This window comes from Oryza glaberrima, chromosome 3 (genome assembly GCF_000147395.1).
Source record: "Oryza glaberrima chromosome 3, OglaRS2, whole genome shotgun sequence".
Taxonomy (NCBI): Eukaryota; Viridiplantae; Streptophyta; class Magnoliopsida; order Poales; family Poaceae; genus Oryza; species Oryza glaberrima.
Genome location: NC_068328.1, coordinates 27721033 through 27860069, shown reverse-complemented (window position 1 = coordinate 27860069; position 139037 = coordinate 27721033). Strand labels below are relative to the sequence as shown.

Genomic DNA, 139037 nt, shown 5'->3' with positions numbered 1-139037 from the left:
GCAACTAATGACAACGGCAGGTTCTAGCATATCAAGGCGAGAACGTACGCACGCCTTCTCGTAAACTTAGCCTCTATAGATAGAGGAGCAGTCCAGATCAAAGTAACATAGGATTCCTAACTCCTACTAATAACAAAGAAAACGAAAGGAAAAAATTATGCCATATCTGTACTAGCTGAAGCTGAAGCTGACTGTTACTGCCTAGTTCGGAAACCTGACCAAATTACCTTTGCAGGCTTGGATTACGTAGACAAGCAAAATAAGGTAATTACCACGTTAATTAATTAATTAACTGGCAGAGTTGCATAGGACGAGGATGACTGATTGGCACTTGTAACCATCGTTCGTCGTCCTGTGATACCAAAGGGAATCAAAGGCAACATGCCAACATATCCGATCATACAGTCCTATTGATGCTCTTGAAGTCTCTTCGCAAGTTGGCACGGCGCTGCTGATGATGACTGTTCATTACTAATCAAATAATTTGCGTTAGGACTTGACAAATCGGACTTTCGGAGGTGTACAGTGTACTTGGCTCGCTTGTGCCGGTCTCAATCGCCCGCCGTGTGGTTAACGGGGAGGAATTTCCCGGAGTCCACCACGTACGACGACGACGACGACGCGCGCGCGTGAGCTAGCGTACGTGCTCTCTGCCATCTTCCGCCCGGCTTTAGCTCTTGTCGCGTCAACCGCGCATATGCTCAGTTCGCGCTTTGTCTTGAGCTGCATCCTGCATGCAGCATGCATGCCCAACCTGATCGAGCAGAGGACGCCGCCGCGATGGCGCGATCGATCGCGTCCGAGACCAGGCGCGCCCGCGCGCGGCGCCTCCTCTGCACGCGGCCTCTGTTTACCTTGTTTACCATCGCTGTCATCGCATCGCAGCGCGGGCGGGCGTTCCATTTGTCAGCTGCCCTGCATGCACGCGTGCCGTTCTGATCGGGTGACTCCGGACCGGAGTGACTCCGCGGAGTCTCCGGTGATGCGGCGATCGATGGACTATCTGTGTAGTACTCCGCGGAGTGTTTGAGAATCCCCGCGACCTTACATCCGTGGCTTTGCCGCATTAGATCAAGTTCATTACTACTCCTTCTATCTACTTTTGATAGTTATATTTTTAAATCTGAAAATTTTATTTTTGATAGGCATATTTCAATCCAACAACTTATCATCTTAATGACTTTCTTGAATTTAATGTATGACTCTTCATTCTTCCACATAAGATTGGTTGCATGAGCATCGAGAAATGTAAATATTAATGAATCGCTTGTTTACGAGGAATGACTAGTAGCATATTTAAATGGATGATAAGTAGAATCACTTATCCTTGGTCTGTGTGTCAAGATGAAATATGACTATCAAAAGTAGATGGAGGGAGTATTAGTTAATGTTAAAGCTAATATGTATATTAGGTTGGCTATAAGGTTATCTATTTTCTTCATCCTCTTTCTTTCTCTCACAATGAATTTAATACATATTTCTTGAAGCTTGTGTGTAGTTAGCTAACACTCCCCACTTTTATTTATCTCTCTTTTCCACATAAGCATATAACTTACTTATAGCTCACTATTATCCTTGCTCTTAAAGCAGGTATAGTAGTAGACTATAAGTCAGCTATAAACATAATTTAAAGAAATAAAGGAAGAGAGAGAAAAGCAGTGGGCTACATATATGTATCCAGCTGTAGCACGGACTCCAAAATATAATGTGTGTATGACAGGTAGAATCATGTATTAATAGTATAGTAAGCAACTATTGTATGAATTGGCTATTGCATTGGCTATAAATGATTTGGAGTTAGTAGTTAGCTATACTATTAAACTTGCTCTTATTGATGTTTTGGGTTGGCTGGTTGTCCACCTGGCCTACTATAATTCGACAATATGAACTTGTGGATTGATGCTGCTTGATTTGGTATTAAAATGTGTCAGTCTGCGAGACATTCGTATCGCTAAAAAGATGTAGGCGATTGCACGTGTCAAGGAAAGGGGATCATACCCACTGTTTCTTTTAGCTAAATACTACCTCAGTTTTTTTTTAAATAAATGACGTAAATGTCGTCGTTGACATGTTATCACACATTTGACCATATGTTTTATTAAAAAAATTTACATATTATATATTCTTTTTGTTGTTAGTTGTTTAACTACTCAAAATACTTTAAGCATGATTGATAAGACGAATGATCAAACATGTGTTTAAAAGTTAACAACATCACATATTAAAAATAAACGGAGTATTAATAAGAGAAAAAAAAATCTAACGTAACTAAACAGTTATAACATGAAAATGTAACGGGAATAAACTTTAGATGGTATTAAAGTAAACCGGGATGGTATAAAGCAAAACCCGTGAATCTAAATGGTGTGCAACCAATTTTTTCTTTGATATAGCTATGCACAATTTGTTTAGCTAACCCATGTTATACTGGCTTAAACGTCTTTCAATCCTTACACGAATGATGCCCATGTGTGTGTGATGTTTGTGGGCGTCAGGATTTATACAGTGGTCCGTGGAGTCTTTCACCCATAACTCAACTAGCAAACTGCTTGTGCTTCCATGCCCTAAAGGTATGCAATTTAGTTTTTAAAAGTATAAGTATTTTCCGATTCGCACTAAACAAAACTATATGCTATGGGAAAAAAAAAAGCTAAGCCAACTCCTCACCAATAATGGAAACCTGAACAATTTTTGTGGTGTTCATATCTTCGTACGATTCACCAACTGAGTCTCTCGAATTAAAAGAGAATAAAAATGTCCACCAAACTAATTCCGTGGAGTTCACACGGTGCTTTCTCTTGATTCGCTCGATCTCGAAGTTTGAGTGGCAACACTTTGTTCCCCAATCATGTATTCGTCTATTAAAGAAAATACTAAAACGATAGTCCTTAGAACCAACACTCACGCTAAGCACCACCCGTATTTGACAAAGAGATCGTTAACATGACTACCAATTATTCAGTTAATCAATATTGTTCCCTAGAACACATGAATAGCATGCATAACGAAGAAAAAAAAAACATAAAGAAGACCCAGTGACACGGTAAGTCCACATTTAAAACTTAAGAGCATCTTTGAAGCAAAGGATGAGCCCTAGATTAATGGAAATAAAATTTGTAGGACAACCCTTTTTATTGTGCATGAAGGAGTACACGGCATTCCATTTACACCAACCACGAACAATCGCACGTACGTCGTACAGCCCATGTCACTCTGTTTTTATTGCTTCTACCGAACATTTGTTGTGCTACTGCGATACTGCATAGTGAATCAACTCAATCAAGCATGTTTAACCTACCAAAATCAGCAAACTTACGGTAATACGGGCACACTCCTTTTCTGTTCTCCAACATCACTTGCCTTCCCCTTTCTGTGTTTGTACCATGTTTAGTCCTTTCCATGTTCCCCAAAGAGATCCACATCTACTTCTTCCTATATCCGACATATCCAGCAAGCTAATAGTACCACTTGATCCCGTATCTATCTTTATAATTGTTTTTCTTACAAGATCTTAAATGTCACAATAAATCATAAAGTAGAAAAAACTAAACAAATGTTAAATATATCAAATATACACATCAATATCATAGTAGGGCATGCTCGGTTGAATCGCACGAAGCCATAGTTTTTAGCTACATAGTAAGCTGCAGGATGCAAAGTCGACCGAAGCTATAACTTCTAAGTGAGGTTTAAGTATTTGTCATTTATGTCAAACTTTCCAGTTGTATTGGGGGGGCACGCCCATTGAAATATGTGTGGTGTCCGTGTACAACAGTGTATATGTTTCGTGTACGTATTTATGTAATCGAGAAAAAAAAGAAGTCTACATTGCCCTTTAACTTTGAGTGTAAGTAGATCTAGCACCTTAAATTTTGAAACCTGACATCCAATGCCCTGAATTTTTATAGCACCAATCATATGAACTCCTAAAGCGGTTGCAAAGTAATTATCTAATTTTGCATATATACTGGTTTTAGCAACGTACATGGCATGCATACCAAAGATAGATATTTTTAAAAAATCGATATAATGCTAACAAGAAATCATAGTATAATTTGGGGACGGAAGAATGGCAAAAATGCGAAGATGTCATAGCAAAACCGCTATGGCCTATATAGGCTGGTGTACGGACTTTTGTCTTAAAAAATTCGCTGCACAATTTCACATTAGTCATTTAATTGCATCCCAATACACTAATATCACGCCATGCCCACTCAGCATGTCTCGTGGACACGCTGTCAAGTACGCGAGGGCCCCCGGGCCCCACGTGTCAGCCACGTCAACACCGGTCCCCAGGTGGGCCCCGATCCCAAGCCCGTTGGGACCCACCCCCAGATCCGACCCGCCACCAATCCTCGGCCTCCGCGCGCGGCTGCGCCCAGTCACCCACCCCCCGACCCCGCCGATGGGACCACTCGTGACTCGTGCCAGCCTCCGTGGCCCACCACCCCAAGCCAGCACAGACAGGGGCATTTCCGTAAACTCCCACGTGGCACAGATACGGCCGCGTGGGTGGAGCGCCTCCCGTTGCGCCCAGCGAATTCCCCCAACCGCGAGGGCATAACGGTAAAATCGCCCCCATCTTTCTTCCTCTTCTCTTCATCCTATTCGTTTTCTTCCACAGTAGCAGTGGAGTGGAGTACTAGACCAAGTAGTACCACCACTTCGTAGCCCAAATCAAACGACCCGGTGTTTGTATCCGAGAGAGAGAAAAAAAATTGAGAGGAAAAGGGGAAGAGAGGTGGAGAAAAGCTTCGGAGTGGGGAAGGGAAGCATAAATCCCGAGCACCAAATCGCAAACCCTAGCGCCACCCGATCTGCAATGCCTGGGGCGTGAGGGGGTGGGTGATTGTGCCCGCAGATGAGGCGGGTCGCGCCGGCGATGATCGCCGCCGCTGCCGGCGGTGGCGGCGGGTGGGACGGGGAGGAGGCGGATGCGGGGGCGGCGGTGGTGGAGAAGGCGCTGCCGAATGGGGATGTGTACCGCGGCGGGTTCGCCGGGGGCGCGCCGCACGGGAAGGGGAAGTATGTGTGGGCGGATGGGTGCATGTACGAGGGGGAATGGCGGCGGGGGAAGGCGTCCGGGAAGGGGAGGTTCTCGTGGCCGTCGGGGGCCACGTTCGAGGGGGAGTTCCGCGGCGGGCGGATCGAGGGGCAGGGCGTGTTCGTCGGCCCCGACGGCGCCACGTACCGGGGCGCGTGGGCGGCGGACCGGCGGCACGGCGTGGGCGCCAAGAGCTACGCCAACGGGGACTACTACGAGGGGCAGTGGCGCCGGAACCTGCAGGACGGCCACGGCCGCTACGTGTGGGCCAACGGCAACCAGTACGTCGGGGAGTGGCGCGCCGGGGTGATCTCCGGCCGTGGCGTGCTGATCTGGGCCAACGGGAGCCGCTACGACGGCGTGTGGGAGAACGGCGTCCCGAGGGGCACCGGGGTGTTCACCTGGCCCGACGGGAGCCGCTACGTGGGTTCCTGGCCGAGGAGCTGCGTCGACATGCCGGCCATTAGCGGCACGTTCTTCCCGCCGGTCGGCGCCGGTGGCGGAGGCGCGGTGAGAAAGAGGTCCTCCGTCGAGGGAGTAGGTGACAAGGCGTCCGCCGTCCCTCGGATCTGCATCTGGGAGTCCGAGGGCGAGGCGGGGGACATCACCTGCGACATCGTGGACGCGCTCGAGGCGTCCATGCTCTACCGGGAGGCCACGACGGTTGGAGGTGGTGTGCCGTACGTTCGCACACAGCGGAGCACCCGGCGAGTAGCCAGCGGAGGCACGTGCTGGGCGCCATCGGCGGCTGCTACACCGGAGGGCAAAAGGCCAGGGCAGACAATCTCCAAGGGGCATAAGAACTACGAGCTTATGCTGCAGCTGCAATTGGGGATAAGGTAAATTTATTAAGTGCCGTGGCGAAATGCTGGCATTGTGATGTGTGGATTTAATTGGGCGTTGTCGATTTGGGATGATCGCGGTGGCATCTTGCAGGCACTCAGTGGGGAAGTCTGCGGCAGTGCCAATGCGGGAGCTTTCGCCTGCAGATTTTGATCCAAAGGAGAAGTTCTGGACACGATTCCCACCTGAGGGATCAAAGGTCACACCACCACATTCCTCTTCAGATTTCCGGTGGAAGGACTACTGCCCAATGGTGTTCAGGTGCTCGCTTTTCAGTTCCTTTGAATCAATCTGCGCTGATGTGTAGTCTCTTTAGTTCATGCCTGACAGTATTGTATACTGTGTTGTTGGATTACCTGCAGGCACTTGAGGAAGTTGTTCTCAGTTGATCCAGCAGATTACATGATCGCGATCTGCGGGAATGATGCATTGAGAGAGCTGTCTTCACCTGGAAAAAGTGGGAGCTTCTTTTACCTTACCCAGGATGATCGTTTCATGATTAAGACAGTGAAGAAATCAGAAGTGAAGGTATTTTTTCCCCTTTATGCTGTTGGTATGAAGTTGTTGTATCTATGAAACTTGATAAATTGATACGGATGCTATGTGCTGTGATTGTTTGAGTTGCAAAGATATTTTACTGTAGCATTTGCGTTTCTAATTTCTACCTTCTGTTTTTGGTATCATCCATCTAGCTATTGTGTTTGGTAGCTAGTAACAATATGCTATGTTAGGTACAATTTATTGTTGGTTTGTGCTGATGGCCTCTTTTTCTTGATATTGAAACTTTTCAGTTGCTAATTCGGATGTTACCTAGCTATTACCAACATGTAAGTCAATATCGTGACTCTCTAATTACAAGGTTCTACGGTGTCCACTGTGTGAAGCCTCTTAATGGACAGAAGGTGTGTGCAGTTTGCAACAACAATCCTGTTAAAATGTTATACATCAGTGACTGATTTATGATTCTTTCTCCCAGGTCCGATTTATTGTTATGGGTAATTTATTCTGCTCAGAATATCGGATTCATCGCCGTTTTGATCTAAAAGGTTCATCCTATGGACGGACAGCAGACAAATTTGATGATGAGATTGATGAGACAACCACTCTCAAGGACTTGGATCTCAACTTTGTTTTTCGATTGCAACGAACTTGGTTTAGAGATCTCCATGAGTAAGTCCAACTCCTATTATGTTAGTGCATTAAATTTTCCTTCACTGGAATAGTTATGCTTAATCCTCTGGAACTTATTCTTCAGGCAACTCAGGCGGGATTGTGAATTTTTGGAATCAGAAGGGATCATGGACTACAGTTTCTTAGTGGGAGTTCACTTTTGTGATGACCTCTCTGCCTCAAAGACAGGCTTATCTACTTTTACAGCTTCTCCTAGTAAGTTAAATCTTCATTTTGAATTCTTACAGTGAGATTACCCATCCATCTATCTAGCCTAACCAATGATCGGTATTCAGAGTTTTCAATGAAGAGGGAGTCGTTCCAAGGTGGTGGTGGCATGCCAGAGCTGTGCTTCTCAGATAGTGATTTTGATAGGATACCTGATTGCCGGTATGTTAGCATGCTTATGCATATGCATGTTTATTTGCATGTTGACTTATTTGTGCTGCATTTGTCTTGGAGTTAGCTCCATATCCATCGGAGATTTAACCTATAATTATTTTTTAATCAAGCTGACACTTATCCACATTCCTGTTTTAGATGTATTCCCTTCACACACACACACACACACACACAGTGTTATGAGAATTGAATAGAATTGTCATGTTACATTGAGAATCCATTTTTCTTTCTAGTTAGTGCAGGAGATGCCTAATTATTGTGTTGGAGATGGATTTTTGCTTAACCGTGACCACATGAATATAGCTGTGCCCATAATTGAACATTGTCTAGTACCTTCCCTGTTTAAGATTCCTTCCCATATTTTCTTGCTAATATTGGGAACATATTCAAGTTGAGTATCTTGGCTTCTCTTAACTGATTGAAGTTTCATTGGTACTGTTCTATAAGATTGACTACTGTAGTACCCTTGAAAGCTTTAGCCTCAGAAGATATATTAGTTTATTGTATTCGAGATAGTGAAGAATAAGCTTCTTGCGAGTAGAATAATTTGTCCAATCCAATGAACCATACTCTTGGTTAGTACCCTAGGCTTGTTACCTGATTCAATGCCCTTGATGGAGGGGGTTTATTTTTACTGGATCTCATAAGAAACTTGAGCAGTCATTATGGTTCAACCTAACTTACCATCTATTTCACTTACTTGAAATCCTGATTGCTTAGGCATTTGCTCAGTTGTAGAATATTGTTCCTAGTTTAAAAGAAACAGGTAACGAATTTATTTCAAATTATTTAATTTGGTTTCTAACCGTTTTTAAATACAGGAAACCATTGATTAGACTGGGGGCACACATGCCAGCACGGGCAGAGCAAGCATCCAGAAGGAGTGAGTTTGACCCATTTCTCCTTACTGGTGGGGGATTCTTGGCCCCGAATCAGACTGGTGAAGTGTATGATGTGATTCTATATTTTGGGATAATAGACATTCTCCAGGATTATGACATCACGAAAAGGCTAGAGCATGCATACAAGTCATTACAGACCGACCCCAATTCGATTTCTGCTGTGGATCCAAAGCTCTATTCGAAAAGATTTCAAGATTTCATTGGCAGAATTTTTGTGGAAGATGGCTAGAAATGGATCAAAGGTACACTGTAAATTCCATTCAAAGGCCAGAGCACCGGCAATGATTTGAAGATGGTTTTGGTAGGTTTCTGTGCACGGTAAAGAATATCCATTATCACGAACGATCATCTTCCATCTACTGGGATCCGTTAAAGCGGCTCATCGGCCACCGGTAAAGCCTCAACCCAGGAGCACAGGTAATCGGGTTTGCAAAGCGGTTCGATGCAAATTCGTTGCAAGAACTGGAATGGCTGGATTTTCAGAGGCAGCCACGACATTGGCATCTGTAAAGTTTGTGATTTGGTGGGTGACAGATTGGTACTTCCAGTTCCCTAGTAGTTCTTTCTTTCTTTTCTTTTTTTTCCTTTTGTTAGGGATTCCTTACTGCTTCAGTTTTCCCCCTTTTATATATCTGTTGGATGTAGAAGGGGACAGGGAAATTTTTGTTTCCAGCAAGAGGATTTAAGGCTGTAGCAAGCAGTGAATAATGAAGATCATGTATAGATACACTTCGATCCAGAGAATGGGTGGATTATAATTTAATTCAGCATCTTCATTCCTGTGGGCCCCTGCTCACTGCTTCTCCATCTCTTTTGCGCTGTTGGCTTCTTCCTTTCCCAGTATTTATTGGCCCTTGCCATAGCTTTTTGCAGGCTGCTGAGAGAGAGGCTTGCGACTCTGCTTGACCTGAGTGACTTGAGGCTGTGATGTTTTACAGAGAGAGTATTGGAAGTGGGGAAAAGTGATAGGAGGAGGGGGAGGGGCATGAAAAGCAGAGAAAGAAAAGCACAACACAACAGATGTTTAGATTGGAATGCTGATCTTATCAATCCTTTTCATTCGTATAATGCCCAAACTTCGAATCTCTTTATCGACATCCACTGCTAATTCAACTGTTTTTTGTCATTGTTTCGCAAAGATTATTGGATCTACCCCACACCCACACAGATGTGGCTCGAGTCAGAGGATGGTGGTCCTCGGCTGGATAAACCTCTCGAGTGACGCACTAGATCTTGTAACCTGATTTTTTAAAAAAGAAAATCCTAACCTGTTTTGGTATTACAACCAAAGCTTCCTTGTCTGATGGTTAGTTCATTTTTCAATAATTGTGCCGTTAGTTAGTTCATTTTTATACTCTCCCCCTTTTATATACGGAACAATTAACTATTTGCCACTCTTACAAGTGTGCCACTCTTACAAGTGATGCTAAATTATTTGCCACTCGAACCACATGTCATAGACACATGAGGGTTCACATATCACAGACAGCGAGTGGCAAATAATTAATTGCCACATCTTAAAAGTGGCAAGAAGTTAAATGTCCCTTTATATACTATTGAGTCAAACAAATAAAACCAGAGGGACTATCTTACAATAATTATGTAATGCTTACAATTTTCTTGTGGCACACTTTCTTAGAGCTCCTTTGGAACAAAAAGTAAATAGGAGGAATTTTGGAGGATTGAAATCCATAGGGAAAAAAAATTGGAGCAAAGAAATGGCTGCTCCAAAATCCTTTCAAATTTATATGGAATAGCTCATTTCAATTCTAGAAGGAAACTAATATTAGGCTAGACCTCATGTTTTCTCTTCCTTTGATTTTCCTATGATGCTACTAAACAATAGTTTTTACAAAATCCGATGGATTTATTTCCCGTAGGATTCGTTGTAACATGATATCCTATTTGTATGATTTTCTAGTCCTGGTTTTTAAAATCCTATGTTCTAAAATCACCGCTCTCTTCCTGTTTCGTTAAATTAATTTATAAGTGCCATAGTCCTCGGCTACTCGCCCATCGCCCAAAAAGTAGCCAATAAAACAGAAAGAATATGCAGGAGACTAGGAGGGCACTCCTCTTTGCCCAGTACTAGTATTTTTTTAATCATCGCCTTACAAACATTGTTCCGGTTAAAATGCATCTCTACCTGTTCATGAGACTGACTGGACGAGTAGTATGTGATACTCCTGTGTACAGTAATTTCCTCCCCTGAGTCGACATTGGGGATTGTGAAAGCCTATCCAAGGATGACACGTGGATGAGAATTGCGGCTTGCCCTGAGGTGCAAGCAAGGAACGCTAGTCACGGGTGTTCGGGAGAGAGGGGCTAAAGTACCCCCTCAGTCTCATGAACGCTTCCTATTGTAACCTGATGCTCATACAAACAATCGAAAATGAAACAATATTCCCATTGTTTGTCATCTACCGATTATAAGATGTAATGGCTTATCAGTGACAAAGAAAAAGTAATATGTAGATAACATTTTTATATTGGTATTCTTACCTATTTAAAAACCAATACTAAAAATAAACTATGACGAAAACCCCTACAATTAATTAGCTCTAAATTTAAAAAGTAAAGTTAAATTTTTTGCAATAGCTTATAATCTAAAATGAAAACAATGTTGTTGTTTGTTAATACTTGACAGCAAGAGTATATCCCATTTTTGTTTTATAAAAAAGAGTATATCAGATGTTCGTCAACCCTCATATATATGGAAGAGAACACGGTAGGATCATGCAATCCATTCATGCCCCTATGAAACACAAGATTGGAAAGACGTAGGAATAAGAGAAACGCAGGGTTTTGACTAGAATAAAAATGTAAAATATGCCACCCTGACCCACATGTCATTGACTCATGTGGGTCTTACATGTCATTGAGATACGGGTGGCATATCTTAAATTTTGCAAAATTAGGGTGGCATGGTTCCAACAAACCCTTGATTGAACCACAAAACAAACGTAGGAATTAGAGGAGAGATAAAAGACTCAAAGAAAATGTTTCATAAGGTTCTACCTTTTGTTAAATTTCTCCAAAACTTATATGGTAAGAGACATTATATTCCATAGGATTCATTTGTGTCCATCGGAGTAATTAAAGATGAGAGCGAAGTGCTCGCACCACAGCGCTTCGAGCCTTTTTCACTGGCGTGTTCACTTCTGGTGATGTCCACACCATCTGGCGCTGGAGCTGGTAATTTTGCAAAAAAAATCCTCGTTTAACTTGATAATCTTTCTTAAGTCACTCAATGTAAGTTCACTGTCTTATGTGCTCTTACGTAAAAGCCCTCTATATCCTGATATATCTTATGTGAAGGAGAAAAAAATTTCAAGTATAGGACCACGCTCTGAATTCCTTTGATTCAAAGAGCTATCTAGAAAAAAAAAAAACCTATATGAATAAAATTCTACAAAATTTTTACATTTTTTCTTTCAATCAAGGGGCCTCAATATTTCAATGACAAAGGTTTCTCGGTCCCTCCCGCCGTGCATTAGCTTCAGCAGCAAGGTCAGGGAGAGCAATGCCGCACATGCTCCAACCACGTTGATCAAGCTGACAGGAATTCTACCAGGTCAGGTCATCTGTGATGATTACTCCACCCGCTCCATGCATCCATCTGTCATCGTTAACTCTGCAGTCTGCACCGACCAGTATCTGGTCTCCTCTACAGCTCTAGTGCCACCAATCGGCCTCCCCGATAAGCTTTGATTTGAAAAAGGAAAAAAAAGGGCTTTATCAAAATTTTGTTAGGATTTCTTATGCATTGACAAAATTAGGTAACAAACTAAACTTTGATTTTTTTGACAACTTTATCAAAAATTAGTATGGTTGAAAATAACATCAAAGTGAACAGACCCGAATTTAGAGTTTTCCAAACCGATGGATGCAGTGGCCAACCAACTGTGAAGACTATAAAAGCTTCTTTGGAACGTAGGTTTTTTAAATCATAGAAATATAAAAAAATAGCATTTGTATAAAATACTTTGGATGAAAAAACATAACAAAATTGCAGGAATGGCTGTTTAGATAAAATGCGAGAAAAATACAAAAATCAAAACAGATAGTCATAAAGGAATCTTTTCAAGAGGTTGACCTAATGTTGAAAATCCTTTAAAATTCCTATAATTTAAGATAACCCTAAGGAATTTCCAAAGAACTTGATAACACCATTTCAGAGGTTGATCACATAGGCATTCTATCTTTCAAAATTCCTATAAGATTCCTTTGTGTTTAAAGGAGCCTTAAATATGTTTGACTTAATTTCTAACAAAAACCAGGTCAATCGATATGCTTGCATTACAAATGGAAATCTCTCTTCAACCACTAGTAGTGACAGAGTGTGAAGGAACTTGAAGCATACTTAAAGACGACAAACACTAAGGACCTTTTGATTTATACCAAAAATATAGGAATTTTGAAAGATTTTAATCCTATGAAAACCTTTCAAATAAATTTCTATCCTTTAAAATTCCTATGGAATGAGTAACTCATTTGAGTCTACCTCTTATTTGATTCCTTTTCTTTTTTTTTTTGGTGCACTCAAACGGTCATTTTTGTGTTTTTTTCTGAGTTTTACAATCATCTGTTTTACACATATATTAGGATTCTATGTTTTACCTATTTTTTTTTGTTTTTTTCATTTCTACGATTTAAAGGGAACCTAAACGACACGAAGACATAATAATACTACAGATGATGCTAGTAATACAATGTAATTAAGTACACGATTGATGGCTGAATTTGGGCATTGGGCAAGTCTCTCCAAATACAACTATGAACATTGCCAAACCTATCCTACGAGTACTTGCACTGTAGTACTTCTGCGCAGCACAGGTCAGCCGGTGTTTAGATGTAGAGGTGTAAAGTTTCGGCGTGTCACATCGGATATACGAACACACATTTAAAGTATTAAACGTAGTCTAATAATAAAAACAAATTATAGAATCCGCCTGTAAACCGCGAGACGAATTTATTAAGCCTAATTAATCCGTCATTAATAAATGTTTACTGTAGCACCACTTTGTCAAATCATGACGCAATTAGGCTTAAAAAATTCGTCTCGCAATTTACACGCAATAGTTATATTTTCTGTCTATATTTAATACTTTATACATGTGTCTAAATATTCGATGTGATAGGGTGTAAAATTTTATTAGGGATCCAGATTAAAAAGCCCACGTCATGAGGATTCAACCCTTTCCGTGACCGTACGGCACTACTACCACGTATTGTCTCGTCTCCTCTCTGCCCTGCCGCCCTACTCGCTATCTCCTCCTACCTTTATGCGTTCGCCATTGCCAATGCCTTTGCACTGTTCCATAGACGACTTGCACTTGTTTTTTTGTTGCCGCTACTGCTACTACCTCTCCCCATGTTCCCGTAGTGGCGTCCGTTCCTGAACAAACAGACGATTCTCCCTGCACTGGTATCTACTCGAATCCTTGTTTTTATTTTTCTATCTGCACAAGATTTGATGCTACATCACATATATACTAGTATAGTACTACTCTGCTGCGCCGTAGGTACAGGATTATACTTGCGCTATATATTTCTATCTGCTCCTATCTTGGTAGTGTGGCAGCAGCAGTTTGATCTCGTATCTGATTTAGGTGTGTCTCTGCATGCAGGGATCGCAAAGGCAGATCTTTGCAAATCCCAGGCCATACCGGCGAAAATGTTTCTGGCCTTGGACTGTAGAGATCAGTGGAGAGCGGCGTAGCGGATTCTGGGATTCGGCGACATCTTTTCTGGTCGTGGTCGTCGTCGTTGAGGATTTCTTTTGGTGCAAATTTTGGTGAGCGCTAGGCACTGTAGCAGCGTGCCTTTTGCACGCGCCTCCGTGTAGTAGCTAGAGGAGGAGGAGGAGGCCGGGGGATTTGCTGGTGGATTCCCTGCGCCGCGGCCGCTTGTGCCACCCGTGTTGAGAGCTCTCGCGGCGGGCACCACGTGAGGCTGCGTCGGCGGGAGTGCGGAGCGAGACGCCCCCGTGAGCCGTGAGCGCTGCCGCCGTGACTGTTGTTAATGTCATCTGTCTCTACGGCCCTGTTTTGGGGAGTTTGTTCTAGCTGCAGCTTTTCCTAAAAGCTGCTTCTGCTAGAAGCTACCATAAACAGTTCACAGCTTCTGAGAATATGTAGTTACAAATTCTGAAAAATGAACTAAGAAACCAGAAGCTGGAGAAGCTGGGTTTCAGAGCTTTTCCAGATTCTTAGAAGCTGGCTACCAAACAGCTGCTTCTCAGAATCTAAAGCTCCCCCAAACAGGCCCTGCGACTCTACCGGAACGGTCCAACGAATTTCTCGAATTAAGATCATCCATCTTAAATCAAGTGATTTTATAGCCACTGATATGTGGGTCCATAACAAAAAGTGCTCACATGTTAGTGACTGAAAGTCATATGACTTAAGTCAGATGATCGTAATCTGAAATTCTTATGTTGCAAAACAGCTCCTACCGAAGATGCAATCAATGTTTTATTCTGAACTTCGGTAGACTGATGGAACGTGAATACTCTACATGATTGTAAGAGTGCGTTTAGTTCACGTCAAAATTGAAAGTCTGATTGAAATTGAAACGATGTGACGGAAAAATTGAAATTTTGTGTGTAGGAAAGATTTGATGTGATGGAAAAGTTAAAAGTTTGAAGAAAAAGTTGGGAACTAAACCAGGCCTAAGATTTAGATTAAGTTAGTTTACTAGAGCAATGGAAAAATAATGTAACGTTCCAAGAGGTCTTCAGGTTATAAATCTTTAAGCTGTTACACTGTATTGTTTTTGCAAGGGCGGAGCCATGTGTGAGACAACTTGAGCCTCACGCGTGACAGAAAAAAGCACAAAGCACAGAGGGATTTGCTGTTTTTTTTTAAAAAAAAATGGTTTTAAGAAGTTTACACTGTATAGTAATTCAACATTCCAGCCCTACTCTTGGCACAATCCTAACTCCGTCATAGTTGCTTCACTTCTTTAAAACTATATTTTATCAAAAACTTTTATTTTTCTGCTCTGCTAAGATCCCTAACTGAAAAGTATTTGTTAAGTTTATTTATAGTTTTACAATGTTTAATTTATTTATGTATAGACAATCACTATAATAATTATATCAATAATATGTTTTAGGTCCAATTTACATTGAACAAGAAAAGAGGAATAGTTTACAGGAGTACATCAGCACATAGTACGGTTGTGGTGGTAACGGAGGAGGGGGGGGGGGGGGGGGGGCGGGGGAGGGGAGGAGGGTATGCTAGTAACTACGGAACTGAAAACGATATACCTAAACTTTCAAGGGAACATTCTCTTGTTGTTTATATGTCACTCAAATTGTTATATATTTTTTAAAAAAAACAACTTGATAATTAATATGTAATAGATCACTCCACAAACATGCAATGTCAAATTCAACTTCTAACTGTTGCAATAAAAAAACAAAGAGTAAATTACAGTGCCTGCACATGAACTTGTTCATGAACTTATAAATAGTTCGTTTCAATACACAAAATCTAAGTATGTGCAAACCATGGCAAAAAAAAATTGTATAACTATTTTTTTCTAAGTTGCACTCTGAGTAGGATATTGTGCATATGCTCAATCAGTAAAATGACACTGGTTCATGTTTTTGGCTGTTGGCTCCAATTCTTCTTCGAATATTAGCCCTTCATTTCATTCATGGCTGCCTGCATATGGTAATGCTACTTACTTCTGAACTTTTTTCTTCTATCAATTGAAATAGTAGAGCCATTGCTTGTTTTAAAGAAAAACATATACTCAATCAAACATAGGATAAGTTATGTTGAGTCTACAGATAAGAAGTATATTAAATATAAAAGGAAGATGCAATGTATAAAAAATAATGGATAAAACAAAATAAATAAAAAATAAGTACATGTAAATGTTATTTACACATAAAACATCTCTTGTGTCTTACTTATGCACATGACATCCTAATCAAACTCTATATTATCATGATTAGTCACAGTATATTGTTCTAGACTTGATTCGTACGCACTAGACAAGTTCATATATCATAATAAGTATTTTACAAGTTTGTATACTAAATTGCACCAACGTAATAAGTTTGTGTACCACCAACGCAATTTACTCAAAAACAAATTTGACTATGGATATACGTTAACTAGTTATAGTTTTCTTTTAACTTGTAGAAGGTAGATTTCAACTTACACATTTGTGTAGTGAATATCACATATTAATACATCTTTTTTTTTGTTTTTACAGAACTATTTAGATAATATGTAAACAATGAGTAAAGGTTCTCTCGAAAATGTAAAGAAAATTGCTATGCATACAACCCTATTGTCCAACTCACGTACGATTGAATTTGATCAAAGGTTTTGTAAACAGCAGCAATGTATATGAACATGTTCTTCTTCTATTGATTTATGGTTGCATGTATCTAATTATATATATGAGTTGTATATATAATTAGGTGGTGTGTATAGCAGTACTCAAAATTAAAAACCACTCCCACTAAAAAATCGTATTTGTACTCACATGTCCATGCAATGCAAGTAGCATTGCAGCCGGCACGGGCGGCTTGCACAGATATCCGAACAAGAAAAATGGAGTACACGTCTTCTTCCCAAGGTTATCAGGATCGGGATACACAGTATCATTTTGCTCAAAGTAATATAGTATCGTAGTATCAAGATACTATGTGATTTTCTTTTTTTAAGATTAATTTATATTTATATTAATTATATACCTATTGTATATAAAAAAAATGTAGTAATGACATATGTCATGTAAATAGAGACATTTATCAAGTGAAATCATGTTGGTTTTGATATATTTAACTGATTTTTATATAAATTTAAGCATATTTATTTACATTATTTTCAAACTATATTATTTTAAATAATATTTTATAGTATCGTAGGGATCATAGAATCGGAATACCACTTAAAATTTTATAGTATCGTGTAGTAATGAATAGTAGTATCGAGATACTATAAAAATTAGGATATTAGGTTGGGATCGATATCGTTTTGGTTTGGTAGGATCGTAATATCGTAAGATACTATGATACGAATCGAATCGGGAATACTGAAAACTTGCTTCTTCCCCTTCCGGTTAATTTTTCCAGACCGATACATGCATGAGCAACCATGCATGCATGCATAGCAGGCATAGCAGGCAGCAGGCCGGCAGTGGCTCACGTGAAGCTTTTACGTACATGGGAGTACATGCTTCCTGTGATATCGCTGCAATGGCCATGCCATCGGATGCATATATGATATATGTACAAGTGTCCATTGCACGAGCTTCTCGCGTACGACTGAAACTGCTAGTACCTACACATGTGCACACGGTACAGTAATCAACCATGTGTGTAGCATGCTTTTTTCTGTCGGTGCACGGCATTTTCCATGTCTCACGGCAACGGATATCCGATCGTCCTCACGCGAAGGTAACTATCGATTTGAAGGAAACTTGGCACCCTACTCAACACGATCCAAACCATTCGATCGTAGTAACACGTTTCATTTGATTATCAACTGTACCGAAACTAATTGATCTCACCGAGAAGGTTAATCTCTACATGCAAATCAAATAACACAAGCAAGAAAAAAAACAACAATTCAATTACAGATGAATGATTAATCAAGAACTCGAAGTTGAGACTCCACAAACTAATGAATAGAGGAAACTGCAATGACAGAAATAATCTAAGCAAAACTTAACCCTAACTCAGCGATGGTTACTACATATATAGGTTCTAGGGTCGACCTTAGATTCTAGACACTCCCTATTTAGACTTCGACACGATAAACGATCCAAAAACGGTGACGCAACATCCAGATATATAGAATCTGAATGTTTTCTTGTCTCAACGATTCCCGTTGACTTGAAAGAAATTTTAACGTGGGACTAGATCCATTGAAAAGGTGGTCTTGTTAGCTTTTCATGCATATGTAGAATGTCGAAATTGGAGTCTGAATACAATGTGGGAGACGATTTTAGTGCGTACTACTTCTGGAGTTCGATGTGGATTCGAACCTGATATGAGTTGGGCCTTCATCTTAGTTTGAACGCCCTTGACCACCTTGTCCATATCTCTTCATTGTTTCTAGTCATAATTAAATCATTAGGTACAATCTATTCTTAAAATCACATAAATAAGTGCTTAAGAATGAGCTCAGCTATAAATTAAATTTTTGGACGCAAACTCTAGTGATTGGAACTTACAAATCAACTTGAGGAGTATTGTTTGTATTTAAATGAGTGATTACCTTATCAGTTGAGATGAAAATCAACTTCGGGAGTATATACATGCGAACCGCTGTTCTTCATAGATGAGAAGCAAAATCCACGTGTTAGATTCATGCCAAGTACTTGTTAATTCGGATTCGATCCCGTGTGTAAAAGATTGATTTGCAGTTTTGCACGGCTAAATCCCTTGTTAAATTCATGCTCCATACAAACTATGACTTTTTGATGGGGGAAGGTGAATGTCGGTACGTTTGACGCAATAAATATTTGTATGGTGAATTGCACTATTGCAGTCTTGCAGAGGAGTGCCCTGTTGTAGAAAAGGAGAGGAAAAATCCAGCTTCAGCGAGGAGCTACCTCTCACTATGGTTGTAGGACTGTAGCTGTTCACTCAAACTAGCAAAAGACACATTTACACATGCCTACACACATGACATGAATCCGTTTAACTCTTGGAGCTACACATTTGTCCACATGTATGATCTCCAGAATCCATCATTCACCCTGAAAAGCCTACCTCTTTCTGCCCTTTAAATCCCCTGCATACAAATCTGCAAGCAGTCTGCAACTCATTCCAGTCTTCGCAACATCGAGCAAACAACACAAAAGGTCCTCCAGTTATACCGGTAAGCACATGATTTCAGCTGCTGATTGATCAGAGCCCCTTCAATTCCCTACTTTCCTTGCCCCTGCAATAGACATTCCCATGATGCAAAAACACTTCTTCTTCACACATACTAGTGGCAGTAGCCAAGCCAGGCTCTCTGCAAACGGAGCTAGCCTGGTCAGCTTTGGCTGCATGGGTGAAAACTGAAAAAGGGGCTGGTAGTAGCAGCACCAGCAAGGCAAAAACCTCGCATTGATAAGTTGGAGAAGCAGCCATCCTTTTGCTCTTTTTGACCACCAGGAATCTATCCATCTAACCACGCTAGCTTTTAACCTCCCCATCTGTTTGTGGTCCACCTTGAGCTGCTCTCACTGCTTCAGAGGATGGCATTCATTCATGCATTCCCTGATCCGTTCCTCATTCAATTCATTGTGCTGCTCACATGCATGTTCATATAGTACTTGTATATAGCAGCAATGCATTCATGCCATGTATCTTCGCTTGCTTTCTTTTTCTTCAATGGATGGATGGGTGTGAGTGTGTCTATCTAATGCATGGGGTGTGGGCAGCTTTAGCTTTGCAGGCAGGCAGCCGGGCCTCATTGAGGATCGGCCTAAATTGGGCTCTTTTTGGACTGTGGCTGGAACCTTTCTTCGTGCCATAAAAACGAAACTCCCCATCCGTCCGTTTGCTTTGCACGCAGCTTGCTTGCCTAGCTAGTTGCCTACCTGTAGAGCCTACTCATGGCTGCTATACCATAATCCCTCCATTCCAAATTTATCTACATGTTTCATAAGTAAACCAAAAACCAAGAAAATCTAATAACTCTTTCATACTATATTTACTTTATCAACAAACTCAATGCATGCACCATTCCCAATATTTTTTAGCCAATAGCAAATCAAGATATTGCATGTGGGTTATAAATAATACTTATGTGCATGGATGCATGCATCAATGTCCATTTACTCCAATACATAAATAACGAACTCTAATAAATGAACACAAATATATAGATCATTTAGGAATAACCTAAAAAAAACTATATGTAAATCAATTTAGAATAGAGGGAGTACTATACTACTGCAGCCTACGGATACTAGCTGCATGCAGTCTGCAGTGTCCCACCGTCCATTCAGTAGTAGTACTTGTAGTTGTAGTACAGTAGCATTTAAATTTTGTCCGAAAAATATAACTACCACTGGAAGGCTAAACCTTATGAGAGAATCCATCCAGTGTCACTGAGTTCGTCACGGTTCAACAATTGACTTTGTCGACTTCCATTATAAACCATCATCTTTCCCTTAACCTCTACGATTTACCATCACTGCCACAAACTGTTAATTTGCATTGAAGAAAAGACAAATATGCCCTTAGAGAAATGGACTACATCTAATGACAGGTGGGCCCGGCCCTCTCTCTCTTCATCGTCTTCTTCCTCCAGCCGGGGAGAGGCAGCGCGTGTGTAGCCGGGCGCAGCCGGGACGGTGCGGTGAGGTCCCGGCGACATCCCGCCAGCGTCCAAGGCGCACGGCGGGGTGGGGATTGGCTCAGCCCAGCTTCGCCACCGCCTGGTTCCGTATCTCCTCTCACCGGACTAGGCTCGTCTTGCGCAACGCCTCGGCCAGCTTGATGAACATGCTCGTCGCCAGGTTGCCCATCCGCGACGCATCCTCCATCATCATCATCGTCGCCGCCGCCGCCACCACCGACGAGGAGGAGGAGCTCGAGCTGCTCCAGGTGTTGCCCGGGTCGGAGTAGCCGGACTTGTGCCACTGGATGAGCCAGTTGACGGAGTCGGCCATGAGCTGGAGGATCTTGGTGCTGATGTCGAGCGGGCTGATCTTGAGCGCCGCGAACCCGAAGGCGGCCTCGATGCACGCCGCGTAGTTGAACCGTGTCACCACCTACGCGTCGTCGTTCATCAGCTTGATCATGGCGGCCACCGACTGGTCGAATGTCTCCAGGTGCCACCCGGTGACGGACAGCAGGTGCAGCACCGTCTTCCACCCGATCGGCGTCTGCACGTTGCCAGCGTGCTCCATCAGCAGCTTCACGATGCACTCCGAGATGCCCTCGCAGCAGGTGTCCAGGATCTCCTTGTCCAACTTCCATATCATGTTGATCTACTTGAACACCAACTCCTCCGCCATCCGGTCTACGCCGCCGCCGCCGGAGAGCAGCCTCACGGCGATCCTGAACAGCGCCACGATCGCCTTCTCGACGAACGGGCACGGGGAGAAGAGCGGCAGCTGGGACACCACGGCGAAGCAGTCGTGCAGCTACGGCCAGAACGTGGTGAAGCGATGCACGTTTGCCGACGACACCAGAACGATGAGGTCCCAGCAGAAGCCGACCGTCTCCTCCTCTTCCACCGGCGTGCTGAACTTCTGCCCCTTGCCGCCGCCGGCGAAGATGAGCGCCCGACCCAGGTTCTGCACCGACTCATCCGACAGCTTCTCGCTCTCCGTGAAGATGCTCCCGATCCGGCATTGCTGGATGATCTTGATGTTGTTCTCGAACTCGCTGCCCACGAACAGCAGCGACTCGCCGCCGGCGTCCAGAGACAGGAACTGCGAGAACCGGCCGATCATGCCGGACACGTGCCTGCTCGTCCCGGCGCCACGGTGCGACGACGGGAAGATGACGCCGGACTCCGACTTGGCCCGATGTCCCAGCCGCTCCGTGCTGCTGCTCACGGCGCTGGCGCCGCCGTCCTGGTCGACCACCGACGGCGGCAGCAGCTTGAAGCGCTTGAGCTTGAGCAGGCAGTCGACGATGTTCTTCCATGCGGCACGCACCGAAGCGTTAGATGACTCAAAGGGTATTTTGGTCATTACGGAAAAAAATAATAGTACAAACGGTGTATAACGGACGGACTGTGGACGGCGATGGTAAATTGTAGAGGTTAAGGTAAAGGCGATGATATATAATGGAAGTCGATAAAGTCAGTGGCATATTGTTGAACCGTGACGAACTCAGTGGCACTGAGTGGATTCTCTCAAAACTTTTAGATGGGACTATCACATCGGATGTTTGGACACTAATTATAAATATTAAACGTAGACTATTAATAAAACACATTCTATAACCCTGGACTAATTTGCGAGACGAATCTATTGAGCCTAATTAATCCATGATTAACCTATGTAATGCTACACTAAATATACGCTAATTATAGATTAATTAGGCTTAAAAATTTTGTCACGTGAATTATTTCTCATTTATGTAATTAGTTTTATAAGTACTCTATGTTTAACACTCCAAATTCATCCGATACAACAGGGACTAAAGTTTAGTCCTTGGATCCAAACACCACCTAATAAGAGCAGTTACAATATTAGGCTATTAGCCAGCTATAAATATATTTTAATGAGATAAACGATGAAAGAGAAGAACAGTGGGCTACAAATCTGTAGCCAGCTGCAGCACTGACTCCAAGACGCAATGTGTGTATGACATTTGTGACTATATATTAATAGTATAGTAAGCAATTATTATATGAATTGGCTATACATGAATTGGAGCTAGTAGTGTGCTATACTATTAAACTTGCTCTAATATAGCCGACTTATTGGCTGTAAGTTTCTTTGCAACCTTCTCTCAGCACACCCATATAATAGTTAACTCTTTACAATTAATATAGGGCCCACTTGTCTCTCTCAAATAGTTTCTTGGTTCTTGTGTCCAAGCCGGCCATAAGTTTACAGTCCGCTTCTTCTATCTCTCCTCTCTTCTCTCCTCCACCTCAGTATTTAGTCGGCTCATAACCTCATATTATACTTGCTCTCAGCTCACTCCCTCATGAGCCATCACAACCCTCTCGTTTACTATTTTAATATCTTAGAGCATCTCTAAGAGACTCTCTATTTGACTCTCCAAGTAAAAAAATTGGCTAACACAGAAAAAAAATGAGTTCCAACAGACTCTCCATCCGGATGTCCAAATTGATCCTCCAGCTGGCCAAATGTAGCCAGCCTCCTCCACTAGCCAAAGGTGGATCCCACCACCACTCCTAGTCCCTCCTCCACTAGCCAAAGGTGGATCCCACCACCACTCCTAGTCCCATCCTTCCTCTCTCTGCCAACCACCTACCAGCAACTTGAGCGCATCGGCCGAGGGCAAACTAGAGGGCACACTGGCCACGAGAGTGCCACCGACGTCTGGACCACCACCTGCCGCGGCTGACATTGTCTGGGCCACCATCCGCCGCCGCCACCGCCGAGCATCGCAGTGACACGGACAAATCGCAAGTTCGTACCCCGATCGAGGTCGTCGTCGTCGCGAGCCGCCGCCGCTGTCGCTAGCCTTTGCGCCATCCCCGCCTAGAGCTCCACCCCCAAAGCTATTGTCGATGTCACTTGCCACCTCCCACCTTGTCCGCCGCCATCGCCTCGTTGTTGCAAAGCCGTTGTCGAGCAGAAGGGCCTCAGCAGTGCGAGGTTGGAAAGGCCGGCGGCAGCCTCTAGATCCGACAGCCCGAGGGGAGCTTGACGACGCTCGGCCTTGGCGAGCGTCGGTGTTGGTGGAGCACGGATGCCGCCGCGCCGCCTTCGCCCAACGCCGAGCCAACGAGTCGCCGCACCACCGTGCTCCAGCCTCCATGCGTCGGCCGCCGCTATAATCGGCGTGGTCGACGGGAATGAAGGAAAGGGGAAAAGAAGGAAAGAGAAGGAAGAAGGGGGAGAAAGAAAGAATAGGAGTAGAGGCCGACATGTGGGTCCGTTGTTATTTTGGAGAGGATTAGTAGAGAGTCTGTTGGAATGAGTATTTAGTTTGACTAGCCAAATCAGATGAAAAGTTGACTATATGAGTGTTTGGAGAGTCCGATTAGGAGAGGCCGTTGGAGATGTTCTTAGCTATTATTGTACTATGTATAATATCTTATGCTATACTAGGTTTATTTATTTTTGCTATAGAGAGAGTGCACTAGTGATACGTACTCCCTCCATCCTAAAAAAACTCAACTTCTAATGTTTGAATTTTGTCAAAAAAAAAATAACTTCTACCATCCTACCTACACTTAGCACGTAAAACGAAAAATTTTATCCATTCAATAACTTTTACCTACCTATCACTCTTACTACTTTTTTTAATTATTAAGGACATTTTAGTCATTCTCCATCTACACTAAATCCACCTTGGGATACGAGGAATGGATTTTTTTTTTGGAACGGATGGAGTACGCTAGCAGCTTCAGAGTTTTAGAGCAGGTACAATAGCAGACTATTAGCTAGCTATAAACATATTTTAATGAGATAAAAGATGAGAGAGAAGAGCAACGGGCTACATATTTGTAGCTAGCTGCAGCACGGACTTCAAGACGCAACGTGTGTATGACAGGTGGGACCATATATTAATCATATAGTAAGCAACTATTATATGAATTAGCTATTAGATCGGCTATACATGAATGGGAGTCAGTAGTGGGTTATACTATTAAACTTGCTCTTAGAGCAGGTACAATAGCATACTATTAGCCAGCTATAAACATAATTTAATAAGATAAAAGATGAGAGAGAAGAGCAGCGGGCTACAGATCTATAGTTTGCTGCAGTATGGACTCCAAGACATAGTGTGTATGACAGGTGGGACCATATATTAATAGTATAGTAAACAACTTTTGTATGAATTGGTTATTTGATTGGCTATAATTGAATTGGAGCTAGCAGTGGGCTATAGTATTAAACTTGCTCTTAGACTATGTGAAGTGCTGATACAGGTCTACTCAGTATACAACTGTGTATATGCTAGGTATAGCTTGACAGGAGTAGCTAGCTGTGGCTGCTGTACAAGTTCACCCCAACACGTACGCTGCACAGTTTCGCATCGTGTTGCTGCTGCTGGCTTCGATTCGTTCCTTGGCCGGCCGCGCCTGTCTTTCTCTGCGGCTAGTAGCTGCGTGTGTGTGTGCGATGCGCCCGCGAGAGGTTGTGTCGCCTGTCAGACCGGTGCATGCACGCGCTGTGTCCCACGCTTGGAACGAATGGACGGCTGGGATGTGTCGCACGAACCGTGCAGATCCCAAAGACCAACTCATCCGTCGCCGTCGAGCATTACAGGCGACGATCAGCGGTGCAGGTTCAGGTCTCCTGACCGATCGATTCCTGGAGTGTGACGAGGACCACCTGCACTGTGCGTACATGAATGAATACGCAGCAGCAGCAGGCAGCAGCTGCTGCGTCTCTCTCTCTCGCACACACAGACACACATTCTCTCTCTGTTTCCTTGCCTTTCTCCCGTTGCTTTTCTTTGGTGCAAGGCGACTGTAGTGGGCGGGGAGGGGGGAGGGGGGAGACAGTGCCTCATTTGGCGAAAGGGACGTATCTTGGGAGAGCTTTGATGAGAGGGTTGTGGAGAAGGGAGAACCGTGGGTCCCATGGATGCAATTCATGCATGCATGCTGCACTGGTGGGTCCGGTGTGTCAGTCTTTGGCCTCCATGAGACCATGATCACGTTCATTTCGATCTCACACCGGACACATTAGGGTTGTGATGGACGGACGAGAAGGTGAGGGCTCAGCGTCAGAACGATGTCATCTGTGCAGTGATTAAGAATGCATGCTTAAGTGGGTATCTGCCCGTTTGGCACCGTTAGGACAAATGGCAACAGGGAAATGTTCACTGTTTGACTGGTAGAAAAAGAATTGTGACGTTTCGGGGACAGATAAGAGACAAACGTACGAATGCAAATTCGACCGCAAGTCATCATTAAGATCATGCACATGGGCACATGACATTGGCTATGTTCGTGCTGGCATTTTGGTGACAAATGCTGGTGCTAATGATGGCGCTAATTTGGCGGAGTAATGTTGCACTAATCAACTCTTTAATAGCCGCAAAAGGTGTTTCATCAGTGAAATTCTGAACGCCATCATCGCGGCTGTAGCTGCCAACAGCTATAGTGCACGACAAATTAACTTCAGAGCCCAAATCCTGAGTTAATTAACAAACCTGTTACCTATCAAAACGACCGTCGCGTCGGATCTCCGCATGTCCCTGCGCGTTTGCGGGTCACGGGCATCAGAAAATTGTTTGCAAAACCGATCTGGATATTCCGACGCCCAGAAGATCAACGCGCCTAGCTAGAGCCCTAGACTTACGACGACACGGCGGGCCTCGAGCTGACGCGCTCTCTGGGGCGCACGCAGCAACCTCCCAGCTGAGCTAGCTACCGTATTCTACAGTACTCCATCTAGGCGGGCAGCAGCTCGTTTAATACGGTGGCAGGGCATGCGTTGCAGGGGATCTCGACCTAGCTATCCACGGCAATGGCAACGGCAAGGCCGCCCTGTGTCCTGTGCAGTGCAGTGCAGGGGATCGATCGGTTTCCGCGTAGGAGCACGTGCAGATCGACGCGCGCGCCGCATCTGCCGATGCGGCGATGCCGATCGATCAATCAAGCGCGGGGGCCCATGTCCTGCTTCCTTCGCGCGCGGGCCTTCGTGCGCGCGCGGGCCGGGGTTGCCTTCCTGTGTTCCTGTGTTGGTCTCGGTTTCGAGCGGCGTGCACGCGATGCATGCATGCATGCGGCTCGTCCGTCGTGTAGCTGCAGGTCGTCGTCCCTGACACAGAAGTTTCTTGGAGTACAACCGTAGGAGTAGGCCGTAGCAGGGTCGGTTCCAGGTGACGTTGCTGTCTTGGTGTCTGAGCTCCGTTGACCCTGCATGCCGCTCCACTCTCTGTGCTTCAATGATAACGGAAGGAAATCCACTAGAAAAACAGTACTAGAAAAACTAATCGGTGGAAAGTGGAATTGAATGGAATGAATTTCGGCCGTGTTTAGTTCAGCACAAAGTTTGAATTTTGGTTAAAATTAGAGATCACGTAACTGAAAAGTTGTATGTGTATGCCATGTTGATGTGATGGAAAAGTACTGAAGTTTGGAGATGTAAATACAGCCTTCATCGAATGCACGTCTCAACTTTACGGTCAGCCAGTGGCACGACAATGCCACGTGGGGCACACGGGCACACGGTGGGGCCGCGCTGTCGGCGGTTCACGCTGCAGTGGCGCGGGGGCAGAAAGGTGGCCATCGTGAACGCAACGGTCCTACTTGCTCCCCCCAACATTATTGTTCCTAGAGGAAACCATGAGAAAACGAAGGCGCGTACGGCATTATAAATGCCACTGAAGAAATCGCTGCTATGTACTTTGTTCAGATGGCGTCCCTGGATGAAAGCGAGCGGACGGCGACGAACAAAGTATCCACACCAAGACGCGCGGCGGGCGGTTTATCAGCAAGCGGAGGCCTTGTGATGGCGAGCGTCGCGTAGTACGTGATGCGTCGTGGTGGCGCTGCCACGGCAGCGTCGGCGCGGGACGGTGTTGGATGCGGTTGATGGCGAGCCATGTACTCATGTGCAAGCGCTGAAGAGATGGGGTGTGTGCCACAGACACCACGCCACAACGGCGCAGTCAGCGCTTGGACTTGATTGCCTGCCGCGCATGTAGCCAGGACAGAGGAGATAAATGGGCTGGAGCATTTCGTTGTGGCCTCAGAACGCCACGGTCCGGTGGGCCGTTAAGGATATTATAACTACCTTTATTTACATAACCAAAGATAATAATACTCTTCTTTCGGCAATTGAAATATAATACTGTAATGACTAAATACTATCTTCTCGATCTTTTTCTTTCTTCTTATATGAAATATGAACAATTAAGGTGTAATAAATTAAGTATTAATTATTTCAAACTCAAAAAATTGACTAACATCTTTTTATATCTTTTCTATAGTGTTTTTTTTAAAAAGGCACCATTTAGTAATTCACGAAAGGAAAACGAAAAATTTTCTTCTTTTTATCTGCCGAACGCAGCCCGCACTAATGAACACAGACGCTACATTCCAAAACAATCGATAACTGCACTAAGGCTTCGTTCGTTCCCGGGTGATCTGGGAGATTAAGAGAGAAAACATCTCGTTTTCCGCGCGCACGCTTCCCAAACTACTAAACAGTGCGTTTTTTATAAAAAAAAATTCTATAGAAAAGTTGTTTTAAAAAATCATATTAATCCATTTTTAAATTTAAAATAGTTAATACTCAACTAATCATACGCTAATGGCTCACCTCATTTTACATATCTTCCCAATCTTCTCAATCTCCTCAATCCCCTTCTTCTCAAACACACCCTAAAGACATGAATGCTGAATTTCATTCTTTTGCGCTTCAGAACATTTTACATGTCTGGTATACACAGATGGCCTATGATAAAGCACTCTGAACTTGTGAGCATGCAATCCTCACAAGAAAACACTGATTCGATGCGACACTTTGGACGAACCTCACTTATTATGTACGAAAACAATATATCTGAAGCACAGCCTCTCCTTACAGGCCAAGACCCGTTTAATTGCTCTAATATAAACCGCTAAAAAATCTGGAATCAAGTGATCCCACAGAAAGAATAAAAGTAGAGAACCAGAAGACCTGTAACCTACTCAAAGCCTAGTCAGTTATCATCAAATCGTTAGGAACTTGTCCGAAGATATCTGGACAGCCTTCCCAGCTGCCCTTTTCTCTGGATTCCCAGTAACCACCAAGGTAGCGGTATGTGTCGGTAGCTTTATCTTTTGCAAACCACCGAGGTTTCCACCCGCTCTCCTGCATCTTCCGTGCCTGCAGCAGCATAGTTGGTGTCATTTCATGATGGATACACCCACACGGACTCGATTCATTGTTTTCTGACCCAAAATCGTGCACTATTTGGCACTTTAGTTTACTTGCTTTTAGTATGCGGTGTTCTCCAATTTTATTTACTTCCTCAGAAAAATAAGGCCCCTTGCTAAACTTTGATGAATTCAACATCTTTAGTGAAGGGGAGGGGGACTTTATCTATAGCTGGCCTGTTAATGCCAGGTGCAGATTACCAAGTAAAAAGCACTATCAATAACAAATAACAAATTATTTCCATTCTTCCAAATTATTTGTTCTTTCTTCCACTACTCTGGGTTGGTTTTGCAGTAGAATAAGCTGCAGACTCCCAGTGTTACTTCAAACTTAATATAGTTTGGCCTATGTACAGCAGTTGGACTCCGGCATGGAAATTCTGAAATGCAGCTGATGCAAACGTTTGTTTCTGGATTCAGTTGCTTTTAACTAATGCATGCTTTACCAGAATATATAATGCGAAAGGTGTAACAGACTAACCTGTCGTTGTCTCTGTTCAAGCCTCAACTTCTCAGCATTTGCTCTTTCATACTCACCATTCTCTAGGCATCGCTGATCTGGTCGCAATCTAGAGTCTGTTGGTGGCAGTTTTTCCTGGTTGTTGTTGTTAGTCAGATCTCAGTATGAAGTGAATATGATAACTTGTTGCGACCATAAGTATATTTACCTTCAATCCAGCGGTAAGTTCATTTAATGTGATTGCAAAGCGAGTAAAATTGTATCTGGTGGGAAACTTAGGTGGTTTGCTTCTTTTCCACAACAAATGGGCCTCTGAGAAATTTTCAGATCCCTTGCCTTTTCCAAAGCAATCACCCATCACATAGTGCATGCTTTCATCCCATTTCCCAAAGAGTGTAGCAACAGTTCGACCACTTCGGTCCTGAACAACACCTTGTACCTGCATATACATTAATTCACCTGAATAAAATATGCTAGATGGACTAAGATATTTCATAAACAATGCACTATGAGAGAGTCATGGCACTTTCACAAACATAGGAAAAAAAAGGCTTAAATGGTAGATATGTGCATTTCAACATAATCTATAGCTAGGTAATGCAGAATATTTTGTATCCATTCCAAATTCTCAACAAAATTTCATTGTATAGAAAAATGAAGAGTTATTTAAATGGGATGTCCATATCGTTTATTCTCCACCTAAAGGATCTTTCAATAGTTCATTTTGTGTAAGCTAAAAAACTGCTCACATTCCATTTCACTGTAAAAAGTACTATTACATTTTCTCTCTCACGGCACAACATGCAAATACAAATATTCCAACACTAAAACAAGCCAATAACAATCATTATCGTGATAGCTTTTCACTCAATAAAGAAACGGCTTTTCATAATGCAATGTACACTTGAACTTGAGCACTAGGTCTTAGGGCTAAAATAGTGAAATTATCAGAGAAAATTCAAAAAAAAAAAGAACATATTAGTAAGTAGAACCCATTGGATTTGCTTCACACAATACTGAACGTGTAAATAGTGAACTAGATATCCCATCTAAACTTATGGATTCAACATTTATAGTGCAGTCGATGCATCCATACCAACTGTGTATCGTTATCCCTTAGTCCCTCCAATTCTTTTCACAAGTCAAATATAAGGCACACATGTGAATTCATTGCTTATATTCCTTGTTTACGTGATCACCTATGCTGTTAAGGCAGTTTAAGGGGACACACCTCTGTCTCAGCACCATAGCATGTGAGGCATGAAGCAAAGCGATGCCACATAAGGTGGCTGAGGCGTGATTAGTGTACAATATTGTAGAGAAATTAGCAAGAAAATGGGGGAAATTGATAAAAGGGCCAGTAGCGCACTAAGCTAGGCTGCCCAGGCTGCCAGCCCACTAAAGCCCAACATCAGCATCATAGCCACGTGTTTTGTGCCCTAAGCGACATCGCATGCCACCAGGCACCAGACGCCATGACAAGCAGAATAGCAGATCACTAGGCCACTGCTGAGATCGATCTGGCTGCCAGCCACCTCTGTATGAGCTCAACATCCGTGGCTGCAACAGCTCAACGCCTCTGCTCACCTCGCTGTCCACTGCCACCACCAGAGATTCAAGAGTTGTAAGCTGCAACAACTGCAATCTGGATCTACATCTGATGGCAGTGTGTGGGATCTGTGACAGCAAGTCAGCTGTGGCAAGGAAGAAGTGACCGCAACCTTAATCAACATCCTGCTACCTTCCATCCCATTTTCCTTGGCCCTTGCACCCTTCATTCTCCTGTGAGGCAAGGCCAAGCACTGCCTTGCCTTCTTCTGTGTGCCTTGCTGCTTCAGCGTAACAACCATGCTGATCACATAGTCCCTCTTACATTAATAAGAAACAACTCATTATTCATTATCTCCTGTATCTCCAAGATTTTCAACTATGGGTAGCATGATCATCTAACCCGTCTTTCCCTTGTTTTCATACTTTTCTATCTCCTTAATACTTGTGTCCGCTCAAAACAAGCCGTATAAAAAGAAACAGGAAGTGAGTGAGTATGTTTTAGGTTTAAACTGGGTTCAGCAAGAATAGTACTAGTAAATTCATCCAACATATGTGGATCATCATCCACCAGTGTAATATAGAAGTACAAATTTCATATGATTTGGATATGATTATTGCTTTTCTTCCGAGTTTTTCATGTGTGAGGTGTGATAATAACTACAAAGGGAATAAAAAAACAGAAACCAGAAAGAGCTGACATGGACACAAAATGCACTAAATTTACAAGCATACCTGATGTGGGTTACGATCAATAATTGACTGCTCCTTAAACTTCAACTTGCACGAATATTCATTATTGCCTTGTATTCGCATAGTACCATAATGATCACAATACAGTTTACCCAATATGAGATTGTAAATGGAAGTTGTCACCTGAGATAGAATATTTCAAGTGAATTATTTCCACAGACCAAAGATCTAACCACTTCTTGCTAAATATGTAATGGTACCTTGCTCCACTGGAAAACTTCACCATCATCGAACTCCAAGGTTAGCACACCAACAGGATCAAGTTGAATGGAGCGACCCCAGAACTTGCTTTTTAGGTTGCTATCTGCCCAAAACCGCCACCCAGTTCCCTCACAATGGCATGCAACCACCATAGGATGGTGACTAACCTGGCAAGTCATATTGAAGAGTCTTAATCAACCAAAATGCAAATCCAAATAGAACTAGCAGAAGACAATAATCTATAGGGGAAAAATATTCAAGCATATACAGGATAGACCATCTGATGATCAAATAGTCAGAGAACAGAGTTTCCAGTGATCTGTGAACATAAAGAGAAATACGGACAATCGGAAGAAATAGAACTACGAATTAAAAATTTAAAACATAATGTAACATTTACCAAGAAGACACAGGTACCAACATAATGTAACATGGCTTTGGTGTCAGGGAACAGTCAAGTGACAACTTTGTAATACATTTTTTCTGCCAAACCTTTACTAACTGGATTATCATGCCTGTACAAAAGCAGTAGTACTACTTTAAAAAGTCTGTGTTAAGTTATAAAGGTTGGCTATGCTGAACCGATAGTAAGAAAATCTTCTTCATATTACAAAATATAAGTAGCTTTCAAAGGTCCACAGACAAAACCTTTTCTGAGAAAAAACGGAGGCCTTTGTCTGGATAATCTGCTTCATAGGTCTCCCCAAGAAGTGGATTGAAGGGCTTACAGCTTCTTCCATCCGTAGATGCATAGCCAGAAACAGCAAATGCTGCTACACTAAGGATCCTCATCAGACTATTGCCCTGAGTTTTTAGCATAGGAAATGTAAGGTGCAGCAAACTAATCACGACAGAAATGTGCAGATAAACATTTTATCACAAATTGGATGCAGAGAAAATAAATATGTTGCCTTTGCAGGGAAATCTAACAGTTGGAGACAGTCTCAGCCATACTAATGTATAGCAATGCTGCAACTTTTAATGGAGAATTCACTAGACTGAATTAATGAAACAAAATAGAAATTATTAAATAAATGTGTACAACATAGAACAAGAAAGGGGATGGCATCTGGTGGTGCAACTGTAGGACAGGCATTCTGAAAGGCAAGCACATTTGAACTAAGCAGTCAATATGTTTGCTAAATAATAGAGATCCCAATTGTGTTATACGTATAGACCACAAGCAAATTGATCTCAGAAAATTGGATATATGCTACACGTAAGTAGAAGGAAGTATATCCATCAAATAAACATATAGATGCAAGTTGGAGGATACACGGTTCAAACTCTTAATTTGCTTTTATTTGGAATGTTATTTGAAAATGCACATGCATGCCCATGAACATATTAAATAGTGAAAGGAAGAAGAAATACCCTTTTCCCCCATTCATAAGCGCGATCAATAAGGTAGGAATACTCAAGATCTTCAAAGCATTTCTGTAAAGATGAGAGTGGTTCATTGAAATAAACAGGCAGACAAACTTTGGTTAGATCCTTTCCTATATTGTCCTTGATCATTGACCACAAGCTTACACCCTTCTCTTTCTCGACTGGATCTGGCAGCTTCTTACGCCTTCTGACATATGGGTAACTAATTCCAACGGATTTCATAGAGGTATCAATACCATCCATTGGATAATCATCCTCATCATCCGAACCAGCTTCTGATCTTTGGAAATCAGATCCACTGCTTTTAAAAGAACTTGATGACAGGAAATCTCGTGTATCAAAATATATATTCTCATCATCGTCAGTTTCGTCTTCAGCTGGATCTTGTGGTTCATTATAATCATCAGATTCACTAGCACTTCCTTCTGAAAAAGCAGGAACAATACTTGAACTAGCCATAAAAAAAATCAAAAAGAGATTAAACCAATACTGAAGAAATGAACGTCAAGAGCTACATATAAGAGCAAATCTATCCTGGATATTTATCATGAAAAAGCAGTCATCTTTATCTGATATTTCACAATTACTAATGCATGGCCAGCGGCGGAGCCAAGACCCGGCCAGCACGGGCAGGCACCCGGGCTCCGCCACATGCATCCATGCATTAGAGCTAAATATAGTGCTTAACCATTAGCCTAGCTGCACATACACCATTAGATTAGCACTAATTATCATACTTGGTTATTAGCCAGCAGCCCAATTTTGCTTCTTATTCATGATAAAATGCTATATGTATTTTTGTTTACTTGTTAATTTGTTATCTATCGTTAGGTTTGCCCAGGCTTAAAAAATGTCTAGATCCGCCACTGTGCATGGCAGACAATAGTTTGCTTCTAGTTTTGGCAACCAGACAGAAAATCTAAGTCAGATCCAAACCAAGGCCTACATTGTTTGGCAGTTCAAGAAATGTAGATATTCTGATATGTAACACTAAATAATCAAGATAGTGCAACTTTGGAGTGGTATTTATCAAGGGAAACTGTTTTTATGAGTAACATGTATTGAATTTCCCCTTCGTAAAAGGTTGCACTATAAATGTTAGCAATATTTCTTTCCCACAAACCAGAGCAAGAAACAGCACATAGCAATGACAGGTGTAGTGGCGTAACATGACAGGGACAAACTATTCACCGGTTATCATACCACTATACTTCTCATTCTTTGATCTAGAAGTGGATCCGTACTCTTTTGACTGTCTTTGGCTCTCATCTACAAGGGTATTCTCCAAATCAACCTTTTCTGTCTACAGCAAGGCACAAAAAAGAACACTTTATTAGAGGAAATCAGTACACGAATTCTGTACAAATCCAACAGTACTTACGAGAAAAATCAGAATCTACAATCAGAACTACTGGAATACAGCAAGCAAAATTTGAAATAACCCATTGGTAAATCCCTCTAAAAAGACCTGTAGACCGCTGTTTTTACCCCCATCACCTACTCTTAATCTGACCCTTTTGCAGTGTTATTGTTACCTTTTCTGTCCACACCCATCCCTCTGTCCTGAACTCAGATCAGGTCCTTGTTTCTTTTCAGCGACACAGTTGCTCCTTAGGCTGCTATGCCGGCTCGCCAGCATTGCCGTCAATACATTGTTAAGCCCAAAGCCCCTCAAGAGGATAGTTAAGCTCCTAAGGACACGTTGTCACATTTGATATATCTGCTGGAGGCGTCCCCACGGTTAAGATTGGGAATGAGCGGATGGTGTGGCAGACTCTGCTTACCCTCCCTCTTTAAGATTTTGACAATTACTCAGCATTACTCATCTGGCATCCTTATCCTTATTACTCACTAAAACAACATAGGTAAAGAAGCAAAGCAATGTGTTTAACACATATGTCCCAGTATGGCACAAGATGTAATGTGTCCAACACATGTGGACATGTACCAAAATGGGAATGCTTTACAGATGCACATGTTCAATACCATATTTGAAAGGTATAAGTAGTCAACAGCTGGAGATCAGATATGAAGTAGGCATGCCTACAACTAAGTGCGCACAAAGGAACCCCCTTAATCCTTACCAAGCAAATGTAGTGCAGTTAATAACTTGAAACTCGCATTATTTATGAGCAGAAGACATTAATAAATTCCACACTTCCTATTAAATATAATAAGTAGCAAAAGTAATGAGAATCATCATAAATTCCACATGATCCTTCCTAGCTTCCATTAACATTTTTAAGATAACAAATCGAGAACTGAAATGCATGATTTAAAGAAAGTCCCGAAAGGGGAGGGTTCTTTCCCCAAAATGAGATGCAAAGATATCCATTACATTTTCTAGCATATCACATAATCTCAAATTGAACAATCAATCTGGATGACAAGGAGCTGGACTAAAGTAACAACGGGAGGTATATTTTCAATTAAGGAAACATCATGGCATAGCAATTTCCTGACAAAGAAAAAAGGCTCCGTACTAGCTAATGAAACCTCTTTGATTTCTTATTTCATCAAATAGTTAGAAAAACAATACAAAAAAAATATTAAGCACTGCTTGGAAGTTGGAACACAAACAGGAAACTTGTCCCACTTCCAAAACAGGGCCTTGTCTGTACAATGGGATGGTTGGCAACCAGATCACAGAAAATAGCAACTAAACTGAAATCATGTCGCACTGAGGCGTAGATAACATTTTATCAGTTCTGACCAGAAAAAATTATTCCTAAGGCAGTTAGATATATCTGAAGATTGACTATATTCCATTTACATTAATATACGCCATCGATAGAAAGAAATAATTCCTAAAAGACATAGAAGTAAAATGAAGGACTACCTAGTAAATAATACATATAACTAAGGCGAGAATTTCATTTTCCATCAAATAATATATCAGATATGCTGCATTACTCAATTTCCATAGTACATTCAATTATTAACAGTTGAAGTACATCTGACATGGTCACTAAAGCAACAGAGTCAGAAAATTAATATAAACAGAAAACTTAAAGCATGTTAAATAGAGTGACCACTAGAATTCAAATTTTCCAAGGACACTATGGTCAGATGGTTCAGCCAACATAAAATGTTCATAAGTAAAGTACCCCCGTACTTTTTTTTCCTTGAATTAACTTAAGCAAGCAAAAAATGACGCAATATCACACCACGCCAAGGAAACTACAAATACCAACCTCACGCACAATTAAGTATAGTACAATGAATAGCAATACCTCTAGCTGACGGAGGGTATCCAGGAGGAGCGTCTGCTTCTGCTTAAGGAGCATGAGCTGCTTGTGCAAGACCTCAAACTCGGTGCGCACGATCCTTTCGCTGTCAGCAATGGCCGCCTCGCTGACTCCTTCCTGCTGCAGCCGCTGCCTTAGGCGCTCGGTGGAGACAGCCACGGCCGCTGCGGTGTCCCCTGGCCCCACCATCTCGCTCGTGGACATCCGCGGGAACATCTCCTTGGTCGCCTGCAGCGCCTCGACCCACGCCGCCCTGTCCTCCCTTGTCTCCGCCCGGAGGTGCAGCCTCTTCGTCCCCGAGAAGATCGAGAACCTCCTGTCATCCGATCTGCTCTCCCGCACGGACGACACCTGCACACGCAATCCATTTCACCGTAAGAACCGGACGAGATGGATCTGGAGATCATGGAGGCGATTCGAACAGAGGATGCTGACCTTGAGGTGAATTTCGCCGATAGGCTTGCGGGGTAGGTGGTGGCCGTTGGAGTGCGCGGAGGAAGACGAGGAGGTGGAGGGTCGGGAGAGGCGGCGGAGGGAGTCCTCGCCGATGACCTTGGCGCCGCGCTCGGTCTCGCGCGAGAGGACGATGCGGTCGGGACCGTGGATCTTATAGTAGGAGAGCACGCCGTCGTGGAGCGCGAACCACCGCGGCCTCCACCCGCGCCCGTAGTTGACCCACTTGTAGAGGATCCCGGAGATGCCGCCGCCGACGATCTCGTTCAGCTTCACCCCCTCCGGCGGGGAGTTGCCGCCCCCGCTACCACCCCCCGCCGCCCAGCGCAGAGCGCGCCGCTCTGGCGGCGCCGAGTTGCTCCGCGGGGGAGGAGGCGGCAGAGGCGGGGGCGGCGGCGGCATCACGGCGGGGGCCCCGGCCACCGCGGACGAGGCGGCCGGCGTGGCCGCGGCGGCGGCAGAGGCGGCGGGGGAGACGGGGACCGGGGGCACGCAGCAGAATGGGTGCATGGGGCGGCGCGACGGGATCGGGCCTTGCGTTGGACGACGCGCTCGGTCGCCGCGGCGGCCGGCGAGGAGGAGGCCGGTGCGGCGAAACGGATATTTTAGTTTTTTCTTTTTAATTCCTTTATTTTTCTTGTGCTGGGTCGAGGTGGGTGAAGGGGTTTAAATGCCCGGGAGCTCGGGGGTAAACAAACGGCTGCTTGCTCACGAGTAGACTCAACGGGGGAGGAAGCCGTGCCGTGCGAGCCCGTGTATGTGCTGACCCAGCCACGGCTGCCCAACCGTCGTGGCGACTGACGACAAGAGACGTCGTGGGGGTTTGGCCGATGGCACGCCGTGATTCTCTTTTTCCTAGTAGTATTCCAGATTCCTGCGTTGTACAGGGATTTGATGCCATACAGTGGATTGCATGTATCCTTTGCAATTCAGCTTCAAATGCAAGCTGCCCATACATTTTGAGTAGCAGCAATAATAATAATAATAATGATGATGATGATGAAACATGATAATTTATTTTAAAAAGAGATACTGGTTTTGAGAGCAAAGAGAGGATAACACGTGGATTTAGAGAGGGTTGAACGTGATAGAACAGACCACGAGTCAAAGAAGTTCAATAGGTAATAGTTGTTTTCTGATGGTGACTAAGAATAGGTAATGGTTGTATTTGATGGTAACCGGGAGCAAAGTAAGTAAAAGAATTTGACTGCATAGTTTAACAGTGATATCAATAATGACAACATGCAACGATAGACAATACGCATATAACCAAAGAGAAAACGTGTGAGGAGCGGGTGGATAAGGGTTAGGTTTAGGATTAAGTTGAATACGCATGATAAGTATCGATAAGACAATAACATAAAGAGGATAAAATATATCCAAGCTCTATAAAAAGGTAAGAAGTTAATACACATATGGACTAAAATTCTAAAAACTCTTAGCTACCTATGAGCAAAGCAATCGTGTTTATATATCATAGTTAAGTTAAAGTTTATACAGCGTGTGAAACGTGATATAAATATGCTACTATAGTAATTAGAGATATATCTCAGATACGTATACACCTTAAAAAAACCTATTTTGACCAAACGTTATCCTAATGATTGAAGTGAAAAATGGTTCTAATTAATTGCAACTTTATATAGCAAACTAGTAGCTTGTAAATCCGTGGGATTTGAACCTTGGTTTTTACTACTGGGGCCAAATTAAAAGTCCAGAACAGTATGCTGAAAAACCGTACAAAAATGGCAAACTAATGCAACTTAATTAATAATCACGGCAAAGCTAACCAGCTAGGTTAGAGCGTCACGGATGTGTATGACCACGTGATACGAAGGCAATTAGCTAGGCCAGGCCGGCAGTGGTCCGGCCGCGCGGGCTAGCTTCATCTCGTGCAGCTAGCGTAGTGGTCCGGCCGCGCGGGCTAGCTTCATCTCGTGCAGCTAGCGTACAGCCGGGGTGTTAACGTTCGTGCAATCGTGCGTCACTGTGGACACTAGCGAGCCATCCATCGACAACTTGCACGTGGTAGAATGTCTCTCAGACGACGTACGTACGTTCGTCGTGGCTACACTGCTGCGGTGGAGCCCGGTGATCATATATACGCGTGGTGCGCACGTTCGAAACCGGCGATCGATTAATTATTGGTGGAATTAAAGGTGCCGTGTTAGTCTTTTCAATATCCTTGCTAAGAGTAGTAGAGCAGCTATAAACATATTTTAAAGAGAGAAGAGCAGCGAGCTACAGAGACTATAAGACGTAATATGTGTATGACAGGTGGGACCAAATATTAATAGTGTAGTAAGCAACTATTGTATGAATTGACTATTACATTGGCTATAGGAGATTTGGAGCTAGTAGTGGACTGCACTATTGACCTTGCTCTTAGTCAGAGATGGGTTAGAATTGGTTATGGCCTTGTCTTTCCTTATCGTTGTAGATATGGTTTTTAGTTTGGTTACGGATTCACTGGCAACTACAAGGATGAAGATGGTCTTGCCTCGTTGATCGGTCAAACGCCAGGATGTGAAATTATGATCAACTGGTTTGGTTTAGCATACCTTTTCTATTTCAAAATAAACCAATTAAGATATAACGCGATATAGTAGGATGAATCTAAATATGAGTATATTTGATTAATCATATTATAACGCATACGAGGTTGGTTTATTTCGGGATGCAAAAAGTATAAGGGAGTACCCTCCATCCCAAAATATGAAATATAGATATAGAATGTATTACATCGAGTCAAAATTTCTTATACTCTTTTTAGAACGAAGGGAGTATGTATGTAGCTATACGCACAATCGTGACCGAGTTGACTATATATCGTCGATCATTGTGGTTTCTCCGTTTGTTGTATACAAATTGAATAGAAGTAGTTGCATAAAGTGGTTCCCGTAAACACAGAAAACGACCTATGTTCTATCCGCGAAAGATACCCCTAACCAGAACAAAACCGTCCTTTTGGTATTAAAGATTGATCACCTCCAATTTCCGCTTTATTCGCCCTTAATTTCCCGTCTCGTTCATCCTCTCTTTCTGGAGGACCTAAAATTCCCCCAATTTGCCCACACTTTGTTCTATATTCGTTTCGCTAACTCGTGGAACAACACAAGCCGGGAATTCACACGCAGCAGCAGTAGCAACCTTTGCCTTTCGTTGGTTCGAAGCGTTTTTACCGCGAAAATCCGACGTAGTATACACAGTAGTTACGTTCTCCCCGCCGCGCGGAACGGGGGCAAAAGCATCCGGTAAAGGCAGCTCTCGCCCCGTCACCGTTCACCAACCAACCCCGCGATCCGCATCAACGTCACCCCCCGGCCCATCTACCCAGCTACTCCTAAAAGCTAAGCCAGCAGCAACACGTGCATCCCGCGCCGCCGCGCGCCCGCCCGGGCATCGCGCGCGCGCGCGACGACGACGACGTCTCGCGAAGTCGCGATCACGAGCATGCGCGAGCCGCGCCTCGCCGGGGGCTCGGGGCACCGCTCGCCCGCGACGCGCGTGGCACCCGGGTGTCGCGTATGCGTGGCCGGGTGTCGCGTATGCGTGGCGGCGTGTGCGTGAGCGTGAGCGTGTGCGGGGACGTCCGCAACTCCGCGCGCCGTGCCTGCCAAGTGCCAACCCCACTTTCCACTTCGCAACTGTCGCTTTGGCTGCTGCTGTGCGCCTGTGCCGATCTGCCAGTAGTCTCCCCGTCCGTCTCCACTACTTGTCGCCAAATGGATGGCGCCGCAGCTTTTTCTTTCTTTTTTTTTTTTCTGGCGACGATGATTGATTAAAAACTTCCGAGCCTTTTCGTAGCAATTGCATGCATGATGCATCTGTCAAATTTTGCAGCAGTATTGTACTCCTTAATTAATCCTTCTTTCCGGTGAAGATGTCTCTGTCGAATATCGATCACAGCACAGGAGCATTGTTGCATATTGACTTTGGTTGCTGGTCAACTACAAGTCCGGAGATTAGCTATACATAAATATCAAATTTCATCTTAAAAATTTACAACATATATAAAATATATAAATATAGTACAATAGTAATAGAATTATATTGCAACTTATACATAACTGCAATACAACTTGTAAGGGGCATACGTTGTGATAATTGCTTTCCTTGATTATACGAATCTTAGAGCAAATATATTGATTCCAAAATCATATAAAAGTTACATACAAATTACAATACGATTATAATATATTTGTATCTGTATTTTTTTGGAAAAAAATGACCATAAATATATAGTAAAATCGCCAATAAATTGGTGAGCTATCAAACGAGGCGCAAAGTTAAACATGCATTGTGACAAGTTAATTTGCTCCTAAGAACAATTCTGCCCGAGAGGATTAATCGAATAGATGAGTCTGGTACCGTAAAACTGAACGAAATTGATTAGTTAGAAGCGACCTATTCGATCCAAATGAACCTGCTGATTCGATCCTTATACGGGAAGCCACCAAGAGATAATAGGATATACTTACATGCAGAATTGAGATAAAGGTGATTACGTACCAGCTTACCACAAGCGATCTGATTTCCTAAGCTGATACTACTTTTAAAATTTCTTTTTGTTGTTTAGGACTTTAGGTACGCATGATGAGCATAGTGCCCACAGTTCTTTGTGTATGGAAAAGCATTTCCTTTGCGTGCTACCTTCACCGTGACTGATCCACGCGTACGAATCACGGACATCTTTACCAGCGAAGAGACTTGCGAGAAGGAACTCTGCGTTGTTAAGCAAAGCAAAGGCCATAGGCTAAAAAAAACGCCAAAAAGAATGTGAGTATACTACATGTCGCAGCAGGCTATACTATATTAGTTGGTGTTGGTCGTTCTTCAAGATTCACACGCTGTTCCTTTTTATCAAGTCATTTTTTAAACAGGGGAATTTCACAGGATGCAGGCCTTACTCTGTCTAGCAAGGAGGCCTACTCTGTTTCTCACCATATTATCTAAGGCAGATTTTGCCTACCATGATAAAGTCAAATTAATCTTCGGAACTTCAAATTCAAATTGAGCTATATTCAATGCAAGAACTTTCAAATTATTCGTCGGATTTAATATGCAACTATCATTAGATAGGTGTGAAGCACTAGTATTTGGATGCTTTGGGGGATAAATTTGTTTGCTATTAATGCAGTTGCGTGAAATACCTAGTTAAATTTGTAGCAAGTGTTGAATTGTTGGTTCCTTCGGAACAGCTCCAAATCCTGCAAAATGTTGCATTATGAAAAATTATGGACGTAGTGATGCATATGTATGGCGACATATATCATTTCACTAAATTCGAATTGAAGAAGTCCTGAGTTCAAATATATATAGAAGCGAATTTTAAATTTGGTTATTTGAGAGACTAATTAAGTTTCTAATTTTAAAGGCTACATATATTTGGTTGAGTATAGAGGCCGAGTAAAAAAATATCCGTCTCTAAAAAAAATCGAACTGAAGTATACAGCTTGTGTGTGTGTGTGGGGGGGGGGGGGGGGGAACCAGGACATATTTTCTTTCTATTTCACATTTACTTAAACACTCATAGAGTAAAAGAAAGTGTATTTTTTAATGAAATGAAGGGCAGTTTTCCCGTGGTTACAAAAAAATTCAACACACTTTTCTTGCATTCAGATATGACTCAAATGTGAATTTTTTGTAGAGTGACATGTGTCACTGTATTCTACGTTATTTGTTTTACTGTTTGTATCGCATAAGGGATTAGGGCATCATGTCTAGGTTCACATCGAGGATGCTTCTAGTTTTCAAGGTAGGTATATCCTCCTCGGATTATGCTATCTGCAAGCACCTTCGCCTCATGTGCTATTTTTGATTCCGTATTGGATTGGAATTGCACTCCTTTGTTCTGAAAATGACTTGCGAGGCAGAGAGTTGTTTTTAATGTTAGGGTGTTCAATTAAAGAACAAGAAAAGAACTTGGCTACTATAATACTCGTACATTGTTCTACTTTATAATAGAAATGTATTACATCAAAGATCATAGTTTGTTACATCACGCAGCAGGTAGTGGAACGGGGAAAGGAGAAAGGAATAGAATGGAGGGTAGTGAAACATTAGCCCAGCTCGCCTGTTGGAAGCATGTACGTGATGCAAGTGAATTGGCAAGAACAGTTAACATTTTTGTACGTGTCACTTTGTCTCTCTCTCAATATGATATTTTGGAACTCGATTTCTATTGAGACCATAGTCCATAGATTCACAACTTTAAACTTATCTCAGATTTCGGTTTTTCGAAGTTCAAACTTATGCTTGCCATTCTCATCAATAGAGCTCAAGACCTTGAGACTTTAAATGGAGTAATTCCTCACTTGGTAGACAATGGTCTCTCAATCTTGCAATATGCAGATGATACCATCTTGTTTATGGACCATGATTTGGTTAAAGCCAAGAACCTAAAATTTGTACTAGCTGCCTTTGAAAGGTTATCGGGCTTGAAAATTAATTTTCATAAAAGTGAGATGTTTTGTTTTGGGAAAGCTAAGGAGGTGGAAAAGGATTACACCACTTTGTTTGGTTGTAAGATGGGTACTTTTCCATTCAGATACCTAGGCCTTCCTATGCATTTCAAAAGATTGTCAAACAAAGATTGGAAGGATCTAGAAGATAGATTCCAGAAGAAACTCAGTTGTTGGAAAGGCAAGTTTTTGTCGTCAGGAGGAAGGCTGGTGCTCATTAATTTAGTGTTGAGTAGTCTGGCAACATTCATGCTTTCTTTCTTTAAAATCCCTAAAGGAATTTTAAAGAAGCTGGATTTTTACAGATCCAGATTCTTTTGGCAATGTGATGAGCACAAAAAGAAGTATATGTTAGCTAAATGGAGTGTGTTGTGCAGACCTAAGGAATGTGGGGGGTTGGGAATCCAAAACCTAGAAATGCAGAACAAGTGTATGCTTAGTAAATGGATTTTTAGGTTGATCAACGAAGACGGAATTTGGCAAAGTCTGCTTAGGAAAAAATATTTGACAAAGAAAACCATTTTACAAGTCCAAAAAAGACCAGGGGACTCACATTTTTGGACTAGTCTCATGTTAGCCAAAGAGTCTTTTCAAAGGTTTGGTTCCTTCTTATTACAAGATGGCTCACAAGTAAGATTTTGGGAGGATTGTTGGATAGGAGTTCAATCCTTTGAGAAGGAGTATCCTAACCTCTACAATCTAGTTAGAAATAAAAATGAGGTGGTGGCCAAGGTAATGAGTGGAATACCATTAAATGTGTCTTTCAGAATATCAATAGTGGGAAGAAACTTGGAAGCCTGGTATGAGCTAGTGTCGAAAGTTGTTAACATTGTATTGACAGATCAGAAAGATCGCTTCTTTTGGAAAAACAATAAAGAAGGCATTTTCACAGTAAAATCTATGTACAAGTTGCTCATGTATGAAGGGCTGGTTCCTAGGAAGAATTTCATTTAGAAGCTCAAAATTCCACTTAAAATCAAAATTTTCTTGTGGTACCTCAAGGAAGGGGTAATTCTCACTAAGGATAATCTAGCAAAGAGAAGGTGGAAGGGTAGCCTAAGTTGCTGTTTTTGTAACTCTAAGGAAACAATACAACACCTTTTCTTTGATTGCTCAATGGCTAGGTATATTTGGAGTGCGCCTGCTCCTTTTTACATTTGTGATTAGGCAACCATGTAGCATGTCTCAAATGTTTGGGAATTGGCTGAATTGTGTTGAACCTAGGTTCAAGAGAATATTGTTTGTGGGCATAGCTGCATTTCTTTGGGCAATTTGGTTATATAGGAATGATGTGGTATTTAATGGCTCCAATCCTACATCTTTCTTGCAGGTCATTTTCATAGGAACACATTGGGCAATGACTTGGTCTTTGCTTCTTAAGGGAACCAATGAAGAAAAAGTTAAGAACTATTGCAAACTGCCGGAGAAGCGTGTGGTGGAATTCTTCTCCGTGTATGGCTGGAACCTTAGAAGAAGATTGGAAGCCTAGTCTTTTCTTCGTTTGTTGTTCTTAAAACCTTTGTGCTGTCATCTCTTATGTAATGGGAAAGGTCAGTTGATGCATTTTGTACCCTTTTATTAGGGAGAGTCTTATGTACTCGTGTTCGGATTTTTGGCCGTGTACACCCCACAAAGGTGTAGAGGCCGGGTTTGATAATCCTTTATCTAAAAAAAAAACTTTTCTAAATCATGGAAGTTTTTGTAGCTTCCAATTCTAAAACTTGGGTATTTAATTAGAAGCTTTGCCCCAAAACTGAAAATAGTATAGGGAGCTCTCAACTCAGAAAGCCCCAAGCAAATCTAAAAGGTTAACAATCTCTTATAAAGGCCCAAGAAAGTATCCTAGCCTGAAGTTCCCTGCAGTTCTTCAAATGAAAGTACACAGGGTCTATTCTTTTTAGATAAAATACGGATGGAAGTCCATAGATCTAAATTTTTTTTCATATGAATTAAATCTTACTTCCTCCGTTCCACAATGTAAGTAATTCTAGTATTTCCCACATTCATATTAATGTTAATGGATCTAGACATATATATCTATCTAGATTCATTAACATTAATATGAATGTGGAAAATGCTAAAATGACTTACATTGTGAAACAGAGGGAGTATATATTATCAACCTAACAAATACCAGAACAAGTGGCTAAGCAAAAATGATACAGATAATCCGCAAAATAATTCAGCCCTGTAAAATCTAATATCCACAGTTCGTAACGGGCCCTCACTTGGCGCCAAACTGAAACTCCCCTTGCCCCCTGGGCCCTGGCCCGGATCACCGCCGGTCCTCCCCCACCAGCAACACGACAGCGCCAACAGCTGAACAGCCATCCGCCCCACGCGCTTCCCGCGCGACGCGCGCGTGACCCAGGGCCGCCCCACCCCCACGGGGGCCGGGTTGCCGTCGGGTGGCCCGGCCGCAACGCCCGCGCGCCCCGTCGCCCATGCGCGGCCACGCCCCCGCTGTCCCAAACCCTCCATCGCTCTCCTCCGCTCCTGGCGCAGCTATAGACCTCGCGTCGTCGCGTAGTACAACAACTACTACTCCTCCTCCTGGGCTCCTGTGATCCTGTCCGATCCTGGCCATTGGTCATTCCATCACGCGTGCTGTCCGAGCCGTTCGAGCTGATCAATGAATGAGTTGCTGACCCCCACAACCACCAGTTGTGAATTGTGATGCGCTTGTGCTTGACCGGGGGGCGCTGTAGTTCATCTTTTTGTGGGTGGCGGAAGAAGGAAGGGAGGGAATAACCGGGGACGCACGCAACGCTGGCCGCGGCCGCTGCCGCTGCAGGGGTGGTCCTTGTTGATGTGACGGACTGGGGCGTGTAGTATATTGCCCAGAATAAAAACACCATCAACCTGACTGTTGGCATTAACCTGACTGTTGCATTGATGACCCGCGCGACAGTGGGTAGACAGCCGGTCGGGGTCATCGCCTCATCGGCAATCGCTCATCAGGTGCAGCCGTACCGTACAGGTTGGTTTGGTTTTTTCCTTTGCTCCTTGTTTGCACTGTGGCTTAATTTGTTTGGTTCTTTGGGCTGTCTACTGTGCCGCTCGGTGTGGTGGTACCACTGAATATCTTGACGGGTTTACTAATGAATAGTAGTACTGCATATGGGTTCCATCCATTGGGTACTAGCAGGAGCGAGGGATTACCTCGTGTAATAAATCAACATGGATCAAGTGAGCAAAATTTACCTCTGTGCAACTGCAACTGTGTGCCATTTCATTATTGCTGCGCCTGCGCATGTGAGTGAAACTCAGGGCCTGTGCTATTCTACCTCCTCTTCCAGGAAACAACAGAAAGCTCCTGCTCCGCGCACAGTAGCAGCGCACTACCGCTCGAGAGAAGGGAAGGGCTCAGCTGACATGGAAACAGTGTGCTTTCCCCCACGAGGCGGCGCCAAAAAAACTGATCCGTAGCAGCGCGCGCGCGCAGCCGCGAATCCGTGACGCCGTCGGCGCTGCATGCAGATTCTCCATCCAACAACAAAAGCAACGAGACCAATGATAGCTCGAGCCAGTGTGTGCACGTACTACGCCCCATGACTCCATGATGAGTGGGCTGCTCGGTCAGTCCGACCCAATCCCGGCGTCAGTGGCAGTGGCAGTGGCAGTCTCGCCCTTCGCTTTCTGTCACTCGGCTGCGCGTCATCAAAGCTCAGCCGGGGTTGGCCGCCGCCGGGGGACCCCCCCGGTGCCGGCCAGCCGGCGGCCGGAGCAGCGCAGGAGCTGGCAGGGGCTAACTGGCAGAGGAGTGAGGATCATACGCTGCCTGGCCGGCCGACTCCCTCTCATCTCCTGCAATGCATTCATCTTTTAGCATCTAGCCAGTGGCGAATAATGGCTTATGGTCATAAGAAAAACTACTACTCCCGGCTTACTGCCTCTGTCTCAAAAATAATCAATCTAGAATAGAACATGACACATACTAGAACAACACATTTTATCCTAAATTGATTTTTTTTAAGGGAGTATGCCACTCCGCCTCAGCTTTAGGATAAGTGAGAACAGTACATGAGTGCGCCACTGCGCCGACGTGAACATACACCTGACTATCTGTACCTGAGGATGGGCCTTGGATTCGCTCGGTTCACTTCAATCACAAAAAGAGGATCAATGAAAAAAGAAAAAGACGAACCAAGTAAGCACCAATAGAGTCAAGTATGGCCGGCAAAGCTTCTGCCCTGTTGAACATACACCGATTCTGACAAACAATTGCATCAACTTCCAAGTTTCCTACTCACGCAAATATGGAGCGTACAATGCCAAAGGCACCACAAAAAAATGCTCCCAGTTTCCTACTCATGCAAGTACTATTTACAGATTACAACAATAAATTCAAAGGAACCAAGCGATACAGATACTAAATCACTTGTGCTACTTAAGGTTCTGCCTACCTCCTAGTTCAAGCAGTAACAGGAATACATCATCTGAGGAAAATCTTGCGTGATAAAAAGATGTCCCACCTTCTGACGGCACACGGTAGCAAGCTTCCTAATAACCAAATATATATGAATATAGTAGGCAATTTCAATAATCAGATAAGCTATAACGTTAGCTATAGTCAGCTTGTCCCCTTGTTGTGTATCAGTAAGATGCTTCTAGCATAACTGGACATACGCATCGCATATCCACATTCTATCAATGTAAAGCTCTCTTACATTTGAGTGGCTGGACGGCATTGATCCTTCTCGAGCTCTGCAATAAAACTATGAAGCTTGGGATTGGCCCAGTGAACTCTAACCCTCTCCATCAGCAACCTACACGGGTCTTGGTCAATTGAAGGTAAATCCCTTGGAACCAAAGGAACAAGGAATGGGTGCTCAAGCAATTGAGGTATTCTCCATCGATCATTTCGGTCCCATGCAAGGCATCGTTGCATTAAATCAATAAGCCATGGATTATCTACCGGTTCATACTTGATCTTGTGGTTCTTATCAGTAACAACTTTAAACTTGGCCCAGAAATTCTTGTAATCAGCAAATGGTGTCTTACCATACACCATCTGATAAAGAATACAACCAAGAGACCAAATATCAGATGGACGTCCACACTTGATAACATTACCACCCGAGTCCTGCTCATTGCACATGAATGCTTCAGGTGACATATAGTTCAGTGTTCCAATCTGCACAATACAGTGAGAAACCACGATTAGAAAGCAAGACAACAATATCTGTAGTGGACATCGATATTCTTAACCAATATATCCATGAATGCTACATCCCAAATCATCTGTTGGTACCTGAGAATCACGTTGAATGTTTGTGGTATCATTCATTATTGCTTTAGCAATGCCAAAGTCAATAAGTTTCAGTGCACCCCTCACAAGCAAAAAATTTGCAGGCTTCAAATCGGAGTGCACTATCCGTTCCTCATGTATTGTATTGACAGCTTTAAGCATTTGCTACAGCACAAAGGAAAACTGATAAGGTACTATATTTTATAAAACCCAGAATCAGAGAAACTCTAAGCATAATATAGGTACTATATCAACCATTTTGTGACATTCTACATAAATGCATGCCTAACCAAAATGGACAAAGGTGAAAGTTGCACATGACATTATGTGATATATCATACTGAACCATGCTGCCTCCTATTTTACAAGTTTACAACATAAGCATGAACTGTAAAACCATGTTACATTAAGTGCAAGCACTGCATAGAGATGTTGCCTCACTTTATTCACAACTTTCTTGGTAAACAGAATGAACAGGGTAAGCACTGCAACACAAAGGTACAAACTTACAGATATTTGTACCATACTCCATGCAGAATATGTCAGAATGAAATTTGGAAAGCTCATGCCTATATGTATGTACTGAGAGCAAATGTACAGAACTTCTCTACAGAATTCTTCAGTTGAGGGATTCATAAATCGAGAGCATTCCTACAAGCCTACACAAGTTCTCGGATTACTACATGGATGGTTTGCTCAACTAACAATTGATCAATTAAAGATATAACAAATCAACAAATTGCTAGCAAATCAGCTGCCGCTAAGTACGCTTGGTCTAAGTATATAACCATTCAGTAGTACTAAAACCAACAATAATAGTGGGTAACTACGAAATGTAATGATACTATGGGTCTATGGTATTCTAAGATAAATTCCGTGAATCAACAGTACATTTGTCATACAGATTAGAAGATATTTCTTTTGTGGACAAATACCCTACAGCAGAAGGGTTGATCACCTTCATTTTACTAGGTTGACCACAATTGTTTCTATTGACCCATTTGTATCTTGTTTCAGCTATATTGCATAAAAAGAAAAGTTACCTGCCAATAAAAACGTAGCCAATTTTCATCTATTTTCATATTTGAGGTGTTCCTCTCCTTCCACTCCTGAGCAACCATATTAGCTAAATCAATTTCACCATACTCAAGGACCATATAAATGTAGTGATCATCCTTAATTCTCCCATCTCTGGGTGACAGCGAATCATCTTGAAGCAAACTTTTATCAGTGACCTGGCACAGACAAAATCCAAAGGCAGAGTAAACAATATTATCTCCTGACAACAAAATTATAAAGGGTCAATTAGATAATAGCATATTTTATCGAAGTCCACATATGCTTAAATTGGTCTTCATACATCATGGTTGGTTGAAATATTAAATTATAAATCATCAGTGACAAGGTTACTTAAAATATAATGTTTAGTTTCTTAAATGTAGTGAACTACACATTTTCCATTTTTACTGGAAGTTTGGAACCTATAAATTGTAGCCAGAAAGTTCTGTATCGCTTAGTTATATATTTTTTTTTGAAGAATGGAAGTTCTAAAAGATGTTGGGCTCTGGAAATTTGAAGGAGGTGATAAAAATTTTAAGAATAAATCAACAGGTACTGGTCATACTCAATGCAGAAAACATAGAAATGATGAGCAAGTTTACATTTTACAGTGTATCAAACTTCCGTGCAAAAATATGGATCATATGGGTATGCATATGCATATTATAGGAAAGTGCAACTGATACCAACAAACCACAGGGAAGGTAGTATTGCATGTGCCTATTAAGAATTTCCAACAATAAAGCTGAACTACTGCTTGAGTTTCTCAAACTACAACATTGAAAAAATGCCAATACTTAAGATGGTAGCGGTTCTTTTGAGCTAACATAAAGTCATAAACCCTTAATCCTTCTATATTATAGGTTCTAGAAAGATAACCGAGCTAGAAGTTATAATATGATGGTTACATAATAATAAAAAAAGACCATTAGGGACTAGAAGGTTACATAATTGCACAAGTCAAGAAACACATTTTTTTGCTACAACAGAAGCAATGCTATCTTTGTTTAGGTGATGAAGCAACAGTAAATTCTTTGTACATGATATCAAATTAGTCTGTTTCAATAACAACAGGTATCCTGGACATATGAAATTATGAATTTCCAAGGCATCATAAATTTAGAGGGAGTGAGACAAACATTTACCAACCATTAGACCTACAATATCCAGGTTTAGTCACACAAAAAGCAATATCTTTTAACTTTGGGTTCGGAAGTACTTTCATATGACCATAATTTCATAATTACTAGCAATATATTGCAGCGGAAACTCACATCCAAAGCTCAATTTCGGATACTACAAAAAACAAATTACACAATAATCTTTTCAGTGGAGGTACCGGCATCAACTTTTGACATTCCAACCACAAATAATGTCATTAAAAAAATAATGGAGATAAGAATAATAACTAGTACCTCATAATCAATCAACTGTATGATATTACTCTTTCCTTTCAACTTGTTTAGGTACTCAATTTCTTGGCAAAAGCCATAGGCAGTAGGGTAGTCCCGACCTTTAAGTTTTATTTTTTTCAGGGCATATATTGTACACTCGGCTGATATAACTTTGTGAACTTCACTGCTGCCTCCAGACCCTATTTTACCTAGCTTCTGATAAAGTTTTCCATTCACTTTAAAGAATACATCCGGATCATAATTCTTTTTGCGACGCTCCTTTTCAACCTTGCTTCGTCTAGGAGCACCATCATCCTTGGCAGACAAAGATTGATCATTCCCAGATAACCCTTGGGATGGCAAACAAACTGCACTACTAGAAACAGGTTTGTCCATCCCACCATTGGTATCAACCTGCTGTTTGTTGGTATTGCAATCAGCATGATTCATTGCCATTCCATGCAGTTTTTGAGAGCCATGACCTGATACACCAGATGATTCTCTGCCACATTGTGGCATCTGAGCTGGTGAAGCATATTGATCAATCTGAGCAGCACTTTTACTTTGAATAGTAGGCCCTGAATATAAAGATACAGCAGTCACTGATGAACCCATGGCAGAGCAACGAGTCATTGGCTCTCCATGATTCTGATCACAAGCCTCATCAATTCTTCGGGACAAGTTAGCTGCATCATACTTGATATCCATCTCAACTGCTGCACTAGCAATCCCAATCTCCTTGTGGTTCTTGCCTTGATCATCTGCTACTTGAGCGACAGGAAAATTATCTCCTGCTGTCAATGAAACAGAATGAAGATAAGACAACATACTGTCCATTCTACTACCAGCAGTTACACCTACATTATCACCTGCACCGTAAACTGATAACTAAACATGGATTCAAGTTTGAATTGAACTTCAAAGGAGCCAGAAAGGGGGGAATCTTACTCTGAGAAGTTAACTGCGGATCGCTAGTCAAATAGAATAGGTCTTTTTTGAAATCTTCCCCTACCAATGCATTTGCGGATGCCATCTGGGAGGAAGAAACTTCCATTGACGATTTCTTCCTATCCACCAAGAGATCAGTGTCACTTTTCGGCTGGTGGTTCTGACCACCATTCTGATCATGGGTATCAGTGATAGTTCCCAATGTCAAAGGCGTAGTCAACAACAATTCGTCTTGACTTGAGACAACAGCTTTGTTCTGATCAGGAGCTGCATTTCGCAACCTGGAAGCCCCCAGCGGGCCTCTCCTCTGCTGCATAACCTTGCCTTCCGGATTTTGTGCCACAGAAGGGTTGGCAACAGCTTTCGTTGAGCCCTCACCTCGGGACACCAGGACTCGGGTTGCTCGTGGTTGATTGGACTGCATCGAACCTACGAGGCATTCAATCCAAAGCGAATTAACGGCACATTATAGATAAATAAATCCATTCCGACCAATATGTTCATCAAACAACATCACAATTGATATCTAAAATTTCAAAACAAGCTTAATAATGAAATTTGATACAGAGTCCCCAGTAAACTAGCTAATTATCAGATCAGTAACCCCATGTAGAATGTCTGGTACTAGTGAATTCCAACGTACTCCAGTTAGGTTTGAACGAGGACAAGCGTCAAACGGGTAACTAGAACCCTAGGCGGAAGCAACAGCAGGGGAGTGCAGGGCTAGATTCCACTCACCGGTAGGCCTATGCCGCTTCAGCGCGGCCTGAACCTGACGCAGGAAGTCCGGAGGGGACAGCGTGAGGGAGGAGGTGGAGCTCGACGACGAGGTCAGGTTCGTCGCGTCCCCTGTGGCGGGGACCGGGAGGCCCTTTCCGCCGCCGGCGGCTGGGGCGGCGGCGGCGGCAGGGGGCTGAAGGAAATTATCCCTCCTCTCCATCGTCAGCGGCGTCGGCTGCGGCGGGGCCCACAGGCATCTCGCCGGAGGTGCAGATGGGCGGCGCGCTAGGGTTCCCAACGGGCGGCGGGCGCTGCGGCCCGGCAGGCCTCGGGGGCAGCCTGCGCACCCTCTATGCGCGTGCGTGGTCGGAGGCCGCCATGGAAGCGAATCGGAAGCGAGCTTGGTGGGGGAGGAGGAGGTGGGAATGGGGATGAGTCCCCGAAAAATTTGAAATGCAGTCGCAGCGAGGCGGCGATGGCGACGCAGACACGCAGTGATGTGGAGACTGGAGACAGAGAGAGAGAGAGAGAGGGAGGGAGGGACTTTTTTCTTTTTTTTTTGGAAAACTAGCTCGGAATGCGGCCTGGCCCAAGCCAAGTTGCTGGGCCTTTTTTTTTCACTTGGGCCTTTCGCCTATTAGGCTGGTTGCGAACTGTGCCTATTTTTTTTTCGAACCTTCTCGAGAGGAGAGGCGTCGGGGCGGGGGGAATGGCGTCGTGGGAGGAGCAGCTGCGGGACGAGCTCGCCGGCCGAGACCTCGCCGTCGCCTCCGTCCCCGGGAAGGGCCGCGGCCTCTTCGCCGCACGCAGCTTCTTCCCAGGTAAACCCAACCCCCCCTTCTCTGATCGAAAGGCGGGCGCTGTGCCATGGTGGCCAAGCAAGGCAGGGGGCGGCTGCTCGCGAACCGCTCGGCGAAATGCCCAGGCGGAAGGCTTGAGGCCATCCGTAGTGGATGCTGCTGCAATGCGGTTTCATTGAGTTGGGATTATGGTTCCTGTTGCCGCGATGATGATGATGGGGGGTTCTGCGTCTGCAGGAGAAGTCGTTATTTCGCAAGAGCCTTACGCTTCTACACCAAACAAGATTTCTGTGGGCTCCAACTGCGACAATTGTTTCGCCTCCAGAAACCTGAGGAAGTGCTCCGTTTGTCGAGTTGCTTGGTACTGTGGGAGTGCGTGTCAGGTGCTGACTCTGTCCTTCACTGTTACACGCATTTGATATGCAGAGACTTGCTTTTGTGATCATGTGCTGTGCGGAGACTGTTACATGCATTATTTATAGTGATTCCTCTTGCTTTCAATGGTGTAACTTTTTTGGCGATATGTTGCTACCGCAGAGAGAAGAATGGAAGCTTCATCAACTTGAATGTCGAGCAATCGCCGCGCTTACAGAGGATAGAAAGAAGATGCTTACTCCCACAATTCGTTTGATGGTGCGGCTTGTACTTAGAAGAAAACTGCAGGATGACAAGGTATTGTCTAGTTGATTGATGTAAAAATCTAATGCATCATGTCAATGATGATATTTTTGTATACATGGCATGTTGAAGTTTTCTGCATGTTGGTAACTTGATATTGGTTGTTTTGCCAGGCTATTCCATCTTCAGGAACAGATAACTACAATCTAGTGGATGCATTAGAATCCCGTATCCTTCCCTTTTGATACATTTGATCCATGACAAATATATTGACTTTGATTTTGTGAATGTTTTATTGACCGCATAATATAGACATCTCCGAGGTTGATAAAAATCAACTGGTTTTATATGCTCAGATGGCCAATCTTGTCCAACTGATTCTTCCTTCATTCGAGCTTGATCTTAAGGAAATTACACATACCTTTTCCAAGGTAATGCTCCTCAAAGTCATAAGGTTATTAGTATATGCTACTTTTATAGCTTAAAAAATGTTTTAACTACTATAGAAGACAATGTATCCAATGAATAATTGAGCTTAAAAAATACAGTTGTTTCCTGGTGTTATTTTTGAGATTTTGCTTGTACCTTCCATCTAAAACCTATTGGGACCTAGTTGGATGTGATTAATTTTGTTCCAAAACCATGAGGATCCAAGTTATCTAGGACACCTCCCTGTGGTCTTATACTCTTATTTGAGTATAGTAGAATCGTATCTTGAATCTGCCTTTTGAAAAATAAACCAGAATAAGCCAAGAAGCTTTGGAAAAAAAAGAATAATTGTTCTGTCCATGTTTATTCTTCCGTTTTTCATATTTGTTGTCTTCCAGTCTCACCCTTAAGCAGTGGCTAGGACTATTTTGGTGATTATCTGGCTAGACCTTTAGAAGTAAGCATGAATAATATATCCTCTGCCTCATATGTGCAGTTTGCCTGCAACGCTCATACCATATGTGATCCTGAACTGAGGCCCCTTGGGACTGGACTATACCCTGTTTTATCTATTATTAACCACAGGTGATATACTATTCCTTTATTCATCGTTTAGCATCTTCCTCTGATTTTATCATTTAATAAATAATTATTATTGCATCTACCCTTTCCTGGTATACTTAGTTGTGTACCAAATGCAGTTTTGATATTTGAAGGTCAGACAGCATATGTTCGTGCATTGCAACCTATAAGTAAAAATGAGGAGGTAATGAATATACTTTTGTTTTTTTCCTTATTATCATATATTCCTCTGCTTGCAATCCATGTTTCTTGGGGTTTCTTCTCTGGGCAATGTCAGTTACGCATCTTTGGTTAGGTATCAATAAGTTACATTGAAACTGCGGCGACCACTATGAAGAGACAGGACGATCTCAAGCACTACTACTTCACTTGCACATGTCCCCGTTGTGTTAAGGTTTTTGATTTCATTGCTTACTATTCTTGGATGTCCTATGGGAAGCTGACACATTCTTGATAATGAAGTGTTCTCTAGCTATAATTTTTTCCCCAACCTTACAGGATTCTGAGGAAGATGCGCTCCTTGAGGGATACAGATGCAATGACCAAAAGTGTGATGGATTTCTTCTGCCTAATGCAGGTTGGTTAACATCACGAAGGAAAAATACTAACTGAAGAGATGTAATAGATTGGATTATTCAAACATAATGTCAGCTGCAGCTTTAATACTGTTTCAGTTATCATTGATCTTACATTTTTATCTGGATTTAACATCTGTAGGAAACAAAGGTTATACATGCCAGAAATGTAGCACTTCTAGAGATGGGGAAGAGTTACAAAAGATGGCTAGCGATGTACTACTATTATCTGACAAAGTCTCTTCCTTAGTTTCATCTGGAAGTATCCTTTTTCACTATTACTAGATGCTATCTGAGGCAAATGTATATAATTGATTGCATCATATTGTTTTGTGATTTTGTAAAATGCTACCTTAACTTTGGGCAGTAGATAACAGTGAGGTAGGTTCTATGTACAAGACCATTGAAGAGCTAGAGCGGAAGCTTTACCATCCTTTGTCAATCACTTTGCTTCACACACGGGAAACACTCTTGAAGGTATATTTTCAGCATTAACAGTAAAAATAACCTGCTAGGGTACAGAGCACACCATCTAGTATGATTAACCACCTATTATTTGTGCAGATATATATGGAGTTACAAGATTGGCAGACTGCATTGATGTATTGCAGATTGACAATTCCAGTTTATGAAAGTAAGGCACTTCTCTTCTTACAGCGTGCAGTCTCACACTTACATAAAACTCAATGATCACTAATGTTGTTGCACTTCTGCCAGGAATTTACCCACCTTTTCACCCAATGATTGGATTACAGTTCTATACTTGCGGAAAGCTTGAATGGTATGGAATACTTTTCCCTATTCACCTACTTACTGTGTTCATATATCGCGGAGTAACAACTTTCATTGTCCAGTATAAGCTTTGGCCTTTGGCTATTTCATGTTACTAAAACAAGTTAGCTGAATTAATGCTAGTAGGATAGCTGGATAGGGACATGCTTTTTCAAAAGCTTCAGTGAAATGCTGTCAATAGCTTTCCCAGAAGTCTGTTCGAAATTCCTTGAGTCTTGAATACTTGTACCCTTAAAGGGTCACACTCATGATGTTTACAGTTACATCTAGATGTTCCTGTTGCAGGTTGCTTGAGTACACAGAGGATGCTCTGATGTCTTTAACCAGGGCAGCAGATATACTTCGCATAACGCATGGGACTAAATCCGAGTTCATGAAGGAACTTTTGGGCAAGCTAGAAGAAGTAAGGGCTGAAGCTTCTTTTAGGCTCTCGGCTGGAGATGAACAATAATTGAGTAACCATTTTATTGTGAAGCTCCAGGTCATCGTGATGGCAAATAGAATGTAACAATGTTGCAACAATGTTCAAATAGGATAGTACTAAGTAGACAATCTCTAAATTTAGAATAGCTTTGTTAATTCAACATTGGGATATAAGCTGCCCTGAAGGGCTCGCATCGGGACAAGAACTGTGAACTGGTGATATGGAAAATTCATTGTTCACCTATAAAGTGTGGGTTTTAACTTTACATTTGCTGCCGTTTTGATGTTGGCTTAGTGGATAGTTTATTATTATTCACTTCACAAAATGCGATGGTGGCACCAGCAAAATATGTTAGTGTTGTGGACAGCAAATTATAGGGTGCAACAAGCTCAAATATGTATACACAATCAGTAGTCACTGGGTCAAGGTAGAAGTGCTGCTCTGTCCCCTCGGAAAAAAAGTTCCGCTCTTCAAAAATTATGACATACTCCTACATTCTGAAGACAAGATAGAAGCCCAAAGACGTCATTACTTTGATGCAGAGAATGGAGAAATCTGGAACTCTACTAGTAGATTGGACTAGTCTGACACAAACAAAACTATATCGAACCTTTCATGTCAGTTGGGGACATGAGAAAAAGGTTAGTATAATTACTATGTTCTGGTTAGTATAATTACTATGTTATGGTTATCTGGTTCTGCTATGCCTAGTTATGCAGATATTCATTATAGAATTTGGATGAATGAACTGACCATCCCATTGCTCTATACATATCGAGTTGATTCAGTTTTTGATGTATTGTATCCTATAAGAACTATGCTCAAATATTCATATTTACATGTCTTAGAATACATCAGGACTGAAAAAGAATACTTGGGACAGCTGGGACCTAATTGCCATAGTAGCTGTAGTGCACATCAGCATTTAGAAATTATTACAATGGAACTCTGTATGCTGGGTCAACCATTTTCAGTATGAACAAATTCCCCTTATCGCCTCTTGAGGCCCTGAAACCAGCAATTTGTTGCAATATTAGTGAACTTAATCATTGATTACTGCATTAGCGACTAGTAACCATGTCTATCAACTGGACATCATCATGAGGGGAAAAAATTACAGCTGCGAGGAGAACAAAAGAACCGAAAACAAAATGGTTAAGCCGACATGGAAACTAAAGTGTAGTGGCGACAACAGGAAATAAAAATAAAAACCACAAAACATAACAGAAAAATGTTGCTAAAGAACCTAGATTAGCCGATGACAAGGTCAGCACCACCCTTCTCATCAGGGTCCTATCTCTTCCTTTACAGGATAGAACCCCGGCTGCATTTTCTTGGTATGGTCATATTTCTTGTTTTTGGCAAACCATTCTATCTTGAAACTCAAAAGCTACAAATCACATATATTCTTTTTTTAGACAAAAATTACATATATTCTGATGCCTATATCAAATGTATGGCTATTGGCATTTTTGTCATACTTAATTTGCAGGGTAAAGGATTTCTGGTTTTGGGAAATTAGTTTGACAAGAAACGATCTAAAATTAAATGTAGAAACAAGAGAAAACTAACCGATTTTAGTGGGTAGGTACATGATCAAACTCCACTACTTAAAAAGCTATTCATAGGGTGAAAGAAGCTGACCTGAGCTCTTCATCAAGATATGTAATTTCTAGTTCACCTTTACCACTGCCAGGTGCTTTGATTGAAATCTAATCATAACAGAAGTATATAATTAGTAACTCATGACTGCAGCATGAAATTTGACTATGTTATATACGCACCAACTTTAACATGCATGGAAACTTTATCATAACTGAAGGACAAACAACAATACTACGTAGTACATCACTAGCAAGGAAATGAAAGGGCTATATCATAACAATATAACATCACTGCGTGTCAAAACCACATGGTTACTTAGAAGTAGCAGGTTAGCATGCCTATATGCTCACTAGTCACTACCTGCCAGTTAATTGGCAATTTGGCAAGGTATAACAAAAGAGCGAACATTTTCAGAATGAACCATTGAGATAGAACGAGTGCAAACATTTTAAGAATGAACCGTTCAGATAGAATGAGAGTGAACATTTTAAGAATGAACTATTGATAGAATGAAGTACAATTGATAAGAGATAGATGTCTCACCAAATTAAATATTTTGAAGTAATCAAACCGAACTGCCACTCTTCTAGAATTGAGAGGTACCAAGTTGGCAGTAACCTGCAGAGGTAAATATTTGTACATTACCATGCTCCAGAGAAATAATATCTCTAGCTAATAGTAAGAAAATTTACCAACAGCATGGGGTATGCTATTCAGAAACAAATTTGTAGCGAGACAACATTACATATATATTATGCCAAGTGATCAAGCAAATAATTGGAACACATTTGCCCAAGTTAGTACATACAAATGTGTGTCTATGCAGGTACAAGAAGAGCAAGAAGTTGAGAAGCAGAAAGGTGGGAAGAAGTCAAGAAGGAAATGAACACTTCTCGAATCAAGTAAGACTTCACCAGTGTTTCAGCTAGCACGTTCCTTTGTCTAGAAGAGCAAAAGAACAGGAGTTGCTCATCCATAAGACTAAGACCATAACACATATGGCTGATCTCAAAATTTAAGTTAACATTCCAGATAAAAAGCAATAATGCATAAAATTTTCTAAAAAAAAAAAGCAATAATGCATATCATTCCTATGAAAGAATTCTTTTCTTCAAAACAAAGAAAGGTATTACAAAATGATCATCTCTTCATGTTACAGGCACATAGGAATCAGTTTAGGAGGAAATTACCTGATTAAAATAGGGCCACGTCTCCATATTTTGGGCTCTTAAAGTGTCAGTATTGATTGCTTGGTAAATCGTCCCAAACGGCCTCAGAAACTTTGGCCTCTGCATCAGTAAGCGAACAGAATTTGACAATCTGAAAGGTTAGCCTGACTACACAACTATCATTTTTGGTTTTTATCCGCAATGTATTGCATGCTTGAACAGAACATTTTTTTTTTCTTTTTGAGATGAGAAGGGACCTGTGGTTGCAGTATGGATTCTGAGGTGGTGTAGAGAAGCTCCCATTTGCCGTTGAGGAGATCAGACTTGAGTGGCTCCTTCACTTGGTTCACCTCCTCCAGTTGCTGAACAATCTGAGGCAAGCAAAGCAACAAACTAATCTACTACTCGTACGTCCCAATTCACGAAAAATTGAGGAGAAAAGGATGAGGCGAGGCGACCGCCCGCTCACCTTCTCGACGCGCTCCTTGTCCTCCGCCGTGGCGTCGACGCCGCGGTCGAGCGGCCTGATGGCGGCGAGGAGCTCTTCCTTGAGCCTCTCCGCCTTCTCGCGGTTCTCCTTCTCCTTGTTCCCCGCGAAGAACGGCGCCAGGAAGGAGAAGGACGACACGCCCGCCCTCCACCTCCCTACCCAACGGCGCCCGGAGCCCGGTTGCGCCGCGGCCAGCGCAAGCCGGCCGCCGCGCGGCGACGACGAAGACGACGCGGGCGGGTGGAAGGACGACGAGGCGTCTGGCTCCGCGCGCGGAGGGAGCGACGAGGCGGGCACCGCGCACGGGAGGGGGAGTGAGAGCGACACGAGCGGCGCCATGGCACGGCACGGGAGCGGAAGCGTAGCAATGCAAAAGCATGAGAGTATATTCTACTAGTATTCTATTAGTATTATTTTCCTTATTCGTGTGCGCGATTGCAGAAGAGCGGCAAACGTGGGGGCTCGGCTGCGGCTGCGTTTTCTCGAAGGAGAGTCGCGCGGTTTTCGAGTGGACGAGATAGCGCGCCGCCGCGGCAGACGGACTCCTGTGGTGAAGTTGCTCTGCTCGTGTTGCTGAATTATGAAAACAAATATGGCATATATAGCACAGCTTCACCTACAGCTCTATCTTTTCTAAAGCTACAGCTCAGTTAAACAGTTTCAGCTTTACCTAAAATAGAAGCAGAGCTAGGTGAGATTCTATCCCAAAATAAACTAGAGAGGTGGAGTTGGGTTTAGGTAGTTCCACAACTCCACTTTAGACATACTTCCTCCGTTTCACAATGTAAGTCATTCTAGCATTTTCTACATTCATATTGATGTTGATGAATCTAGATAGATATAGTTATTCTAGTATTTTCCACATTCATATTGATGTTGACATCAATATGAATGTAGAAAATGCTAGAATGATTTATATTGTGAAACAGATGGAGTAACTCATATAGCTAAATTTAGGAGTTAAAGTTCTACCAAATAGGACCATGGTATATAAACTTGTCAACAGACTGAACCATGGTTCAAGGTTAATCATGGTTCGTGGTTCAAGATTAACCATGGTTCGAGCTTGTTTTGGAGCCATGCAAAACCAGGAGACATGGTCGCGGCTCAGAGTTAAATAACAGTCAGGGTATTGGATAAACCGAACTGTTTCTGAAATCTGAACGTGCTCAATCGATCAATCAATGGATATCTTATAATTAAAAAAATTGTATCACATTTTTGTCAGCTTGCCAGAAAATTGTTAGTTTATCTGATCTCACTGACATATGACAATTGACAAACAAGAAACACAACATCCCTACAACTCTACAAGCAGGACCGTTAGAGCGTCATTATCTTTAATTTTTCTGAGTACAACGTTTCATTTCTTCTTGTTGTAATGGCTCTTCTGTTGTCGCTCTATTAAGGGTCTGTTTTTTTTGTCACTTAACTTTACCAAATTTCGGTATTGCTAAATTTTTATAGAACAATAAAGTAAACATACTTCAACCATTACTACTAAACCAAAATTTGGGAGTCTTAGAAGCTTCCTCTTAAACCTCTACCAAAATTTGATAAGATATCAAACCAAACAAAGCCAGTAGTACCGAAATGTGATAAAATTTGGTATGGTTGATTTGGACAACAAAGTGAACAAGTCAAGATTGAGCCGAGCAGCTCTCTCCAGAAAGTTCCATGTTCCAACCACACGCATGGTAATCATGGTAATTGGTAACTCAAGTTTAAATCATCTCTTCACAAAAAACCAAAATCTTGACTGGTGTCCGCTGCGGGAAATTTAACTATTTGCCACTCTTGTGACATGGCAATTAACGATTTGCCACACCCTGCCAATAACATGTGGGCCCTCATGTGTCTATGACATGTAAGTCTAGTGGCAAATCGTTAAGCACCATTCGTAAGAGTGGCAAATAGTTAAAAGCCCCGTCTGTTGCTATCAGCAAGGCAGGTTCCTAATATTATTATTCAGCTACACTGATACTCCTCTTTCAGCTTGTAAAGTTAACAAGGCATTAGATCTGACGGTGGCATGTGGAACAAATGGACAGAAAACTGGCGATACGTTAATTCATCAGGAACAGGTCGGTCAAGCATAGATATGACAACAGAAGAGAGAGCGAGATGATGGACTGAAAAACATAGTATAACCTTAATTTAGCATCAGTTCATGTAAGACAGGTGACAAATATAACTTTTACAGTGACAGATCACAACCCGTGATTCATCTATGACGACACCAACATAAAATCTCATAATACCAGACAAGAGCGTGGTCAAGCAGAACACAAAAAATAAACAAGACGCAAAGAACCAAAGGTAAATACATGGCAATGTGTCTTATTCCTCCTGGGAAGCAGGCGACTTCTTCTTCGCAACAGAAGCCCTCCTTCCCTTCAGCGTCCTGCAATTGTTCTTCGTCCTCTGTCCACGAACTGGCAGCCCTAGCTTGTGGCGGATGCCCCTGTAACACCTAATCTCCTTCAACCTCTCAATCGCCACACGATTAAACCGTTTCTGTAAAGCATGGCAAACACATCAGAACTCTATTTTAGCAACACAACATAAATCCACGATGACAGAAATGGGAAAAGAACTACAGAGTCTTTTTTTTTTCAGAACGATCAGTTTAAGGGTACCAAATTTCAAGGAATCTTCAACATGCTACTCCCTCCGTTTCACAATGTAAGTCATTCTAACATTTACCACATTCATATTGATGCTAATGAATCTAGACATATATATCTATCTAGATTCATTAGTATCAATATGAATGTGGGAAATGCTAGAATGACTTATATTGTGAAACGGAGAAAGTACCAAAGTAGGGTAACCATACTAATCACCAAAATTACAGAAAAAAAGTTAAGTGATGAATTAGCAAGGGATAGGGCCATTACAAGGTCTCCCTCAATCATGTACTTGGTAACCTCCTTACGGAGAGTGATGACTTCCTCCTCGGAGAGGTCCTTTGTGACCTTGTTGTCAAAATTGAGGTCCAAGAGGATCTGACGGGAGCGTGACCGCCCAATGCCATGGATATACTGCAGTGAGTACTCTACCCTCTTGTGGTTCGGGATCTCCACTCCACCAATACGAATGCACTCGATCCGCAGGCCACCATGACCAATACCCCCTTTCTGTCCAGTACCCAATAAAAAAAAAGAATCAAAACCACAACACAGTTAAAAGCACAGGCCTACAAATGACTGGGCAAGTAAAGATAATGGGGTGGGGAAATTTTTTCTTTAAACTTGGTCAAACCTAAAGAACTTTGACTACTTATAGTATGAAACTGAGGGAGTACTAACAAGGAATTATGATTCTTTTTACATCCTATATGCATAATTAACCTTCTTTGCTATTCCTAGTCCCTACATGAATTACATATACACTCTGCTGTCCAAAGAAATACTACTTCGTAACACTATCCATTCTTCCAACATGATATGTGCTAGGGGCAGAGATTCAAACTCATAAGCATACAAGCATATAAATACTAGTTCCTCACAGATGCCAATAATTCTAAAATTGCACAGGAACACTGTTCTTCCAACATCACGGAAAAAAAAAACTACTGAATTGCACATACTCAAAATTAGTACTGTAGTACACAAAGCACGGCCACTAGCCTCCCCAACCTCCAAGATGGCAAAGATAACAAAACGATCCCAGGGGTTGAGTTGCAATAAGTGATACGGATGTACGATGCGTCATGCGTGAATCACATATCAATCGCACAGAACCAAGGAACAGGACGAGCGAGCAAATGGCCGAACAAGAAGTGGGCGCGGAGGGGGGAGGCGGGGGGAGGGGTGGCTTTGCTTCTCACCTTGGGAGCGGGGAAGGAGACGGAGGAGCTGCGGCCTCGGGCGGAGAGGGGCAGGGAGGAGGTGGCGATGGGGACGGAGACCATCGAGAGGGTCGCCATTTCTGCGCTCCCGACGAGGGACGGAGGTGCGTGCGCTTCTCTCCCGGAGCTCTCGGCGCTGTCTCGGATAGAACCCAACGGGAAGGAAGCCGATAAGGTAGCCGCACCTGTAGGCTACCACTGTATCGGCGGTTTCTTGGGTTGGGCCTTGCAGGGTACGGCCCAAACAGGTCAAGTCGCTAGTGTACTCCTTCTGTTAAACAAAGAAAAAGAAAAAAGAACAAGCTAGGAGTACTCCATATCTAGATAACGCCGTGTTTAGTTGCAATTTTTTTCTTCAAAGTTTCAACTTTTATATCACATCAAAACTTTCCTACACACATAAACTTTCAACTTTTCCGTCACATCGTTCTAATTTCAATCAAGCTTCCAATTTTAGCGTGAACTAAACACACCCTAAGTTAGTACTAGGCTGTTAAGTTAGTACTAGGCTGTGTTCTTTCCCCACTTTTTCCAACACATCTCCCTTGTGTTCTGCATGCACGCTTTTCAAACGGTTAAACCATGTGTTTTTTTAAAGATTTCTACACAAAAGTTGCTTTTAAAAAATCATTTTTCAAAAACAATTAATAAATACTTAATTAATCATAAGAAAATGCTTCGCTCCGTTTTACGTGCGCGGGAGGTGGGTTCCTCCCGAACACAGTCTTAAGTTATGTTCCTGACTTTCTTTTTTTGGAAGGAGCGAACAAAGTCTTAAGTTATGTTCCTGACTTTCTTTTTTTTTAAGCTTTTTTAAGTTATGTCCCTGACTTTCTTTTTTTTTAAGCTTTTTTTTAAGATGGAGGGAGTAAACACGGAAGAAAATATTCTCCTCTCTCTAGGAAAAAAAGAAGAATATGTTGTAGCCTTTAGGATCAGCTATGCTGAGGATAAAGAACTGCATAAGCTTCCTCTGAATATAAATTTCTGGAGTTTTTTGGGAGGATAAAGAATTTCAGCACGTTTATAATCCTAGATGTAACAGTTTAGGTACTACTAAATGTAAGTTTAATTCGTATTGCATTTTGTATTAGGATAATCTGTGGGGAACGTTCTGAATATCATCTTGCAGAAATGTCTCAAGTGAAAATAAAATAAATGGAGATAATAGGACAATTGGTGGCAAATAACACATCATTTCAAAACGACGGATAAGGTTGCCCATCCAATTGGGAGCAGTAAGATTTACTGTAAAACCACAACAACCAGATAGTTCCACCGCATCGTTAATTGGGACGTGGGGATTTATAAGAACATTGGGGCAACAGATGCAACAGCTTAGCGTCATCTATTATTGAGGAAAACATTCATCATGTTACTACTACATCTCTACAGCTAAATTGAATAGGTATACAATATCAACAAAGAAAGGGAAAAAAAACTAATACACTTCTGGAGTGCTCTACTAATACACTGTTTAGACGCTTTTTAGTGGCATCATTCGTATATTCTCTTCCTTTTCAGAATCGTTGGAGCAACAGCAACAGTTCCAATGAGGAATAGAATTACTAGTGTTTTTGAGTCATACAGTTCCCTAACTGATCTTAGATCGCCTAGTGCCCTACCAGCCTGCAAGACAGCAGTAAGAATGGTGATGAGTAGATAAAATGGTATCACTGGAAACAGATAATACAATCAGATCAACCACCAAACCCGTCCACAACTAAGTAAATCCTGAAGTCAACGGAGAAGACGTGCAAAGTGCAAAGACAGTTCATGAAACATAATACACCGTCATCTCCTGTTGTAGTGTTGTGCCCGAAAACTTGGCAAAAGAGCAATGCTATAGTATTAAGATAATAAATCATGATACTTGAATCAGTACTTAAGCACTAGCCCATCTTTAATGCGAATTCTTAACATACAACATGGATTCTAGTTGAGATTTTTGCCTTGCTCTAAAGTAAAGGCAAAGCTGAGTCAAACAATAAGATCATTAAACCTATTATTGAGAAGGCAATACGATCATTAAATTTACTATTGAGAAGGTATTTACCTTTACAGTGATATAAGATGCTGGGATGAGACCAATTAGTGTTGCAGCAAAGAAAATGTGGAAAGGTATGTCAACAATAGGTGACGCCATGTTTATGAATGTGTTGGGTAAAGTTGGTGTAATTCTAAGAAAAAGCATGTAATTCAATAGCTTTTCTTTCCTTTTGGCAATCTGCATAGAAACAAAAGCATCTGTTATATGAAATGAAGAAAATGTGTGAAATTAGCATTTGCCAAAGAATCTCAAGAAAAAGGAAGTCAGTGAACAAACATGAGGTCACATTATTAAAAGCAGAAGATTACCTCTGACTGGAAATACCTCAGTTTTTCAGGCCACAACCAGCTAATCAATGGCCTCCCAATCAACTTGGAGACAAAGTAGCAAGACGAAGCACCTGCTGTTGCAGTGAATACGACCAAAATACCACCTTTAACCACCCCAAAAAGAGCTCCAGCAAGTAAAGACATGAATATTGTTCCAGGGATCATAAATGTTTGCATAAAGATGTATATTGAGCAATATCCCAGTATGAAATTAGCCTGATAATCTCTTGCATACACCGCAAGATTGTCTCTGCAAGTTTCAGGGATAAGTGTCAGTGGTGAAGACTTCGTCATTCTGATGTCTTTCACTTGCTAATTTGCTATCATACTCTATGATCGTTTTACTAGTAAATAAATAGACATGCCCATCCCTATGAATATGAAGATGGATAATTTCCTTGTTATTCCATGATAAAATTCAAGCAGAAGATCAGTCGTAGAAACTTGAACATGTATTTCCTACAGTCTATATTCAGAATGAAACAAGACAGATATTTCTGCCAACACTGACTTATACCAATAACGCATAGACGTTCTTGTAACGAAAAGGCATGATATATAACCAGAACTTTCTGTAGAAGAATATTATAAGTGACCGACAGGTATAACTAAATGTAGGAGTACATCAAAATAAGTGATGAATTAGTATTTCAGCTTCTCATTCATCTTATCACATGATCAAGTGAACTGAAAGGAAACATGAGCAACCAGGCAGAAAATCTAAAATGTAAGTCAAAAACAAATACAAACATCACATGCAAGTCAGTGCAGTATAGAGTGCAATATAGAGGTTACACGTTATGTTAGTCAGAGTTTTACTGCCTACAGTTCTGCTTACAGTTCTGATTAGGCCATGGATAAAACTTACAATTGAACTAACAAACAATGAGAAATGTATCCATGGACGACCTGCAGAGTAACCTTACTCATATTAGACGCATAAGAATATTGTACCCGACCAAATGTTGCAAGTATATTTATATTTTGCACATTGAATACTGCATGATCCTAAAAGAAATTATTGTCCACAACAAGGGACTTAGTCAAAATCTCACAGCCGAACTCCTAACCCTGCTAATCTCCAGCAATTATTTGGTTAGTCCCATTTTTCTGACAATTTAAGATCAACTATTTGACTTGAAGGGTTGGATTGTTTTTCTGACAATGTAAGATCAACCATAAAACCCATTTTATCATTTCCCAAGTCCCATCAAACGAGTAGCCACTTGCTGTTCGTATCATGATTATCTAATTCTTGCACAATCTAAAACAGTTTCAGATTCTTTACATTCAAACATGTTCAATCTCGTGTCACCAATAAATTAGTGCAATCAAATCCAAACTCAAATCACGCCCAAAATTTGCACCCCCGAAACAGTTGATGGTTGGACGGACGATCCAAACTGCTCTTCTCGCACAAGAATGACTGCGATCCAGGTCGATCTGGTGGGAGAAAGCGGAGAGGGGGAAGCTTACTTGAGGAGGCGGACGTCGGCGAGGCTGCGGGGGAGGCGGAGGATCTGTTCGAACTCGCGGCGGGGCGCGGCGCGGAAGACGCAGAAGATCCCGACGAGGAAGAGCGCCAGCACGGAGGCGGCCGCGGCCGCCTCGGTCCGCGTCAGCGAGGGGCGCGCCCCCGCGGCCTCTGGCTTGCCCCTCTTGGCGGCCGGCGAGTCGTCGTCGCCGGAGCCGGAGCCGGCGCCAGCGGCCTCGATGTCGCGGCGCGGGAACGGCATGCCTGCGGCGCAAGGGGCTTGGGCGACACGCGGGAGGGCGCACGTGGGCTAAGAGGCATGTCTCGGGGGCAGCTTCATGCCTTCATCGGGCACGGCGACGAGGAGGAGGAGGAGGCGGGGGTGGTGGTGCGGTGTTGTCTTCTCTGCCGCGCCGCGTTGCGTCGTTTTTTTCGTTGGTTTTCTTTGTTTTTCTGTGCCCGGTTTGATCCGGCGGTTTGATTGATGCGATCTGTTCTTTGTTTGACCTGCTGAACGAGAACGACAGTGGTGGGTACTAGCTCCCTCTCAAAATAAGTGCAATCGTAGTAATCCGTGTCGAAGGTTTGACCGTTCGTCTTATTTAAAAATTTTATGAAAATATTAAAAAAAGTTAGTCACACATAAAATACTATTTATGTTTTATCATCTACTAACAATAAAAATACTAATCATAGAAAAATTTCAAATAAGACGAACGGTCAAACGTTGGACGTGAACAATATAAAAATGCACCTATTTTAGGACGGAGGGAGCAGGTCCACAGGCCGCCCTCTCGTGTATACTGTATATTCTAAATTTCACTGTAAACATTTTTTTATTATCGATGTTTAATTCCTTTAACCAATGTTTTTTTACTTTAGATCAGGTAATTTTAACTTTACGGCGCTTTGGATCATCCTTAACTCTATTATCCATTTACATTCAACTTGTTATATACCAAAAGTAAAATGATCTTTCTTATAGTTGTGAGAGTTTATTGATGAGTACGAGCCGATGTACTCAAGATCGTTCATATGCTTGAGAAGATAATAGGGGTGATTCAAAGTGAACAAACACAATTTTACCCAATCTAAAATAAAAACGTAAGTTGCAGGGTAGTCTAAAGTGAAATATTGATAATAACATGTAGCCCAAATTATATCTTCTTTGTTTTCAATATTCCCCCACACTGTAGTGGCCAAAATATATTTGGAAATTGGCTTATGAAGAGGTGCCCAAGTCTACAAACAAAATGGTTTTATTTGACCCAATGCTTCGCTATATTGGTCAATTTGACGTGCCAAAATCATAAAGTTTTGGCAAATTTTGCTACAGGACATCGTGATTTTTATGGTTTTAGCTGTATGACACCACACAAAGTGACTTTTGGGGAAGACAATATCAAAAGTTGGATATTTGCTGGTGGACAACGCACCAATTAAAATAGTTAGATATTTGTTGGTGGACAATGCACCAATTAAAATAATAATTTTCGGTTAGAGTAGAGAGAGAAATCATATCAAAGTTCTAAAATTCCCTTGGGCCCACATGTCAGGTCTTCCATCTCTCTTCTCTCTATCCTCTCCTCCCCTTCCATCTCTCAATTTCCACCACCTCTATCAAACAAGATATTGGGATTAAAAATCAAATTCTTATCTTATTCTCACCATCAATTCTTTCGTATAAACTCCCAATCCCCTTATTTACAAAGTTATTATGGACGTCTTGCTATGATTACTGAAAGAAATATGAAATCTCTATTGCCATTTTTTTTATATTTTCTTTATTATTGTTTAAACCACAAGCAAGAAGAGAGCATGAGGGGGCACAAAACACTTTCTTGAGTTTGACTCTAATATATACCATGAGCAAAATGATTGATTACCGAGTCTCTCTCTCTGAATACTCTAAAATTTCATTTCCTCATCCTCCATAGCATATCGCGTGTTGGACACATGTACCTTAGCCACAACCTACTAAAAGCGTAGACACTATAAGAATCCGAAGAACCTTTAAGAAAATAAGTATATCATTGGTGGCCAGACGTTTTAACCTCAAAGGTAACGAGTAATATATTGTGGCGGTTTTATTTTGGCCGCCAAAAAAATTATCAATGTTGATAGGGGGATTGATCAATGGTACTGTTTCAAAGAGGAGTAGCAAACCGTGAGGTCCATCTCATAGGGCCAAACATGTGTCTGGCTATCCCCAGCAGCTCTCTGCATCTGCATGTTCTCCAGGTCAAGAACAAACAACCCGAGGTACGGAACCCAGATAACCACGCAGCGGCTCCTGCGGCAGAACCACTCCAATCTAACCTCCAAATCTGCCCAATCTTTGTGCTCCGGTCGAAAATGTGCCAGACCAGCATGCTCGACGAGCTTCCGGACGTCAAAAGACCGTGAAAGAACCCATCTCGCCTCGCCGTCGTCGCCGTCGCTGCCACAACTACCACGGCCACTGTCTTCTTCAGCGTGTACCCATGTCGACATCTTCGTGCATGCATCCTCCCTCCGGAGAAGGGCGAGCCGCCATCAGCTGCCGTTGCCAGAACGAGCATCTTGTTGTTTGATACGTTGTCTCGTCATCCAGGCGTGGCCCGTGCTAATGTCCACCGCCACGCTGTGCGTGATGTTGTCGTAACCCTCCAGCGAACACCGACGGCGCGGTTCGTCACAGGAAGGCCAGCAGCCGCATAACCAATGGATGGCACCCTGGCACTCAATAGCCGCGACGGGATAGTGGATCACTCTGGGCATCAGGACCTTGTCGTTGACGGGGCGGATGACCGGGCCCCATGCGCCGGTCTCCGAGCTGTAGTTTTGGAGAGCCAGCTCGCCTTCGGGTTCGACCTCCACGGCGAGCACCTGGAAGGAGTTTGGGGTGGGATTCATCTCGTCGCCATGCACGGAGTGCAGGAAGTACGTGTCCGTTAAGAGCTCGTCGTAGCGAGGCATGGTCGCGTGGAATCCTGTCAGGGGGCTGTACACCGAGACCTCCTCCAGGATGCCCCGGCACGCGAGGAGGAGACCGTCGCTGCACGCGAGCTGCGCGTACATCCTCTCCGGATGGCCACCATCTGCTGCTGCCGCCGCCGGTGCGAAGGAAGGGACGGGTAGGTGATCTGACCAGTGCTGGTGGCCGGTGGACGGCGACCATGTGGACCGCGCGCTGAAGCGGAGCCTGCCCGGGTAGACCTCCCGGTAGTGGTAGCCGAGGAGGAGGCGGCGATCCGCTTGGCGGTTGGCGTGGCGGCGCACTTGGGAGGCGTTGACGATCACGGCGCGCCGCCAGTATTTGGAGACGGCGGCGCATCGGACGATGGAACGAGGGTCCAGATGGAGGAGTACGTGCAGGAGGTCGTCGATCGTAAGGGGGCACGACGGCGTCGCCATGCATGCGTTACGAGATATCTATATATATCTTCCTCGTGTTCCATTGACCAATTTAGGTATATATTGTTTGTTGCTACTTGGTTTATTTACACCGAGTTGTCACCAATACACACGGCGGAAAAGGTGAAAAGTCCCGTGTGTCCCACGGCGCACGCACGCCGGTTACCATAAACAAATCCATAATGCTACTAGTGTTTGTTGTAAAAACTTTGTAACCCGATCGAAGCAGGCGACGCCGTTGCTGTGGTAGATGGCGGCGAGTGCGGTCGAGTCGTCGTCCCAGTCCCACGAAACGCGGGGGCAAGGAGACGCGGAGGAGAAGCACCCGCAGCCAGCGGCGGCGACGGCGGCCGGTGGCGCCGGCGGGGGTGTCGAGATCAGAGCGGCGAAGCGGTTCAAGCTGTCTGCGCGGTTCGCGGACTCGGAGGGGACGGAGGATGAGGATGAGGATGAGGATGAGTACAAGTCATGGATCGTCAGCATCCACAATGATCAGTGCCGACAATACGATCCCAAGCAGCGACGCTTCAATTCCTACCGCACCTTCGTAGGCCATGCTGCGACACCTGAGTTGCTCAAACATCTCGACGAAGATGGTAAGCAATTCAAACCTCGTGCTTATAACCAAATGCGTAATGATGATCTTTACCTTCCCAGTGACAATTCGCCAACGATATGATATATAACTTATAGTGAAAATAGTTGCCCACTTATAATGATTCCTTGGTTCAATTCGCTGAACTTTTCAGCGACGATTGGCCCTGAAAGAAGACCGCTTGATGCGTTGACAGAGCAAGAGTTGGTTGAGTCACCGTATGTTCTTCATGTAAAGATACTGGAATCTGATATAGGCTTCCCTATTAATCTTTTTGGAACTGTTCTAATAAGAGAACACTTGAAGTGCGTCTACATCTTTCGACGCGACAGAGACGATTGCCAGCTCATTAAATCTTCGGTTAGTGCACTATCAGTTTGTCATCTCACTATCAGCTTGCAAATATGTTTTATATATCTCGACGAAGAATAATTTCATCTGCTGCCACTATATCGAGGAGTTTGGTGCTAGTTGATTTTTTACTAGTCGAGTAATTATATTTATGGCATCATATTAAAAAAATAGTTAGATTATTTTTCCTGAATTGTGTATTTGTATGCAGGGTGAAATATTGAATCTGATCGCACCATATGTAGGGCCTACAGATGAGAGCATTGATTTTGAAATCAACTTGAAGATTAGGGGCAATATGGGAGAATCAAATGATAGAATTTTTAGCAAGGGTTTTACAGAAGCGCCCGAAACATCTAATTCAGGGCAAACCAAAAGAGTCCTGCTTTCCAGTTGGCTAAGTACATTAGAACTGGCATATACAACTGCTCACTTCACTGTGCAAGTCGCTATCGGAATCAATATTTTGAAAGGGTCATCAAATTTCTTGGGAATTATTAAGGCCTGTGGTACTAAAAATGAAGGTGATGCGGTGCTATATGATAGTGAAGTGTCAGGCACTAGGATCGCACTCGGAGATGATGGATCTATTGCATTGTCTCGCAACGTAGTGGTTCTTCATGTTGATGAGATGCTCTTGCTTAAATTTTTTGTTTATGATGATGACATGATATCTAAGTCCGCCCCAATTATCCTTACTCTAGGACACAATGACGAATCTTTCAATATTGAGCAAGGTTCTTACAAATTACGAGTGAAGCTAGATTGGACGAAGATTAATTTGTTGGGCAATATAAACTAGAGAGAGTTGATCACAGAAATGAGTATATGCAAATGTTTAGAACACTTATGTAAAGTGTGAGCAAGATCGACAAACTGGTTTGTCTATGCTTGCATGTGTATCTTGAATATCTATGGGCATGTTTGGTTGCCTGCATGATGCCTGGCTCGCATTGCAGATGCAGGCAATGACGTGTTTGGTTGCCTGCATGTCCGTCCGAGCCAGGCTCAACTCGTGCAAATCACATCTCGGAGCCAGGCTCGGAGGAAAGGCGGAAATCGACCTTCGCTACTCATGCAGGCCAAACTCAGCCTGGATGAGATAGATGAGCCAGGCCAGAGGGATGCAAGCAACCAAATACACCATATATGACCCTCCAAGACAATAAGCCTGGTAAGGGATAAGTTATTGAGAAAAACTGGACAAATCTCACCAAAAGTTTAATTTTGTTTTAATTTATTTGAATTTGGTCAATATGCCAAGCATTTTTCATTACCACACCTTGGCAATAAGGCCGGTTACCATGTTGTAAACTTGTAACATATAACAAGGAAACCCTATGTTCTAGATGTTTATATAAGGTGATGGCGATAATATCATTACTTTCAATTAATTTGGGAGAAAGTAAAATGGAAAGAAAGAATGCATAAAGACATTCATGATTAGAAATTAGAGTTAATAAAAGAATGCATAAAAACATATAGTCCATTTTAAAGAAGAGAGAATTCATTATATGCCACTGAATTTATCACAGTTCTATGATTTACCATTAACTTTGTCAAGTTCTATAATATACTATCAACTTTGATTAACTTCTACGATTTACCATTGTCGTCTGGTTAGCCTACGTTAGTGTTGTACAAATTTGTCCAAATAACCAAAACACCCATGTGACAAAAAAAAACTTTTAAAATTTGAATAAAAATCCCGAAATATCATGTTATAACCATAAGACTGGAAACATTCAAAAATTGGCCAAAAACTTAAAATCTAATATTTCAAAATTTTTGTCCAATTTTTGGAAGTTTGTTGTCCTAAGGGTATTTTGGTCATTTAGATAAAATTATACAGTAGTAACGGAGGCTAACCGGACGACGATGGTAAATCGTAGAAGTTAAGAAAAAGTCGATAGTATATTCAGGAATCTAGTTAGCGCGTACACGCTAGGAAAAGAGCTCGCGCGTGTTTTGTGTCCTTCCGCACGGCTCCACATGCGCGTGTTTCTCCGGATAAGTCCAGCGTAAGTACGTAACTAATCTTGTTAGTTTAGATAATGCCCGTAATTTCCATTTTTTTCATACTTTTTTCACGTAGTTGGTTTGCCACCACGTTCTTTTTTATTTTCTATTTTTTCGCACCTCTATGTGCGTAGGAGCCGGATAAAAGATTGTAATTAGTTTTTTTTACGAAATTAGTTTCCAATAATTGCGGTCAACCTTTTCAACTCGAGATTTGAAACTTTCGACTCGGATTTAAAAACTTTCAACTCGATATTGAAAACTTTCAAATCGAGATTTGAAAACTTTTCAACCTAGATTTGAAAACTTTCAACTCAAGATTTGAAAACTTTCATCTCAGATTTGAAAACTTTTATCCCGGATTTGAAAACTTTCAAATCGAGATTTGAAAACTTTCATCTCAGATTTAAAAACTTTCAAATCGAGTTTGAAAACTTTCAACTCAGATTTAAGATTTAAAAACTTTCAACTCAAAACATTTTTTTAAAAAATAAGTATGCTAAAGATTGAACAAAGTAATCAGAAAAAAGCGAAAAAAACGAAAAAAATCGCGAAAAAAAGGAAAAAGAGAGCTGATGGGCTTCTGGGCCGGGAGCAGCTGGCGCGCGCCAACTAGCAACCCCCATATTATAAAATATGACAAAGTCAGTGATAAATTGTAGATTTATGACAAACTCAGTGACATATAATGGATTCTCTATTTTAAAGAATAAATTACGCAAAAAGTATTTACTCATATGCATATATACGGTGCATGCCATATAGCACATTTCAGAAAAAATAATATTTAATTCTGTTTGAAGATATCAAATGATTAAAATCTTGACGAATTGGAAATTTTGAAGTTAATCATATATTTACTAAGACCAGCTATTTACAATTAAAATCACATATATTGCACTTGGTTGAACAGGGTACTAGTTATATATAAAAAAAATTGGATCGCTAGTTTAGTCTATCACGAGACCACTAACTGTATAGTGGCGTCCTTTCGTAAAAATTGCAAAGAAATTTCAGTCGGGTTTTGGTATATCCGTGCGTACCTTTCCCTTTAGTAATGCAAACTCAGAAAATAGAGCAGTTCTCCACGTACGAGAGACAGTCGGTACAAGTTCTCACGCACGAATGCACGATATGTTTGGCATTGGTGATCCTATTCGTTTCATCTAGATTCGCCAGAAAGAAGCAGCACAGCACATGAGCTAGCAGAAGTGGCAATTAGTTAATCGATCGATCAACCATATTATCCTACATTGGCCGGTTGACTGATCTCCTTGTTCTTGCACAACGCATTCTCCCCGATTCTCCGAACTCGCCGGAGAAACGCCCTGGTCCACAGCCGGAATCTGCAGTATAAGCTTCTCCTCCTCCTCACCTGCCACCGCTCAACACCCAACATGACACAGGCGCGCGCGCGCACGTCAGGCTAACGTGGAATGAATCGAACAGACAGACGGCGATCTGCCAATCTAATGTCTTCTCTTACCGCGTCGCCGCCGGCGCCGGCACCGGGATGACCTTGCGTCTTCCATTTGCCCCACTCCAGCAGCACCCGCGGCCGCTCGCCGCTAGCTCCGCGCTGATCACGCCGCCGAAGATGCTGCGCGTACGCGAGCAGCAGCGCCCGCCGGTTGCTGCCTCTGTACCGGGCGCCCGCCGCCACGCCGGCCTGATACGCCGCCGGCGCCGCCTTGGCCTGCCGCCAAGTGGTCACCTCCGCTGTCGTCGTCGACGACGACGACGTCGCGCCAGCGCGGCCGCTCCCCGGACGACGGCGCCGCGGCGCGGGCGGCACCTCCTCGTATGCCGTCACGATCACATTCTTCTCCTTGGTGGTGACATCACCCATGGAGATCTAACACCAACCGATGCGCGCGCATCAACAGGGGTAAATATAGCTGGGCGCGCGCGTTCCGTGGCTGCAATTCGCGAATCGCGAGCCGTGTCAGCGATGCAACAGCACACAAGTACTAGTACGCGTAGAAGCGCGCGCAGCTAGCGATCGGGAACGAGAACGACTCAGCTCGATCGAGGGGCTCGGTCGCTGTCGCGCGAACGAGAACGACGGTAGCGGCTGAAAACGTGCCTTAGGTCCAATCGGGAAAGACCGAAAAACGACGTGCAAATCTAGGCATGTAATAATAATCACTAAGGGCAAGTTTTACAGTAGAGGTGACTACCACATCTAATTTTATGCATGATATAAATAATTAAATTAAGAGGTGACATGTATAATAGGTTGCCTCTAACACACAATCCCCAATATCTCTAACACTCTCACATGTTTACTGAAGTTTGTGTAGGGGTTGCCCCTTGCATGAGAGGTGACTATTTCTCTCTCATCTTTCTTCTCTCCTCCACCTCACTATTTAGTCCTATGTGGCATTTTGAGGCTTGTGATTAGGTGCCCATAGTACTTGCCCTAAGAGCAGGTACAATAGCAGACTATTAGCCAGCTACAAACATATTTTAATAAGATAAAAGATAAGAGAGAATAGCAGCGGGCTACATATCTATAGCCAGCTACAGCACGGACTTCAAGACGCAATGTGTATATGACAGGTGGGACCATGTACTAATAGTATAGTAAACAATTATTGTATGAATTGACTATTAGATTGGCTATAGATAAATTGAAGCTAGTAGTGGGCTATACTATTAAATTAAACTTGCTCTAATGAACGATTTTGAGCATTGTGTTCACCGTTTCTTCGGTACGTGGGACCCGGCAATTTACTTCCTTTCCTTGTCGAAGATGTCAGTGTAACCGGAAAAGGAAGCTAGTGAGTTCACGTCACAGCATGCCAGCTCGAATGCTCGATCCAGTAGGCAGTAGGTTATTGTGTGAAATCTACTCCGACGAATATTGTGTGAAACTTTCCTCTGGCCGATATGATCTTAGACCTCGCTTTCATCGGCGGCATCGCAACTGGCAACAAGTAGGTTGGGAGACTTAGCAACCTTATCAATGTGGGTGAGAAATGATTTTATAATTATTTGAGTGTATAAATGAATGAATTAACTATTATACTTAGAAAAATATTGAAAAACATATATAGAGAGAGTAGATGAAGGCTTATAAACGTTTTTTTAAAAAGGCTAATGGTTAGAGACAGATCTAGCTTTGGGCTACGCTTTAGATCAACCCATGAAGTGTTGGGCCAAATTAAAACCTATATATATATATATATATATATATATATATATATATATATATATATATATATTTATATATATATATATATATAAAATCCAGCCTGAGCTGTGGGTCAGGTAACTCGGGATGTGGGTCTCCGTCACTGGCTTGTAAGTGGAGAGAGCTATTAATTTGAAAGCTCGATCGAGAAGTGTGTTCGTGGATCCATTCATTACTCCCTTCATCATTACATAATATAACAATCTAGAACCAAATGAGATATTTTATAGAACAACGAATTTGAATAGGAGGATGTCTAGATTCGTTGTATTATGAAATATCTCATCCGGTTTTAAGTTACTATATCATGAGATAGAGGAAGTAGTTAATTAGTGTTTTTCAAGTATATTAGTTAATTAGCATGTTATAACAATAGTAGAACAAATATTAATTGAAGCTGCTAACCTTGGCAAGATGAATGTCATATGTCACAGAGACGCGCCATAGTTGTGAATTGCAAGTTGCATTCTCCCTGATTCTCCGGGCTTGCTGGAGAAAAACGTCCTTGTCCAACTGCCACCGGAACCTGGAGCATGCATGCACCAGCTTCTCCTCCTCGATCCCCAACTGCCACCGCTCACGACACGCACGCTTGTACGTCACCAGGTTAATGTGGAATGAATCAAACGGACACGGCGGTATATAATCTAGTACGTCTATCCATATGATCTCCCCTTGACGCGTTGCCGCCGGCGTCGGCGTTGGCGCCGGGGTATCACTGATGTTCTCCTCGGTGGCGGCATCATCCATGGAGATTTACCACCAAACGATGCTCATCAACTGCATTCCCGTGATCCCGTCTGTGCACGCGGCGCTGCACCGTTTCTAATTAATCCACGAGCCATATCGATCGATGCTAAGAGCGAGAAGACTAATTAGTGCGTACGCGCGAGAAAAGTTACGGGCGCGCACAGACACGTGTCGTTAGTGTAGTGCACGGGCGGTGTTATGGAAAAAATCGAAACCCCAAAACAAACACAATTAGCATGCAGACTAGCTTGGTTAGTTCCGGATTTGTTTTCTTCTTCCGGTTAATTAAGCATAATCAGCTTTGGTTTTTTAACTTTTCAAAAATAATTTGTCTTTCAATTGCCCAAAGTTTTAAACTTTATATTCCAAATTTAAAGCTTTTAACACTAATTTGAAACTTTCAACTCATGTTTGAAAACTTTCAAGTTAAGATTTGAAAACTTTTTAACTAAAATTTGAAAATATTCAACTTAAATTTTAATTTTTTAAAAAAATCAACTCAAAATTTAAAACTTTCAGCTTGTATTTTGAAACTTTCAAGTCGAAAATTGAAAACTTTCAACTTTAACTATGAATACTTTACTCATATTTGAAAATTTGAACTCCTAAATTTCAACTTTTGAGCGGTGAGTTAAAATTTTCAACTCGATTTAATTGTTAAATAATTTATTATAAAAAGTGCTTTAAACCACGATTAACACTAACTGTCGCTCAACACATTATTAGAGTCGTGTGGGGCGGGAAGTGCGCGCCGCTTCCAGCGCAGATGCGCCAACTAGGATGCATACTATCACTCTCTCAAAATGTTTCTAAGATGAATAAGATAATAAATCTGAGCAGAAGTCTATCCAAATTTACTGTTTTAGATTGGATCAAGGTATTGACATTTTAGGACGGAGGAAATAACATCTCTTATGCTGTGTTCGCATGTTCAGGTTGGAAACATAGTGCCTCCGCACGAAAAATGAAGCAATCTATTAGCACGTGATTAATTAAGTATTAGCTATTTTTTTTCAAAAATAGATTAATTTAATTTTTTAAGCAACTTTCGTATAGAAACTTTTTGCAAAAAACGCACCGTTTAGCAGTTTGAAAAGCGTGCGTGCGGGAGAGAGTTGGGTTGGGAACCTAGAGTTCCGAACACACCCTTAATGGATCATTTCTTGAGTATGTGGGCCCAAGCAATCTACTTCCTTTCCTTTCTTTTTTAGAAACAACATCCTTTCCCTTCCGACGATCCAGCAAGGCCCTGTTTAGTTTCCAAAAAGTTTTTCCTAAAAACATCACATCGAATCTTTGGATACATGCATGAAGCATTAAATATAGATAAAAACAAAAACTAATTGCACAGTTAGGGGGAAAATTGCGAGACGAATCTTTTGTGCCTAATTAGTCCATGATTAGCCATAAGTGATACAGTAACCCACATGTACTAATGATGGATTAATTAGGCTCAAAAGATTCGTCTCGCGGTGTTCAGGCGAGTTATGAAATTAGTTTTTTCATTTGAGTCTGAAAACCCCTTCTGACATCCGGTCAAACGTCCGATGTGACACCTAAAATTTTCATTTCGCGAAGTAAACGGGGCCTAATCGGAAAGGGAAGCTACCTAATTAAGCTAGTGAATCGATTTCACACACCACAAACAACATGCTAGCTGCCCAGCTCCATCCAGTATCAGTACAGCATTACCACCATATGCATGTAAGAGGGTCTAAAACCTTATTGCGTAGATAAAATCCTCGCGAGTGTTGCAGTCACAAATCTCTTTTCTCTGGCTGATTTGATCCAAGACCTCGCTTTCAGTTTCAGCGGCTCGCAACAACTAGCAAATGGTCTGACTTTGCAACCTTCTATCAAAGCGGAATTGAGGATTGAGAAGTGGTCGTATAATATATAGTATCTTGGTTGGAATGATACAGAGTTACTGTGTGACATGCTAATTTACTGAACGAGAAATATTACAGAATGCAAGCATGCCATGATACAGATTACAGACTAACAGAGACATCTCGTAACTGTGAATTGCGATAAACACAACGAGAATTTTAAGTTGCTGCGGAGATGCGACGAACGAGTAGAGTTTGGACCGCGTCATGACACACAGGATGCAATGGGCATCAAAGGCATGGAACCTGTGACTGTGTATCTGTTGACACTTGACGAAGACGATGGTGCACTGCACTGCTACTGTTAGAATAATTGGGCTAGGCCCAACTTATCCTATTAAATCTCAAAGGCCCATAATAAGTGTTAAGGATAATAATACCACCTCAGAATTTAAGCGAGGAATATCTCAACCTAAATAGGGAGTTATTGGAGGCCCCCTGTTGACTGGTTGAGGTGGGGGTCGGAAAGCCACACGCGCGCCGGGCGAGGGCGAGGGCGAGGGCGTGGCTGGCGGGCGTGCGTCACGTCACGTCGCTACTCTTTTGCAGCCACTAACCCACGTTCCCACGACTGCCTCCGCAACAGCGCGCCCACGTTCCCACGACTGCCTCTCTCCTGATAGATAAGGAGGCCGCGAGTTCGATCGGCACGGATCGCTTGCTTCTTTCCCGGTGTTAGTTCCTCCTCCTCCGCACCTGTGCTGTTTTCGCCTCCTCGCTTCTGATCGCTTGCACACACGAGAGATTGGAAGGAGCAGGGCCTCCGAAACCACACCTTCGCCTGAGATCTGCACCGGGTAGGCGGGTGATCAGGTTTTTGGGGAGTGCTTCCGCACGACTGCTCGTTCTCGCCCCACCATGTCTGCGCCTGGAGCTGGCCACCAGGAGCTGGAGCCGGAGGTGGTGCGCCAGGAGCTGGAGCCGGTGGCGCGAACAACAACACCAACGGAGGCAATTCTGCCTCACAATCGCGGAGGGCCATTCTTGGGGTATATCCTTCTCCTGTTCCTGTTCCCGTTGTTAGCGCTTTACTGCTATGTTCCTGTTGTTAGCGCTTTACTGCTATGTTCCCGTTGTTAGCGCTTTACTGCTATGTTCCTGTTCCTGTTCCTGATATTTATGAGGCTCCCGTTGTTAGCGCTTTACTGCTATGTTCCTGTTCCTGTTCCTGATATTCATGATGCCTCTAGCATGCTATTGCGTTACTGCTATGTTCTTGTTCCTGATATTCATGATGCGCATGATGTCTTTAGTATGCTACTGGTTATGTTACATGTTGTCACTAGATCACCCTACACTGCTTATGCCATGATTATTGTCTTAACATTTTGGATTAAAATATGCCGATTCATGACCATATTTCCAACAATTCAAAAACCTGATAGGTCATTTTCGGTAGTTGGCTTTGTTGCTGCACTGAAACCACATGCTTTTGATGGTTCTAACTATGAGATGGAAAGCACCTGCACTATTGTGGTTGACAGCGACGCAGTGCTTCTATGTTTCACGGGGCAAACAAAGTGAATCACCTCTTTCTCCTGAGGAAGAGGCTAAGTTTGAGGCTTTGGATTGCTTGTTCCGTGGAGCATTGATCAGTGTACTCGCTGACAACATAGTGGACATGTACATGCACATGCCTTCTGGGAAGGACATGTGGGATGCACTTGAGGCCAAGTTCGGAGTTTCTGACGCCGGCAGTGAGTTGTATGTCATGAAGCAGTTCTATGACTACAAGATGGTCGATGACCGTTCTCTAGTAGAACAAGCTCATGAGATTCAGATGCTGGCTAAGGAACTTGAGAACAACAACTGTGAGTTGCCGGACAAGTTTATGGCGGGTGGCATTATTGCCAAATTGCCACCTTCTTGGTCGGACTTTGCCACTTCTCTAAAGCACAAGAGACAAGAGTTCAGTGTTTCTGATCTCATTGGCTTTTTGGGTGTTGAGGAGAAGGCAAGGGCAAAGGACGTCCGGGGCAAAAAGGTTGCGGGAGGTTCTAGTGCCAATATGGTATAGAAGAAGAACCCTCATGCATCCCACAACAACAAGAAAGTCAAGCCTGATGTCAAACCCAAGGCTGCAACCAACTTTAAGAAGAAAGGCAAGGGAAAGACAAAGGGAGACTGCTTTGTGTGTGGCAAGTCTGGGCATTGGGCCAAGGACTGTCCTGAGCGCAAAGACAGGAAGTCTGCCAACATGGTCATTAGCGAGGGCGGAGGAATATCGGGGTACGGTAAAATATTACCTACAGTTCTCTCTGTTTTTCACTCACCTGATTGGTGGGTGGACAGTGGTGCTAATATTCATGTATGTGCTGGCATTTCTCTGTTTTCTTCTTATCAGGTTGGGAGAGGTTCCTCCTTGTTGATGGGAAACGGGTTGCTTGCGGCTGTTCATGGTGTTGGTACGGTCGATCTGAAGTTTACTTCGGGAAAGACCGTGCAGCTGAAGAATGTGCAGCATGTCCCTTCAATAAAGAAGAATCTAGTTAGCGGCACTCTATTGTGTAGAGAAGGTTTTAGACTTGTGTTTGAGTCCAATAAATGTGTCGTATCTAAATATGGGACTTTTGTTGGAAAAGGTTATGACAGCGGAGGCTTGTTCCGCTTTTCTTTGAATGACATGTGTAATAATCATAATGCTGTGAACCATATTAGCGAGAATGATGAGTCTAATGTGTGGCATTCGCGACGCTGTCATGTGAATTTCGGTTGTATGACGCGCTTAGCTATCATGATTTTAATTCCAAAATTCACTTTGGTCAAAGGTTCCAAGTGCCATACTTGTGTTCAATCGAAACAACATCGCAAGCCTCATAAGGCATCTGAGGCGAGGAATTTGGCACCTCTAGAACTTGTTCATTCCGATTTGTGCGAAATGAATGGCGTGTTGACTAAAGGGGGAAAGAAATATTTCATGACACTGATTGATGATTGCACTAGATTTTGTTATGTGTATCTATTGAAAACAAAAGATGAAGCATTGCATTACTTTAAAATCTATAAAGCTGAGGTAGAAAACCAACTTGAAAGGAAAATCAAATGGTTGAGGTCTGATAGAGGTGAGGAGTATTTTTCCAATGAGTTTGCATCCTTTTGCGAAGAGTTTGGAATTATTCATGAGAGGACGCCTCCCTATTCACCCCAATCAAATGGGGTGGCCGAAAGAAAGAACCGTACTCTAACTGAGGTGGTGAATGCCATGTTAGACACTGCGGGGCTTTCCAAGGAATGGTGGGGTGAGGCAGTTTTGACTGCGTGTCATGTCCTGAATAAAATTCCAATGAAGCATAAGGAAGTAACACCATTCGAGGAATGGGAAAGGAAGAAATTAAATCTCTCATACCTACGAACATGGGGCTGTTTGGCCAAGGTAAATGTACCTATAGCCAAAAAGCGGAAACTTGGACCAAATACTGTTGATTGTATGTTCCTTGGTTATGCTATTCACAGTGTGGGTTATAGATTCTTAATAGTAAATTCTGGAGTACCCGACATGCATGTTGGTACAATTTTTGAGTCCAGAGATGCTACATTCTTTGAGAATGAATTTCCCATGAAACATACACCTAGCACTTCTAGTCAAGAAACTGTCATGCCCCATGAGCACTTTGCACCGATAGAACATAATGATCAAACGCCTGAGGAAAATCCTGAGGAGGACAACATTGTAGATACTCGCAAGAGTAAGAGACAAAGGGTTGCAAAATCCTTTGGAGATGACTACATTGTACACCTCGTGGATAACACCCCAAGAACCATAGAAGAGGCATATTCATCTCCTGACGCTGACTACTGGAAGGAAGCAGTACGCAGTGAAATGGACTCGATTATGTCTAATGGTACTTGGGAAGTTGTTGAGCGTCCATATGGGTGCAAGCCCGTAGGATGCAAATGGGTTTTCAAGAAAAAGCTTAGGCCTGATGGTACAATTGAAAAGTACAAGGCAAGGCTTGTGGCCAAGGGTTATACCCAAAAGGAAGGCGAGGACTTCTTTGACACATACTCACCAGTTGCTCGCTTGACCACGATTCGAGTACTACTTGCTCTGGCAGCCTCTCATGGTCTTCTCGTCCATCAGATGGACGTTAAGACAGCTTTCCTAAACGGAGAGCTGGAGGAGGAGATCTATATGGATCAACTAGACGGGTATGTACTAGAAGGTCAGGAAGGAATGGTGTGTAAACTGTTGAAATCCTTGTATGGCCTCAAGCAAGCACCTAAGCAATGGCATGAGAAGTTTGACACCACGCTTACATCTGCAGGCTTTGTTGTGAACGAAGCTGACAAATGTGTGTACTATCGTTATGGTGGGGGAGAAGGAGTGATCTTGTGCTTATATGTCGATGACATATTGATCTTTGGGACCAGCCTTAATGTGATTGAGGAGGTCAAGGACTATCTGTCCAAGAGTTTTGAAATGAAGGATTTGGGAGAGGCTGATGTTATCCTTAACATCAAACTACAAAGAGGAGATGAGGGTGGGATTACTCTTGTGCAATCCCACTATGTGGACAAGGTTTTGAGTCACTTTGGATATAGTGACTGCAAGCCAGTTCCTACTCCTTATGATCCCAGCGTGCTATTAAGGAAAAACCGAAGAATAGCAAGGGATCAACTGAGATACTCTCAAATCATTGGTTCATTGATGTACTTGGCTAGTGCAACGAGGCCTGACATCTCATTTGCTGTAAGCAAGCTGAGCCGGTTTGTCTCAAATCCGGGAGATGATCATTGGCAGGCTCTGGAAAGAGTAATGCGCTATCTAAAGGACACTGAGCTATGGAATTCACTATACCGGGTATCCAAAAGTACTAGAAGGGTATAGTGACTCAAACTGGATATCTGATGCTGATGAGATAAAAGCCACAAGTGGATATGTGTTCACACTTGGAGGTGGCGCTGTTTCCTAGAAGTCTTGCAAGCAGACCATCTTAACGAGGTCAACAATGGAAGCAGAACATACAGCACTAGATACTGCGACAGTTGAGGCTGAGTGGCTTCGTGAACTCCTGATGGATTTGCCGGTGGTTGAAAAACCAGTGCCAGCTATCCTAATGAACTGTGATAATCAAACAGTGATTATTAAAGTGAACAGTTCAAAGGACAACATGAAGTCATCTAGGCATATCAAGAGAAGACTGAAATCTGTCAGAAAGCAGAAAAACTCCGAAGTGATAGCATTGGACTATGTCCAAACGGCTAGAAATCTGGCAGATTAGTTTACCAAGGGGCTACCACGTATTGTGATAGACAGTGCATCGAGGGAAATGGGCTTGATACCCACCTAAGGTTGCACAATAGTGGAAACCTGTCCATTGTGATCGGAGATCCCGTGAATTTGGATGGCGAAACAAACTATTGTGTGACTGAGAGAAGAGACCCTTGAAAAGGGCTCATTTTCATGATGTACTTCTCTTCTTTTCTGCATGGTAGGATGGCTTATGCCTTAATATGATCCGAGTGGCTTTTCCAAGCAGAGATGTTGACCTGCAGAACATCTCAGAAGGAACACACCTATATGAGTTCGATTGCTAGTCACAGTCTATGAGGTTTGGGCGATCTCTAGATACTCATGAAAGGCCTGGAGTTTGACTTATATGCTCCAAACAGAGGGGATGCGAACGGCAGCCCAGTACCAGTCAAGGTTCTGAGTGAAACCTGATCACACAAAACTGACAATTCAAGGCACAGTCCATTGTTCAGTTGTGGTCTGATGTAGCTCATTTCCTAGGTGGAAGTTCAACTTAACAGTCTCCACCAAAACCCTAGTATATCAAACAGGCACAACATTGAGAACATTTCTTATGAGACTTGAAATTTGGTGGGGATTGTTAGAATAATTGGGCTAGGCCCAACTTATCCTATTAAATCTCAAAGGCCCATAATAAGTGTTAAGGATAATAATACCACCTCAGGATTTAAGCGAGGAATATCTCAACCTAAATAAGGAGTCATTGGAGGCTCCCTGTTGACTGGTTGAGGTGGGGGTCGGAAAGCCACACGCGCGCGCGCGCCGGGCCGAGGCCGTGGGCGTGGGCATGGGCGAGGCGTGGCTGGCGGGCGTGCGTCACGTCACGTCGCTACTCTTTTGCAGCCACTAACCCACGTTCCCAGGACTGCCTCCGCAACAGCGCGCCCACGTTCCCACGACTGCCTCTCTCCTGATGGAGGCCGTGAGTCCGATCGGTACGGATCGCTTGCTTCTTTCCTGGTGTTAGTTCCTCCTCCTCCGCGCCTGTGCTGTTCTCGCCTCCTCGCTTCTGATCGCTTGCGCGCATGAGAGATTGGAAGGAGCAGGGCCTCCGAAACCACACCTTCGCCTGAGATCTGCACCGGGTAGGCGGGTGATCAGGTTTTTGGGGAGTGCTTCCACACGACTGCTCGTTCTCGCCCCACCATGTCTGCGCCTGGAGCCGGCGCCGTTGCTGCTGCTGCTGGAGGAGATGGCGGAGGTGGTGCGCCACCAGGAGCTGGAGCCGGAGGTGGTGCGCCAGGAGCTGGAGCCGGTGGTGCGAACAACAACACCAACGGAGGCAATTCTGCCTCACAATCCAGCAGAGGGCCATTCTCGGGGTATATCCTTCTCTTGTTCCTGTTCCTGTTGTTAACACTTTATCGCTATGTTCCTGTTCCTGTTCCTGATATTCATGATGCCTTTAGCATGCTATTGCGTTACTGCTATGTTCTTGTTCCTGATATTCATGATGCGCATGATGTCTTTAGTATGCTACTGGTTATGTTACATGTTGTCATTAGATCACCCTACACTGCTTATGCCGTGATTATTGTCTTAACATTTTGGATTAAAATATGCCGATTCATGACCATATTTCCAACAGCTACAACGTACTTCCTCCGTTTCTAAATATTTGACGCTGTTAACTTTTTTTAATATACTTGACCATTCGTTTTATTAAAAAATTCAAGTAATTATTAATTCTTTTTTTCTATCGTTTGATTCATTGTTAAATATATTTATATGTATACATATAGTTTTACATATTCCATAAAAGTTTTTTAAAAAAGATGAACGGTTGCTAAAAAATCAACTGTGTTAAAATATTTAGGAACAAAGGGAGTAATTATATATACACGCCTGCACTCTGCTTCGACTGTGCCACTCCAGTAACTGATCGATTGTCCACGCTTCAAACGGAAGAAGTCGTTGAGGCGACCGTGTACGTGGTGTGTCACACAGACTCACTCACCTGGGCACCTGGCTGCTAGCGGTGGCGGACGGTAGACTGGTTGGCGGTTGCCGGCCGCCACCTTGCTCACGACTTCACGTGACTGTCACGCGCTGCGCCAACGCCCGCGCCGTTCATACCCCTCGAGCGGTGACAAACACATTACGTATTTTTGGATTATACCCATTATCTAAAAACATACGGTGCGTCGAATCTGCCACGGAAAGATTTCAAGACCGGTACGTCCGCGATGTAACCCTTTCCTTTTGGTGCCAATGAACCTGCAAAAATGGTCTCCGGCTCTCACGAAAACGAGCGTACTACTCCCTCAGTTTTCTAATGTACGACGTCTTTTAATTTTTTTTAACTTTTTGATACGTTTAGTCATTTATCTTATTAATTTTTTTTATAATTATTATTTATTTTATTGTGGCTTGATTTATCATTAAAATGTTCTTTTGAGCATGTTTTAAAAAATTATATATTTACACAAAAATTTTAAATATAAAGAATGATCAAACTTTAATGAAAAAAATCAACGGCGTCGTACATTAAAAAAACTAACTAGTATATAGTAGCTGAGGCAGAGGTTAAAACGATATCTTCCGTGCGAGCGGCGTGTAGCTTACTATTTCGGGTTTTCGGCTACCTGTTTTTCATAAGCAAATCAAATGTCAAGATCATCTGGTGCCAATGTGCCATGTTGTCCAGTCTTACTCCTATTAACCTGTGAAGTACTTGCATGATATTTTTTCCAAAATCGTACTTGAGCGTTGAGAACATGGCCTTGTAAGATAGAGAAAATTCTAGTAGTCAACTATACTAAACTTGGCTATGATCTTATGTGGGTTCGTTTGACATCAAAACTCAAATCCCATGTTTCATTCTTTTATGATGAGTAGACGAGTAGATTAAAGGGTTTGTTTTCTGAGCTAATAAATTAAACGATTTAATTTTTGCAAAAACTTATACCTATGTGAATGTCTTACAATATTGTTTCAAATTCATTTAAAATTTTGTAATAGTTAATGCATTCATTTGCAATCTCGAGTAATTATCACAAATCATTTACTATCTATTTAGTCATTCGGAAAAGAACATAAGGGTATATAAATATTGATATCATGAGTTGCAAACTTCAATCAAGTTGCTACATAAGTATTTGCACTTGCATATGCTATTTTCCAATTCCTTAGGTGAGAGTTGAGAGCAAGACAATTTTGATAGGATCCTAGCTAGTCAACTTACCAACTTGATTATCGTATGTTTGACATCAAAGTATACATGACCCTATGGAGAAGGAATTTTTTTTTGAAAGATGATATTGTTTTTTAGTTATCATTTAAATTTTAAACAAACTCTTTGAATTCAAATTTAAAAATAAACTTTCTGGTTTGGCGTAACCATTAAATACTACCCTCTATAAACATGGATGTGGCAAGATATTGTGCATTAAGTTTATTACACATGAGGATTAATATATTGCGATCGTCATCAGATACGTACAACATATATAGATAAAGGAACATCTATTTGCAATTTGACAGAAAACAAAAAAAGATTTTACGAATTCTAAATCGTTGGAAAGAATTGTAAAGTACCTTCTCACTTAAAGCGCCACCATATTTGCTTGACGCGTGATGCCCTGCCCAACGGCGCTACCGCCTGACAAGAAGGTGCCAACAACACCGATGAGGCCCCTGACCAACCTCCTCTCCCTCGTCTCCTCTTTCTAGCCAACAGTGGTGACGTGTTCCCACCCCACCTTCTTCCCGTCTCTACGGCTCTCTACCGCTGGTGATGCCTTTATCGGTGCTTCCTTCCACTCACTTAGCTTGGCTTTTATTTGTTAACACATGCAGGCTGTCCGCCCATTCCACCATCCACCCCCTCTCTGTCGTCTCCCACAGTCATTCCTTTAAGCTTAGGTAACTCCCTCCTCTTCCTATCCCGTTCATCCCCCACCTTAACCCTAAATCGCCGAGCCGCTTCCGGTTATGGAGCTTTTTGGAGTCACATTAGCTAAATAAGGAGTCAATCACAAGGCAAATTTTAAGGTTAAAAATTTGTAAGTTTTTGCTCTAAGTTAAACTTCTACCAAATGTGATTTAGCAATTCCTTATAGATAAACCAAATGTAACATTTTTCTGTCACACGGATGAAGATAGTTTGACCAAAACATCATCATCTTTAAAATGAGTAACTGTAGGATTTATTTTCTTAAAAACAACAAATAAGTTTTAGAAAACTATCGTATCGTCCATTGCAAACAGTAATCCAGGGCTCTAGCAGTAAAAACATGGTTGCCATTTACCATCGCCAAACCGTAGAGTGACCCGGTCACCGGAGGCATATGCTTCGTTAAAAGTTTCTTGCCTGCCTCATCTGCAACCGCCGTGCGCCGTGCGCGCAACTGCCGTTGACAGGTGGTGGCTCAGCGACACCGCCCGTTCACACGCCTCCACTGCACTCCCCCCACTGGCCTCACATCCACGCCAACGGCATCCATTTATTTACACCCCCGCGCCGCTCTCCCGCTGACGTGTGGGCCCCACGCGTAGCCGCATCGACCCCTCCTTCTTTACCGCGGCCCACCGCGCTCGCTCCCTCGTCGTCGTCGCAGTCAACCCGCGTCGGGTCCATCGGGCTGTGCCGCACACCTCTCGGCGAACACACGCACGGAGGAGGCTACGCATCCACGTCACTGATGTCCGGGCCCCGCTTAGATGTGGGCCCACCGGGTCATTGACTTGTGGGTGTCTGCGTTGGCCTCTTATATGGCAGGTTTGATTGCCGCGACGACGAGAGACGCCCCCACACGCGGACACGCCACTTCATCCCGCGAGAAGCCGAGGCGAGCTCCCAATCTCCCCACAAATCACACGGCGCGAGGCGAGGCGAGGCGAGGCGGTGGCTGCTGCGGAATTGAGCTTGGATCCCGGAGGGATTACGCGGCGGCGGCGCCACCATGGAGCCGAGCATCTAGGCGAGGATTCAGTTGTCTTATGGATCCAGATGTTCTCGTGGAGCCGTAAGCAGTCGTCCTCCTCCGGCCGCCGCGGCGCGGACGCGTCGTCGATGGACTCCAGCAGCCGCGGCGGCGGAGGGGAAGGGAGCGGAAGCGGGAGCCGCGGGCGTAGCTCGCGGCTGGAGCGCCGCAACGCGGTGAAGCACATCGACTACGAGGCGGCGGGGGCGGGGGCGGGGGCGTCGTCCGTGCCGGCGTGCGCGTCGTGGTCGTCGTCCATGTCGGCGGACCGGTCGCTGGGGCTCCGGCCGTCGCGCTCGCTCGACCTGGCCGTCGGGGGCGGCGGCACGGACATCCGCATCAGCGGCAGCGTGGAGGGGGAGGTCGACGAGCTGTGCCGCAGCCTGGGTTTATCGGGGCCGGAGGAGTTCGCGATCCCCGTCGCCGCATGGGAAGCCCGGAAAGAGCGTTCTAACTCCGACCTACTACCGCGCTCCCGCTTCGTCTCCTCGCCACCCGTCGACGACCCCTCTCCCATGGCCCGCACCATTTCCGCCCCCGAGGTCATCCAGTGCGACCTTCCTCCCTCATTCCCTGCTTCAATTCCTGAGGAGTCCCTCAATTCTTCCTCCAATTCCACCGCAACTGATTCGGCGGAGGAGCCTACCGCTGCGGCGCTCGGTCAGGAATCCCCCAAGGCTGCCCCTGCCGTTGCTGCTGTGGCACCCCTCGCTGGATTGCCCCTGCTATCGCCAAAGAGAGGAGGCGGCGAAGTCGGTATCCGAGGAGCCCGACCTCCTGTGCTCTCCCCGCCTCAGCCGCTCATGGCACTCGCACCGCCGCCAATGAGGCGTTCAATTGTGGCTAAAGACATGAGCGGGGTGTCGGCTTGGGATATTGTGAACTCGTTTGCTCCCAGTGAAGAGAAAAGTGAAGTGAGAACAGATGATGAACGCGTGGACGCGTCTCACATGTCGGACACCGAGGAGGAGGAGGAGTTTGCTGACGAGGGAGTGGCAGGGGTGGACGGGGAGCTGAAAGAGTTAAGGATAGGAGAGACCTTTGAAGGGTTCACTGGGACATCATCATTGTCAACAACAAATGATGATGATGCATCCAGCACAACTACGGAGGCTATGTTCATCATCTCACCAAATGGAAAGTTCAAGAGGAAGATTAAGTCGTGGATGCGTGGTGCTCTTCTGGGGAGCGGCTCATTTGGGATGGTGTATGAGGGCATCAGTGAGTAAGTACTAATAATGCTTTAGTTTTTATTTGGTGTTTGCCCATATCATCTTTGCTACTAGTATTACTTATCACAGGGTACTGCAATCTTTTGTCTAATTTAAGCATATTTTAAAAATAGACTGTTATGTCATAGCTGGCCTTAGCTTACAGTTATTTTCATGAAAGATAAATCTTAGCTAGTCCAAACAATCCCCTCGTTAGAAGATGGGCAAGGCTCTTTTTTTTATTACCTAAAACTTAGAAGTGCATGCTGTTATATAATGAATTCTACAAGTAGAATACTAGAATGTCAAATATTTATTTGGGAATGTCTGTGTAGTGTGTTGGTACTGGGGTGATTGGGAGTGGGACAAGAATACCATGTCTGTCGCCCTTAGACCTGTGGCTTAGTTCTTTTCTTCAACTTTAAACTTGAACTTCCTCGTTTTCCGTTAGCACGCTTTTCAAACTGTTAAATGGTGTGTGTTTTTCAAAAAAAAAAAAATCTATATAGAAGTTGTTTTAAAAAATCAAATAAATCCATAATTTATGATAGTTAATACTTAATTAATCGTATGTTATTGAGCCTTTTCGTTTTGCATGCGAGGAAAATTTTGCTCCAACTTGAAGCAACGAACGGGGCCAGTTATAGGAAAAACCCAGCACAGTTCTGCCATGTATTGATTTGGTGTTGTTAAATCATTTCCCTCACACGACAGGAACGTATTGTTGACATGGTCTGAGATTATAATATTCTAAAACACAGCTCCTTGAGTCTTATGCCCTGGTGCTACATTTTGTATGAATTTATCTCCTGGTGCTACATTTTCTACTCTTTTGTCCTGGTGTGACTTGTCAATGCAATGTGGGTATGGGCATTATTCATTCAGCAGTCCATATAGATTGCCCTTTCTGTAGCCAGTCGACAGATATGCGCTGGAGGTTTTACTGTTGCATCATAATTTATTTTTTGAATGATTATGCCATGAGAACTGAAGGGAGAAAATATTTTTATTTGACTTAATCCCTTCAGTCATAACAATGGCATAAAGTACATGCTCTGACCTTTAATGACTGAATTTGATTGATACTCGGCCATTGATTTCGATTGGGAGTATTTTGATTTTAAAAAGTCAAAAATTGTAGATTCTGACCAACAGTTAGTCAAATTACAAGTATATTTAATGTCTAAAAATTTATCAAACAGATTCACATTTCAAAGTGCTTTTGTACAATATTGGTTTTATAGATTATGAGAAATCATGCTCAAAATTTACTCTTGAAGACTTTTTGAAATTAAAATATGCCTGATAAAAATCAACAACGGTAGTACCCAACTACTTTGCTATAGTACTCTCAAATAGGCAGCATTTTGTATTTGTGCTACAAAGGCTACAATGTCGTGAGGAAAGGACCATGGTAGCTGCAAGTTGCAACATTGTGAAGACTTGATTATGCATATACAGTGAAATATTATTGGAACCTAATGGCTTCAGGTTGTAAGTTCTTAGGACTGAGATAGAACATATTTTTCACCTGGTTATATTAAAACTTCAGTCTAGTCGCTTAGAGTAGTGTAAAGGATATTATTCTTTCTTGTTGCTGTACCATTTGAAGAGCATGCGATGTATTTAAAAACATTAAATGATGTCCGTGTTGAATGTCTTTACAGTGAAGGAGCGTTTTTTGCTGTGAAGGAAGTATCTTTGCTTGACCAAGGAAGCAACGCACAACAATCTATTCTTGCACTTGAACAGGTTTTTTTGCTGCGGTTCTTCATCTGTTACAGTTGATTTTTATTGTGAATACCACTGTTCTAATGTTGTACTGTTGTCTTTACTATATTGTACCGCTTTGACATGCTTTGGCATCTTCTGAAACTATCTAATTTTGAGTTGTTGGGTTCTCAGGAAATTGCACTCCTAAGTCAGTTTGAACATGAAAATATAGTCCAGTATTATGGAACTGACAAGGTACCCCCACTGTTCTTTTGATGTTACTCAGTTATTGATTCAGTTCTAGAAATAGTTTTATGTAAGCAGTCAATACACAATATACACTTTTTTTTTCATTCATGTATGTTTGTAATGATGTCCATTACTCATGTAATTCATTCAACACTTCTAATGCAGGAAGAATCAAAACTGTACATTTTTATTGAGCTTGTTACACAAGGTTCTCTATCGTCCCTCTATCAAAAGTATAAACTACGAGACTCACAAGTGTCAGCATACACAAGGCAGATTCTCAACGGATTGGTTTATCTCCATGAGCGAAATGTGGTTCACAGGTATAAAGATGCTTCTCTTATATTTAGCATTGAAAATAATTCAATGCTTATGATGCTGCAGATAACTAAAGGTGGTCTTTTGAGCTCATTTGTCATACATTTTAAATGCGAATAGTGATACATCTGCATTCCCTGAAGTCAGTATATTGGTCTGAAACGAACATCAACTGCTCCACCTTCTCTAGAAAGTGGCATGCACCACAGGGCCCTGGGGGTTATACATGTCCTGCTGACTCGAAAAGAGTTTCTTATTGGAACCTAGAAAACCACACCTTTTTCTGGACTGTTCAGATGTAGTAACAAACTGGGCAAGCTAACTTCTTACAATATTTATAAAAAAAAATAAATGAGGCATCACGCTATATTCTTAACCGTGTGTGTCATTTTGTTTTTGCATCGGATATTGTTGATGTTTCCATTTGATACATTTTCTAATTGTTATTTTTCATTTTCAGAGACATTAAATGCGCAAATATACTGGTTCATGCAAATGGATCAGTAAAATTGGCAGACTTTGGGTTGGCGAAGGAGGTTAGCTTTTTTTTTTTTGTATGAATATTAGTGCTTTATCTATGATGCTGTCTTACGGTGGTAATTTTCTTCTTGTTGGATTTCAGATGTCAAAAATTAACATGCTGAGATCATGCAAAGGAAGTGTTTACTGGATGGCACCTGAGGTAAAAGTTTATTTATCCTATGCTATTTACTTTTATTTAATCATGATTCTTGCGGATCTGACTAATAGTATGATGTTGTTTTCCATTATTGATGTTGTTTTCCATTATTTAATGATACTTATGTCTTGGCCATAAACTGTGAAAGTGCTAAATACAACTTCTTATTTTTCAGGTTGTTAATCCTAAAAAAACATATGGGCCCCAGGCTGATATTTGGAGTCTTGGCTGCACTGTATTGGAAATGCTTACTCGTAACATACCATATCCTAATGTGGAGTGGGTATGTCATACTTTGACTTTAAAGTTTATAGTTCTGTTAATGCTCTTTTTATGTGTTAGTCCCTGTTTGATTACAGCATTAAATTTCTGTCAATGCTCTTTTTATGTTCTTTATTGAGTAAAATTCAAGAAACTACAAATATTTTTAGATGAATATCACAAGTACTACAGATTTAATACACTGTATGGGAAATCTTTAGTTTTGTGTTAAAGCTGGCGCTGGATTTGTAGTTTTCTGAGATTATGCCTTAAATCTGTACTTTTGTGATATATTTGGTGCTAAATCTGTGTGCATGTCTTTTGCAAGACAGGGACTTGATTTGTAGTTTTATGATAGTTTTGCAAGCATCGTTTCTTAGATAATGGATAAAGTACAAACCAGCTGCATTTAAGATGCACAAAGCCACAATCAATTATTACAGTAGTTTCACACACCACTTTGGAAAGATAAAAATGTGCAGCAAGTTTAACAAGTATCTATGGTTTTGAGAAATTTACTCATCTTTATTTGACTGTAAAATGAAGGGTAGGACCTTTAATTAATTCGATACTGAGATGTGTGAGCTGCCCATCCACTTTGGGATGCTTCTGTGACAGCATAAGGGAAATTTGTTGTTTTATTTCATTCCAATCCTAAATTATATGATAGGTATAACTATTGTAAATTGTAGTTGCTAACCAAAGATAACCTTGTGGCTGCAAAGTTCTGGTTAAATAGCACCTTCTTCTGACGGGCAGCCTTCCCTTTATTTCTTGTTCTCTGTGGGAACATAGCATTATTAGTCTATGAAATTATTTTGTGTTAAAATTTACTTTAATTCAACTAATGTTCTTTTTAACTTGCTTCGGTTGTAACTCAAGTTTATCTTAAGCACTCCACTTATGTTGATTTGGTATTTCCAGACAAATGCTTTTTTTATGATTGGAAAAGGAGAACGACCTCAAATTCCCAGCTATTTGTCAAAAGATGCTCAAGATTTCATTAGCCAGTGTGTACAAGTTGATCCAGAGCAACGGCCTTCTGCATCACAACTTATGTCACACCCATTTGTTAATAGACCGCTTCGAGCTTCTTTTGAATCTGCATCCCCTCCTGCCATCAGCTCGTATTGATTGTGGCATGCTTCTGTTTTTGAGAACATTGCTGAGCTCATGAACAAGTAAGTTGTTGCCTAGAAGAATCATGAAGCTTCATGTATCAGCTTTATAGAATGTTAAATTTGATTCATACCACCCATGTTTTGCTATGTTTTGTAGATCTTCGTGGTTCCCACTCAGTGCCAGAAAGGAACTTCTTGGGCTTGTTTAGGATATAGTTTAGCATTGTAGTCAGTTAGGACTAGTGAGATAAGCATTACCTTGCTGCGTCGGTCTGGGAATATTTGAGTGTTTTCTTGTTGAAGACATTCAGTAGATTTTGTACGACCTGGTAGGGGGGAGATGGAATTGCTTGCAATGTATTTGAGCTTAAGCCATTGTAAATTTTTGACTTCATCATTATTTTGGTTTGTTGCTCCTGAAGCACTCAGCTAGAATTCTTGATTTTCTCCCATTTTTGGCGGGTGTGAATTGATTTTCGGCTGGTGTCATCATCCATGTGCAAAATTTTGTATGTGTTAACGTCTTGCCAGCATCTGCTAGAACTGAACTGTTCCACAACAAATTACTTCTGTCTACTCTACTCGAAATAGTTTTGGCAGGTTTCAGCTCACGTTTTACACGTGAGAATGTGAAATGGCGTTGCTCATCCAGACTGGGGATCAAAATCAAGTCTCTTTTGGCGTTCAAAAAAAAAAATCAAGTCTCTTTCGTGCAGTGTAATATGTTCGCATGCGTATTTCTGTTCTTTTTTTGAAAACTCGTATTTCTGTTCCTGAATAGGTTCAGAAATCAGAACAACTGTGGTAAGAGAGCGTGATAATGGCTGGAACATGAAGCGGGATCTAAGGAAAGAACCACATGGAGATGAATGCATGAAAAGTAAATGGAGACCTCGGCGGCTTCTTGCGTGCGTCAATCTATCTGAATTTTAAGGGGTGGTCAAAGATGACCTACAAAATGCTCCTGTTTTCCTTCACTGCACCGAAGCTTGAGTGCTTGACCAACCTTCAGTTGGCATTGAGCGACAAAGAGTTCCCTACGCGCTACGCACGCGTGCTCCGAAATTTTGGGTGAAATATTTGACAAAGCTTGAGATTAACTAGAACGCTATTTGCCGATTTCATTATGAAAACCGGCTGTGCTTGAAAATAAAATAGTATATAGTAGTACTACTAGTATTAGTAGTGGTAGCGTATTACATATTTGAACCATATTGTCATCTTATTGTTATTCCGCGGTTTCTGAGCGTCGATTTTTTTACCCTATAAATCCCACCTTATTGCCATCTCACGGATATAAGCATTATCGATTGAGTCTCGTACTACGCACCTATCATTTGATTCTACATTAATACCCATGTTAATAGGATAGATTGCTATTGCCTAAGAGAAGGCTAATAGTACAACCAGTTGCTTGCTGTATAGATCTTTATAGTGTATCTCTCAGCTCACTTATATAGTAGTTAACTCTCCACTATAAATATATGGCCCACCTGTCTGTTTCACAGATTTTCTTGTATCATGTACTACCTAAACCGGCTGTAAACTTATAGTCCACTTCTTATATCTCTCCTCTACTCTCTTATCCATTTTAGCATTCAGCTTTTTTATAGCCCTATATTATACTTGCTCTAAAGTGCAGTGAGAAGGTTGCTTGCTTGACTGCTTTCGCTGATGATACACGATTACGGTGGTTAGGAGATACTAGTACCCGTTACTAGATTGTTCTTACATTGACGTTTTGTACTTTAGTATACCTTTCAGTTTCTTTTTTGTTTTTGCGGGGTATACCTTTCAGTTTTTGAGAGGCTAAATAATAGTACTACAATTTACTTTCGTCATTCGCTGGAGTAAGTTTGTTACAGTTGAATTTTGACAGAAAGATTAGGTGGTGTTTAATCTAGGGATTTAACTTTATTCCCTATATTTAAACACTAATTTAGAGTATTAGATATAGACTACTTACAAAACTAAGTATATAAATGAAAGCTAATTCGCAAGATAAATTTTTAAGCCTAATTAATCTATAATTAGAGAATGTTTACTGTAGCATCACATAGGCTAATCATGGATTAATTAGGCTCAATAGATTCGTCTCGTGAATTAGTTCAAGATTATGGATGTGTTTTTATTAATAGTCAAAGTTTAATATTTATAATTAGTGTACAAACATCTGATATGATAGGGAGTTTTCGTTCCCAATGTTTGGTGGCTGCATGTACACACTTATACTCCAAACAAGAGCCTAAAAGTGTGATTTCCTCGTTAGTTCGATACGTTTCACGTTTGCTACCACACAACACATTTCACCTCGCAATTAATAAGATCCGTAAACATCATCTTCACCGGATCCGTTTCAACAATCACCGCAGCACTCCTCTACCTTACTACTACTAGTACTCGCAAATCACAATCCTTCACAAAACCAACTCCAAAACCTCACCCACGTACCACTTATCAGAACCACGAAAGAACAGTCACTACTCAGAAGCACTGGCCACACGAGCCGGATCACGAACTGGGCGCCCACGATCCAAGCCGGGTCGCGATCGGCGCCCCCCGCGTCCGTTTCGTCTCGCGACTTTGTCCGGCTCGCGAGGCGTACGCGTCCCAGCCTCCCAGCCCGCACGCCGCACGCGCGGCCGCGAGCGAAACCCCAAAAACGCGCCGCTACTTTTGGCTCGGCCCGGAAACCCAAACCAGGATGGCACCACGACTCCACCGCCCGAAGGCCTGCCTGCCGCAGTGCAGCCCACCTGGTCGGGTTGGTTTGCCCCCGCACGGCTCGGCTTGCCCCGCGCCACGCAACGGCACGCCACGCCACCGCCCGCGACCGCAACCGCGCCGCACCAGGCGAAACCCCCACATACACCCGCCCCGCGCCGCCCCCCCGAGTCAGGGGCTCGGCGAAATTAAAAACCGGGGGGAGTTGAATGCATGCGCGGGGCAGCGCCGCGCTTATTCCGGCGCAGGACGCGACACGCGGCCGCGGCGTCGCCTCCAAACCACACCCCCACGCACGCACGCACGAGCACCACCACCACCACCACCATAGCTAGCCGCTGAAGCCAGCAGAGCAGACGAGGAAACCGAGGCTCCAGGGGTGAGTGCGAGCGCGGCGACCGAGGATCTATCTGGGATGAGCCACCTCGGGCGCCGGGCCGCCTCGTGATCGGCGGCGGGCGGCGGCGGAGGGACGCGATGAGGACGGCGCAGCAGCAGCAGCAGAAGCAGCATGGCGGGGTGGTGCGCGTGGACCAGGCGTCGCCCGCGTCCAGCTTCCGCGAGCTCGACGACGCCTTCCTCCAGGTCGGTCGCGGTGCCGGCGAAATGCGCCGTGTACTGAACTAAATCTTGTGTGTGCTTCAGTCGGGTCGTCGGAGTCCGGGTTAATGGAACAGTAAAGGCCGTGGCCGGCCGGTGGCTCTGTTCGCGACGGCCGGCGTTCGTCGGCGCCGTTCTCTCCAATGGGCGCCGGAGATGCTCCAGTGATTCGAGCTGCCTTCAATGAGTTCATGGCTTGATGCTATCTGTTTCGGGTTTTCCATCCGCATGTTGTATATGCGAGATGTTTAGGATTGGTTTCTCTGATTTCACGGACTCCAAATGGCATATGCGGGTTGATTTCTGAAGTTACTAAACTGCCGTGTGATTGCTCTCTCCTCTTAGCTAATTCAAAATCCAGTATCAGGCATTTCATGTTGTTCATTTTTCTAGTATGAGAAGTTCAGAACGACGGCGAGAGGATTTGTGAAGAGGCAAAGGCTTCGACACCATTGCCGCTCTTGTTTTCATTGATAGTAGAGTTTTCAAGAAGAACATGGTGGCAGCTCTTCAAAGAAATCACTGAAGAAGCAGTTGTGCTGGTGCAGGAGTTTCAGAAGTTTGAGTAGTTCTTTACTGCATTTCGCCGTCCTTTTTATCGCAAAATTAGTCGTTAGATTCTGTCTAGATTTTTCTCAATTTTCAATAATAAGCGAGCCTCTTGCGTATTTAAAAAAGGGCCATTTGCAAATTTACCACCATTTTTTTAAATTTTACAAGGATGCCACTCGAATGACAGTTCTAATGGCATTTTTGCAATTTTCTAGTGACAGTCTTGCAATAACGATTCAAAGCAGTGGTAAATTTGCAATTGCTCCTTAAAAATAAGTAATATATGAGGAAGTTGCAGGGGGGCAAACGAGAATGGATTACTAGTTGACAAGATTCTGTGTGGTCATGGTTGTACAAGATTCTTTTCAACTCTTTCTTTGTCTTTTCTAGGGCAAAGGGTTATTTTGTACTCCTACTTGCATTTCATATCCTCCTAGGTTTTTTCAGAGCCAGAGTTGAAAAATGGTATAAAAGGTAGAACTGAATGGTATTGGTATTGATTAGCTCATGTTGAAGTATCTTTTGATAAATTTATTATGTTACCAGTCTTAGCAGCTGTTGCTCATTTGTCAAGTACCGAAATGGCCAATGCTGGAATCACTTTACATAATATTGTTAACTTAGTCCTTGTGTGGTGCTCAACGTACTTGGCAAAAAGATTACAATGATGTGCTTTAGTATTTATCTTACAAGAAATTACACAAAGTTAGTCAAAGACATGAATGCAGCCACTACGTACTACTGTAGCTACTGCAATAGTTTGGGATGTTAAGGAGTATATTTGGACCACAAACTTTCAGGTTTACTCTACATTTTTTTCATTAAAAACTGTGAGCGATAAGTATGAGATATACATTCCATTCGACATTTTAAGATCTGTTAAACACTTAAACTTAAACATCAAATTTTGAATGGGATGTATCTAACTTTATTACTTGCAAACATATACTAAGTTATATTGCACACAGTGTTATGGTACAAATATACATCCTGGACACAACTACAGTTGTTCATAATTTGTACACTGTCACTCTCAACCCTGTACTTCTATATTATTTTCTTCAGGAATTGGTGATTACGAAGATCATCTGATATCCTTATTTAAGATAACATATCAAACCTTTTCTTTTGCTTATCACCCATCTATTATAAACAGTCTTATAGATATTGGGTCTACTGATCTGTATAAAGGATATGGTTACCTTACTTATTACTGTATAGGAGTAGTTACCAATGCAGATGCATTATCGGTCGTTTAGGCAGGTCAGTACCTGCTACCAATTTTTACAATATTTTTTTTCGCCGGGCTGGCAAAGTCGCCAGCCGGAGTATATTAAGGAGTGCAAGAATATATCTTGTTTCCTACCATGCCAAGCAACAGAGCACAGGGCGCACTACAACATATATACAGAACAACTTCTAATTACATACAAGCGGGGCAACCCCGAAATATCTCAAAGCCTTCAATTACACCTTTATTAAGTAAAAGCCTACAATTACACCTTTATCATACTTTTGGTCATCCTTATTATCCTGATTTCTCAGTTCAATTATGTTCTTTCAGACACAGACAAAAATCTGGCTTGGTGAAGTTCTCCATCTTAGGTTTGATGAAGCCGTTATAGTTGCAGACCTTCTTGCTGATGGAGAGTTACTGTAAGATTTAGGTTCTTCACAATAGATGCAGTGTTTTTTATTTGTATTTATAGTACTGTCTAGCATGCAATCCTGATACTTGGTGTCACTTGGTTGGCTTTTGTAAGAATTTACAATTCTGTAACTCTACATGGTAAAATTACACAAATATAAGATCAGAGTCACTAATATACTTCAAATGATAGGTAGTTTTGGCTATATGAAATTAGTAATTAGCCTTAAGTTTCCACTATAAAGTTTCAATGCTGTAATTGTACATGGTAAAATTACACAAATATAGGATCAGAGTGACGAATACTATACTTCAAATGATAGGTAGTTTTGGCTATATGGAATTAGTAATTAGGCTTATGTTTCCACTATAAAGTGTTACCCAGAAAAAAAAATCATATAATTGGCAAATGATACAATTTATTGTTGGGCAGCAAGCAATTCAGTTCTATATTACATTTTTTACATTTTCCTATTCTAGATATGTTCTATCTTGAAACAACTGAAGGTAATTCTTACTTAGAGGAGCAATGAAATAAATTACTATCATATTTATTCTCTTATTTTTGGGAAGAATAAAAAGACAGCCCTCTCCCTGTGTTTCCTTTCCAGGCTCTAAATCTCTTTTCAGGCTGTCTAATGGCTTACTTGTTTAATGCATGTTGACAGATTTCAAGTTTCCAAAGTACTGTGGAAAAGGCTTGTGAGAATGAACAAAGAACAAATGAAGCAATCCAAGGTGTATATTTATGAGAGAACATCGTCTGGTAAGAGCAATGGAAAATACATGCCCTATCCAAAAGTTGACTCGTTTTTGAAGGTATTGACCATTGGATGCTCTCTTCTTAGCAGCTTACTTTAGTTACTATCTTGATTCAACTTCAAGCGCATTAATTTGGATAACAGTAGAGTGAAAGAATTCATGGGATTTTTTTTTGCCATCACACATACATTTACTCTTTCTCTTTTCATTGAAAGAGTGCTTGTTAATGGTGTCAAACATTTCTATTCTAGCCGAGAAACTGGTATAGATTCTCCAAATATTCTTAAAAAAGCTTTACTTTCTATAAATTGGATCGAAATCATTTTTTATGTGCAGAGTACATGCTGAATCTGGATGGCTGTCTTGCTTCTGAATTCTGATAGCATTCCCATATCTTTTACTTTCTTGATGTTTGTTTCCCTTCTGAAAGGTGGCTTGATATGATATTTTGCCTTTCCAGATATGTCAAATTCTCGGGTTAGCTGGAATTGATTTGTTTACCCCTTCTGATGTGGTTGAGAAAAGAAATGTTCGGAAAGTTTGTATGTGCATACGCTTGCTATCTAAGAAGGCTCGGACGATGCGCCTGACTGTAAGCCCTAGATTCTTATGAAACCATTTATTAAAAATAATTCAATCAGCTAATATTGCACAATACACATCCTGAAAGATTTAATTGGTGTGTTTCTGCTCTCTGGTGACAGGTGCCTGATTTTGATATTGTCACTCATACAATAGCCATGCCCAACTACATTGTTGGAGGCATCCGGAGAAGTCTGGAGCAACCACAATGTAGTTCATCTGGTTCAAGTGGTTACAGTCCAAGTGCCAACTCTAAGGCATTAAATCAGCAGGTAAGCTCTTTGAAAGGATCAGTTTTTTTTTTTTGGGGAGAAAGGATCAGTTTTATTGGCATGTTCTTGCTAATTGATCCTTTATTTTAAGTCAATACTATCATTGTTTAAAACGATCAACTCATTAATTTTGATATATATTTCCAGAGAGTTTTTGGTGCAGAGAATGATCAACAATGTGAGACACATTATGATTCTGATGAAGCTGAAAGTAAGCTCTCTGCATTAGAACCTGAGGACTCAGTCAGTGAAGACAATATTTCCACACTTTTGAAATCGGGCAACATGCCCAAGGAAGAAAAGGAAGGCTATGGAGATAGTGAGCATGGTATGCATGAAGAGAAGTCATTGTCTGAATCAGTTGGATCGATTGATTTCGGCAATATGGAATCTGATTCTGTTGGTTCAACTCCTTTATTTCACAAAAATGAATCATATTGCTGTATTGAATCTCCAACTGACCAGTGTTCAAGAACTAGAACAATTAGGTGTTCATTAAGTTCAGAAGAGTCAGATTCCATAAGCAGTCATTTGGTAGTTGACAGCAGCAAGGCTAAAAGGACTCATGGAGAACATCTCGAGCCTCTTAACGGAAATGGGAAAAGATTTGCTAACGATCCCGAAAAAGAAAGCGATGCCCTCCAAAAGGTCACCTTTGATCAACAATGTGATCTGCTTGCCTGTGATGGGGAGTCTGTATGTTCAAATTGCGACAGTACACCATACTCGAGTTTAACCCCAATAGACAGTGCTTGTGGCAAATTGCCAGCAGTTTCTGAAGATGATAGTGCATGCCGAGGGCTGGAACTCGAATTCCGTTGTGGGAATGAAACGGTACCTCCTGAAATGCCAAACCTGTATATGCTAGTACTACTTTTAACATAGTCATCATTTTGTCTCATGTACAGCAAACACGCTTTAACATTTCTTTGGCATCCAGGACGTTTCCCAAAAAGAAGATAAACAGGTGAAATCAGAATATAAAGCTGAAAATGACAGCTCTGCTCAAATGAATGAGAATGATGTTCCCAAATCAGGGAAAGGGATGCTAAAGTCTGTTGCTGGAGGAATTACACTTGTCGGCGCAGTGTTCTTCATAGCTCATCTCAGGTAATGGTACCACAGTATCAAATTATCGTCGTGTGCCGTTTGGTGTACTGAACACTAATACTCCTATATATTATGAAATTAATCCAAACTTTGCTGCAGAAGGAGCAAGGACAGAAGCTTTGCAGGTGTTATAGCTCCATTCTCTGAAAAATCAGTTCAGGGCGACTCAAGGGCAAAGAAAGTAGAGAAAACAAAGGCGGGTGCCGTGTATCCCGGGGAATGGCTAAAAGTTTAATCAAGAAGAACGGACATGCCACGGTGCCACCTAAGCGCAATTTGGAAGTTTATTTTGCAATATGCATACATCTTGTAAAAGTAAAATCCATATGCTAAAGAACACTTTTTTTTAATCAGCTACTCCAGTTTGCACGAGTAGAGGGCTTTAAGAAGCGACTCCACTAGTATAGCAAGTGTTAATATTTATTTTCTTATAGCAGTCCAAAGCTTACAATAATCTGTAATCTGGATATACAAGATGCCTCAAGTTCTCTCCATGTACAGAATGACCCATGAAGTTGATTAATTTATTATAAGCAGCAGCCATTATTCAGAGTAGATTTTGTACTATGATGCAGTAGGCCGAGGTCTTGCAGCGTGCAGCACTGCAGTTAATTAACGTGTGGCTGTCGAGTTTGCCTGCAACAGCTGCCAGCCCTGAGCAATCTCTGTGCTAACCCCGCGCCTTCAACCTGGGTCTGCGTTAGTTCTTAACTTTTTCTTTAAACTTTTAACTTTTTCATTATATCAAAACTTTTTACATACATAAACTTCCAACTTTTTTCTTCAAACTTTTAATTTTAGTTAAACTTCCAGTTTAAATGTGGAACTAAACACAGAAAAAAAAAACTAGCATATCTCATCGGGGAAGAGACGAAGAGTAGAAGCCCCGGCACGTCGCCACCACTCGCCGCCGAGCGAAGACTAGAGACTCACCCGATGATTGGACGGGCCAGCGCACGCGACGACCGTGCGCGCGAAAGCGCCATGTCGCCGTCCACACCAAGAGCGCCCCCACACCCCCCCACCCCGCATGCCCCATTGACCGACGAAAACACCGAACAAACCGAGCACAAACCGCAGACGCGGACGCCGAGCGAAATGCTCGTTCTTTTCGTTGGTGGAATCTGCAAAAGCACACTGCAGGCTGGTCCGGTACGGGACAAGACAACCACGCGAGAGGGGATAAAAAAAAGGCGATAAAGGTAAAGCTAGCTACCGCGCGCGGGCATCCAATGATCGGATGCGATCCGGAGGAGAAGGTCGCCGAATTCCGTCTTATCCAGAGATGGGGAGGTAAAAAGGAGGGGGATCCACCTAACCAACCAAGTTGCGTCGCGCCTAAAAAAAATGGCCGCACGCGCTCCGCCCCGGCAGCACCGGTCAATTCCTGCTGCTTCCTCGAGTCAACTGCTCCAGCGCAGCGCCCCACCCACGCCTTTTACCCGCGCGCCAGCGGCGGCGGCGGCGGCGGCGGCGGGGTGAGGAGGTGAAGTGGGAGAGGCGGCGTGGACCTGCGACGACCTGCTTGCTGCCCAGCCTGCGAGGGCGAGCCACTGGTAGGTAGTACGTGCTTCTCTCTTCAGTCTTCACTGTCTGTGTGTGTGTGAATTGGAATTTGGAAGTGCTGGAGGTAAGCAGTAAGAGAAGGATCAGATTTGGAGAGGCTGAATCTTGGTCTGTGGCGTCTTGTTGTTCTCTGATTCTCTCTGGTGTTTAAAGAGTTTGTTCAATTCGAATTGTGGGTTTAATTTTGGTGCCGTCTCTCACTGGGAGGGATCACTGGATCACAGTTGTGCTGCTTCTGGGAACGTTTTGGTTAATTCTATCAGGTCTGTAGTTCTTCATGATTATTTTTTTGAATGGATGTAGTTCTTCATGATAGCTTCTAGAATATCTGAGTCTTGCTAATATTCCTTTTTTTTTAATAGCAAGAGAATTTAGTGGTGCTGACATACTAAAAATTAGAAGGTTTATGTGCTGTATGGGCATGTTCAGATATTTTGATTTGTTAGGCAAATTTAGATATTTTTAACCATGGCGACCTTTTGGTTTGGGGGCATAATTGGGAGCTTGGTTTTGCTTCCTTTTTTTTGAACGGAAGTTTTGCTTGTTTCATGCGTTCTCTTTGGAAATAATAATTCTAGTACGTTTTGCTGTGATGAATTCAAGCCTCTATTTTAGTATACCGATGAAACAATTGTGCATTTCAAGGCAACTTTTGCTTTTCAGCATAACTAACAGCATAACAGTGAACAGATAGTATAATAATAACAGTAACTACAAATTCTGCTTTGCCTATCACTCAATCTTGTATGAACCTCTTTTCTTATCCAATAATATTTTGTCTATCTTATAGGTGCCATACTGGACTGGCTTGCTTGTTAACTGGGTTAGCCAGGGACTCCGGTATTATACTACTATGATCAGTTCGTGTACTTTTTTTCGCCGGGCAAGTTTCCCCAAGGAACTCTTTTGATGCTGTAATTATAACTGAAGAGTCATGGATCTGCTCAGCGTCCTCCTAATTATAGCTTCTCTGCTCCCATTTTCAGCATCTGACCGTCAAGGTTTATTTACATGCCTATCATTTATGTAGTTATTCAGCTATTTTGGAGTGCTTCCACAATCATGAGTTTGCAAATACTTTTGGGTAATAAATAAATTTCTTTTATTTCCTTAGGTGATGCACTATATGATATGAAGCTGAAGCTGAATGCTACTGGCAACCAGCTTTCTGACTGGAACCAAAATCAAGTTAACCCATGCACTTGGAATTCTGTTATTTGTGACAACAACTACAATGTTGTGCAAGTGTAAGTTTATTTTGTTGATGTTTTGCTTCACTTTTATTTTCTCTCCATTTTGAGTTAATTCTATATTTACGTATCTCTTAAACTTATATGGCATAATAGTTCTTGATTTATGTTCCACATTCATTACCAGTGAGCTCCAGAAGCATCTGTTTGAGCACATGATTATGATTTTTTTGATGCACTTGCACATGCTATCTGCACTTCTTTGATGCACGAGCACATTTCATAATTGAACTATATGAAAATGGAAAAATCATACAACATGCTGTTTCTTTAAATCTTCTTCACACCATCTGTTATTTCTGGCAAAACAACATCTAGATGGTTCTGTTGGCCCCGTTATGCATGTTCCATATCTAGGTTTTTTGTTTGTTCCAAGTTGGTGTGCCTGATGACAGATGCCCTCCTGCAGAACATTGGCATCTATGGGATTCACTGGAGTTCTATCACCACGAATTGGAGAGCTTCAGTTTTTGAATGTTTTGTAAGTGTACTTGTGTTGATTGTTGGAATTTCTCTCAGATATTTGGTGGTAGTTGTGATGAAATAGCTACTGTGATCCTAGAGGAAACCAGAAGCTGGTACTATGTGAGAAGTGCCAACTGTTAGCTATTTCTGTGCTTGCTGCCCAAAGATTTGGTTGTCTTAGTTACCATGTACTGTGGTCTTAGACTCCAGTTTTTGCTAACCACTGTAGTGCATGTCATTGCAGGTCCTTGCCTGGTAATAAGATTACTGGTGGCATACCTGAGCAGATCGGCAACCTATCTAGTTTGACAAGTTTGGATTTGGAAGACAATTTGTTGGTTGGACCAATACCGGCTTCTCTTGGCCAGCTTTCAAAGCTCCAAATTCTGTATGTACTTGAACCTTACTCCTTTGTTTTATGAATGTATAATGATTTAACCTGCTCACCTTTTTATCTCTTAAACAGGATACTAAGTCAAAACAATCTCAACGGAACTATACCTGATACTGTAGCAAGAATCTCAAGCTTGACAGACATGCAAGGACTCATACATGATTTCTGTTGACAACAGTCCATGCCTGAATTATTTGACTAACATATTTTTTTTCTTATGATTGCAGTAGGTTAGCCTACAATAAACTCTCTGGTTCAATACCTGGTTCGCTGTTTCAAGTTGCACGTTACAAGTACTGTTGGATCACTGTGACTTGTATACTCATGTTTTTTCAATTTTGAGCTTTGAGTTCTGACAAATGTTAATTTTCTTTACAGCTTTTCTGGTAATAACTTGACTTGTGGAGCAAACTTTCTGCATCCATGCGCATCAAGTATTTCTTATCAAGGTAGGAAGCAATTTTTTCCCTGTTCAACATTGCACATCTGTCATACAGCATCCATTGGATGCCTGTCAGAATTTTCGCTGGAATATGCTAATTCTATCTGTTTAATAGGTTCATCCCATGGCTCAAAGGTAGGCATTGTACTCGGAACAGTTGTAGGAGCAATAGGGATACTTATAATAGGGGCTGTGTTTATTGTCTGTAATGGAAGGAGGAAAAGCCATCTACGAGAAGTTTTTGTCGATGTATCAGGTAGTATTTTACTTCATGATTTTCTGTCTATCCATTCATTCAACTAAACCTTTTCCTACAGTCTTGTTTATTATTTTATTGAAACAAAGATGTAAATTATGCCGCAAAATTTTATCATGCGACCCCCAAAACAGAACAGTGCAAGCAGAGATAACTCACACATGTTGGTTTATTTCTAAACTATGGTTTCCAGGTTGTGTATGTCAACACAGCTATTTTTACTGGCAGTTTCGCTTACTGCTCCATGTTTAATAAATAATCTTGGCGAAGTATTTTGGTCAAAAAAATTTATGGCAAAATAAGAAAAAAAAAGTAGCATGCAATATGCAAAGCTGTCAAGTGTTTAGCACCTTCAGTAATTTTCTGATAAAAGATATGGAAGGTTGTTTCTAAGGCAGCGTTTCAATTTACAAATTTAGGATTAGGATATGCATAGGCTGCATTTACATTTAGTTAAGAGTAATTTTAGTTAACTAATCTGTAACTTATGTCCCCAGGCGAGGACGATCGAAGAATTGCATTTGGTCAGTTGAAAAGATTTGCCTGGCGAGAATTACAACTTGCAACCGATAGTTTCAGTGAGAAAAATGTCCTTGGACAGGGGGGTTTCGGTAAAGTATATAAAGGAGCACTTCCAGATGGCACTAAGATTGCTGTAAAGCGGTTGACAGATTATGAAAGCCCTGGTGGGGAGGCTGCATTCTTGCGTGAAGTAGAGCTTATCAGTGTTGCAGTTCACCGGAATCTTTTAAGATTGATTGGCTTCTGTACAACACAAACAGAACGTCTACTTGTTTATCCTTTCATGCAGAATCTTAGTGTGGCCTATCGTTTACGAGGTACTTTCTATAACTGATCAATAATTTGTTTCGTTCTTCCAATTTTATGCTTCTACTACTGTACTATAAAGTTTCTCGGATACTTCACTATTGTGCCTATGGATTATGCAACTGATACTTGTAGTGCTTTTAATTTACGCTTGTTGGGTAATATGGTGCATGTGCCCTATTGATTTCAACATCGCATATGCTCACTTTCTTATGTTTAGATTCAATATTGGAAGATTTCAATATGTACCTCATTGTGTTTAACGATGCAGAATTCAAACCTGGCGAACCAATATTGGATTGGTCAGCAAGGAAACGTGTAGCAATAGGCACAGCACGTGGACTGGAGTACCTGCACGAGCACTGTAATCCCAAGATCATACATCGAGATGTCAAGGCTGCCAACGTCCTGCTTGATGAGGATTTTGAGCCAGTTGTTGGTGACTTTGGCCTGGCAAAGTTGGTTGATGTACAGAAGACATCAGTGACAACTCAAGTCCGTGGAACTATGGGTCACATTGCGCCTGAATATCTGTCCACAGGGAAGTCATCGGAGAGAACTGATGTTTTTGGTTATGGCATAATGCTTCTTGAGCTGGTCACTGGACAACGCGCCATCGACTTCTCACGGTTGGAGGAAGAAGACGATGTGCTACTGCTTGACCATGTGAGTCTACTCTTGCGAAGCTGGAACAAAATTATCCTAGCCTCTGATAGCCATGTGTTGACATAATTGAACGAATTTTTTTTGAAACTAACTGTGCCAGATAGTGCGAAATTTCATACTGATATAGCAAGAAAAATTATAAAAAGACAGCATGAGAGGCTATAATCAGCAGGAAAAGAAAAAAAAACAAAATAATTGTTGCTCTCATTGAACATCATATTCATTCTGAGGCCTGCACCGCTTGAATCATCAGTGTCATGATCATTCTTGCTGGTTGCTGCTGAAAATGTGCAGGTGAAGAAGCTGCAGAGGGAAGGGCAGCTGGGCGCCATCGTGGACCGGAACCTGAGCAGCAACTACGACGGGCAGGAGGTGGAGATGATGATACAGATCGCGCTGCTGTGCACCCAGGCGTCGCCGGAGGACCGGCCGTCCATGTCGGAGGTGGTGCGGATGCTGGAAGGGGAAGGACTCGCGGAGCGGTGGGAGGAGTGGCAGCAGGTGGAGGTGACGCGGCGGCAGGACTACGAGCGGATGCAGCAGCGCTTCGACTGGGGCGAGGACTCCATCTTCAACCAGGAAGCCATCGAGCTCTCCGCCGGCAGATGACGACTGCGTACGTCCTGATGCATGGCACTTCCCAATCCCAGTGTTGATAGATATACATGTATGTATATGTATGGTTGGCTCTTAGTTACCATAGGGTTGGTTATGTCACTAAAGAACCCATGTCAAGCCTCCATTTGTGTAGAGGAAAACAGCTAGAGACGCATGTGTTCAGAGTTCAGACTTCAGAAGTCCCAAGTCGCATCTGCTTGGCGAAGCCGAGCCACATTTTCTACCATCATACGAGAAAAGACCAGGAATTAACCGAGCGAAGCTGTGAGAATCTACCGTCCGATTCCGAGACAAGGAGGACGGTGCCACCGTGGTGCGTCACAGCTGGTCGCTCGCGAGGACTCGAGCACACGGTGCACGACCCGCGGCCCACGCCGGCATCATTGGCTCCGCGACGCACGCGGCGCTGCCTGCCGTACCTGCCTCCCTCCGATCCAATCCGATTGGAACCAACCCGGCGAACCCACCCACCGACCAAAAAGCTCAGAAAAAGCGTCGGGGATGGCCGATGGCGGGGATCACATCACGTGCCGAAACCGGGGGCCACAGTACGGTGAAAAACACCGGAAAAAAAAAAACGTCAAAAGACTCAAAACCCAAAACCCGCGTGCTGACAAAAACTCGCTGGCTTCCACCGACCGCTTCACTCGCAGCACTCGTTCACTGAGACTCAGAGAGTGAGGTGACTTGAGGAGGCGGCTGGGAGCTTTGGGTTGCTGGCTTGCTGCTGCGATGGGCGGCGCTCCGGCGGCGCATTACCTCCCGGGGGGAGGGCGGCGGCGGCTGCTGGTGGTGGTCGTGGCGCTGGTCGTGCTCGACCGTGCCGGGGCCCGGGTCCGCGCCGCGGATGACGACACGGGCGGGCTGAGCCGGGCCGCGTTCCCCAAGGGGTTCGTGTTCGGGACGGCGACGTCGGCGTTCCAGGTCGAGGGCATGGCGGCGTCCGGCGGCCGCGGGCCGTCCATCTGGGACCCCTTCGTCCACACCCCAGGTGACATGCACCGCGAGTTTACAAGAACCGTGCTTAACTAATCCTGCTGGTAAACTAGATCCTGCGTGAGCTCTCACTGGGTTACTGCGTTACACGTTCTCGCGTTCTCTGTTCATGTTCCATTTCTCCTTTCAAGATTATTACCGGCCATGGTAATACTTCGAGGATTAATTCTGGTGAGCGACTCGTGGAACAAAGCGTGATTTTGGACAGTTCAGCTGAGTAGTGGAGAATATTCGAATTTTCAGATACCAATTTGGCTTAACGAGTTTGAGGGAATGGGGGATAGAATCAGCTCATCTGATTGGATGATATTAAATTCGTGGATCATTATCTTAAAAAAAAATCGTGATGTTGACATTGTTTTTTTCCGGATGAACAGGGAATATTGCGGGAAATGGGAATGCAGATGTTACTACAGATGAATATCATCGCTACAAGGTAAATGAGATCAATTGAGACTATTTTCTGTTCTTTTTTTCTTGCTCCTGTTTCACCTACATATAGTATTGAAAGGCAGTTAGTTTTGTCAGTCAATTAGTAGATCGCAATTTTCCTGTCCATGAGGATGCTTTGGGACTATCTATACATTTCCTGACAATTTTTCTCAAATATAATATAATAGTAATGTAATTACATTATAATTTACATGTAACTACAATGTAACTGGTATGCAGTAACTTTCATATAATTTTGAAAACGTTAGATTTGCTTTAATATTCATGCAGCGGAGAAGAAAAAAATCACAACGCACACACAAGTGAGGGGATCGCTTCGTGAAAATAGCATGTTATCGTAAGATTTTAGTTACATACAAGTTGTATTGTAGTTACATGCAGTTACGATGTAATTACAATACGATTCGATTACACTATATTACATTTGTCAAATTTTTGGGAGAAAATTTGTCAGCAAATGTATAGCAAAACTGGAATGGTTTTGTTTGTGTAGTTGATATCCATATTTGTTTTCAACCTTAAGCAAGCACAACCTTATAGTGTATTTATACTTTATTGGGCTGTGAGCAAGGCTCAAGTTTGGCCTTGATCTGGCGAAGCTTAGCTCACAGCGCCATGCTGCTTTGGCAATTATGTTTTCAGGAAATTAGAGAATACTTACTGTAGAAAAATCTTGAGTCAAGTTAATCAATAATGAATTTCGGCAGCTTGATAATTGCTTACTTTTTTTTTCTGAAAGAAGATAATTACTTACATTGTCTTCTTGCTAGCACAGGAAGATGTTGATCTCTTGAAAAGCCTGAATTTCGATGCATATCGGTTTTCAATCTCGTGGTCAAGGATTTTCCCTGGTAAATAAAAATATGGCTCTGGCTATAGCATCTACTTGTACTGGTTAGCTGGATGAGGATGACTTCCACTGATGCATTTTGGTTATTTAGATGGAGAGGGAAAAGTTAACACGGAAGGTGTGGCATATTACAATAATCTAATAGATTATGTAATTAAGCAAGGTATAACTTCAGACATATAGTTCGACGTTTGAGTTTTGCCAACATAAGTATATTACTGTCTGAATATTTCTATCAAAACTAACAGGGCTTATTCCTTACGTCAATCTGAACCACTACGATCTCCCACTTGCACTTCAGAAAAAGTATGAAGGCTGGTTAAGCCCAAAAATTGTGTAAGTCGTACATGCCAATTCTTTTTTTTAATGTTTTCACTCACTTATCTATTGGTATTGCCTTTCCGTTTTAGGCTAATTATATGGTGATAAAACATATGATCTTGTCACAATTCTATATCTGTATAATCAGGACTTAATTTTTAATAAATACAAGGTTTTCTGCACCAGCCATTTTTTCACTTATTTTTGTTACAGTGTGCAGGAGAGCTGAGAGGTGTTTTTTATAAGGTGCTATGAAAGCAGAAATGGCTTAACAGTTGATTTCTTCAGAATGATCAAATTTACATTTGTGAAGAAAATGAAATTCGAAACTATGACAAAATATCAAGTCTGCATTTTGCAATATAGGTGCATATAACATATTTACTTGTCACAGTCTGTGCAAGGAGCACGTATAATTTTTCTTCATTTTTTTTGCAGTGGTGTATTTTCGGACTATGCTGAGTTTTGTTTCAAGACATATGGCGATCGAGTCAAGAACTGGTTTACGTTTAATGAGCCAAGGATAGTAGCAGCACTTGGCCATGATACAGGGACAGACCCACCTAACCGATGCACCAAGTGTGCTGCCGGTGGGAACTCAGCAACAGAGCCATATATTGTTGCTCATAATATCATCTTATCTCATGCTACTGCAGTTGATAGATACCGTAACAAGTTCCAGGTATTTTCTTTCTACTAAAGAATAAAGAAACAGAAACAGTTAGATTGACTCTTTCGTTGTTAGTAACATGGCAATTTATATCTCTTCAACAGTTAAACCAACCTGTTTGGATTAATTTAGGGTGGTTTATAATGCATACCTGCTCAAAATGATAGTCTGTACTCACGTCTTTACCATCCGATGGGCAACAGTTATCATCGAAATTGATCCCACATGCTAATTTTCAACATAAAGCCTTTACTACGGTCAAAATGCATCATCTTCTTTTTCCTCTTCCTTTAATACCGCAGATGAGTCATGAGTGCATTATTGTACTCTTTACTCCCTCCGTCCCAAAGTATAGCAAGTTTGAACCCTTGGCACGGTTATTAAGGGAAGGGGTAAAAAGACTTGTTTGCCTTCTCAGGGTGGGTGGGGTGTGGGCCTGGACTAGTTGAGATGATAATGAAGCTAAGGGGTAGTGTGGCTAGTTTAGTGGTAAAAATCACCTTTTACAAGTACTAGGTTGCAGCAATGTTTGGGACAAAATTTGAACTCTAAAAGTTAGATTTTGGGACGGAGTAGTATTCTATTAAGCTAGCTTATTTTAATGACATTTTGTATGGGACATGCAAAATACAATGGCAGTATTGATAACAGAATCAACAAAAGCGCAAACACATCTTCTTGCAAAATATATTTTCCGCACAGTCTAATGATGTTGTAATGATTTGTCTGCAATATTTCTCACTAGTAATTCAAAGGGGATTGTTTATGGCTGCAAATTCAGAATATTTGTTTGCCTAGTCTTGTGAATCATGCATGCCAATGAAATTGGTGAAAGTAGTTTGCTGTAATAAATGTGGCCAGAACAGTTGTGCCCGAACTATCTGCATTTTGGGACAATGCAATAGCATATGTATTTTTAAGCAAAAGTACCACATGTATTTCTTAGTGAAAGTAGTTCTAGGAGCATGCCATATATGTCACATATATTGCTTGTCATGTAAGGTCATATTATTCAATCATAATAGAATATATGTTTAAACATTTAGGCAAGTCAGAAAGGCAAGATCGGAATAGTTCTCGATTTTAATTGGTATGAACCTCTAACTAACTCAACTGAAGACCAAGCAGCAGCTCAAAGAGCCAGAGACTTCCATGTTGGTTGGTAAGACCATAGAAGTAACATGTGACAAAGTTAAAGGTTTTGTTTGATACAATTTCCCATGCTGATAAAAATCAACTACTTCAATTCAGGTTTCTTGATCCGTTAATAAATGGACAATATCCAAAAAATATGCGAGATATTGTGAAAGAAAGATTACCTACTTTCACGCCTGAACAAGCTAAGCTAGTCAAGGGCTCCGCAGATTATTTTGGGATCAATCAATATACTGCTAACTACATGGCAGACCAACCAGCACCTCAGCAAGCAGCAACCAGCTACTCATCTGATTGGCATGTTTCATTTATCTGTAAGTTCCCAACTTATAATTAAGGATTATATAATATAAACCAATAGAGTTACTCAAGATATCATTAAATTTATCCTTTTCTACTTAATTTTACAGTTCAACGAAATGGCGTACCAATTGGACAGCAGGTATAGTTGTTTCCTCTTGCCACATTCAATTTTAGTTTCTTATCAATGCTACAAGATTAGCAAGTGTGGCTAAGACGAGAATCTCTTACCATGCATTATTTCGTGCAGGCAAACTCTAATTGGCTTTATATCGTTCCGACTGGTATGTATGGAGCTGTGAACTACATAAAGGAGAAGTATAATAATCCAACAATCATCATATCTGAAAATGGTATTTTCAAACTACCTATCTAGTTTTAATTCAAAATTTTCCATGCATTTCTCAAAAAAATTTATGGTCATGGTACCAGGAATGGATCAATCTGGAAATCTCACTCGTGAAGAGTTCCTGCATGACACCGAAAGGATTGAGTTCTACAAGAACTACCTCACTGAACTGAAGAAAGCCATCGACGATGGTGCAAATGTGGTTGCGTACTTCGCATGGTCTCTTCTCGATAACTTCGAGTGGCTGTCAGGTTACACATCAAAGTTCGGCATTGTCTATGTTGATTTCACTACTCTCAAACGGTACCCCAAGGACTCAGCCAACTGGTTCAAGAACATGCTGCAGGCATCAGGGCCTGGCTCAAAATCTGGTTCAGGCACTTCAGATTCTCAAGTTGGTTCAGCAACTTCAGCAAGCCATCCAGTTGGTTCAGCCATCTCAAGTAGCCATCGGCTCTTGCTTCCCCTGTTGGTTTCCTTGCATTTTCTTTTCCCTTCCTTCTTCATGTTTTTATCCCTGTAGAAGTAGCAATTTAGCAGTGATTAATAAGTAGTGGATGCCAGCAGTATGTTCGCTTTAAAAAATGTGCTGCAGCTAAGAGGAGCTGAGAGAGACCAACCTGAAGGCCATCTTGTTTATTTTCGCGTGCTTTTCGCCAGTAGTGAGCACTATGATTTAGAACCAGATTTGTAGTACTTGTGGTGATTACGCTATTGTGTGTTTCAGTGTTTGTATTTGTAGTATGTATTGATTAAACTACATCAACTTTTCGGGTTCAGAACTTAAGATCTCCTGGACTTTGGCCTGCAAATCCACCGGGTGAATTTACCTGAACCACCGTTCTTTCTCAGTGGCATTGATTGAGAATATAAGCCACATCAACCTGGACTCCTCGAGGGGCCGAAGGCGATCCTGCAGGGGCTCACGTGTATGACGAGGCTACCGAACCAGTACACGGCGTCTAGTAGTTTTGGCATACCGAACCTGACTGAAAACGCCCACAACGGCGGAGGACAAAAACTAGTACTCCTTCCTTTAAAAGATTTGGGCAAAATGGACGCACAACCTCCATACCTATTTTGACACCCCACCCCCTAAATTTTTTGTTTAAGTACGTGAACCTACATAAGTGCAGGATGTAGGGAAATACATATCTCCACGCCAATCATTGGATTTATAGGTATGTAATGTGCATTCTTTGCCAATGATTAGAGAGCTCCATCATCAGTGTCAAAGTTATAAACCATATCTAACTGTCGGGAAACTTGTAGGAATATAGGAGGATAGTAAGGTAAATTAAACTTCTCTCTTGGATCAGTTGAGACTTGAGAGTAGGGCAAACCTAGACACAAGAGGCAACTCAACAGGGATGAGTGGCCCGAACAAGCAGCCTTTTTTTCTTCCACTTATAAACTTTTTTTTGAAAGATTTTTGTCCACTTATCTCAGTTCTAGTCACTCCCTCCTAAATTTTACTATCTTCTTTTCAAAATATAAGAAAAATTTTCCCCGTTAACCATTACTTAGGTAAAATCCATTATATTCTCTGATGGACGTAGTACATATAATATAAAAAATAAATTAATACTATTAAGCAGATTTCTATACTGGTAATGTATTTGTTCACTTGCATCCATGTAAAAAGGACACAAATATTAGGGAATGATCTAATATCAAATAATTAGAAGGGTGAGGTTTCGAATACAGGTCGTTTAGCCCACCACCTTGTGAAGCTAGCCGGAAAACTCCGGGGCGTTTCTCTACATCCCTGTAAATTAATCAACGCCTGGTAGATCAAACACATTTACGAGTGGGAGAGGACAGAGGAACAAGACGGTAAATGTGATCGCGCTATTTATTGGGTACATTGATCCCATCTATCGATTGTAATCAAATGACTGTAGCCTCATCGTTTCGCCTATGCTTATGCTTATCAGTCAAAATTTAAATTTTCAATCTTAAATTTAAAGCTGATTTTGAGGTTTTTCCATTGAAGTTTATTTTTCAGTCTTTGCTTTTAGATCACTAAGAACACGTATATAAAAGTTTTATTCACAAATTACTTTTTTATTTACAAATATACCGTTTCGCTTTTCGTTTCCACAATTTGTTGCGGCGGATTCCATATTTCCACGGACCCACGTTGTTGACAGATGGGTATTCTCCTCTCCAGGGTCAAACACCGTACCGGCGTACCACACACCACGAACCCCGTTTATCTACCGTCTGATTTTAAGTGTAGCCATGATTTTCCGTGCACAATTTTAACCGTCCATCTTATTTAAAAAATTTGTAAAAAAAATTTAAAAACATAAGTACTATTTATATTTTATCATCTCATAACAATAAAATTATAAATTATAAAAATATTTTAAATAAGATGGATAATTAAAGTTGGATACCAAAACTTATGGTTATACTCCCTCCGGTTCCATAATAATTGACGTTTTGGATAAGGTTGAGGTCAAACTTTTATAACTTTGGCCATTAATAACTTTAAAAATATTTAGTTTGAAGAAACTAGAACAACATATATAGATTTGTCTTTTAAAGCACTATAATAAAAGTAAACATGCATTTATTTATTATATATATATTAATAAAAAAAGATCAAAAATATATTTTATAGTCCGTGACATTGTTCAAAACGTTACTACCTCCGTCCCAAAATGTAGCTATTTCTAGCACAGCACTTTGTCCCAAAATGAAGCTATTTTTCTACCTACCTTCTCCTCTTAACCAATCACAACCATTCTTTTTCACCTACTTTCTCTTTTCAACCAATCACACACCTTCTTCAATCATTCTCACCCACTTTCTTAATACCCGTGCCAACCTCAAAAATGCTTACATTTTGGGACGGGGGAAGTAATTAAAGAGTAAAGTCTATCACCGGTCCCTAAACTTATATCGTTGTGTCATCCTGGTCCCTAAACTCGCAAATCGACCGTTCAAGTCCTTAAAATTGTTCGACTGTGTCATCCCGGTCCTTAAACTTGCAGATCACTCGTTTAGGTCCTCCAACTTGTTCAGCTATGTCACCCCGATCCCTAAACTTGGATTTGAATATCATCTGGGTCAAATAGGACGGTCTAAATATTTTATATTTAAAAATAATTCATAACTTTTTCATATGAACTCTAATGAAGATAAACTTTATATCAAACTTGTAGCCCGCGACACGATCTAAACTTTGTAGTTGAATTTTTTTTTATTTTAAGTCATTTTTTTGTCCCAAAATGTAATTTTAAAATTAAAATTACAAAATCTATAAATATGCAATAATATTTTGGGACCCTAAACAGTTTTAATTCAAAAACTTTTCAACTACAAAGTTGTAGGTCGTGTCGAGAGCTACAATTTTGATATAAAGTTTGTCTTCATTAGAGTTAACATGAAAAAGTTATGAATTATTTTTTGATATAAAGTTTTTAGACCGTCCTGTTTAGGGACCGGGGTGACATAATTGAACAAGTTGGAGGACCTAAACGAGTGATCTGTATGTTTAGAGACCGGGATGATACAGTCGAACAAGTTTGAGAATCTAAACAGTCGATTTACAAGTTTAGAGACCAGAATAATACAGCGGTATAAGTTTAAAGACCGATGATGAATTTTACTCTTAATTAAAATGAAACCGAAGTGAGTACTACTTAAAATGTGACGGAGGAGCAGTACTCCAGTACATGCACAGAGCCACAGATTCCACGGAAAAGGTGGCGCCACCGCCACCTAACCTGGCCGACAGGCGTGAACTGGCCATCATTTCCCGGCCCCCACCCTGCCCCGGCACATCACGCGCCCCCACGCGATTATCACTCGCACCCATCTCATCACCGAGTCACCGGCACCGGTCGCGGACGCGTCGATCGGTCCCGAATACTCCGTCCGTAAAAAAAAAAAAAAGGCAAATCTTGGTTTCCGTGTCCAACTTTAACTGTCCGTCTTATATAAAATTTTTTTATAATTCATATTTTTATTATTGTTAGATGATAAAACATGATTAATATTTTATGCGTGACTTATCTTTTTAAATTTTTTCATAATTTTTTTAAATAAGACGGACAGTCAAACATTAGACACGGAAACCAGGTTTTGTCTTTTTTTTTTTTTTTTTTCCCGAACGGAGGGACTCGGCCGCGCGCGCACTGCCAAACCTCCCCACGTCTCCGATAGGGGAGACGAGACGAGATTCCATCGCGCGCTCGCGACGCTCCGCTCCCCGGTGCCCGGTCCCCATCACCGACAATCATTGAGACACGCACATGCAGCTACCGCTGCAGCGCTGCTATATACTCCCAATAGTTGGCCACTGTGCGTGCGTGGCTGCGTGTGCTTGCGCTACTGCTTGGTCTCACTGTGTGAACAACTGCTGCCGCCGCCTGCCGGCGGTGTGCTCCGGCCGCGCGCGGTCGTGATGGCTGCACGGCGAGCGAACTGCGCGCTGGTGCTGGTGCTGGCGCTCGCGCTGTTGGCGGCGCGGGATGCTGGTGCCGCGGCGGTGCCCAAGCCCAACTGGCTGGGCGGGCTGAACCGCGCCGCGTTCCCCAAGCGGTTCGTGTTCGGGACGGCCACGTCCGCGTACCAGGTCGAGGGCATGGCGGCGTCCGGCGGCCGCGGGCCGTCCATCTGGGACGCCTTCGCGCACACCCCGGGTAAAACTGCGATTAGTCGCTTGCTCTACTCTACTTTTGCTGTCACTCAGTTTTAACTCTGCTTCTTGGCTTCGAAACTGTGATTTTCTTTTTTCCAAACCGCTTTGGCAGTTTCGGTATTCAATTACTTACAGTTGCAGTACAATACACTAGTTAGTGCCCAAAAATATATATTTCACAAATCACAACTGTTAGTCTACTATAGAGCGGCCCCGTTTGGATCCGGAGGGCTATTAAATAGCGGTTAATGACAAAACCCATTCTATAACTCCTAGGCTATTTTGCGAGACGAATCTAACGAGGTATATTAATCCATGATTTGCTACAGTAATCAGCCGCTAATTATGGATTAATATACATCATTAGATTCGTCTCGCAAAATAGACTAGGGGTTATGGAATCGGTTTTGTCGGTAATCTACGTTTAATAATCCTAAATATCAAGATTTCGGAAGGCTATTTAATAGCCCGGAGGATCCAAACAAGGCTAGCATCTGAGTAAAGTACTCAACTCAACAGCCACTAGATGACAGAATGGTGACATACGGCTAAATGATTATGACATTTGTGAACGACAGTGCTACAATTAATACACAGCTTGCTAGAATTATGTGCCAAATTGGAATGTTGAACAGCGACCAATTCGATGTGGAACGTTGACCAATATCTGTGCATCTTTATCCTTATATACTCCACTACAGTGGTAGATGAATACTACTTGAGTTTTAGTTTAAACTGACATTCTTGTAGATCTTGAGCCGTCAATCATGTGAATTGTGATCAACTTGTCAAGCTCACCCATAATAATATATTTTTTTTATTTTACATTTCAATGAACAGGAAATGTTGCAGGAAATCAGAATGGAGATGTTGCGACAGATCAATATCATCGCTATAAGGTACTAGTCCACAGGGTTTACATTACCGTCGGTAACCGCGTGGTTACCGCGGTTACTGGCCTTACCGCGGGGTACGGTAATAGAAAAACCGCGGTAACCTCCTTAAATTCAAATAAATTTAAAAAATAATTTAATTTTTTGATAAATTTTGCACGGTTTCGTACGGTTTTTCACGATTACAGCGGTTACCGCACGGTAACCGTGCTTACCGCCAGGGCACGGTAAACCCGGCCCCGGCGGTTTGGGAAACCCTGCTAGTACATCACAAAGTCCTCTGCGTTGGTATGCCTGGCACTAGGCATAACTGGTTTTTTTGTATTCCATCCGGTCATAAAAAGTTTGACCAAATCTTATCCTAAACGTCAAATATTTTTTATCGAATGGATAAACCAACCATGCAACTTTTGAAAAAAAAAAGTAGTTTTGTTTGGAGTCCTCTAGCTAATTTGGTGCTTTTCCTACTTTTACTTCCTTTTGGGGAGGATGGGGCTGGGGTTGTATCTTCCTTTGGTAAATAGAAAGGGCATGTGTGCCCAGATTTGTCTTTCATCAGATAATTGCTCCCCCAGATTTGCTAAGTAAATGAAACTTCTGTACTTCAAGATAACACTACAGATCACAAAACAGCTGGTATAATGGCACATCTCTATGCATTAATAACTGTAAATGCTCTAAAATATGCGTGTCCAAGGTCTTACATTACATGTAAGTGTTTCCATTCTCCATTATCTAAAAAAAAGTGTATCCATTCTGGAACAGGAAGATGTTAATCTCATGAAAAGTTTGAATTTTGATGCCTACCGGTTTTCAATCTCATGGTCCAGGATCTTCCCAGGTACATTGAGTCTGACTCAGATTGTAGCATGTTGCCCTGATACCCTGCATCATTTTTTTTAATGACAATTTGTTACTGCCAAATATGCGCCTTTGGTGTACCTAGATGGTGAGGGACGAGTTAACCAAGAAGGCGTAGCATATTACAACAATCTTATAAACTACCTTCTGCAGAAAGGTACCGCTTGATCTCATACTTGAATCCCCTGCAAAAGAAAAAGATCTCATACTTGAAACTTTGAAACTTCCATGGAAACTGAGTGCTGTATAACTAAATATTTCCTTCAAACCAAGCAGGTATCACTCCTTATGTCAATCTTTACCACTACGATCTCCCTCTTGCGCTTGAGAAGAAGTACGGAGGCTGGTTGAATGCAAAAATGGCGTAAGTCAAATTAGTAATTTATCCTAGCTTTTTGTCTGTTAATCTATTAGAACTCTCGTCATTTGTTGGTTATTGACTTATTTTAGACTTGGTTTTAAACATAGAAGCACACATGATAAGTATGAATGCTTGGGACAAAATTATCAGTTTCTTAACACAAAAATTCCTGACTAAAATTGGCTCCAATTCTAGACAAATGACAATTATTATGAACGTGAAAGTTCTATTGTTCTGTCAAAAGAAAGCTGCACTGCATTATGATTATTGGTACCTGTTGTCTAGCTAAATGCAGCATCCTGTATCTCTGGCATCACTAGCTGTATAAGTAGCACTCTGAAGTCTGGATTATCTTCATACTACTTGTTCTGTAGGGATCTATTCACGGAGTACGCGGACTTCTGTTTCAAGACCTTTGGCAATCGTGTCAAGCACTGGTTTACATTTAATGAGCCAAGGATAGTAGCACTTCTTGGTTATGACCAAGGAACAAATCCTCCTAAAAGGTGCACAAAATGCGCTGCTGGTGGGAACTCAGCAACAGAACCATACATTGTTGCTCATAATTTTCTCTTATCACATGCTGCAGCTGTTGCAAGATACCGGACTAAGTATCAGGTATTTTTTCTCGACTTGTTTTTTAGATAATTTAAGCTTTATTGAACTCAGTCAATTACATCAAAGTGATACTATCATACTAAGAACACTTCTGACCTCTGCACAACAAAGATGCACACAACCAAAACACCCACCCACATACTAGTTTGAAAAGAAAGAAAAAAAACAGACAATTAAGGGCCAACTGTTTTTTTTAACGGATATCTCCTACTGGCCAGTCTAAATTTGGGAAATATAATTTCAAAAATGTAGGCAGCTCAGCAAGGCAAAGTTGGAATAGTTCTGGACTTCAATTGGTATGAAGCTCTTTCCAACTCAACTGAAGACCAAGCAGCGGCTCAAAGAGCCAGGGACTTCCACATTGGTTGGTAAGACCATAAAGAATATCCTCTCAGAAAGCCTATTTTTTTTAGATAATGGAAGCTTTATTAATCTCAGTAAATTCTATCGAGCTTCATTGAAAAAGAATTATCATTGTTAGGATTGCTAACGGTTGCAATGGTCCAGGTATCTTGATCCATTGATAAATGGACATTACCCGCAGATAATGCAAGATCTTGTGAAAGATAGGCTGCCCAAGTTCACTCCTGAACAAGCTAGATTGGTCAAGGGCTCGGCTGACTATATTGGCATCAACCAATACACAGCTAGCTACATGAAGGGCCAGCAATTGATGCAGCAGACACCGACGAGTTACTCAGCCGATTGGCAGGTTACCTATGTTTGTGAGTTCCTTGCCTCGCCTCGCCTTGCGCTTGTACATCAGTATCGTTGCTAGACATATTCTCCTAAATATTTTATCCCCTAAATTCTGCAGTTGCGAAAAACGGCAAACCAATTGGACCACAGGTATGCAGTAATCATTTGTATCCTTCTCCAGCTTCAGATTCTTCTAGCACTGCATTCTACTGACGTGACCAAACTGATAAATTCAGAAGTAACATAACTCATAAAACCTTTGTTGATCCATCGATCTTTACAGGCAAATTCTAATTGGCTTTACATCGTGCCATGGGGGATGTACGGATGTGTGAACTACATCAAGCAGAAGTACGGGAATCCGACAGTCGTCATAACTGAAAACGGTAGCTCTGAACTTCTCCCATATCCCTCCATTCGATTTTCCGCTCCATATTGCACAATCTGCGTGTAATCCAGAAGTGATGAACATATCAACATATTCCATCTTGTCATCAGGAATGGATCAACCTGCGAACCTCAGCCGCGACCAGTACTTGCGCGACACCACGAGGGTTCATTTCTACAGGAGCTACCTCACCCAGCTGAAGAAGGCCATCGACGAGGGCGCCAATGTGGCTGGCTACTTCGCCTGGTCTCTCCTGGACAACTTCGAGTGGCTGTCAGGTTACACGTCCAAGTTTGGCATCGTCTACGTCGACTTCAACACGCTCGAGCGCCACCCCAAGGCGTCGGCCTACTGGTTCAGGGACATGCTAAAGCACTGAGAATGAAAGACACGCAGACTGAAGTTGAAGTTGCCATCCATTGATCATCATGTTCAGTTCTAGGCTGCCGCTTGGATGGCATCAGAGCTGGCTATGAACTATGTGATGGAAATAAAAGGACTGCAAATTGATTCGATTATGCAATTCGTGTCTATGATCAGAATTGTGGCCGTCTAGTGAACTTGTAGAAGTGTACTCTTGATGTGTGATCGATCTTGAGTAATCAATGTTTGATCAGATTTCGCCTTATAATTTATTAGTTGATGAGATTTGGCTTGGTGATTTTATAGGAAACTGTTGTTTGAAGCGATAGGTTTTTGTATTAAAAAAAAGGAGTAATTTAGCCAGTTTTCTATGCAAAAATTGAACTGATCTAGCAGCAACCCAAAATTAGGCAGAGCGAGTCCTAAACTACAAGCGAAACAAGCTCATTCCGCGGCAAACGCATTGTGGGGCCTCAGCAAGAACCACGTCGCAGCATGCACGAACCGAGCACGCGCCATTGTGCATGCCAGCCTCGACCACACACGTACGCCCGCGATCGCAAGCACACCACCGCGCCATCGCCCGCGCCGTACGTTGCCATCGCAGCACCGCCATGGCCACGGCGCCCGTCAAGATCGTCGTCCTCGCCGCCGCGGTGTCCGCGGCGGTGGCGCTCAGCTTCTTCTACCGGTTCAGGTGCGTCCACCTGCCGACGCCGTACGTGGCCGGCGGCGGGCGGCGGCTGATCGTGGTGTCGAACCAGCAGGAGGTCGGCGAGGAGATGGACCTCGCCGACGGCAACGTGCAGCTGCTCTGCCACGGGTACGGCGAGCACGACCACAGCCGGTCGGTGTGGTCGGCGCGCGCCGACATCCCCGGCGGCGCGGCGGCGCGCCTGTCGCTGCCCGCCGTGCGCGGCGACGAGGTGTTCGAGGTGCTGTGCTCCTACCGCGGCGCCAACCGGTGCTGGGCGCACGGCGTGCGCGTGTTCGCCAACCCGGGCCACGACAACCTCTTCTGCTCGGAGCACGCCGGCGGCTGCGAGGTGCGGTTCCGCAAGGACGGCGGCGTCGAGAAGCAGTACGGCTCCACCTCCACGCCGCCGATATTCATGGGCTTCGTGCCGGACTTCGACAACGCCAGGGACGGCGCCTGCGCGTCGTCGAGCTGCGTCGGCAGGACGATCAACAGGGTGATCGGCCAGGAGAGCTGCTGCGACGATTCCTGTGGGGGTTGGGAGAAGGCATCGCCCAAGAAATCATCATGAATCCATCCATGCAACACATGTAGATCAGTCGGTAATTACCTGACTTTTTGTATCATGTAGATGTAATCTAATCATACATTAATGGATAGGTAAAAAGGACACCTGAATTGAGTCTCAATCCAATGCAATCTTGGTACATGACAATTCGGTAATACTAGCGTTCTCTTTTCTTTAAGAACTCACGAACAAAACATAGGGCTTCTTTTGAAGTACTCCAAAAATAAATAGTCTGTCAAAATTCAGAACTTGTGGCAGTTGCGTTCCTCAGTACATCAGCATAGGCAAGGGAATAATAGGATCTTTAATCAGAGTCTTCATAGACGCCCTCATCATCAGAAAGCTCATCAAAAGAACGAATGTCCAGCTGATAGCGCAAGATGCCACCGATGCCACCAAAACCTCTGCAAAACTGTGACCCCTCCTGGGATTTGTTGGTAACGAACTCAAGTGTGCATCCGAACTTTTTGTACTCGTTAGCAAACCACTCCAGAAGGGATGTTTTGTCCTGAACTTCTAACTCAGCATTGGTTGATGTGTCGCGGAAATTGCTCTGATCAGCTTCTTGCTCTTTGTTCAGATGTTTTATTGCAGTTTCTCCAGTAGCACTGTTCTTAAGCACATATCTGTTGACATCAAGGTTTTCCCACACTATCAATGTCTCAACAGCACCCATTTCAAGAGTCTTAAGGGTGTCATCAACGCCAAAAACGTACTTCCCGGTATCTTGACTAATCTCTTCAAAGTACTTCCCAATCAACTTTTTCTCCTGTATGAACTTCACATTCGCTAGAATTTCAGCTGATAACTCAATGGCTTGGTTGAAACCATTTTCACCACCATAGGAAACATCAACAACATTAAGTATCTTGGCTTGAAGACGCTGATCAAACATGTCAGATTGACTCAGTTCTGTCTTAAAATCAGCAGAACCAGCCAAAATTAGTCCAGAAACATTAGGCTGACTGGTAGCTGGATTGATGAAGAACTGAGTAGCAAGTTCAGCCGTCTTTCGGACATAGTTATGACGCTTTTCCATCCGAAGCCGAGCAAAACGCAGAGCAGATTGCCCTCCTCTTCCATGTTTCTTTGGGAGATCTACAGTGAATTTGTGAAGGATCTCACGAGTATTGCCACTCAGTGTGCCGAAAAGAGTTCCATTACCATCCATAACAATAAAGCCAAACTTGTCATCGGATTCCAAGAGCTCATTCAAAGCTTCGGTGTGGAATTTGTTGTCACAGAGATACAACGATGCATTGATGGGCTTGAATGGTTCAAAATCAATAGTGACTTTCTTTTCCTTGCCATCTTCAGTAACAATTGTTCCTGTGTAGAGGACGAGTCCATTTGGCGGAACCTTGTTGTACAGCTTCAGCCTCTGTTGAGCTGATGTGATGGCTGCCAAAACAGATTGTCGATTGACTCTACTCTTGATGTTTGAAGCAGTACCATATTCATCACCCAGCATCTTGGTCACACGGGAGACTTGATCACGTGGGGGCATAATCAGAGAGATCATGCTTGTGCCATTGCCTCTAGCAGACTCCAGTGCCTTGATCAACTTCTTAATCTTCCAAATCTCAATATTCTTGTCAGTTTCTTGACCATCTGACATCTTGACAAAATTAGGATGCTTGATTCACCTGCAGAATACCAAATTCAAATATTAGTAACAAACCCGAGAGACAGAATTCAGAGCTGTCAAATACAAGGAAATAACAAAAAAAAAAGGTTGATGAATTTTTTTTAGACTAGAATACACTATCTAGTGTCTAGTAAACTGATCGTAGCTGCTCCCTTACAAAACAAGAGTGCTCTATCCAACGTCATCCAAGACAAAGCTATTAGCTTATGAAAGTTGCCACGCAATAATTCTTAACACTACAAGCGTTAAATCCAATCTGCAATTTGTATCAATTTTTGTGTATAATATAAATGTAGTTTGTATTTAAGTGGACATAAGCCACGGCAACAAGCCATGGACAATCATACATGACTACATGACTGGCCTATAAGGCCATAACATGTGCTGCTTCTTCACAAGTGAAGCATTTACGACATGGTGGTTAGAGCAACCATAAATCCATAGGAATGGTCGCCAATGACTTGTGCTCACAAGAAATAAGAGGAAAACCAGTTCCTTAAATAAAGAATAGGAAAAATTTAAAATCAGAACTATCCATACTAACTGAGTTACTAGGTTTAACACAAAGAAAATAAACAATCATATCAAAGTGTGGTCTGCGGCAATCATTTACTTCTAGCTGAAATAGAACAGAAAAATCATTGGTGGTAGTCTCTATATTTATACCAACATATAATACAGAAACAAAACTCTCTCCATACTTGGATGGCCATTTTGGAACATAGGAGTAAGTCATAAACAATCATTTCTAGGTCAATTGCATAGTATGGTAAACACAAAACCAAGAGTTCTGGGTAGACAGAACCAGAACAAGGCTGAGGGTCATCCAAATAGGTTTAGCGACTCAAACCACAATTTTGTCAGGTCACGTCCTGTGTCCCTTACCCAGTTCCTAGTGATCATGAGTTGTTTGGTCATTTCATATTCCGTACCAAAATGGGCCTTTCTAGTTCTAGTTTGCAAGCAACATGGATTAGATTTTTGGCTGGTAAAGAATTACTCATCAAAGTTAAACCTAGCACATCAAGCTATTATCAAAGAATTGGAACTTTAGTCAACCGATTTAGCTTGAAAAGGACAGTAAGGACACCATCCAAAATGGTTAGTGATGATGATGCTAATTGGACATTTGGGACAATTACAAATCAGTGGCGGATCTAACATGGGACATGGGGTTTCAGTTAAACCCCCAAACTTCTTGCGAACCATCAAGCTGTTATTAGTACTAAGGTTGAGTTAAATTTCTAGAACAGAAGCTAGGGTTAACGCAAATTCGAGAAAAAGTGCGTGGGTAGAGAGAGAGATGGGAAAGAGGACGTGCGTAACGGATGCGGCGGAAGCAGCAGGAGGAACGACGGCGACCCTATGCGCTCGCTCGCGCGATGGATGGGGATCGACGCAGGCGGCGGTGGCGGAGGGTGTGCTCACCAGGATGGATGCGGCGGAAGCAGCAGGACGAACGATTGCGGCCTTCTTCGCTCGCGGGATGGATGGGGGCGGGGGCGGGGCCGGCGGCGGCGGTGGGCAAGGGCAAACTGACGAGGGGTCAGGGTAACTCACTCACGACAGAAGAGTCAAAATGGCGAGGGTAACTTAGTAATTTCTCGCATCAATTCACCCGGATTGCACACCCATCCCATCTCCAACCTAGGTAGACGGTCGAAATCTGAAAAATGAAAATAATATCCATTCGTCCTAATCTCATTTTTCAGATGGAGTCTCTAGTTTAACCCTTGAGACGGTAGATTTTTTTAATAGAATAAGATTGAGATGGTGGATAAATAATAAATATGTTTGGGCATTGTCCAATTAGGCATGGCTCACCGAATGAGTCGTGTTGTGTCGATCCACGTGGTAAGGCTGGAGCCCAGGCATGGCCTAGTGAGATGTCGGGTTATGTTGTGTTGGCCTGGCACAATTAGGGTACATGTGTTATGTGGAGACCGCTTAGCCCAAATTTGATATATACCGAGAAAAAGAATACGAACAGAGGCTATTACATCCTACTGCACAAACTCCGATGAAGCTCTAGTGAGGTCCTTCGCTCACCGATAGCATATTCCTCTTCCTCCTCATCAAGCACTGTCGTGGCCCTTCACTTTCTACTTCCTTCACACCGAGCTAGTGAACGCCTAATGACCAACATGCTTAGCGGTTGTGCTCACAAATGTGGTTGGTCACGCCACCACATTGTCATGCAGGCTTACATCGATGAGCGTCTACCACTGCTTCCTCTGCCTCGAGCCCCTAGCTTCTTCTATTCTTACATTCTCCTTTCTTCCTAGCTCCTGCTCGGATGGCATTGTGGTAGTTTCTCAATTGGCGGTTGTTCGCCAGTCGTCGGTCATCATCGTGCCGCATGGGCCATGCCGTGTCGTGCTATTCCTGGGCCATGTCGTGCTGTCTCACTACATGCATTTGTCATGTAGGCATGTCGAGCCAGATAGCAATCCAAGCATGGTGTGGCTAGACGGGTCGTGCCAACGCAACCCACACCCAAACAGATCGTGCAATTCCTGGACTGTAAACGGCACATGCGTGCCTGGGCGGATAAGAAAAGACCTAGCCCATTTGACAACCTATAGGAGGATTTAGCAAACTCATAGTCGTTCCTCTGTTTCTTCGGATGAAATCAAGTAAGACAACTCAGACACTCCAAAATAATTTGATTAGTGTTAAATTAAAGGGAACTTTAAATTTTTAAAAAGATATTCCCTTCCATGATAGCGATTACACTCCAACCAACACTAAACTTACATGAGGTTAGATCAAATCGAACCGAGCTGCAAGGGAGCGGAGACGGAGCGGGAGCGGGAGCGGGAGACGGAGCAAGGGTTTTACCTAGAGGTAGGGTGTGCGAGGGAAGATAACTATCTAGGCAGGTAGACGGCTCTCGTCTGACGTTCCCCTTCGGCTACCTCTAGGGCTACAAAGAGAGCCATATTCTTCCACTACTACACTGCAAGTGGAATAATACCAATAATAACGGGACAAAAGGAAGTGGAATGGACTAGTGTCTAGTGGTGGCAATGGTTAGATACTTTTCAATTGCAGAAATTTTACAGCTTTAAATCTAATTTCTCTAAAATTCTTCGTTCCAAAATAAGTGATAACCCAAAAATGGATCTCCAGTATCCATAACAGCCGAAAGATATGAGACCAGAAGCAAACATAAGTATCCACTTCACAAGTCAGATTGTCACAACTTCTGCTACATACTCTATGCGCCTAAAAAACAATTTAGGCTAGGCAAAAATGAGACATAACATAGCATAATGAATCTGGACATGATATTATTCAGATTTGTTGTATTAGGTATATCCTATCATTGTCTAGGTTTTTTTTTTTTTATCGGAGGGAGTACTTTGTTCGCCGACCTGCGAACTTGGGTTCTATCACAGCCACAAATCCAACATATGCCGGTGGAGAATGGAGGCTGACTAGCCCCGCGCAAAAGTGCATTGCGTAGTCAACGTGGATTTGTGGATCGCAATCGTTCCTTTCCAGCGACAAAACAGCACAATTTTTGAGCTCACATCGCACCCGTCCACAATTTTTGAGCTCACGTCGCAATCGTTCCTTTCCAGCGACAAAAACAGCACAATACTGGATTCGGGTCAACGTGGTAACGAAAGATACATTGATCATAGGCCATAGCGGCGGTTCATTGATAATAGCGGTAGCTTATCGGAAGGTAGGAATTTTACAGCAATCGGTGAAATTATCGTCGAGATGAGATATTCAGATACACCCATGGTGCTTGCTGTAGTACAGAGACGGAAAATGGAACAAAATATCCAGAAACGGAAACAAAACTGCAATACAAATTAGCATCTATAAAATGCTTTACATCGTCTATGGTCTGCTAAACATTTTCAATATGCTGGGTTAATAAGCAATATATATCTAACGCAACTACCAAATTGATCCCAAGTACTGGTCAAACATTTGACCCTATCCCTGCACTTTTCTCTACTTCATCTCCAGGTGTCTGGCCAATACACATTCAGTTCCAACTAGCATAATATACCAAGGTGAATGCAGGACTATTCACCAGAGCTTCTAATATGGCTATAGTTTATCATCCTAACACCTCTTTCAGACTCCCCAGGAGGAAAGCTGGTTAATCTGGGGCAAAGTTTGCTCCCTCAACTAACTCAAAACTTCAGAAAATGATGGTCATCTGCTATTGAAGCTGCCAGTTTGTGTCCGGGTAACATAGGAGAGGCGTGAAGAAGGAATCAAAGGGGCTTCTTCATCAACCCCTGCACCTTCTGACGCCAGACTTCCAACAGTGGTTTCATCATTAGAATCCATGAAATTGTCAGGCTTGTATATGTTTGAAATCTTCTTATCCTGCAAAAAGTTGAACATTTCTACAGTTATGTGACTTGTAAGTACAAGAAAAATGAGCAATCATTTGGTTTTGCCTATTATCAAAGTTACGCCAAGTAAAGTATTAAACAAAATTGGAAGCTCCAATACTATATTTACGTGGTATCTGATTTGTTGACACGGGAGAACCAAACTTCATGGAGTAATAAAATGTTGTGGTTAGGTGGACAACGCAACAGCCACCCATATGATACAAATTGGAACTGCAATTGCTATAGTAGTGGAAGCTATGGTACTAAAAGGTAACCATTTTTAGACAATAACTTGGTGTTGTGTGTGACAACAACGCAATGCGTAATAGCAGTTTTTTTTATGCAACCGATAACAAGGGCAGAGACAAGCAAAGAACAAGATAAGAAACTCATAACTGGAACAATATTGTACTATAAAGTAGTGATACATCATACATGAAAGATCTCTATGGATGAACATGTTCAAGAGGAAGACCACAAAGAATCAAGATATCTAAATAAAGTAAGTGCAGAGAAAGTCGTACTCTGACCTTCGTAGCTCTGTCAGGAGCGTTATCAGCTGGAAGTTGGTTCGCTCTGACATCTTTCATCTTCAAATAATTGTACATGACAACGCCAGAGAGAGCTACACATTAAAGCAATACTAATTAAGAAGGTTAATCACAAACAACGTATTTGAAATAAAAGTATAAGCAAATTTCACAAGCCCCGGATTTATGTCCCTTTGTAACTCAAAAGAACATGTTAGTATGTTACACATGTTAACATAACCCCATGTTTATGCTATGCAATGGAACACAAAACCACAGGTTAAGATTATAGATATAGATTCTACTTCTAGAGAAAATTGAATGGATAATTACCAACAGCATATCCAATTATATTGAGGCTTGTAATAATAGATTCAGGAAAGATAATGGTTGAGAGGGCAATGAGTATCCAGTCCTTCAGAACTCCTGCGACTCGGATGGTGACTGCTCCTGTTCTTCCAATAACTAGAAAGATGGATATGTTCAATGCAAATGCAGCAACTGCATTAAAGAAAAATATCCAGTAGTTGAACTGAATTTGAGAAACATCCATTTCTGGCTTTTCAAGTAAAAACCAAGGAACAAACAGGAAGATGAAACTGCAAAACAGAAGAATACATATAAGAAATTGCAGAGAGTAAAATGGCACAAACATTTTAGTGACATATAGAATATGCAAAGCTTAGTTGTATGGAGACAAAAACAGTGCATAATAATCACAGAGGCTACAGAAGAAAAACCAGTGAGTGCAAAAGTTGAGGCAGCAAATGGTTGTTCCTAAGTCCTAACAAACTACTTTCTGCTTCTCAACAAGAAACCACACATATAAGTCTTACAGACAGATGCCATAAACCTCTCGAATGCTCTTGTTGCCTAATACATGCAATCTAATAAGACGAATATACATTTCAAATCTGTTCTTTTATTTATTCATTCAAACAACTGAGGTTAGAAACTACTACAAATGAAGAACAGTGTTCTCTTCATAAATGTCATAGGAAAACCAATTGTGTTATAAGTTTTAGTGATTTTTATTTACATGTGTACATTACAACAGCACTTGCACAATAAAGTAGCACTAGCACCATTTGGTTGTACATATTATATAAATCCAAGTCATTAATATCACTAATGGAACCTCAAGAAAATGGCAGTTTACATGTTTTTTATAAGAGCAAACTAAAAAATTCTCTTTGTTTTTCGTACAAGTATTCTGTAAGACTTTAAGAGAGAAGTCGTTATTTCATTCAACGGTAGTTGGTTGAAATCATATCAAGCAAGCAAACTTTTCAGATATAGTTGCAATACCTGCAAGGGGCTATATAATATAGGCTTGTGATAGGGTTTAGAGTTAACCCCTTCTTTTGAAGGAGGACCTGTGTCAGAACCAGCCTGAGGGCTTCCGCAAAAATGCCTGTTACTTGGTATAATGTTCCTATGATATTAAAATGAATCTCGCCATATGATGAAACTACGACACCAACACTGACCAAGACCATGTTCAAGAAAAGATCCCATCTTAATTTGTCAGTACCACATAGAACAGCCATTATAAATGTTGCCACAGGCACTGCATTACAAAGTAACACAAATCAGTACCAGAAATGATAAATTGATTTACAGGGAGTTTCACGGTAACTCACTCAAGGCCTTGAGCATCTGAATGAAGGCGACTGAAATATACAAGTATGCTGTGTTTCCAAACCTGTAAAAATAATCAAATCAATTAAAGTATTGTTAGAATTTTATGCAAGGGAAACTCATTCTTCATACACATGATTCAAGATAACTTTACAGGAGAAGTAGCAAATTTCCAAATATTCATATACAGTAAATGCTGTATGGGGGTTAATAAAGGAAACTAATAGTATAGTTCACATACTGAGATAAGATACTACTGTCCGGTATTAACAAAAATAGAGTTTGCATACTGTGCCCCATTTGCAAAAATAACCAAAGTATTAGAACACATTATACACATACAGAGCATGCATTTGTTAATTCACATCGCAATTACACATAATACACAAACCATTCTATTCAAGTTATGGTATACATGGCAAATAGTACACACAGAACAGCTAGGTTTGAAAACAATCTCAATAGCAAAAACTTTATCAATTCAAAGCAATCAATCAGGTCATCATAAAATATCAAAACTGCAAGTATCATGCCATTTGTGTAATGTTGATAGTCAGCTTTAGATCAATGCATTTAACATTTTAGGCCTACATATATCACATACATGAGTGCATATGCTTTCAAAGCCATGCTTTCTCATACAGGAGATAATAAAGAAGTGATCGAGGAAAAAAATGAAATGAAAGATGGTTTCATATCTTGTCTATGTTTAGCTTACCAAAGACTTGACGCGAAGAAGGCACTAATTGGAATCACACATGTGGCATATCTGCATTAAGTGAAAGAAATGACTAAGAATCAAATTCCACACAGTGAATGACAAAGTTAAGTGCTCTTACATTTGGAATGTCATCTTGACTGGTGCAACGACCTGCATCACCAACATAGCAAGATGACTCCATTAGCTCTTACAGGAAAAACCAAATGACAGCACCAGACAAACTACAAACTTAAAGCTTCAATACAGAAACTACCTTGCCTATTCTTGCATAAGAACAGTTTCTATTCGACAATCAACACTTTGTATGCCATTTGGTTGAAAGTTACAACAAGCAAGTAATCCAGTGTGCATCGAACATGGAAGGAGGTAATAGGAAAATTGGCACAAAGAAGCATACCTTAAACACACGGACAAGGAAGAACGTTACGACTCCAGAAAACGCCATGTGAATCATTGTAAGGGTAATAGGAAAGGGAAATTTGAAGTACTTTGGAGAAAGTACCCACTGCAAAAATAGGAAAAATGAGAGCATTAAGTTCATAGTCAGCGTGGCCTCTCATAATTAAACATCTACTTACATCCAAGCAAGCATATAGCACCGCAAAAAAAATAATATGCAAAGCCCCAGATCTGCATTATCAGCATCCATCACCGACATTCGTCAAATCCGTTACGCTTTGAGCCCACATTATACTACAGATGACAGTGTGCTGTACCAAGAACCCTGATTCACCTAACAACCCTAAAATCCTACAGAAAGCAAAGCATTGTAATAGACCGTCCACCAAACTAACGGATATAGCAATTAAAGTAGCACTCACTCATATTGCAGTTCTCCAAACCACATTAGAAGTGAAGTCGTTCAAGGAGCAAACACTACACAAAAGACACTGCGAACAAAATGGACCTCAGATCATCGCATTCCTCGATTTCTTCTCTAGCCCAGAGCAAACGCAAAAAAGCAAAAGCATACACGCAGGTAGAGCGAATCGCAACCGGCATTTCGAAGGAGGAGAAGCCCTACCTTGTTGAACAGGATGACTCCCGACGAGAGGCAGACGTAGATTAGCAGGTAGAGGTAGGTCAGCACGAGCTGCCTGCTGATCATCATCGCCCCCGCCTCCCGCGCCCGGTTCACCTCGCGTTCCTCCTGGGGTTCGGTTCACTCCCGGGGCCAGGCGGCTTCGGCGGCCGCGGCGGAGGGCCGGTGCGGCGGCGAGTCGGCGCGGCGGTGGGGGAGGAGTGGAGTGGGCGCGCGAACCATAGATCTGGGACGCGTGCGGCGCCTCTCTCGGATTGGAAGATTGGGGGAGGAAGGAAGGAAGGGATCGAGAGGGGGAGGGGGTCAGGGGGAGGACTGAAATGAGATGGTGGGAGACCTGGCAGGGTCTTTTCTGCAAAAAGTGGGATTAATTAGCGCAGTGCTGTTTCGGGCCCACATGTCTGTCACTGATCCACGCGTTTCTAATTTATTGTTTTCTGCTTGACTATGCGGTGGTTAGGATTTAGGGGGATAATTGTCGTGGTTTGCAGGCCTAAAAAATTGCGTACGGGTTTGGAATTATTTTTGTTTTGTTTTGTTTTGCTCCCTACCTTTTGCAGCGTGCGATGATAACACTGGATGGAGTAAAATTTCATAGGTTAGAGTGGATTTCACGTTGAACTCTATGTATTTTGTTACCATAAGTCTCAAAATATGAACCGTTTAACTCATATTTTCAATTTAGGCCCTCCTTTTTTTTCACTTTGATTTTTTTTTTCTGAACATTGTTTTCATCTAGTAGACGATGATGATTTTGGCATGGTGGTGGAAACAAGAGAAGAAATGTATCCAATTTGAAACTAAAAGGTAAGAAAATTAGATCCATTGTAAAAAAAATGGAATAAAGGGAATCCAAGGTTTTTTTTAACTAAAGAAGGTCGAAGGTGAAATCTACTCTAATTTAAATATGCGTGTATAAGACTATCATGACGAAGCTATATAATACTCCCTCTATGCACAAAAGTTACACATATTACTATTGTCACCAAGACCAAGGAGAAATTAAATTACCTTTGATGTTATAAAATAAAAGAGTGAATGCAAACATGCAATCAATGAGTATTTAGATGACTCCTTGGATTCTAATAAAACATTTAATTTATCTCTTCATTTAAGTCTTGAATGCATAAAGATTACAAATAGAAACAACTTATTTGAAAAATTTTGAAAAAAGTCAAATGTGAAATAGGTGTAACTTTTGTGGATGGAGGGATGGAGGGAGTACCAAATAATGGATTGAGCAATTAATATTTAAGTGCCCATATTCAACCAATTTTATCATATTTTTATGGGAACATAAAACTAATACATAAAATTTCTAAAATAAGTAGATTTTCTGTAAATCGATTTTAAATCTATAATTTGTAATCTTATGGCTTATACATCTTTAGTCTGCGAAAAGTATTTTACCTTAAAGTTTGTGACAAAACCGATAAAATTTTACCAAAGTATAAGCAGTTTGCTATATTGTTATAACTTATCCCTTAAGACACGACAACCCATTTTGCCAATAAACACAAGACGCAAAGACGTGCCAACTCCACAGTTGATAGTCCAGATCAAAAGTTTTCAGAGCACATCATCTTCCACGTGGAAATCCACACATGACGACGCCATCAGGAGATGGAAGAACATGATTTTTTTTTTCCACTGTCCGTCAACAATAGAGTATGCTGTCACACTGACTGGACTAGATACTCTCTGTTTCGGGGTGAGAGGTTGGGAACCTCTCACTGTACATGTAAAACCAGTGGCGTAGCTAAAATTTAAAATAAATACGGTCTATCTATATATAATATATTAATTAAAATGGTAGTCCACTATACAATTTTTATTATATTAACTAGCACATATAATATAATTTTAAATTTTTAGGTGGTCCATGGACCACAGTGCCACCTAGCTGGCTACGCCACTATGTAAAACGGGTTACTTATTAACATAACATATGATTAGTTAGGTGTTATCTGAAAAACTTAAAATATATATTAATATAATTTTTATACCAACTTTCATGTATATTTTTTCTAAAAAACACGTCATTTACTAGTTCGGAAAGATATGCACGCGAAAAACAATGGAATAATGGTTGGAAAATGGGAAGACTCCCAACACAATTATCTGGCAGAGTTCGGCTACCACCTCTCCCCAACCTTTACTTCCTCGTTTTCCGTTTACACATTTTTCTAAACTGCTAAACGGAGTGTTTTTTTAAGTTTTTCTGAAAGTTATTTTAAAAATCATGTTAATATTTTATTTTATTTTATTTAACTAGTGTTTAATTTATCAATAATAAACACTTCTTTTATGAGTGGGGAGGTGGAGTTTCAACCTCCACCCTCTAACAATAGACCAGTCGGCAGAGCAACTCACCCCATTTCCCCTTGTAATTTTCAGGTCCATTCTGTACTGCAGTCTGTTATAAAACCAGCCCCGAAATCGACATCGGTAGCTAAACGCGGAAGAAAACACCATAGGAGATCCAAAACGATAGCGACACCGAGGCACGATATTTGGTAACGGAGTTCAGCCGTAGCCTACATCTCCGGGGCACTGATTACGGGCGCTCCTCCCCGATCCAGCATATACAGCGTATCAGAGTTACAACGACTCACGGCCGGTCGCCGCTCCCTCTCGCTATGCTAAGTCGCCATGCGGTTACAACAGACACGGCCCTCTATTTATGAGAGAACCTAGGATAGAGTCCGACTCATACTCTAGTCCTAATACCTATTACAACTCCAAGTCCTAAATTGTAACCGACTACGTACACATATTCGACACAAACTCTAACAAACTCCACCTTGGCGAATATGCCACGCCAACCTGAATTTGTTACTTGCTCGAACCTCCGTGTACCAGGACTTGAGTTGGTTCTGCCGCAGCTCACGCTGAGCCGCCCGACGAGCCTACGCTAGGCTCACCGCCTTCAGGATTGTGCACAGCAACACCAGCATGCCCATCTTCCATGACTCCACCTGCAACAGCACTTCCTTGTAACTTGTACAAACATGAGCTTGTCCTCTCACCAGTCATAACAGTCTTGCCGTCCTTCATGATATTCATGGTCTTTCTATCATAATCCACCTGATACAACCAACCTGTCTCATGTAGGCTCCCAAGCGAAATCAAACTCTTCCTTAGTCCCGGCACGTGTCTCACATCTGAAAGTAGCACCTCGTTTCCATCATACATCTTGAACTTGACATCGCCCACTCCAACAACACGATAGCTTGTGTCATCGCCCAAGTAAACAACACCAAAATCACCAGATTTGTATGAAGAGA

The 139037-nt window shown here is 42.3% G+C and overlaps 16 protein-coding genes across 22 annotated transcripts; 8 read left to right on the top strand and 8 right to left on the bottom strand.

The window, feature by feature from the left end:
- Window positions 1-4633: 4633 nt before the first annotated feature.
- On the top strand, window positions 4634-9295 carry LOC127767454 (phosphatidylinositol 4-phosphate 5-kinase 1-like). Its single transcript, XM_052292802.1, has 8 exons — window positions 4634-5883; window positions 5981-6148; window positions 6250-6415; window positions 6679-6789; window positions 6864-7057; window positions 7143-7273; window positions 7354-7447; window positions 8281-9295. Exons 1-8 carry the CDS (start codon window positions 4862-4864, stop codon window positions 8588-8590), a joined length of 2196 nt encoding a protein of 731 aa, XP_052148762.1. The 5' UTR covers window positions 4634-4861; the 3' UTR covers window positions 8591-9295.
- Window positions 9296-28333: 19038 nt separating this feature from the next.
- LOC127767232 (oxysterol-binding protein-related protein 1C-like) lies at window positions 28334-37569 on the bottom strand. Of its 2 annotated transcripts, none has more exons than XM_052292499.1 (10): window positions 36900-37569; window positions 36450-36815; window positions 34408-34519; window positions 33202-33641; window positions 32476-32631; window positions 31827-31994; window positions 31609-31749; window positions 29534-29764; window positions 29347-29460; window positions 28334-28815 (listed from the first exon to the last, which is right to left on the bottom strand). In XM_052292499.1, exons 1-10 carry the CDS (start codon window positions 37425-37427, stop codon window positions 28645-28647), a joined length of 2427 nt encoding a protein of 808 aa, XP_052148459.1. In that variant the 5' UTR covers window positions 37428-37569; the 3' UTR covers window positions 28334-28644. The 2 variants fall into 2 exon arrangements, with proteins under 2 accessions (XP_052148459.1, XP_052148460.1); XM_052292500.1 differs by having other exon boundaries at window positions 34420-34519.
- Window positions 37570-47607: 10038 nt separating this feature from the next.
- Window positions 47608-53232, bottom strand: LOC127767233 (serine/threonine-protein kinase MPS1). 3 transcript variants are annotated; one of them, XM_052292501.1, is made up of 6 exons: window positions 52772-53232; window positions 52034-52462; window positions 51107-51954; window positions 49676-49867; window positions 48636-48797; window positions 47608-48518 (listed from the first exon to the last, which is right to left on the bottom strand). In XM_052292501.1, the coding sequence occupies exons 1-6, from the start codon at window positions 52971-52973 to the stop codon at window positions 48048-48050; spliced, it is 2304 nt and encodes a 767-aa protein (XP_052148461.1). In that variant the 5' UTR covers window positions 52974-53232; the 3' UTR covers window positions 47608-48047. The 3 variants fall into 3 exon arrangements, with proteins under 3 accessions (XP_052148461.1, XP_052148462.1, XP_052148463.1); XM_052292502.1 differs by having other exon boundaries at window positions 51107-51879; XM_052292503.1 differs by having other exon boundaries at window positions 51107-51876.
- A 184-nt stretch (window positions 53233-53416) lies between these two features.
- On the top strand, window positions 53417-57531 carry LOC127767234 (histone-lysine N-methyltransferase ASHR1). Its single transcript, XM_052292504.1, has 14 exons — window positions 53417-53574; window positions 53791-53936; window positions 54091-54225; window positions 54345-54399; window positions 54484-54602; window positions 55097-55185; window positions 55285-55366; window positions 55478-55576; window positions 55681-55759; window positions 55900-56019; window positions 56128-56234; window positions 56322-56391; window positions 56475-56538; window positions 56835-57531. Exons 1-14 carry the CDS (start codon window positions 53463-53465, stop codon window positions 56998-57000), a joined length of 1443 nt encoding a protein of 480 aa, XP_052148464.1. The 5' UTR covers window positions 53417-53462; the 3' UTR covers window positions 57001-57531.
- Window positions 57532-57747: 216 nt separating this feature from the next.
- Window positions 57748-60670, bottom strand: LOC127767235 (probable plastid-lipid-associated protein 4, chloroplastic). Its single transcript, XM_052292505.1, has 6 exons — window positions 60217-60670; window positions 60005-60118; window positions 59769-59867; window positions 59122-59196; window positions 58618-58685; window positions 57748-57981 (listed from the first exon to the last, which is right to left on the bottom strand). Exons 1-6 carry the CDS (start codon window positions 60574-60576, stop codon window positions 57909-57911), a joined length of 789 nt encoding a protein of 262 aa, XP_052148465.1. The 5' UTR covers window positions 60577-60670; the 3' UTR covers window positions 57748-57908.
- A 1692-nt stretch (window positions 60671-62362) lies between these two features.
- Window positions 62363-64267, bottom strand: LOC127765791 (30S ribosomal protein S13, chloroplastic-like). The gene is made up of 3 exons (XM_052290750.1): window positions 64070-64267; window positions 63138-63377; window positions 62363-62754 (listed from the first exon to the last, which is right to left on the bottom strand). Exons 1-3 carry the CDS (start codon window positions 64166-64168, stop codon window positions 62578-62580), a joined length of 516 nt encoding a protein of 171 aa, XP_052146710.1. The 5' UTR covers window positions 64169-64267; the 3' UTR covers window positions 62363-62577.
- A 1150-nt stretch (window positions 64268-65417) lies between these two features.
- Window positions 65418-68426, bottom strand: LOC127766161 (uncharacterized membrane protein At4g09580-like). The gene is made up of 4 exons (XM_052291229.1): window positions 67946-68426; window positions 66449-66719; window positions 66147-66317; window positions 65418-65719 (listed from the first exon to the last, which is right to left on the bottom strand). The coding sequence occupies exons 1-4, from the start codon at window positions 68203-68205 to the stop codon at window positions 65588-65590; spliced, it is 834 nt and encodes a 277-aa protein (XP_052147189.1). The 5' UTR covers window positions 68206-68426; the 3' UTR covers window positions 65418-65587.
- A 3163-nt stretch (window positions 68427-71589) lies between these two features.
- On the top strand, window positions 71590-73087 carry LOC127766388 (uncharacterized). The gene is made up of 3 exons (XM_052291441.1): window positions 71590-71935; window positions 72089-72294; window positions 72497-73087. Exons 1-3 carry the CDS (start codon window positions 71590-71592, stop codon window positions 73085-73087), a joined length of 1143 nt encoding a protein of 380 aa, XP_052147401.1.
- A 2109-nt stretch (window positions 73088-75196) lies between these two features.
- LOC127766162 (uncharacterized) lies at window positions 75197-76153 on the bottom strand. Its single transcript, XM_052291231.1, has 2 exons — window positions 75791-76153; window positions 75197-75679 (listed from the first exon to the last, which is right to left on the bottom strand). The coding sequence occupies exons 1-2, from the start codon at window positions 76151-76153 to the stop codon at window positions 75548-75550; spliced, it is 495 nt and encodes a 164-aa protein (XP_052147191.1). The 3' UTR covers window positions 75197-75547.
- Window positions 76154-90148: 13995 nt separating this feature from the next.
- LOC127766156 (mitogen-activated protein kinase kinase kinase 1-like) lies at window positions 90149-96362 on the top strand. Its single transcript, XM_052291224.1, has 9 exons — window positions 90149-91543; window positions 93197-93281; window positions 93435-93497; window positions 93657-93814; window positions 94270-94345; window positions 94432-94491; window positions 94664-94771; window positions 95674-95930; window positions 96028-96362. Exons 1-8 carry the CDS (start codon window positions 90345-90347, stop codon window positions 95881-95883), a joined length of 1959 nt encoding a protein of 652 aa, XP_052147184.1. The 5' UTR covers window positions 90149-90344; the 3' UTR covers window positions 95884-95930; window positions 96028-96362.
- Window positions 96363-98775: 2413 nt separating this feature from the next.
- LOC127766160 (protein OPAQUE10-like) lies at window positions 98776-104675 on the top strand. The gene is made up of 8 exons (XM_052291228.1): window positions 98776-99179; window positions 101311-101402; window positions 102063-102213; window positions 102617-102748; window positions 102861-103010; window positions 103158-103844; window positions 103951-104120; window positions 104220-104675. The coding sequence occupies exons 1-8, from the start codon at window positions 99072-99074 to the stop codon at window positions 104353-104355; spliced, it is 1626 nt and encodes a 541-aa protein (XP_052147188.1). The 5' UTR covers window positions 98776-99071; the 3' UTR covers window positions 104356-104675.
- A 661-nt stretch (window positions 104676-105336) lies between these two features.
- LOC127766157 (LRR receptor kinase SERK2-like) lies at window positions 105337-110831 on the top strand. Of its 2 annotated transcripts, none has more exons than XM_052291225.1 (12): window positions 105337-105676; window positions 106477-106687; window positions 106801-106933; window positions 107346-107417; window positions 107646-107789; window positions 107868-107939; window positions 108023-108088; window positions 108174-108244; window positions 108353-108493; window positions 108991-109332; window positions 109593-109987; window positions 110282-110831. In XM_052291225.1, exons 2-12 carry the CDS (start codon window positions 106621-106623, stop codon window positions 110594-110596), a joined length of 1818 nt encoding a protein of 605 aa, XP_052147185.1. In that variant the 5' UTR covers window positions 105337-105676; window positions 106477-106620; the 3' UTR covers window positions 110597-110831. The 2 variants fall into 2 exon arrangements, with proteins under 2 accessions (XP_052147185.1, XP_052147186.1); XM_052291226.1 differs by lacking the exon at window positions 105337-105676 and adding an exon at window positions 105725-105949.
- A 415-nt stretch (window positions 110832-111246) lies between these two features.
- On the top strand, window positions 111247-116537 carry LOC127766159 (beta-glucosidase 8). Its single transcript, XM_052291227.1, has 11 exons — window positions 111247-111596; window positions 111979-112037; window positions 112830-112905; window positions 112996-113067; window positions 113153-113240; window positions 113664-113907; window positions 114942-115057; window positions 115147-115364; window positions 115461-115492; window positions 115601-115703; window positions 115783-116537. Exons 1-11 carry the CDS (start codon window positions 111338-111340, stop codon window positions 116220-116222), a joined length of 1707 nt encoding a protein of 568 aa, XP_052147187.1. The 5' UTR covers window positions 111247-111337; the 3' UTR covers window positions 116223-116537.
- A 3461-nt stretch (window positions 116538-119998) lies between these two features.
- LOC127765552 (beta-glucosidase 7) lies at window positions 119999-124804 on the top strand. Its single transcript, XM_052290469.1, has 11 exons — window positions 119999-120354; window positions 121194-121252; window positions 122012-122087; window positions 122193-122264; window positions 122384-122471; window positions 122843-123086; window positions 123339-123454; window positions 123594-123811; window positions 123904-123935; window positions 124069-124171; window positions 124284-124804. The coding sequence occupies exons 1-11, from the start codon at window positions 120117-120119 to the stop codon at window positions 124550-124552; spliced, it is 1515 nt and encodes a 504-aa protein (XP_052146429.1). The 5' UTR covers window positions 119999-120116; the 3' UTR covers window positions 124553-124804.
- Window positions 124805-125862: 1058 nt separating this feature from the next.
- On the bottom strand, window positions 125863-128988 carry LOC127765553 (eukaryotic peptide chain release factor subunit 1-3). Of its 3 annotated transcripts, none has more exons than XM_052290471.1 (2): window positions 128771-128988; window positions 125863-127447 (listed from the first exon to the last, which is right to left on the bottom strand). In XM_052290471.1, the coding sequence occupies exon 2, from the start codon at window positions 127417-127419 to the stop codon at window positions 126106-126108; it is 1314 nt and encodes a 437-aa protein (XP_052146431.1). In that variant the 5' UTR covers window positions 127420-127447; window positions 128771-128988; the 3' UTR covers window positions 125863-126105. The 3 variants fall into 3 exon arrangements, with proteins under 3 accessions (XP_052146431.1, XP_052146432.1, XP_052146430.1); XM_052290472.1 differs by having other exon boundaries at window positions 128776-128988; XM_052290470.1 differs by having other exon boundaries at window positions 125864-127447; window positions 128878-128981.
- A 2255-nt stretch (window positions 128989-131243) lies between these two features.
- LOC127768651 (probable sugar phosphate/phosphate translocator At1g48230) lies at window positions 131244-136045 on the bottom strand. Its single transcript, XM_052294273.1, has 9 exons — window positions 135733-136045; window positions 135106-135213; window positions 134827-134858; window positions 134706-134756; window positions 133990-134051; window positions 133655-133916; window positions 132680-132945; window positions 132347-132441; window positions 131244-131805 (listed from the first exon to the last, which is right to left on the bottom strand). Exons 1-9 carry the CDS (start codon window positions 135817-135819, stop codon window positions 131629-131631), a joined length of 1140 nt encoding a protein of 379 aa, XP_052150233.1. The 5' UTR covers window positions 135820-136045; the 3' UTR covers window positions 131244-131628.
- Window positions 136046-139037: the final 2992 nt, after the last annotated feature.

Coding starts and splice junctions, on each gene's coding strand:
- LOC127767454 (XM_052292802.1), top strand. CDS start 4,862: ATGAGGCGGGTCGCGCCGGCGATGATCGCCGCCGCTGCCGGCGGTGGC. Junction 5,884..5,980: donor CAGCTGCAATTGGGGATAAG/GTAAATTTATTA, acceptor GGCATCTTGCAG/GCACTCAGTGGGGAAGTCTG. Junction 7,274..7,353: donor TACTTTTACAGCTTCTCCTA/GTAAGTTAAATC, acceptor ATCGGTATTCAG/AGTTTTCAATGAAGAGGGAG.
- LOC127767232 (XM_052292499.1), bottom strand. CDS start 37,427: ATGCACCCATTCTGCTGCGTGCCCCCGGTCCCCGTCTCCCCCGCCGCC. Junction 34,520..36,449: donor ATACCCTCCGTCAGCTAGAG/GTATTGCTATTC, acceptor GCCTTGCTGTAG/ACAGAAAAGGTTGATTTGGA. Junction 31,995..32,475: donor TCCGTTTTTTCTCAGAAAAG/GTTTTGTCTGTG, acceptor ATGACTTGCCAG/GTTAGTCACCATCCTATGGT.
- LOC127767233 (XM_052292501.1), bottom strand. CDS start 52,973: ATGGAGAGGAGGGATAATTTCCTTCAGCCCCCTGCCGCCGCCGCCGCC. Junction 48,798..49,675: donor GGCTACGTTTTTATTGGCAG/GTAACTTTTCTT, acceptor TTTGTGCTGTAG/CAAATGCTTAAAGCTGTCAA. Junction 48,519..48,635: donor ACATTCAACGTGATTCTCAG/GTACCAACAGAT, acceptor TGTATTGTGCAG/ATTGGAACACTGAACTATAT.
- LOC127767234 (XM_052292504.1), top strand. CDS start 53,463: ATGGCGTCGTGGGAGGAGCAGCTGCGGGACGAGCTCGCCGGCCGAGAC. Junction 53,937..54,090: donor ACTGTGGGAGTGCGTGTCAG/GTGCTGACTCTG, acceptor TTGCTACCGCAG/AGAGAAGAATGGAAGCTTCA. Junction 55,367..55,477: donor CTATAAGTAAAAATGAGGAG/GTAATGAATATA, acceptor ATCTTTGGTTAG/GTATCAATAAGTTACATTGA.
- LOC127767235 (XM_052292505.1), bottom strand. CDS start 60,576: ATGGCGCCGCTCGTGTCGCTCTCACTCCCCCTCCCGTGCGCGGTGCCC. Junction 59,197..59,768: donor CGTGGCCCTATTTTAATCAG/GTAATTTCCTCC, acceptor TTACCTCTGCAG/GTTACTGCCAACTTGGTACC. Junction 58,686..59,121: donor ACTTCAAAATATTTAATTTG/GTGAGACATCTA, acceptor TGTTATGATTAG/ATTTCAATCAAAGCACCTGG.
- LOC127765791 (XM_052290750.1), bottom strand. CDS start 64,168: ATGGCGACCCTCTCGATGGTCTCCGTCCCCATCGCCACCTCCTCCCTG. Junction 63,378..64,069: donor TCTCCTTCCCCGCTCCCAAG/GTGAGAAGCAAA, acceptor GGTACTGGACAG/AAAGGGGGTATTGGTCATGG. Junction 62,755..63,137: donor ACATGATTGAGGGAGACCTT/GTAATGGCCCTA, acceptor CATGCTTTACAG/AAACGGTTTAATCGTGTGGC.
- LOC127766161 (XM_052291229.1), bottom strand. CDS start 68,205: ATGCCGTTCCCGCGCCGCGACATCGAGGCCGCTGGCGCCGGCTCCGGC. Junction 66,720..67,945: donor GCCGACGTCCGCCTCCTCAA/GTAAGCTTCCCC, acceptor TGAAACTTGCAG/AGACAATCTTGCGGTGTATG. Junction 65,720..66,146: donor CATCTTATATCACTGTAAAG/GTAAATACCTTC, acceptor GCTGTCTTGCAG/GCTGGTAGGGCACTAGGCGA.
- LOC127766388 (XM_052291441.1), top strand. CDS start 71,590: ATGGCGGCGAGTGCGGTCGAGTCGTCGTCCCAGTCCCACGAAACGCGG. Junction 71,936..72,088: donor CAAACATCTCGACGAAGATG/GTAAGCAATTCA, acceptor TGAACTTTTCAG/CGACGATTGGCCCTGAAAGA. Junction 72,295..72,496: donor GCCAGCTCATTAAATCTTCG/GTTAGTGCACTA, acceptor ATTTGTATGCAG/GGTGAAATATTGAATCTGAT.
- LOC127766162 (XM_052291231.1), bottom strand. CDS start 76,153: ATGGGTGATGTCACCACCAAGGAGAAGAATGTGATCGTGACGGCATAC. Junction 75,680..75,790: donor CCGGCGCCGGCGGCGACGCG/GTAAGAGAAGAC, acceptor GAGCGGTGGCAG/GTGAGGAGGAGGAGAAGCTT.
- LOC127766156 (XM_052291224.1), top strand. CDS start 90,345: ATGTTCTCGTGGAGCCGTAAGCAGTCGTCCTCCTCCGGCCGCCGCGGC. Junction 93,498..93,656: donor AGTATTATGGAACTGACAAG/GTACCCCCACTG, acceptor CTTCTAATGCAG/GAAGAATCAAAACTGTACAT. Junction 94,492..94,663: donor TTTACTGGATGGCACCTGAG/GTAAAAGTTTAT, acceptor CTTATTTTTCAG/GTTGTTAATCCTAAAAAAAC.
- LOC127766160 (XM_052291228.1), top strand. CDS start 99,072: ATGAGGACGGCGCAGCAGCAGCAGCAGAAGCAGCATGGCGGGGTGGTG. Junction 102,214..102,616: donor AAGTTGACTCGTTTTTGAAG/GTATTGACCATT, acceptor TTGCCTTTCCAG/ATATGTCAAATTCTCGGGTT. Junction 103,845..103,950: donor TCCGTTGTGGGAATGAAACG/GTACCTCCTGAA, acceptor TTTGGCATCCAG/GACGTTTCCCAAAAAGAAGA.
- LOC127766157 (XM_052291225.1), top strand. CDS start 106,621: ATGGATCTGCTCAGCGTCCTCCTAATTATAGCTTCTCTGCTCCCATTT. Junction 107,790..107,867: donor CTTTCAAAGCTCCAAATTCT/GTATGTACTTGA, acceptor TCTCTTAAACAG/GATACTAAGTCAAAACAATC. Junction 109,988..110,281: donor ATGTGCTACTGCTTGACCAT/GTGAGTCTACTC, acceptor GAAAATGTGCAG/GTGAAGAAGCTGCAGAGGGA.
- LOC127766159 (XM_052291227.1), top strand. CDS start 111,338: ATGGGCGGCGCTCCGGCGGCGCATTACCTCCCGGGGGGAGGGCGGCGG. Junction 112,038..112,829: donor ATGAATATCATCGCTACAAG/GTAAATGAGATC, acceptor TTGCTAGCACAG/GAAGATGTTGATCTCTTGAA. Junction 115,704..115,782: donor AATCATCATATCTGAAAATG/GTATTTTCAAAC, acceptor TCATGGTACCAG/GAATGGATCAATCTGGAAAT.
- LOC127765552 (XM_052290469.1), top strand. CDS start 120,117: ATGGCTGCACGGCGAGCGAACTGCGCGCTGGTGCTGGTGCTGGCGCTC. Junction 122,265..122,383: donor AAACTACCTTCTGCAGAAAG/GTACCGCTTGAT, acceptor CAAACCAAGCAG/GTATCACTCCTTATGTCAAT. Junction 123,455..123,593: donor AGGGACTTCCACATTGGTTG/GTAAGACCATAA, acceptor GCAATGGTCCAG/GTATCTTGATCCATTGATAA.
- LOC127765553 (XM_052290471.1), bottom strand. CDS start 127,419: ATGTCAGATGGTCAAGAAACTGACAAGAATATTGAGATTTGGAAGATT.
- LOC127768651 (XM_052294273.1), bottom strand. CDS start 135,819: ATGATGATCAGCAGGCAGCTCGTGCTGACCTACCTCTACCTGCTAATC. Junction 134,052..134,705: donor TTCTTCGCGTCAAGTCTTTG/GTAAGCTAAACA, acceptor TTATTTTTACAG/GTTTGGAAACACAGCATACT. Junction 131,806..132,346: donor CTCCTGACAGAGCTACGAAG/GTCAGAGTACGA, acceptor AACTTTTTGCAG/GATAAGAAGATTTCAAACAT.